The sequence below is a fragment of the Podarcis erhardii genome, assembly GCF_964252035.2.
Source record: "Podarcis erhardii genome assembly, chromosome: 3".
Taxonomy (NCBI): Eukaryota; Metazoa; Chordata; class Lepidosauria; order Squamata; family Lacertidae; genus Podarcis; species Podarcis erhardii.
This window is the reverse complement of record NC_138507.1, coordinates 100,015,984-100,160,162: the sequence shown is the minus strand read 5'-3', so window position 1 is coordinate 100,160,162 and position 144,179 is coordinate 100,015,984. Positions and strand designations below refer to the sequence as shown.

Here is a 144,179-nt window from a genome sequence, read left to right as displayed (position 1 = left end):
TTCTTTCCTCCTCCACCCCAGACTCTGGTTTTTCCCTTGTATCACCATCTCCTCCCCGCCGCCCATCTTCTGCTTGCTTGGAAGATATTATTGTTTTGCATGGCATGTTCCCAAGACACTCAAGCAGGACAGTAAAATTATTCACTGGCTTTACTGTACTCTTGGCACCAGTCAGTCATTTTTTTATTTTTTATTTTTTGTAGGTTTAAGAATCCGGCCACCGCTGCTGCTGCTGCCACCACCTCCGCTTCCCAGCAAAATTCTTACTGGGGTTTCACCAATCCCTCGGCCGCCTCCCTCATTCCTGGGCAAGATCAGGAAGAGGGGAAGAAGAAGAAACGAAGGCCAAGCTCAACATGACTCCTGCTGAGTAATAACGGTCCTTTTCCACCCGCAGATGGTCAGGCAAAAGAAAAAGAAAAAGAATGAGAGCTTTATAAGTCGGACAGTGACATGCTGGTTCTCGGAACCCCTGTCTGCCCTGCCCTCTGCAGGAGTTATTCATCGCCACAGCAAAGAAGGTTTCTGCTGTGTGAGGCAGGCCGTGCAGATCAGAACATGCGACGCACCAGATAAATACAAATACTCAGGGCTGTGTGCGCCAGAAATTGAAGAAGGTCAATACAGCAGATTTCTAAGAAAGGAAGAATAGGCCAGGCTTTGCCACTGTTACTTATGCTGTTTTCTGCTAAGAGCAGTTCAGGCAGCAGTGCCCATTGCTGGATCCAATCATAAAAATTGCGACATCTGGTCTGTGCATAAAATAATGGGATGAAATGTCCTAAGATATATGTTAACTGAAGATTTTCTCTCCTTTTTTTGCCTACAGCAGTCTCTGATTTTCCAGCGGATTCCAAATCTGAGTACACTTGCAAAAAATGTAATAGTTTTACCATATTGGTATTCTCCTCTCCCTAAATAAGAGAGCTCCTCAAAAATGCAACTTTTCTATCCCACAGGAAATTCCAAATGAAGTCATTTCATGGAACGAAATGTTTCTACTCAGACATGTTGTTCCAATGTCTTCAATCAGGGCTAAACTCTTCAGCCCGCTCTGTCATTTTTGTTTTATTTAGCTGTTCGTAGTACAGTGGCAAAATGAGAAGCTTTTACAGGGCACCGCAATATGTCTCATGAGCTCACTCCTAATTCTTCTGGGACTGTTCTTCTCAATGGGCCTTCACCTTTACTGGACTACATATCCCACAATGCACTGCCCAGTTCTTCTTCTAGTCATTTCTTAGGACAGCCACTTACACCTTGCCAAACGAGGAAATTGCATCACCAGAAAAGAAAACAATATTTTCATATGCATATTTAGAAACCATTACTATAATTTAAGGTGGGATGTGGGTGGCGCTGTGGTCTAAACCACTGAGCCTAGGGCTTGCCAATCGGAAGGTCGGCGGTTCGAATCCCCGCGACGGGTGAGCTCCAGTTGCTCAGTCCCAGCTCCTGCCAACCTAGCAGTTCAAAAGCATTTCAAAGTGCAAGTAGATAAATAGGTACCACTCCGGCGAGAAGCTAAACGGCATTTCCGTGCGCTGCTCTGGCTCACCAGAAGCAGCTTAGTCATGCTGGCCACATGACCCGGAAGCTGTACGCCAGCTCCCTCAGCCAGTAAAGCGAGATGAGCACCGCAACACCAGAGTCGTCCATGACTATACCTAACAGTCAGGGGTCCCTTTACCTTTTACTATAATTTAAACAGAAATCTGTCTCACCCTAGTGGGGAAGACTGTGGCCAGGTGATCTGTATGCCTCCTCAATCTGCTGTCTAGGTTCTAACAGTTGATGGGCAACTTCAGGGTCCCTCCTGCTAATGGTTCTTTATCTTTAAGCCTCACTTGGACATCAAATAGAAGATACCTTCAAACAGGGGAACAATTGTCACGCCACAGCCTCGGTCCAGTATATCTGAAGGAGTGTCTCCAGCCCCATCATTCTACCCGGACACTGAGATCCAGTGCCAAGGGCCTTCTGGCAGTTCCCTCACTGCGAGAAGCCAAGTTATAGGGAACCAGACAGAGGGCCTTCTCGGTAGTGGCGCCCGCCCTGTGGAACGCCCTCCCACCAGATGTCAAAGAGAAAAATAACTACCAGACTTTTAGAAGACATCTGAAGGCAGCCCTGTTTAGGGAAGCTTCTAATTTTTGATGTACTACAGTATTTCAATATTTTGTTGGAAGCCGCCCAGAGTGGCTGGGGAAGCCCAGCCAGATGGGCAGGGTATAAATAATAAATTATTATTATATATTATTATATTAGGGTCTCAGCGCTGGTGTGAGGAGGTTTTTGATCCAGATGCGATACCAGTTGTCCCACTTGAGGGGGAACCCCCAGGACTCCATTCTGCAGTATCCTAGTGGCTCTTCTGTTACCCTCAGAGTCTGGGGGCACTTGTCCAGCAACTCTAGAATCACACAGGAGCATGCAACTGCTGGGGCCTTTAAATATTGCAAACCGCTCTCCCACAAGAATGGAGTCCCTGGAAGGTCAAGCCATGATAGTCCTCCTTCAGAGGACTCAGCCTTTGCTGAGACAACTTCATCTTCAACTGACATATCAGGGGAACCATTTGGTTTTTGACCTATTGTACCTCTTCGGCCCAGAAAATTGGATATTGCTTTTCCACTTAGTAATACTCAACACGGAGCAGAAGATCCCATTTGTATTGCCAACTATTTTACATCACCAATGCAAGTGTAAGCAGAATGCTTTTCCTATCTGCTTCAACTTATAAACGTGCCAAACCGAGTGAGAATTATGAGTGTGTGAACAACTTTAAAAATTGAAAAGTCAAACTATCGTCCAGGATCATCTGCCACCTGATCATCACTGAGCTGTTGGATTCTGAGGACATGAAATTGGCCCTGAAAGAGCCTCATGCAAGTGCTGTTGGAGTTACAAAAGTGCCCTTAGACATTCCAGTTCTGCGCCACTAATATTGCTCTTTGAAGAGAGGCAGATATTAGCACAGGAGGCCCAAACAAAGCATCTATTATATCCACGTGTACCTAACTAGATCCACATGTGCTCCTTTGGGTACTTGGAAGGAAACTCATTTTCGTGTCGTCATGCAGCATGTAAACTGGTCATGGCTGCATATATGTTTGAACAAGATGAAACCTTCACAAACTGCTAATAACTTTGTTGGGAGCTGGAGGAACATCTCCTATAATAGGACACGGTTGCCAGAAACTCCCCATGAGGCCTACCATAGAACATTAAGTGGCAAATATAGGCCATCCTCACTCAGGACAGTGTTTATGCAGTTTAAGGAGTTAGCCAGAGCAGCTACGGCTGAGTAAGTCACTGTAAGGTTAGGCTTCTGTGCTCATAGCAGAGAATGGCGATGCCAGGTTTTGACACAACACTGATTTCCTCGCGGATCAACAGTGTGAATTTCATTTAAGCCCCAAGCCAAGTCTGTGGAACCCCACAGTAGATGCCTTAACATCATGTCCACACACAGTTCGGAAATAGGATATAGAAGATAAGAGAAAACACATTTGGTTTTGGTTTAACGTTAAGTCCTTGTTCTAGTCATGTTTGTTATCCTGGAGCCCATTATACGACACTGTTTTGCGTTATACAAAGCTGTGGCGAAGCATGTCAGAAATGCACTTTGAAGGGTAATGTAACTTCATATCCAAAACAAATACTGGTGTATGGTAAAGAGCTGTACACAAGAAGCAGGTACTTTGAATTAGAAGTTCTGCAGGGAGTTGACTCTTTTCAAAGATCCAATTAGCTGTCAAATTATCTCCCACACAATGTATACAAATATTCCTAACCAAACTTCACTGGAAAATGGATTCTCAGTACTTCTATTTACCTAATACTTGACACAAGGATAACAACACACATACAAATTTAAAATAAAAACACATGGAGAATTCCTCCCTAAAATGAATAAGAAACAGATGCATTCTTTAATAAGATTTCTGCACCTACTATTTTTTACCCCTTAATATGTTGTTCTCCATCTGTCTGTCTGTCTCTTGTCTGCTCTAAAATACAGCAGTACAATACTATTAAATTATATTCCTATGTGTCTGGCAAAGTTAATTTTCAGCCATGTAATTGTAGCCTTAAATTGCATGAATAAAGCCCCATTTGAGCATTAGGAGCTCATACAAATACCATCCGCTGTGTCCTGTCAACTCAATCCACTGTGTAGCCACAATTGGTATGCTCTACCTCTGTATGCCTCTTAAAATGCTGGGATTGTTAGTGGGAAGAACTCTGTTGCACTCAGGTCCTGCTGACGGGCATCAGGCTAGCTATTATGAGAACATGATGCTGGACTAGATGGGCCTTTGGCCTGATCCAGCAAGCCTCTTATGTTCCATGTGTTGGTTGGGAAGATCTGAAGTGCTAAGTCAGCTGTCTGGGGCAGCCAGAAGTCGTGTAGGTTCCTCATTCAAAAAGAGCTCTGTTCAAGCATTATACCTGAGAAAGAACTATCAGTGTGTAGTAGGGCACAAAGCCACACATCACACACACACACACACACACACACACACACACACACACCATCCATGTCCACGTTCACCCAGTCCCATGTTTGAGTAGGGAAGGTGTGAAGGAAGTTCTCTGAAACACCGGGCTCCCTAAAAGCTTTTGCTAACATCCAAATGAATGTGGGTAGACAATTACCTCCAGACCTTCCTTGATCATCATCAAGGATCATCAGACCTTCCTTGATCATCACCCCATAGAGCAGGTGGGGCTGATGTTCCCAGGAATGCTTGGGGTGGGCGCCATGCATGACCCTGTGCCCCCTACATCAGTGGCTTCTTTGAACATAATGTTTGACCACCTTGCAAAACACGGATTCTAAATCATGCAGGAAGCAGATTTAGGCTCAGAAGGCTCCCTGCTTCAGACCTTCAGCCTCAACAACTGGACAGCACAGTCTCTTGGGGCCATGGAAACAGGGGACGGGATTGAACTAATGAATCCCACCAGCAGAAACCCTGCCCAAGGTCTTCTGGTTGTGCCACGGGGGTCCCCACTCTCCTCACCCCATGCCCTGTCCCCCATACACACACCAAAATTGACTCAGGGGGTCAGGAGAACCCCTGGATCAGCACACAGGGGAGGAGAGGGGGGATTGTTTCCTATGGCAAGCTAAAATCCTTGCACTGGCAGAAGGATCAGGAGAACACAATGCTTAATTCCTCTGAGATGTTGATTTGACAAGTGAGGAGAGAGCAAGTGAAAGGGCCTTCAATCTCATTTGTATCGAATTTAGTTCTCTTCTACTGTAGGCCATGTGGCAATGTTCAACGACTATAAAGCATAGCAAAAAAAGAAGTGAATATTTGTTCTCAGGATCCTCTGTGGGAAGCCACAACTTTTCAAGTGCTATATTAGTGCTCTAAACATGTGGCATGAATGCAGCCTTAGTCCATGTCACACGGTCACTCTTGGGCCTAGCTGTGAGTTCAGGCTTTAGGATCCCTGATGCAAAGTGAAGCTGAAGCTACTTGAATGTGTAAGAAAGAAAGTTGCCAACAAATCGTTATAAAACATCCCATCATAGGCTCAGACTGAGGAAAACCACAGCTGGCCTCTAAGTAACAGCACAAAAGCCAAGATGTAATTGAATGACAACTACTGGAAAATAACTGGATGGCAGTTGCCATATCCTGAGGACTTCTAAAATGCAGCGCTCAGGCCAAGTACAAGTCAAAAGGAATTATACTGAGTAATGAAAACAAACTACTTTTAAGAATGCATGTAGGTCACCACAACGAACCAACACTGCTGAAAAAACTTACACTTTTCTTTTTGAGGAGGGGAGGGGGAGCACTCACACTTTCATTGCTCTTCACAAATATTTCTAATTTGTTTCAAGGCAGGCCGGCAGTTCCTTCCATTTGGCCATGGTAGCCTGGTGCAAACTTTCCACTCAGAAGCGTACATGGATATCTTAGGATTGTAAAGTGATCCTAAATGTGAGGTTCTGGAAGAAGAAGAAAATGCTTCCCCAGTCTTCTAAAACTGTGAAGAATCAAGAGCCTTGATTTCATATCCCTGTTCTCATGTTCTGAGCTGCTCTGGGCCTCAGAGTTTTCTGCATACTAGAGTTATCATCCAGTTCTGTTCTTCCCCCTCTTGCAATATTTGAGAGAGAGGGAAGTGGCATATTTTAGGCTTGCTGCACAGCTCAGTCCAAATAATGAATTTGCCCTAATATTCCTAGTTCCTATAGGGCCCAGATTTGAAGGGGGAGATTGCCTAAAAAATTGAAAATGATTTACTACAGATCTTGTTCATTTATTTTTATTTATTCATTAAATTCCTATACCACCTGTCAGGGAACTGCCATCGGAGCGTCAGGTGGTGGAGGGGCTCCAGGAGACTAGGAGAGACTCCTCAGCGGAGGAAGGGACCAGCAGGGGGAGAGAGGGAGTTCAGGGAGAAAGTCAGGCGGAGGGATGGCTCCAGGAGACTTCCAGCGAAAACAGCGGAGAGGTTTCAGGACCTCCTCTAGGTACACCCACTCCTCGCCGGAAACTGTCACGCCGAGATTCCCAAAGACGCGTTTCCGTTAAGGAACTTTTATGCTGGCGTAAATTCCGTAGACGCCCACTGACAGATTCTGCCAGCGATTGAGGGAGTCATGCTTTGAGAGGCTCCCGTAAAGGACAGAGTTTGAGAACCATGCCAAAGCTCTGAGGGATTAAGCTTTTACGCACAAGCAGCTCATCATCCCATCACAGCAATCTGTCAGTCCCTGAAAGCTGCTTGTGCAAGGAGAGGCATCATGAGCAACCCAACCGGAGCCGGAGGGGCAGGTGGAGCTGGAGCGGGTCCAAGTCTGGAGGAAAGATACAGAGCGTTGGAACACCAGCTAGCACTGCAAACGGCGAGGCTTGAGGAGAGGCGGGCTCAGGATGAAAAGGGGAAACCCACCCCCATCGCAAGGAAGGTACCAGGGTTGGTGCAAAAATTTGGGGGTGACCCCAGAAATTATCAAGCATTTAAGACTGAGATGCAATACGCCCTCAATCTGCAGTTTGATGACTTTGCCGATGAGGAATCGAGAGTGGCGTTTGTGATTGGGCATCTCGAAGGGGGGGCTAGAGACTGGGTGAGGCCCCTGATGGCAGCCAATAATGACGCCTTAAAGGACTTGAGGAAGTTCTTTCTCGCAATGGACTTGATGTTTTCAAGCGACATTGAACAGGGGGTGGTGCGCAGACATTTGATGGCGTGTAAACAGGGGAATCAGTCCGTCCGAGAATATTGGACACAGTTTACCATGCTGATCCATAAATTGGGGTGGGAACTGTCTGCGGAACCGATTCAAATGCTGTTTGAAGAAGGGCTATCCCCGGCGGTAAAAGACGAGCTTTCCCGCGCACCCCGCCCCGAGTCCATGGATCATCTGACCAAATCCGCACTCGCTATAGGAGCGCACCAAGAAGCAAGGGCTTTGGAGAAGCGGGAAGGGAAAGGGGAACGTTGGAGCGATTTCCGCATTCCTGAGATGCCAGAGCAGCATTCCCCGCCTGTAGAACCGATGGAGATTGGGGCAGCACGCGCGCGCGGAATTTCAAATGCCAACAAAGGGCAGAAGAAGGAGTTGAAAAGGCGCCAAGAAATGTTTCCTCTGCCAACAGCCAGGACACTTTGCCAGAGTCTGCCCTCAAAGGAAGGGATGGCAAGGGATGGCAGGAGCTGTTGGGAGTGAGGAGGAGGGGGGTAAGGAGCAGGTAAAAGCCAACGCCTGGCTGCCAGCATCAGGGCACAGCAGCCAGGCCAAGGATCAGTGAATGTGCCCAAGCCTGAACCCCCAAGAGCAGCTCTAGTCATAGAGGTGTTGCTAGAGCTGCCAAATGGACATCCGCTAAAGATAAAGGCTCTATTAGACTCAGGCAGCTCCTGTAATTTCATGAGTAAGGAGTTTGCAGCCGAACACCAGATACAGACGCTCCCTTTAAGTAACCCTTTGCTGGTGACTACGATTGATGGGAGGGAACTGCTGGGAGGAGAAGTGAACCAACAGACTGTTCCCATGGTAATGAAGGTGGCAAGGCACACAGAAGTGATTGCGTTTCATGTAGCCACCCTGGGAGGAGCGCCCATCATACTGGGAATGAGCTGGCTGGAGCTACATGACCCGCTAGTGGGATGGCACCAGCGGATAGTGTCCTTTGGGTCAGCGCATTGCCTAGAACACTGCAAGGGGAGGGAGGCTCAGGGAGGAGCCCAGGGCACTCTAGCAGGGATGGAAGTAAAAGGAAAGGGAGAAATACCGCCACAGTACGCCGACCTGGGTAACGTCTTCAGCGAAAGAGAAGCAGATAGACTACCCCCGCACAGACCCTTTGACTGTCAAATTAACCTACTCCCTGGAGCCCAGCTGCCAGTGGGCAAACTGTACGCCATGTCCGACAGGGAGATGCAGGAGTTAAGGGAGTTCATTGACAAGAACCTAAAGAGAGGTTTCATCAGAGAGTCACGAGCGGTGGGGGGTAGCCCAGTCTTCTTTGTGGACAAAAAAGACACGGATAAACCCAGGCTGGTAGTGGATTTCAGGGCCGTAAATGCAGTGTCAGAACCTGTGGCTTTTCCCATGCCCAGAATTGATGACATTTTGACACGGGTGCGGAAGGGAAAGATTTTTACCAAGCTGGACCGTATAACCTGATACGGATGAGAAAGTGAGATGAGTGGAAAACTACCATGTTCACCCCCTTGGGGGCCTTTGAGTACCTCGTTATGCCTTTCGGCTTACAGGGGGGCTCGGCCTGCTTTCAATCCTTCATGAATCATGTCCTAGGACCTTTGCTTTACAAGAACTGTGTGGCATTCTTAGATGACGTACTGGTGTACTCAGAGAGTGAGGAGCAGCATGTGCGAGATGTCAGGGAGGTACTAAGCAGACTGCAAGCAAACCAGCTGTGGGTGAAACTGGAGAAATGTCACTTTCATACCAGAGAGGTGGAGTTCCTGGAGTACCGTTTGTCAGACAAGGGATTGGCCATGGATCCCAGCAAGGTCCAAGCGGTACTGGAATGGAAGACACCCAGAAACAGGAAGGATGTGCAAAGGTTCCTGGGGTTTGGAAACTTCTATCGGAAGTTCATCAAGAACTTTGCCCACTTAACGGCTCCCATCACGGATTGTCTCAGTAGTAAGAAGAGATTCGTCTGGACGGAAGAGGCGCAGCGAGCGTTTGAAAGGCTAAAGAAAGCGTTCGCGTCGGAAGAACAGCTGTTGCACGTGGACCTGCAGAAGCCGATGAGAGTAGAAACGGATGCATCGGATCGAGTGGTAGGGGCGGTGCTTCTCCAGCCGGGAAAGGAGGCGTCAGAATGGAGACCGTGTGCTTTCTTCTCGCGGAAATTGAACAAATCCGAGAGGAACTACACCGTATACGACCGGGAACTGCTCGCCATTCATGAAGCCTTTCGGAGGTGGCGACACCTGTTGATTGGAGCACAACACAAGGTCCAAGTGTGCACGGACCACAAAAATCTAGAATATTGGAGAACGGCTCGAGTACTGAACCAGAGACAAGTGAGATGGGCACAGGAGTTCTCCAAATTCCATTTTGAAATTTGTTACGTACCGGGTCCTGAGAATGTCAGGGCTGACGCTCTCTCTCGAAAACCAGAGTATTTAGAGGGGGAGGGAACGCCCGAAGAAAGACATATCATCCCCGAGGACCACTGGGTGTGTGGGGCAGCATTGGTGGGGCAAAGAGAACTGGTAGAGGGAACCGAGAATGATGAATACGCTCAAGACAAGCTCAGAGGACTCAGGGGAACGGGAGAGAACACAGGGGGGTTTGAGGAAAAGAACGGAGCGTTGTATTATAAGGGAGCACTGTACATACCAGAATGGGAACTAAGGGGTAGAGTGCTCAAACAATTGCACGACAGCCCCACCGCGGGGCACTTTGGGCAACACAAAACCATGTGGTTGGTTACCAGGGAGTTCTGGTGGCCCAAGGTGAGGGAAGATGTACAGGAATATGTACGGGGGTGCGACCGCTGCCAGCGGGCAAAAGGGGAGAGGCTGGCACCAGCGGGGTTACTGGAACCATTACCCACACCAGAACGACCATGGGAGGCAGTATCCATAGATTTTATGACGGATCTGCCAAAATCCAAAGGGAAAACAGCAGTCATGGTAGTAGTAGACCTATTGACCAAGATGTGCCACTTTATAGCCTGCTCACATGCGGTCACGGCAGAAGAAACCGCCAAGTTGTTTGTAAAACACATTTTTAGGTTGCATGGCGCCCCCTTGAGGGTGGTCTCAGACCGAGGGAAACAATTTACTTCCAGGTTTTGGAGGAAACTCATGAGCTTACTGCACGTAGAGGTCAATTTCTCAACCGCCAGACACCCAGAAACAAAGGGGCAGGCGGAAAGGGCAAACAGTATTCTACAACAGTACCTGAGGTGTTACGTTAATGAAAGAGAGAATGATTGGGTAGAGAAATTGGCTCTGGCCGAATTTGCCTACAATAACGCGGAAAATGTGTCCACGGGGATGAGTCCCATTTTGGCTAATTATGGGTGTCATCCCAGGGCATTTCCAGGGGAAGGAGGGGAAAGATGGAGCGTTCCGGCAGCGGAACACTTTGTAGAAGAAATGGAAGCAATACATCGTCAGCTCCAACTGAATTTAGATAGGGCCAAAGAAGAATACAAGAAACATGCAGACAGAAGCCGAAGGGAAGGAGAGGTCATAAGGGTAGGGGACCGAGTGTGGTTGTCGACCCAAGGGTTGCCCTTCAAGGGCGGGTGTAAGAAGTTGAGGCCCAAACGACTGGGACCCTTTGAGGTCATACAACAGGTTAATCCGGTGGCCTTCAAACTCAGGTTGCCAGACCACATGAAACTGCACCCAGTGTTCCATAGATCATTACTGTCACCGTAACGAGAGGGGAGGGTGTTTGGGGGACGTGAGGGGGAGGTTCCCCAGGCACCGACTATAGAAGAAAGGGAACGCAACAGTCACGTGGCAGAAATATTCGATTCCAGGTGGAAGGGTAAACAGGTGGAGTATTTAGTAGCATGGGAAGGGGAACCGGAGTCAGAGAACACATGGGTACCGGCAGAAACGGTCAATGATGAGGTGTTAGTAGAAACGTTTCATCAAAGGTTCCCAAGGAAACCTCAGCCTGTGGCACGGTTCTGGAAAGAACACTTCGGTACCACCGACGAGGAAGAGGAGTTCGAAGGGTTCCCAGAATCAGGGCTGGGAGAGGGAGTAGACTCCGACGAGGAAGAGTACTCGGGGATAAGGGACGGTAGTCGGTGGAGGGAGGTGTTGGAGTCTTCTGAAGATGAGGAGGATTCTTTCCGGGGTTTTCCATCCTCGCCACCCGTAGAGGAGGGGGAGAGGAGGGGTGAGGGGGGCCCTGGAGGGGAGGTGGATGTCAGGGAACTGCCATCGGAGCGTCAGGTGGTGGAGGGGCTCCAGGAGACTAGGAGAGACTCCTCAGCGGAGGAAGGGACCAGCAGGGGGAGAGAGGGAGTTCAGGGAGAAAGTCAGGCGGAGGGATGGCTCCAGGAGACTTCCAGCGAAAACAGCGGAGAGGTTTCAGGACCTCCTCTAGGTACACCCACTCCTCGCCAGAAACTGTCACGCCGAGATTCCCGAAGACGCGTTTCCGTTAAGGAACTTTTATGTTGGCGTAAATTCCGTAGGTGTCCACTGACAGATTCTGCCAGCAATTGAGGGAGTCATGCTTTGAGAGGCTCCCGTAAAGGACAGAGTTTGAGAACCATGCCAAAGCTCTGAGGGATTAAGCTTTTACGCACAAGCAGCTCATCATCCCATCACACCACCCTTCATAATAATAATAATAATAATAATTTATTATTTATACCCCGCCCATCTGGCTGAGTTTCCCCAGCCACTCTGGGCGGCTCCCAATCAGTATTAAAAACAATACAGCATTACATATTAAAAACATCCCTGAACAGGGCTGCCTTAAGATGTCTTCTGAACGTCAGGTAATTCTTTATCTCTTTGACATCTGATGGGAGGGCGTTCCACAGGGCGGGCGCCACTACCGAGAAGGCCCTCTGTCTGGTTCCCTGTAGCCTCACTTCTCGCAATGAGGGAACCGCCAGAAGGCCCTCGGCGCTGGATCTCAGTGTCCGGGCTGAACGATGGGGGTGGAGACGCTCCTTCAGGTATACAGGACCGAGGCCGTTTAGGGCTTTAAAGGTCAGCACCAACACTTTGAATCGTGCTCGGAAACGTACTGGGAGCCAATGCAGATCTCTCAGAACCGGTGTTATGTGGTCCCGGCGGCCACTCCCAGTCCCCAGTCTAGCTGCCGCATTCTGGATTAATTGCAGTTTCCGGGTCACCTTCAAAGGTAGCCCCACGTAGAGCGCATTGCAATAGTCCAAGCGTGAGATAACTAGAGCATGCATCACTCTGGCGAGACAGTCCGCGGGGAGGTAGGGTCTTAGCCTGCGTACCAGGTGGAGCTGGTAGACAGCTGCCCTGGACACAGAGTTAATCTGCGCCTCCATGGACAGCTGTGAGTCCAAAATGACTCCCAGGCTGCGCACCTGGTCCTTCAGGGGCACAGTTACCCCATTCAGGACCAGGGAATCCTCCACACCTGCCCGCCTCCTGTCCCCCAAAAACAGTACTTCTGTCTTGTCAGGATTCAACCTCAATCTGTTAGCCGCCATCCAACCTCCAACCGCCTCCAGGCACTCACACAGGACCTTCACCGCCTTCACTGGTTCTGATTTAAAGGAGAGGTAGAGCTGGGTGTCATCTGCATACTGATGAACACCCAGTCCAAACCCCCTGATGATCTCTCCCAGCGGCTTCATATAGATATTAAAAAGCATGGGGGAGAGGACAGAACCCTGAGGCACCCCACAAGTGAGAGCCCAGGGGTCTGAACACTCACCCCCCCACACCACCTTCTGGACACGGCCCAGGAGGAAGGAGCGGAACCACTGTATAACAGTGCCCCCAGCTCCCAGCCCCTCTAGACGGTCCAGAAGGATGTTATGGTCGATGGTGTCAAAGGCCGCTGAGAGATCCAGCAGAACTAGGAAACAGCTCTCACCTTTGTCCCTAGCCCGCCGGAGATCATCAACCAGTGCGACCAAGGCAGTTTCAGTCCCATGGTGAGGCCTGAATCCCGATTGGAAGGGATCCAAATGGTCCGTTTCCTCCAGGCATGCTTGGAGTTGTTCAGCAACCACCCGCTCAATCACCTTGCCCAAGAATGGCAGATTTGAGACTGGGCGATAGTTGGCCAAATTGGCCGGGTCTAAAGATGTTTTTTTAAGAAGCGGTTTAATGACCGCCTCTTTCAGCGGGTCTGGGAAGGCTCCCTCACAGAGGGAAGCATTCACCACCCCGCAGATCCCATCGCCCAGCCCTTCCCGGCTCGCTTTTATCAGCCAGGATGGGCAAGGATCAAAGAGACAGGTGGTCGGTTTCACTCGTCCAAGCAGCCTGTCCACATCCTCGGAGGTAACAGATTGGAATTGATCCCATGTAACAGGACCAGACAGAACTCTAGCACTCTCCCGCCCTGGCCCTGCTCCCACGGTGGAGTCTACCTCCTTCTGAATCTGAGCGATTTTATCTGCAAAAAACTTTGCAAAAGCATTGCAACTGTGCTGGTCCCGGGGGAAGGTACCGTGGGTGTAAGCAGAGTCCACACGAAGAGGGGCGAGGTCCAAGACGGGGAGCCGGGCGGGGAACAGGTACGCTGGAACAGGAGGCCGAGCTGGGAACTGGAACACCGGATAGTCAGGAACAGGAGGCCAAGCAGGGATCAGGAACACAGGAAGGTCCAAAGCCAACAACGACGTTGCTCCCGCAACCTGGGGCCAGGCTGACTGGGCTTTTATCCTCTTCTAAGGCCGGGGGCGGTCCCGACCCCCAGGAGCCCCGCCTCCTCTGGCCTTAAGGCGAGCACTCCTCCTGGGGGCAACCAGTTCCCTTCGCCTCTCTGCCCTAAGCCTCTGCAGATCAGGAGAGGCCGAAGGGTTACTGGGCCCTGGAGGAGGCTCACCTGTGGCCACTGAGTCGTCAAGCCCCTCTGGGGCCAGAAGGGCTTCACCTGGGGCCAGCTCCTGATGCTCTGTCACAGGTGCAGGCTCTTCAGCATCTAGGCCTTGCCCCAGTTCAGCCGGCCCTGGAGGCGGGGACTCCTGTGCAGGCTGGGATTCCTCTGGTTCATCCTCTGAATCGGAATCCCAGGCCATCACACCATCCCCCCTCCCAGGCCCCCCCCTCAACCGAGGGTCCGGACCCGGCTTGCCGGGGTACGTCGCATGGAACTCTCGGAGGCAGGCAGGTGCGTGGACGTTGGCCGCTGGTTCCCAGGAACGGTCCTCCGGTCCATACCCCTTCCAGTCAATGAGATACTGCAGCTTTCCCCTGCGGTATCGGGAGTCCAGGATGCGTTCCACCTCATACTCAGGCTCTCCCTGAACCAACACTGGCTGCGGACGGGGACGGTTCGGGTGGAACTCGTCGGGTGGGGCCACCGGACTCAGCAGGGACCTGTGGAAGACCGGGTGAACCTTCAGGGTTGCGGGTAACCGGAGACGGAATGCTACAGGAGAGACTTGGTCCACGATAGGGAACGGGCCGGTGAAGCGGGCGTCCAACTTCCGCGAAGGTCGAGAGGGGTGGAGGTGGCGAGTGGAGAGCCAAACCAGGTCACCGACGCGAAGTTCCGGCCCCACCTGGCGGTGGCGGTCGGCCTGGGCTTTGTAGGCTTCCTTGGCCTGGTGCAGTTGCTCCACCAAAAGCTGTTGCTGGGACTGGAGCTCTTGAAGCCACTCCGTCACCGCCGGGACCGCGGATGCCGGCAGCACATCTGGAAACAGCCGTGGATGATAACCGTAACTGGCCTGGAACGGGGTCTGCTGGGTGGATGCATTCACCGCGTTGTTGTAGGCGAACTCCGCCAATGCCAGGTGGTCGACCCAGTCATCCTGCTGGTAGCTGCAGTAACACCGGAGGTACTGCTCCAGCACCGCGTTCGCCCGTTCCGTCTGGCCATCGGTCTGTGGGTGGTAGGCTGACGAGAGGCAGACCTCTGTCCCGAGGGTCTGGTGTAATGCTCGCCAGAACCGGGATGTGAACTGAACGCCCCGGTCGGACACCACGCGCTCTGGTAGGCCATGCAGGCGGAAGACATGCTGAAGGTACAGCTGAGCGGTTTCCTTGGCTGTGGGTACAGATGGGCAGGGGGTGCAGTGCACCATCTTGGTGAAATGGTCGGAGAACACTAGAAGGCAGGTACAGCCACGAGACGGGGGTAAGTCCACTACAAAGTCCAACGAAACCGTGTGCCAAGGGCGCGGTGGAACTGGCAATGGCTGAAGTAGGCCGGGGGGTCGCCCGGTAGGACCCTTGGCGCGCCGGCAGACATCACAACCAGCAACGTAGCGAGCCACGTCGGCCTTCAGGCGGGGCCACCAAAACTCACGACTGACCAGATGGGTGGTCCGATACCGTCCAAAGTGCCCCGCTGCTGGGGCATCATGGGCCATCCGGAGAACCTCCAGCCGCAGTGGCCCTGGCGGGATGTACAGACGGCCGTGGTGCAGCAGAAGGCCCTGATGCAGGACCAGCCCCGGATACTGTGGGCTGGACCCTTCAGCCAGCTCCCGGAGTCGTTCCTGGGCCCAAGCGTCGACCCGCTGCTGTTCCCGCACCCGAGCCTGCAGTGGTTCCGCCTCCTGGGTGGCCAGGAACGCAGCTGGAGGTAGGATCGTGGTGGGTTCTGCTTGCTGTACCGTGTCTGCGTTGTCTTCAGGTTTCCGGGACAGGGCATCTGCCTTCTGGTTCTGAGAGCTAGGGATATAGCGGATCCGGAACTGGAACCGGGAAAAGAACAACGGCCACCGGATCTGTCTTTGGTTCAGCTTGCGGGTGGTCTGGAGGTACTCCAGATTCCGGTGGTCGGTTCTCACCTCCACCGGATGTCGTGCCCCCTCAAGATGGTGGCGCCAGACCTCAAAGGCCACCTTGATGGCCAGTAGTTCCCGCTCCCACACAGTATAGTTACGCTCCGCTGGTAGGAGCTGGCGGGAATAGAAGGCACAGGGCAAGAGTGGCGCTTCAGGTCCATTCTGTTGAGACAAGACGGCACCGAGAGCCGTACTGGAGGCGTCGGTCTCCACCACAAAGGGTCGAGAGGGGTCAGGATGTTGTAAGATCGGCGCCCTCTGGAAACAGGCCTTCAACCCCTGGAACGCCTCCTCTGCCTCCTCGTCCCAGGAAAACGGCATCTTTGGGCGCAGTAGCCGGGTCAACGGGGTGGTGCGATGAGCATAATCTGCGATGAAGGTCCGGTAGTAGTTGGCGAACCCCAGGAAACGCTGTAGGTCCTTGCGGTTCCGGGGTGCCGCCCATTCTCGAACCGCTGCCACCTTCCTAGGGTCCATCTGCACCCCATCTGGAGAGAGCCGGTGACCAAGGAAGTCCACAGTCCGCTGATGGAACTCGCACTTGCTGAGCTTTGCGTACAAACGGTGCTCACGCAAGCGCTGCAGCACGGTCCGGACATGTCCCTCATGGCGAGCCGGGTCACGGGAGTAAACCAGTATGTCATCCAAGTACACCACCACGTACTTATCTAACAAATCCTGGAACACGTGGTTGATGTAGCGTTGGAACACAGCAGGCGCGTTGCATAAACCAAAAGGCATAACCAAGTATTCGAACTGCCCGTACCGGGTCCCAAACGCTGTCTTCCACTCATCCCCGGCTCGGATCCGAATCAAGTTGTAGGCCCCCCGGAGGTCCAGCTTGGTGAACACCTGTGCCCCTTGCACCCGCTCCAGCAACTCCGAAATAAGGGGCAAGGGGTACCGGTCTGGGATGGTGATTTTGTTCAGGGCTCGGTAATCATGGCAAGGACGGAGTTCCCCACATTTCTTCTTAACAAAGAGCACTGGTGCCGCAGTAGGCGAGGTGGAAGGCCTAATGAACCCACGCTCCAGGTTCTTGCGCAAGAAGTCCTGCAAAGCCTCGCGCTCTGGCTCTGTTAGAGAGTATAAGCGACTCACCGGTAGGGGCGCTCCGGGCTGGAGGTCTATGCCGCAGTCAAAAGACCGATGCGGCGGCAGCTGGTCTGCCCCCCGTTCCTCGAACACGTCTTGGTAGTCCCGGTACACGGCTGGGAGCGTGGGTGCTGCCTCCTCCGTGGGTGCGGCCGCTAGCATCTGCGACTGAGCATGGGAACATGGATCTGGGAAGTGTACGGTCCGTTTGACCCAGTCAATCTGAACGTTGTGAGCCTCTAGCCAGTCCATTCCGAGCACCAGGGGGAACCGGGGCATGGAGGCAATGTCCAAGGTTCGCACCTCCCGGTGCTGCTGGAGACACAGGACCAAGGGCTGGGTCTCCCGAGTGACGGCACCCGAACGCAGGAGCCGTCCGTCAATTGCCTCCACCTGTACCGGTTCTGGTTTGTTCTGAAGTGGCACCTGATGATGCGCGGCAAAGGCAGCGTCCATATAGGAGCGGGTTGCCCCCGAATCTACCAAAGCGTGGGTAAGAATCCAGGGCCCACCTGGAGGGTAGAGACGCACCGGTACCATGAGATGTCGCAATTCTACTGGTGAGGGCCCTTCTTGCATGGTTTGGGACCCCACGTTGCTAGGGCCTTCGGCTACCGAGGTTGGCGGTTTCCCTGCGACTGGTAGCTTCTCGGGACAGGAACGGGCGTAATGTCCACCCCCACCGCAGTAAAGGCACAGGTTCCCCTCCCGACGCCGCGACTTCTCCGAGGGGGAGAGCCGAGGTCGCGCAGCCCCGAGCGGCGTTGGCTCGACTGGCAACTCGGCTGTGGGCGTGGACCTGCTGGGAAGGACTGGCGCCAGGAGTCGGGAGTGCTGGCGGTCCCGGGTCTGGCGACGGTCCTCCAACCGATCGTCTATCTGCAGGCTCCGCTGAATGAGGGTATCCAGTGTGGTGGGACGATCCATCATGGCCAACTGGTCCAGTATCTCGTCCGACAGTCCCTCAAGATACTGGTCCCGTAGTGCAGAGTCATTCCAAGACAAGTCTTGTGCCAACAGCCGAAATTCTGTGGCGTAGGCGGCGGCTGTGGACTTGTCCTGTCTCAACCGACGAATCGCCCGATTGGCTTGGCTCTCCTTCAGTGGGTTACCAAACGCAGTCTCTAAGTGGTTACAAAACCCCACATAGTCCGTTAGCAAAGGAGAGTCTTGCCGGAGCAGTGGCAAAGCCCACTTGGCCGCCTGGTCCTTTAACAAACTGATTAAAAAATGCACCTTGGTGCGGTCGTCAGGGAAGTTCCGGGCTCGCCCCTGAATGTACAACTTGGCCTGGGCGAGGAACATGGGAAAACTGGCCTGGGTCCCATCAAATTTCTCTGGCAAGGCCACTGGGTACTTGCCTGGAGCTAGGGCGTCGGCCCCAGGATCTGGAAAGGCTTCCAACCGCTGCTGAAGCGCCGCAACCACATCGCTTAGCTGCTGAACGGTGTGGGTCAAGGCCTGGTTTTCCTGGGCCAATGCCACCAGCGCAGCCGCCTGGTCAGCCATGGCCTCTGGCTCTTCCCGAACGCACCCCAACGAAGGGGGAGTGCGGGTGTGGCGGGAGCAAACTGTGCTGGTCCCGGGGGAAGGTACCGTGGGTGTAAGCAGAGTCCACACGAAGAGGGGCGAGGTCCAAGACGGGGAGCCGGGCGGGGAACAGGTACGCTGGAACAGGAGGCCGAGCTGGGAACTGGAACACCGGATAGTCAGGAACAGGAGGCCAAGCAGGGATCAGGAACACAGGAAGGTCCAAAGCCAACAACGACGTTGCTCCCGCAACCTGGGGCCAGGCTGACTGGGCTTTTATCCTCTTCTAAGGCCGGGGGCGGTCCCGACCCCCAGGAGCCCCGCCTCCTCTGGCCTTAAGGCGAGCACTCCTCCTGGGGGCAACCAGTTCCCTTCGCCTCTCTGCCCTAAGCCTCTGCAGATCAGGAGAGGCCGAAGGGTTACTGGGCCCTGGAGGAGGCTCACCTGTGGCCACTGAGTCGTCAAGCCCCTCTGGGGCCAGAAGGGCTTCACCTGGGGCCAGCTCCTGATGCTCTGTCACAGGTGCAGGCTCTTCAGCATCTAGGCCTTGCCCCAGTTCAGCCGGCCCTGGAGGCGGGGACTCCTGTGCAGGCTGGGATTCCTCTGGTTCATCCTCTGAATCGGAATCCCAGGCCATCACAGCAGGAGATCTTGGGGTCCCTACCAGGCCCCGGTGGTACAGGTGGTTCTGATAGATTGCGAACCACCTGAAAAAGTCTCCTGCTGCTGTTTTCTGCAGATGCAATGGAGGCGGTGAAGAAGGCCCTCTTCGCCGTCGCCATTGCCACTTGGTAGGCTCGACGTTGAGCTCTAACCCGTGTCTGGTCTGATTCAGAATGAGTTTTCCGCCACCGGCGCTCTAGCCGTCTCAACGATTGTTTCATCACCCTCAGCTCCGGGGAAAACCACGGGGCTGTCCGGGCTCCATGCAATCGGAGAGGGCGCTTCGGAGCCAGACAGTCAATAGCCCTGGTTAACTCCGCATTCCAGCGGGCCACCAGGGAATCAGCTGAAAGGCCATCAACTTGGGATAAAGCATCCCCTACCACTCTCTGGAAGCCAATTGGATCCATTAAGTGGCGGGGGCGGACCATCCGAATCGGTCCCACCTCCCTGCGGAGGGGAAGGGTTGCGGAGAAGTCCAGTTGCACCAGGAAGTGATCTGACCATGGCACTTCTTTTGTTTCGCTTTTAGTTAATGTCAGATCACCAGCATCCGTAGAGGTAAACACCAAGTCTAAGGCATGTCCGTGGCTATGAGTTGGGCCAGACTTATTCAGGGACAGCCCCATGGAGGCCATGCTTTCCACGAAGTCCCGAGCGGCCCCTTGTAAGGTCGTGTCGGCATGGATGTTAAAATCCCCCAGGACAACCAAGCTAGGTGTCTCCAGGAGCATATCCGCCACGACCTGAAGCAGCTCGGGCAGGGAATCCTTGGTGCAGCGGGGAGGTCAGTACACCAATAGGAATCCTGTACTGCCCCTATTGCCCAACTTCCAGAACATGCACTCAGAAAACTGGGTCTTCCCAATAGGACGCCTGGTGCAGACTAATGACTTCCTAAAAATCACTGCAACCCCCCCTCCCCACCCACATGACCTGGGTTGCTGTGCGTAAGAGAAACCTGGTGGGCAAGCAGCGGCAAGGACAGGCCCATCTGCTTCATCCAACCAAGTCTCTGTTACACATGCCAGATCAAATCCTCCATCCATGATCAAGTCATGGATGGCAGTGGTCTTATGAATCATTGACCTGGCATTGCACAGCAACACTTTCAGGTCATGTGGGTATCCCTTGCTGATTCTAGTATCCATCCGGTCAGAACCAGACCCGGAGGCAGGAATAGTCCTCAGACAACGATTAAACCTGCCTCCTCTGTAATGACATGGTCTGGTCTTAGCGTAACTCCTCCTCCTACCCGTGATCACTGAGATCGGTTGTCCCAGTGCATTCCCCCCTGTGGAACATGCCCCAGCCATTTTGTGGGCTGGGGCCCACTCCCCGGCAGCCCTGACCCCTCCCCCTAAGAACAAAATAACAACTTATACAAACAAACAAAACCAATAAAACAATACAAACAAAAAAATGTAAAAATTACAAGAACATCAAAATAAAAAAATAATTCCCCAAACCCAACCAAACTTCCATCCCACCCCCACCCTCCCACATACAAAAAATCCAAAAGAAATTTTTAAAAAACATTTTAAAAACACTCTGTGCCCCTCCTGCAGTAACACTGTCCTAGTGAGGCCTGTCAGGCCCCGCCCTGGGCCAGGTGGTAAGTGGCAGGAAGGAGCAGGGCCCTCAGGCACTCACTCAGGGGAGTCCTCCTGGGCAGCAAGCAGCAAGCAGCACGCAGTCCTTGTGAGGCCTGTCAGGCCCCGCCCCAGGCCAGATGGTAAGTGGCAAGAGCAGGGCCCTCAAGCACTCACTCAGGGGAGTCCTCCTGGGCAGCAGGCAGCAAGCAGCACGCAGTCCTTATGAGGCCTGTCAGGCCCCGCCCCAGGCCAGATGGTAAGTGGCAAGAGCAGGGCCCTCAAGCACTCACTCAGGGGAGTCCTCCTGGGCAGCAGGCAGCAAGCAGCACGCAGTCCTAGTGAGGCCTGTCAGGTCCCGCCCCAGGCCAGATGGTAAGTGGCAAGAGCAGGGCCCTCAAGCACTCACTCAGGGGAGTCCTCCTGGGCAGCAGGCAGCAAGCAGCACGCAGTCCTTGTGAGGCTTCAGGCCCCGCCCCAGGCCAGATGGTAAGTGGCAAGAGCAGGGCCCTCAAGCACTCACTCAGGGGAGTCCTCCTGGGCAGCAGGCAGCAAGCAGCACGCAGTCCTTGTGAGGCTTCAGGCCCCGCCCCAGGCCAGATGGTAAGTGGCAAGAGCAGGACCCTCAAGCACTCACTCAGGGGAGTCCTCCTGGGCAGCAGGCAGCAAGCAGCACGCAGTCCTAGTGAGGCTTCAGGCCCCGCCCCAGGCCAGATGGTAAGTGGCAAGAGCAGGACCCTCAAGCACTCACTCAGGGGAGTCCTCCTGGGCAGCCTTCATCCAAGGATCACAGTGAGGTTTAGAATATAAAAATCTTTACATCTGTCTTTTTAAAATGGTAGACACCAGCAAGGTTAAGCCATCCTTCCACAGCCATGCCTACTCTGCATTTTTCTATTTTTGGTATTTCATTTAAAAAATAACAAGAAAAAAATAACAAGGTTGCGTTTCCCATCCTTCTTCAGAGTTTTTAGGGGTTTTTGAATGTCTTTTTTTTTTTTAATAAATTTAATAATATTTTTTAATAAATATTAAAGTTTTTAAATATAAATATAAATGCACAAATAATAAACAATCTTACTTCTATCACAGACATACCGGTAATTTCATCACTTCTTTGGACTCCCTCACGTCTCCCGCTCCCATTTACATCGTTAAAAGTTTTTTCCAAACAAATTATCAACTTGTTTACAATCTCATGTCCACTCATTCAAATATAATCTAGCACTTCTTCCAAAAAATTTTATATTTTCTTTAGTCTCACTTATCATCAAATTTCAAATCTAATTTAGTGGTGGCCAATTTTTTATAATCTAGCATCCTTCTTAACATTCAACCAAATTACAATGTTTTTGTAGATACTTCTTGAATTTCTCCCAGTCTTCCTCCATCTTCTCTTCTCCCAGGTCACGGATTCTGCCAGTCATCTCGGCCAGTTGCATATAGTCCATCAGTTGCATCTGCCACTCTTCCAGTGTGGGTAGATCTTGAGTTTTCCAGTTTTTTGCGATGAGTATCCTTGCTGCCGTTGTTGCATACATAAAGAATGTTCGGTCCTTCTTTAACACCTTCTGGCCGACAATACCCAGAAGGAAGGCCTCTGGTTTCTTAGTGAAGGTATACTTAAATACCTTTTTCAGCTCATTATATATCATTTCCCAGAAGACCTTCACCTTAGGGCATGTCCACCAGAGGTGAAAGAATGTTCCTTCATTTTCTCTACATTTCCAACATTTATTATCAGACGAATGGTATATTTTGGCAAGTTTAACTGGGGTCATGTACCATCTATATATCATTTTCATTACATTTTCCTTCAGAGCATTACATGCGGTGAAGTTCAGCCCAGTGGTCCACAACCTTTCCCAGTCCTCAAACATAATGTTATGCCCAATGTCCTGTGCCCATTTTATCATAGCCGATTTAACCATTTCGTCTTGTGTATTCCATTTTAACAGCAAGTTATACATTCTAGATAATACCTTAGTCTTTGGTTCTAACAATTCAGTTTCTAACTTCGATTTCTCCACCTGGAACCCTAACTTTTTATCATTTTTAAAAACTTCTTTGATCTGAGCATAATGTAACCAGTCTCGCACCTTATCCTTCATTTTCTCTAAACTCTGCAATTTCCAATTGTCTCCATCTTTTTCTAATATTTCCCAATATTTTGGCCATTTGGCCTCCATATTGGGTCTTTTTAGGGCCTTAGCCTCCAGAGGTGAGAGCCACCTTGGAGTTTTATTTTCCAGTAAGTCTTTGTATTTTGTCCAGACATTAAACACTGCTTTCCTGACAATATGGTTCTTAAAGGCCTTATTGATCTTGACTTTATCATACCATAAGTATGCATGCCAACCAAAAGCATTGTTAAAACCTTCCAAGTCCAACACGTCAGTGTCTTCGAGAAGTAGCCAGTCTTTTAGCCAGCAAAAAGCTGCGGCTTCATAGTACAACTTTAAGTCTGGCAGGGCAAAGCCCCCTCTTTCTTTCGCATCTGTTAATATCTTAAACTTAATTCTGGGCTTTTTGCCCTGCCAGACAAATCTGGATATATCTTTCTGCCACTTCCGGAAGCACTCCGTTTTGTCCACAATCTGTAATGTTTGAAACAAAAACAACATTTTTGGCAATACATTCATCTTGATAGCAGCAATTCGGCCTAACAAAGAAAGCTTCAATTTTGTCCAACTATCCAAGTCTCTCTTAATTTCAGACCAACATTTTTCATAATTATCCTTAAATAGACTCAGGTTTTTTGCTGTTATGTTTACCCCTAGGTATTTTACTTTTTTAACCATAGTTAGTTCTGTTTCTCTCTGAAACCTTTCCGACTCTATATCTGTCAAATTTTTTCCCAACACTTTAGTTTTCTGTTTATTTAATTTAAATCCTGCCACCCGACCAAAATCCTGTATCAGTTGTAATACTCTTTTCGTACTAGATTCTGGCTCCTGCAGAGTCAAAACTAGGTCATCTGCAAAAGCTTTCAATTTGTATTGTTTCGCTCCGACCGGGGTTTTTGAATGTCTTATGTAGATTTTTCAATTTCATTGTTCTGTATGGGACAATGACAATAAAGATATTGTATCGTATCATATCATATCCATCAGGGTGACCAAGGTCAATTCCATCCCATTACCAGGCTTGAACTCGGTTTGAATGGGTCAAGATAGTCTGTTTCATCCAAGAGTACAATTCAAGGCCCCTGTCTGCTCTCTCTTCTTAACATTATTTTCTCTTTGAGCAGGATTTGGCTAATCAGCCTCCAAACAGCGGGTGCCTTTGAAAAGAAGGCTGACAGTCTTTCAAACAGAGGACTGCCCTCTGTAAAGCAGGACACTTGGCCATGGAATGGGTATTTCTTATATCCTATCGTTGGCACGGGATTAGTGCTAGGAGAAGCTCTCTATGTGAAGGCCGCACGGTTAAGTGCACAGGCTTTAACAGTCTGAAAAAGCCCTAAACCCAAACTGTAAAAGCAGTTTTTGACACAGCTTTAGTGTAAATTGATCTTTGGCTGAGTTGGAGAAGAAATAGTTTTTTAAAAAAAGTCAAGAATTTAAGTCCTTTGGCTGAACCAAGCCAAATACTTGACACTCTAAGATCCTGACATTACGTCAGCTGTATCCCTTTAAACCAAGTATTGTGCCTTTATTAGATTCCATTGAGGCCACATATGTGTGACCATTTTCTGACAGTTGTTGTAACACCATGAATATGCCTGCAGAAGCACAATGAGGAATATTTATGCGGCCAAGCTCCAGGGCATTTAAAAACAACAACAAAAAACCAGTGGTAATTCCTGTCGTGACATATTGGAAAGCATTTTTAGAACCAAGAGCTGGAACACACAACTGCAGAGTGCATGCTTGCCTGAAGGAAACTTTCAAAGACTCCATCTGACTCATGGCCAAGCAATGGCAAGTCACTCCCTGGGATTCCACTGACATAGCGTGTTTATTAGATGAAGTAGAAACGCAGGTGGCCTTCCTGCGGGATTGGTGCCGTAAGCAGCAGCGAGGAGTTGTGTGGCACTGTTAGACATCAACAGGAAGATTTAGGGACCTCGCTGTGGCACAGGGTTGTGGCCTCTGCCCTCCTCCCTTGCTTGGTCGCTCAATAGATTAGAGGCAAAACGACACCAAGGGTATGTTGAGCATCAAGGGGAATGGGTAACAAATGTGTGAGAAAGGATGGATTTGTCAGTGCTGGTGACTTGGGGTCAAGCAGAAGAAGATTCAGTCAGATCAGTGGATGCTTGCCTTATCTTCCTTAAACTACCTCCCACTGTTGAGTGATAACACCGAGGCCTGGTACCTCCCCCCAACGCAGCGTCGCCCGGGATTCATTCCTCCGGTCTCCCATCACACTGATGTGGTCCATATCCAAGGACATGAGCACACGACAAGCAGAGTTCAAAACAGAAGCTCAGCCTTGAGGAGTAACTTCTAAGCCTAATTTATTGCAAATTAAATCAAATGTAACAGAGCAAAGAAAACATGGCTCCCCTCTCTGTCTTTCTTCCTCGGAGAGAGAGCTGCAAAAGCAATAGCTATACAGAGCAGAAACAGCGTATCTCAATTTCCTCTCAAAAGACTCCAACAATCAGTGCTAGAATGTAAACAGACACGTGACATGTAACAATTCCACACACATCTGCAGCACGGGAGGAATGGAATTCTCAACAGCCACCCCATGGGCCAATTTTGACCTGACGTGCCATTGTGATCTGTCAGTCACCTGATGTCATGATGAGGTCAGGTGGCCTGTTTTCTTTTGCCCACGCATCTTGAAATCTAATCGGACAGGCTAATCTAATCTAGATTAATCTAATCTAAATCTAATCACACAGTACTTTGCAAGCGCTACCAATCTGACGATTGAAAGCGCACACAAAATGTTGTGCTTTCGCAAGCGATGACAATCAGGATGGCACATGCAAATCTTTTTTAAAAAAAACTTTTTATTTATACTTTTCAAGTTTACACATTTCATTCGTTTTACAATAAATTTAACATTTCAAAGTTTGACTTCCTTCCCCCTTTCTGCAGTTCTTTAAATTTATTTTTTAATATCTTCTGCATATCCAAATTCATTTAATTTGCTCATTTAATTATCTAGTTTAAATATATACTCTTTTGAAATTGCAGGCTATTACAATAATCCTGCTAATGTCTTTATCTGTTTGCAATTTATCTGTAAATATTCAGGAAACCATTTCCATTCTTTTATAAAAAGTTTACAATCAAGGTGGCACTTGCAATGGGGTAGCACCAGCAAATGCTGGTGATCAGCTCATTGATGGTGCATGCAAAGTGGGAGCCACAAAGTGGGAGCCTCCCTGTGGGAGCCACATCTTCACCTGCCCTACACTTGACATCAGATATGAAATCAGGGGTAGGGCAGGTGACCAAAGTAGCCCCATGGGCCAAACTGCTGTTTTAGATGTCAATGTGTGCTGCAGAGGTGTGGTATCTGCAGACCTCTAAATGTAGTTTAGACATTTAGTCGTGCCCGACTCTTCGTGACCCCATGGACCAGAGCACACCAGGCACTCCTTTCTTCCACTGCCTCCCGCAGTTTGGTCAAACTCATGTTAATAGCTTCGAGAACACTGTCCAACCATCTCATCCTCTGTCATTCCCTTCTCCTTGTGCCCTCAATCTTTCCCAACATCAGGGTCTTTTCCAGGGAGTCTCTTCTCATGAGGTGGCCAAAGTACTCTAGATGTTGCTGAACTGCAATTCCCATCCTTCCCTTACCATTGACCATGATAGCTAAAGTTGAAGGGGGTTGAAGTCCAACAAGATCTGGAGAGCCCAGATTCCTTATCCCTGGTGCATTGCTTCCCTTACATAAAAATGAGGGAAGCCAGCCTTGCTGTGTTTGAGGCGGGAGGGTAGGGGCTGCTCATTTTGCTAAGTGGGATCCCGAGCTTCTCACCCAAAGTTCTGCCCTGAAGGCTCCACTGAGGGGATTGAAATTCCCTACCATTTGTTGCAATGTAATCCTGGCCGAGCGTGTAAAAGAGAAAGAAAGGAAATTCTCATCAGCTGGGATGAGAACATTGATGGGTCACATGAGCAGACACCTGCATGGGAAATGTCTACTAAAACAAGTGAGAGGATATTCTCCTCCCACGCAATGCTTGTGGGGGAGCCATCTTCTGGTAAACTTGATATGACCAGTTTCCTTGGAAACTTTGACATGGGTTCCAGGCCAAGCGGCAGGGGAGATGAGAAGGTTTCAGGTTTTCAATAAATCAAATGGCTTAGGGGGAAAATTGTTGGCTCATCCATCACAATGGTTTTGTTTTGTTTTTGGATGCAGCTTCTGACCTCTGTGTCCCAACTCCTTCACATGGCACAAAATATAAGGAACCCAGCTGAGTGATAACCGAAAAGGCTTATTCGTGCAAACAAAAAACGTAGTTTCAAATAATAAGCTTTGCTGCCTTATGGCCGTCCATCAAGCTGCAGCAGCTAAACTGCTTCTAAAATGTTTGGATGAACATAAGAAGAGTTCTGCTGAATCAGGCCAAAGGCCCATCGAGTCCAGCATCCTGTTCTCACCACGACCTACTAGATGCCTGCAAGCAGGATCTGACAGCAATAATAGCACTCTTGCCACCTGCAATTCTTCAGGCAGATAAGATGATATGCAAAAGATTGCCTGAAGAAAGTTTGAAAAGGCTGGAATCAAGGCTAAGAAAATACATTCATGGTGATACCAGCATAGATAAGTTGTTCCTTTCAAAGCATTCTTCAGATATAAAGCTTCTGTGTTAACCAGTTTCATCATGTTCAGAATGTTTCCAATTGTCCATATTTTATTACGGTAGCCAACTCATAGAAGTCAGTATGTACCTACGTGCTCAGATTTTACAAGACGCCCTGTGTTTGTTGCAAGAATGCCTTTGCTGGTTCAAAAGCCATTCCATGAGCAAAAAGGAGCACTGGAGTTTTACCAATTGTCTTTATTTGCAAAAGTTTGAAATGGAGTGAAGATCCTGAAAAATCTTAGTTTTAGAAGAAATCCACCAGAAGCGACTTTTTTTCATTACACACATTATTCTGATCACCATGCTGGTAAATCTAAATATTTTATAGACTGGCAGCCCTCTACTTAATGAATTGTGGTCACCACAAATTTTGTCCTTTTGTTTCTAGGAGTGGGAAAGGACTCAGAGATGGGGTGCGGGAACTGGGGGGGGGGACCAACCAAGGGCAACCCAGTCATTCAATGAAAGCAAATATGTGGTTTACTTTTACTTTACTTTTTCCCAAATAAATTAATGAAGCTGATGAACTTTGGCCCCTTCATTAAGCTCGAAAGGCTGCAGAACCCGCCGACCTAATATTCCCCATAGCCCCCAGTGATGCTGACGGAACATTTTAAATGTGAGAACATAACATGCAAGTCAGACCTCAAATCCCCACGAGAGAATAAAGCAGACATTGCATGGATTAAATTTAACAAAACTCGGACTTTAAGAAGCTCATTCCCCTTGTCCTGATGGTAAAGGTCAAGAGAGGTCACCCTAAGCTCCTTTTCCTCTCTAAGTTTATTATGCTTTTCTTCCCCCGGCTCCCACCCTTCCTTTTTTGTTAATATTGGCTTCTTACATACAGGGCAGTGCTTCTCCCCCTTTTTAAATTAATTTCAGTAACATTTGATAGCCAGTTCCACCAACAAAAATAATCAGATTCCCAAGAAAAAAATCTCTAGAGGCCTTTCTGCAAACTTCAATCCAGGATAAAAAAGCCCTGTGCAAACTGTCGGCCGTTCAGCTCCAAAGATGAAAACTGGAATCAGAAGGGAGATACAAAAGACATTTTAGCACTGAATTCAGGACAGTGGCAGCCCAGTCTTAGGCCCAGCTACTTAGAAGTAAGTCACAGTGAGTTCAGTGAAACCTACGCCTGTTCAATGTGTATAGTCTTAAACTCTTTCTGCACAAAATGGTTTAGTTCATTGACAGTGCGTTCATTATTCACTTAAGACCTGAAGCTGGTTATTCTGACCTGATTTAGCCAGTCGAGTCGGCGATTGGTTGGCCTTCCTGACCTCTGCAGCACCTGGCAGAGGCCTAGCCATCTGGCCTCCATTTCTTTCCCCTTTCAAGGGCCTGAGGTCACATCTACACCATACATTTGAAGCACATTCAATGTGCATTTAAAGCACCAGGTTTCTTCCAGGGTGCTGGAAACTGTAGCTCTGTGGGGGATAAACTACAGTTCCCAGTGTTCTTTATGGTGGGGGGAGTGCCATATGATTTTAATGTATGGGGTAGATTCTTGGCCACTACAACCTTCCTTTCCTGAGGTGCTCGTTTTGCTCGGCCCATTCCGCCCTAGCATTTTTTTGCCCAGTCTATTCTAGAGCCAAGGTAGTTCAGCCAATAGCAGGCACAGACCCTTTGGATTAATGGAATTCAGCCAATGGCAATCAGCAGTAGCCCAGGCAAGTAGCTGAACCAAGGAATGCTAGAGGCTCTCACCACAAGGGGTGGTGCTGTGGAAATCCTGCTATGTAGATTTGTAATGAACACAACTAACATTTTCCCTCAAACAGAAATGTCTTGTCCCAAGTTCTCAAACCCAGGCAGGAAGCCCCAGGACAAATCCTTCACTTCGCTAGGTTCCCCGAGGCTAATATCTCAGCCTCGGTTCTCCCTCTGCTATGTGGGTATCATAATCCTAGATTTATCTCACAAAGACATTGTAAGTTTTTCCAGAAAAATGTACATGCGCTACTTAAAGTGCACTGCTCCATGCGTAGGTGCCAACAGTGACTTCTAGCTTTAACTGGTTCTGTGCTATGGCTATGGCTATGGATCAAGGGAAAACTGGAAGCAACCTTCACACCCTTTTCCACTAAGTAAAGATGACTGTATCTGTCTGGCTTCTCGTTTATCTCATTTTTCAACTCTGTGGAATTCTCAGACCCACATTTTGAGCAGCTCACTTTCGTAACTGGTCTAGTTTCAAAACACTTTAGTGGTTACAGATTGGTATAATCCAGTTCTGTCCTGTTGGAGTGGAGAGAATTGCAACAATCAAACGAACATATCTCAAGTTTGCCAATCCACACAATCTGGATCAAATTTTCAACAGTATACCAGTGTCAATGCCACTTCCAACTTGCGGGTGAGTGTTGAACAAAATTCCTTAACTTAGCCCCTTCCCTTAATGTGTGCCACTCTGGGCAGCTTACAAAATATCTAAAAAACATAACAAAAACATCAGTCCTTAAAAACTTCCCTAAACAGGGCTGCCTTCAGATGTCTTCTAAAAGTCAGATAGTTGTTTATTTCCTTGACATCTGAAGGGGGGTGTTCCACAGGGAGGGCGCCACTACCTAGAAGGCCCTCTGCCTGGCTCCCTGTAACTTCACTTCTCGCAGTGAGGGAACCAGCAGAAGACCCTTGGAGGAGGACCTCAGAGGGCTGAGCAAAGGGGGTGGAGATGCTCCTTCAGGTATACTGGGCTGAGGCCATTTAGGGCTTTAAAGGTCAGCACCACCACTTTGAATTGTGAATTACTACTACTAGATTTATATTTTATCTACCCTAAAAGGAGCTCAAGGTGGTGTAGATGGCTCTTCTCCCCATTTTTATCCTCTCAACAGCCCTATGAGGTAAGTTAGGCTAGGAGACAGTGATAGGCCTAGGGTAGCCTAGTGAGCTTCATGACTGAGTGAAGATTAGAACCCAGTCTAGTCCAACCTCCACACTGACTCTTAGTCACTTTCGTCACTTTTCCCCTTCACTTACCCTCATAGTTTGAAAACCACAGTGAGGGCCGGACTACGCAAGACTTTGAAGAGCCTGTGATGGGGTATCCCATTTTTTTAAATGACTTTCCAAAGGAGCTAGGGAGAAAAACACAAATTGTGATTGTGATGCTGAGAGAGGGAAAGGTCTATCCATTTTTTCCCATGCCATTTTCCTCATCTAAACTGGCTTTTTCCCAGTTGTTGTGTGCCCCCTTAAGGAAAACATATGGGCAATGCCCTGACTTTGGAGCATTCTCCCTCAGGGGAGCTTGCCTGATAATGATGTCTTTCTGGTGACAAGCAAATATCTTTCCATTCTCCTGGTGCTTCGATTTACCAGAGCCTGGCATGAGACCATCAGTCGATCAAGTGTTGTCTAAACGAACTGGCAACTGCCCCCCAGAATTTCAGAGAGGAGCCCTTCCTTTTTTTCTTTTTTTATATATAAATATTTATTAAGGTTTTTTTATAAAAGAAATGCACAGATAATAGACAACATTAGTTATGTCATAACAAAATCTCATAACTTCTTTGGACTTCCTCACGTCTCCTGCTCCCACTTACATCGTTGAATGATTTTTTCAAGCAAATTATCATCTTATTTACCATCTTATTTCCACTCATTTAAAAATAGTCTAACAATTCTCCAGAGGGTTTATATTTTCCTTAATCTCAATTATCGTCAAATTCCGGTCTAATTTAGTGGTGGCCAATTATTTTATGATCAAGCATCCTTCTTAACATTCAACCAAATTACAATATTTTTGTAGATAAATCTTAAATTTCTTCCAATCCTCTTCAATCCTTTCGTCTCCCAGGTCTCGGATTCTGCCAGTCATCTCCGCCAGTTGCATATAGTCCATCAGCTGCATCTGCCACTCTTCCAGTGTGGGTTCCTAGGCCTACCTGGAGAAACCAAGGACTGAACCAGGACTCCTGCATGAGATGAATCTTAAAGGTGAGAGCAATCCTAAAAGTGGTACAGCACCTGCCATTTTTCATGTGGCGAATGGTATACCTACTTCCCTCCCCCTTAAGCATAGCATGAAAGAGCCTCAAAACTACTTTAGTTAGTTAGACACAGCTAACACTCAGTGCTTGTTAGTTGTGTAACATTCAGAGTTACACAACTAACATTCGGTGCTTGCGGCAATGGCTGGGGAGAGGATGTTGAGAGGTACACAGGGGGGCAAAGTGCATTTCAGGCAGAGTGAGCTTTGCTTCACAAATTAGATTTCTGAAATAAAGAAAAAATATTGCAGAGAGAGTAGGAAGGCAAAATACTCATTCGGAGGGGGTGCGTGTCCCAACCTCACTGCTCCCTCTGGTGCTACTTATGGATGTCAGATATTTGGCTTATCCGCTCATATTCTTGAAATTCTATGGTTCAATAAATCTCAGCAGAGTGAAACTAATTTTTCACTCCTCCAATTGACATTTGCTTGGAGAAAACCATGGAAAATCTTGATCAAGACCCTGTTAGCTGACTTCATTGCCGGTGCCTAATCTAAACAATGCCAAAAACATGTGCAATTTGTAAACAACTGGCCCACAGCACTGCAGCTTAATAAATTCATCTCATGTGACAGCACATTAGAGCATAATCTAATAGTCAAAATAGCAGGGCCAGACACCAATAATATATAGATTTACAGCTATAGCTATAGGACATGTGTGAGAGGGAGGGAGGGAGGCAGAGAGAGAGTGAGAGAGAGATTTGGGGGTTGAAAAACAATATATATTGCACCTCCTTTCTTTTGAGAAATGCCTGAGGTAACTTGTGTTAAAACCTGCAACGTAAAACAAAAATGAAAAGAGGTAGGGGAAAACATGAAACAGCCAGGAACTAGTGAGCAGCAACAACTACAATAAGCAAAAATGTTTTAGCTATTCATCTAAAGGCAAACTGTGAGGTGCGCAGGATAGGGGCCTTTGCTGAAAAAGCCCTGCCCTACATCCCCGGCCACCTCGCTTCAGATGGCTTGAGTTGTTGAGTGGAGCTGTCAGGCTCCTGTCCCAAAACACCAAGACATTGACTCATTTCTAAATAAGGAAGATATCTTTATTCAGGCTAATAATGCTCCAGGCTCAGCAGCAAGCACAGGGTCCATAAGTCAAGATTCCACGGTACAAGAGTAAGGCAAGAGGTTTATAACCAAATAGAAGCTACAAAGATGTATCAACAGTTGACACGTCCCTCCCGCCAAGCTTTTAAAGATGGAACAAGACGAGGTAACTCACAGGAGTCTCTCGCCTTACAAATCTGCTACACACACATACACATTGTTGGGACTGATGTGTCTGATCCCACCAACAAAGGAAGCTCCTGGTTCGCAGTAGCAAGGCTGTGCCTTGTCTCTCTGATTCCAGTTCTGCTGCCGCCATCTCCTGCTCAGTCCCTCCCTACAGCTGGTGGCAGTCTGCCCCCTGCCCTTCATGAGGTTCCACCAAAGGGGTGGAGGAGAGAAACAGCAGATCTCCTTCCGTTGGCAGACCCTGGGGTCTCAAATTCAACAGCACCCTGCGCAACACCAAAATCTGGCGTGCCCCCACCTCTCACCTTCCATTCTACATCACATTTGCAGCGCCCCTGAGCCAGTCACACTCCCCTAAATCTGCCTCTGCTGCTTCTCCCTCTTTGACATCATAGGCACAAGGGGAGGACCTCTGTCCTCCAGCACTGGGTTCCAGCCTTCCAACCCCTTGTCCCCACATCTGCTGCTTCTTCGCTTTCCTCCTGGTCCCTCTGGGACTGCCAACTTTGATTCTGTCAGAGCTGTGGGTGCCCAAGGCAGAAGCACCCAGGCAGGCTCAAAGATGAAGTAGCAACCCTTGAGATATCTTAAACCATCCTTCTTCAATCTGGTACCCTTCAGACATTGTTGGGACTCCAACTCCCATCATCTAGAGTGGTCTAGAGCAGCGGTTCTCAACCTGCGGGTACCCAGATGTTGTTGGACTACAACTCCCATCATCCCTGAGCTCTAGCCTTGCTGGCTAGGGGTGATGGGAGTTGTAGTTCAACAACATCTGGGGACCCACAGGTTGAGAAAGGCTGGTCTAGAGGGACAGAACTTGCAGTCCAACAAGATCTGGAGGGCATCAGGCTGTCCTAGGTTGCTGGTCCAACAGGAAGCTCATTATAACATCAGAATTTGATTAAGAAGTAAATTCATTTATTTATTTTTAGAAGCAATTCTAAGCTACTTACATTTTAAAGAAAAAATGGAGAAACACAACGTCAAAACAATAAAAACAGTAATAATAAAAAACCAGTATCATATAATCCAAAGGGTAGAAATATAAAAAGGAACAGCTTAGGAAGAACTGCTCTCTTGGCGCTGTGAGAACATCTGAAATCGTGGCTTCAAACGCCTCATGTCGGACAAGGGATGAATGAGACAGAAAGTCAATGGACCAAACCTTTGGAGGCGAGCAGAGTGCTTCGTGTCATTCAACTGCATCCCTGTAGAGCGAATGCAGGAGAGGTGCTGACAGGCTCGGAAGGGAGTCCTGTCCAGTTTTTTATACCCAGAAATATGCTGACTCTGACGTGAGGCCTCAAGGGTGGGCTGCCTTAAATTGGGGGAAACCTTGCTGTGTGGAGAGATCTAAAGGATCCATCATGGATTTGGCAGACCTCCTCCTTACTTCCCCTTGGGAGGGGGGAGAATGCATTAACATTCCCTTGCAGCTGCCAACTACACCCTCCCTTGTGAACTTTTCACCAGGCAGATTTGCACGTTTCTCATTCCCAGATCTTTTAAAAAATAAAAAATGAGAGGGGATATTAATTAAATTTGCAGGTGTTCTTCCAAAAGTGAAAACTGAAAATCTCTTGTCTTGCCTGTCAGTGGCTTTGTTCATCTTGCCACCCTTTCATTGCATTCATTTCACAGCCCACTTGTGTGTGTTTTTCAAACCGCATGGAAGTTTTGAAATGCAAGCGTTTTAAGAACTGGAAACACATGAAGTGTTAGAAGGGTATGCGCTCTTTTCTTCAATTGCCAGAGCTCTGAAAACAAGAAGGCCAGTCTAGGAGCCCATCCAGAAGACTAAATTGGCACAGCTCACCTTGGGCTGTACCACTGTGGAATGTAGGTGACAGATTGCATGATTGAATACCCCCACTGGCAGAAATATTTCCTACCTGTGGAAAGCTAGAATGCCCAAGCAAAGGATGTAGACTAGTCTCCTCTCTTCTAGCATGTTGGTTTTGTCTGTGACCAGCGAATTGTTTGTGGTCATTTCTACATGGTGAAAATTTTAAGTGTGCAAAGCCCTGTCGGCAGTAGAGGCTGGTCTGCTAGGGCAAATGGGGCACTGCCCCACCAACCTCAGACTGCCCTCAGCCAGCCCTCACCTGCCTGCCTTCTCACTCGGTCAGCAGTCTCCGTGTTGCCTCTTTGGTCTCCATGTTTCCCTTGTAGAACTTAGTGTGGGACATTACTGCAGTCAACCCAACCATTCATGTTTTGTCAGATAGGCACATGAAGGGTCTAAGGCTCACAGAGCTTTCCTGTTAATTTGCTAGAGAGAGCTCTGTGAGATCACTTCCTTTGCCTGCCTTGGCTGGAAGCTGTAATACTTCAGACTTCTTCCCTGCTTGGGCAGCCTTTCTGTTCTTCCTCATGCTACCAAGCTGACCACACATGCATGTCTGACCAGTTTTGAACTTAACGTTTTGTACTTTTGTAACTTAAATAATAGTTTTAAATTTGCCTCCCTTTTGCTACTGTAACTAATGCTTCAACACCTGGATTACATAAGTAAATGCTATGTTTATTTCTTCATTTAAAAATGTATGTCATTATTGTTTTTAAGGGGTAGAAAATGGGTAACACCAGGAAAACCCAGTTTGCCTTAAAGCTTCCTGGATTGTTGTTTGCAGAAGATTAAATCAATCTTGTCTTAGCACCCAAGCTTAAGCTGCAAAGGATGGTACTCTGCTGGCCTCACAAATGTGAACAAAGGAGGATAATAACTAAACAATATATCCTCTCCTGGTGTCTAAATCCATTCCTACACTTAGACTCTTGAGAGTCCCATGGACTTAAGGAAATCAGATCGTGAAGCTGAGGCTCCAATACTTTGGCCACCTCATGAGAAGAGGAGACTCCCTGGAAAAGACCCTGATGTTGGGAAAGATGGAGGGCACAAGGAGAAGGGGATGACAGAGGACGAGATGGTTGGACAGTGTTCTCGAAGCTACCAGCATGACTTTGACCAAACTGCAGGAGGCAGTAGAAGACAAGAGTGCCTGGCGTGCTCTGGTCCATGGGGTCACGAAGAGTCAGACATGACTAAACGACTAAACAACAACAACACACTTAGCAAGGAGAAGGACGCAGGGGATGGGGACCAGAGTTAAGTGGCTCTGCCTGTCATTGGCTCTGGTTCCACTCTCTGTTTGGGTTCCCTGCATTCGGTCCTGCCAATCCCAATGGGCACCAGCCCCCACTGCCTGGCTGATTTCTGAAGTAGCCCAGTTCAAGAAGGGCTTCGTTCACCTGCTTTTCTTTGTGCTGTGGTTCCTACCCCCACCCCAAAATGGAGGGTGCAAAAAGCAAAAACTCTGACATGATTGACAGGCAATGCATTTAGCATATTAGGACCTCAGTGGGAAGCTTTTATAGCATGTGACTCAGGCACAGGGACACATTGTCTTCAAGGAGAGGAGCTTGTCAACAGCTCTAGCCAAATCCTTAAATGACAAGTCTACTGTTTCATTTCACTTTTCTCCCCCAGCATAGCAACATCGTCGACAGGGAGGGGGGAAGCTACAAGCTACACAAACAGAGTTGGCTCTTGTGCATTTCACTCAGTTTATTTGTCAAAGTTTGTCAGCAAACAGGTTCCCACTGAGAAAGATTCCCAAGCCATTGGAAATATTAGGAACTGTGCTTCTACGAATAAATCCTAGCTTCCTGTGATTGATGAGAGACTTTATTCCTGGGATTCATTCATTACATTGGCTGAACCCAACCTTAATCTCTGCTGAATCTCTCCCCTGCATCTCCAGTGATCAATTTTTCACTCTGGAATGATCAATTTTTCACTCTGGTATGATATTCGAACCTATCAAAGCACCATGAGAGGCTTTGATGCGCTAGCTTTCTTCCTTGAAGCAATATACACGGCCGAGGATTGTTTTCATGAGCAATTCCTTACTGAATCATCAGCTGAAATTTATCATATTTCCTAGCCAAAGCTTCAGTTCAGCTGTAATCCCAACTGTGTTTACAGACAGTCTAGCAGGGCCGGCCAAAATATGTATATTAAAATATTCCAGAAAACTTACTCTGGGGACTAAACACACTGTTCTGCTGCAGAGCAAACTGAAAAGAGTTCAGCTGCTATAACTGAATTTGGCAATAATGAAATGAATGCTGCAATTATCTGGGAGCCCCGTAAAGCTGTGTAATCAAGCAAGTCCTTCAAGAAGACCCAACACTGCCGCTTTTGGTTCTATCCATTCTGGAGTAACAAAAAAATTATCACTCTTAATGGTTAACTTCTTTAGCACTCAGCCGACTATTCACATACCCTTCCTTCCAGGGCTTTTTTTCAGCCGGAACTTGCTCCGGACCTCAATTCCGGCACCTCTCAGGTGGGTTCCATTGCCATGCTTGTGTGTTTATTGAATATACAGGTGAAACTGTAGGTCAGCAGCCTTCCTCATGATTGTGCTTCCTACTGAACCAGAATGAGAGACCATTTAAAGGCTCAGGAACCCATTGCAGGTGTTATGGATTAAATAGCTACTGCACCTTTTCACAATATTCTAATTTTCTGAGATTAATTTGGGGTTTTCATCAGCTGTACACCATGATCATCATAATTATAACAAATAAAGGCTTGGCATATCTCACTTTGCACGTCATGAGTCTATCTCATTGTCAGGGAACTGCCATCAGGGCCAGAGGGAGAGAGGGGGCTCCAGAGGGATTCCGGAGAGCGTCCCGGGATGGGGAGAAGCAGCCCATCTTCTGGGGAAGGAAATCAGTGCAGCACCAGTGGAGAAGGGGGGCAGATGGGGGAATTGGCGAGGCGGTCCCATGACTCCTCGCCGGGGACCAGCGGGGAGAGCACGGGTCCTCCGCTGCCCACACCCTCCTTGCGCAGAAGGCTTCCGCGCAGGGAGAGTAGGCGGAGACTAGGCGGAGACTAGGCGTCAAAGAGCTTCTTTGCTGGAAGAAGTTCAAGAAATGCCCACTGACGGATTCTGCCAGCGATTGAGACGGCTGTCCGGACAGAAAAGGTTCACTCAGGCAACCCAGCCAGGTGTGGCACCGGTTTACGCACGAGCAACCCCTAGAACCATTACACTCATATATTAGTTTCACCTTTTAAGTTGATTTACTGAAATAAATGAACTTTTCCACGATATTCTAATTTTTCAAGTTTCACCTGTATTATAAGAGAACACCCTGCTGACATTGGGCTACCCCAGGCCAGCAGAATTTCTGCCTTCTCCTCTTTGAAATGTCTTTGCATGAGCTTGGAGAATCTTGTCCAGTCAGGTTGGTCGGAAGCTGTACAGTAGCATAGCTGGATTTGACCAAGGGCTCATCTGATTTAGCCCTTTGACTACAAAGAGAACAAGGGAGATGTTCCTGGTGAGATCCAGCAACCCTTTTTCTAGAAAATCAGCACTGCCTCCTTCTATTTCCCATGTTCAGGCTATGAGTGTTGTTGCTTAAACAGGTAAGGACTGTTGTGTTCATTTCCTGTCAGTGTGGGCTTCCCACTGACATCTGGTTCACCAGTGTGGATCATAAAGTTGCTGTCCTCCACAGGCCTTTGTCATGACCCATGGTCACTCATCATGGCGCACCCCTGTCCCCAGTCAACACATGTTCATACTCAGCAAGTGCCAAATTTAAGAAGAGTAGCTATTGATATTTCTCCCTTTATAGAGAGAGAAGGGTGCATGCACACTGTACAAAGGAGTGATTCAGCATAATCTCCGCAATTATTTTTAATGGCTCGGACTCCCGGTTCACTTCCTACGTTGTTTTCGGACGGCTCGATCTGCAAGTAATTTAGCTGTGTTTTCTCAGAGTGCCAAAAAGTAAAAGGGGAAAGAAAGAAAGGGAAAAAAAGAAGGAAAAAAAGAAACATTCCATTTGTTTATACTGGAGACAAATTTCAGCCAATTGACACAATTTTGATTGATTAAATAATGGCTTTCTTCCTCATTTATGGGCAATTTTGGGCTTCTATCATGACATAAAAGAGCTAAGTGGCTGTCATCTGTCTGCATATTATGTGATGGGCAGACTGTCATGCAGCTCATGACAGGAGCCTTTCAGTGAAAAGTCCCAATCTTCCATTTCGACAGGCTGTCCTGGAGACAAGGCAAATGATTAAACAAGTGGTGGGGGAGGTCAACCATAGGCCAATTGCAGGTGTTTAAAACTGTCAGCATTAGATTTTGATCATATGTTAACGTGCTGGGGTGAGGCAGCCCCTGAGTCTACCTTATAAAGAAACAACTGTCCCTTTCTTTAACCTGCTATGCTTTTTCCCAGGAATCAATGTGTTCTCTCTTTCCCACCCACCTACCCTCAACATAAAATTTACTTTCCAACAGAAAACATGGCTTAAATATTCCTCATTGCCTTTGAAAAGCATGACTGTTGTGTCAGGAAGGACAAATTTGTCAGTTTTGGTTTTACTCAGTTTCTCCTTTTTCCAGTATTAAGTTCAGTTTGTGACATTTCCAAATCGTTTTGTAAATTTCTCCTAATATATGCATCCTTGTATAATGTACACCTTTTTAAACAGGTAATGTTGCCCTACTATAATGCACTTTGATATATTATTTTCACTATCATAAGCATTTCTATGCACGCTTGACCAGGTTATATGCATTTTTGGACACATTACTTGACCGGAGAATCGCATTGCAAAATTCAGAGAATGGTGGCTTTCGAAGGTTCACATATCGTTTCAGAAATTGCAGGTTAGGTAGATTTGCCTTTCGGTGAGAACCAAATTTCCACCCTGTTTCTAGTGCTGCAGCACCAAGCAATGAGCCAAATGTGTCAACAACAAAACAACAGCCCAGTGAATATGATCCTCAATGGGTTTGACAGGCTACAAAAAGAAAGAAACCAAATGTTTCTTCATTAATTGAACCAAAAAAGGTCATTCCACTATTAAGCTTCTGCTCCATCTGAAATGCTGGCTTTGAAAAGGAACAAATTAAATTAAATTAAATTAAATTAAATTAAATTAAATTTTTAAAAATCCTTCCAGTAGCACCTTAGAGACCAACTAAGTTAGTTATTGGTATGAGCTTTCGTGTGCATGCACACTTCTTCAGTTACCTAGGATAAGTGGATTGTGTTGTTGTTGTTTAGTCATTTAGTTGTGTCCGACTCTTTGTGACCCCATGGACCAGAGCACGCCAAGCACTCCTGTCTTCCACTGCCTCCCACAGTTTGGTCAAACTCATGCTGGTAGCTTCGAGAACACTGTCCAGCCATCTCGTCCTCTGTCGTTCCCTTCTCCTTGTGCCCAACATCAGGGTCTTTTCCAAGGAGTCTTCTCTTTTCATGAGGTGGCCAAAGTATTGGAGCCTCAGCTTCACGATCTGTCCTTCCAGTGAGCACTCAGGACTGATTTCCTTCAGAATGGATAGGTTTGATCTTCTTGCAGTCCATGAGACTCTCAAGAGTCTCCTCCAGCACGATAATTCAAAAGCATAAATTCTTCAGCGATCAGCCTTCTTTATGGTCCAGCTCTCACTTCCATACATCACTACTGGGAAAACCATAGCTTTAACTATATGGACCTTTGTTGGCAAGTGATGTCTCTGCTTTTTAAGATGCTGTCTAGGTTTGTCATTGCTTTCATCCCAAGAAGCAGGCATCTTTTAATTTCGTGCCTGCTGTCACCATCTGCAGTGATCATGGAGCCCAGGAAAGTAAAATCTTTCACTGCCTCCATTTCTTCCCCTTCTATTTGCCAGGAAGTGATGGGACCAGTGGCCATGATCTTCGTTTTTTTGATGTTGAGCTTCAGACCATATTTTGCACTCTCCTCTTTCACCCTCATTTAAAGGTTTTTTAATTCTAAGACCCTTAGGTATAATGTCCAGGTTCTTGCATTTAGTCAGAAAGAAGATGTCAGTCTGTACCTGTGCAAGTTTCTTGGTGAGGTTGATGGACTTCAATTTCACGCGGTTCAATGTGGTGCCTTCCATAGTTCTAGTTACAGGTAGGTAGCCGTGTTGGTATGCCATAGTCGAAACAAAATAAAATAAATAAATTCCTTCCAGTAGCACCTTAGAGACTAACTAAGTTAGTTATTGGTATGAGCTAACTTAGAAGAAGTGTGCATGCACACGAAAGCTCATACCAATAACTAACTTAGTTGGTCTCTAAAGTACTACTGGAAGGAATTTGTTTATTGTTTTGTTTTGTTTGTTTCGACTACAGCAGACCAACACGGCTACCTACCTGCAACTAGGCTTTGAAAAGGGTTTGGGCTTTTTTTTGCACACCAGTTTCAACTTCTATACAGCTGTTTGTTGTGGATTGGGTACTACTCACACATGCAAGTCTTTCTCAGCATCCACGTGATGTCATCCTCGACAAAATGCGTTCACATATCCCCACCCCAGTACCAATTTAATCCAGTTTTACCATTTCTACAGGACAAGAGAAGCCTTGGGCCTGATCCAGCAGGGCTCTTCTTATGGGATGGCATTTCGATAAGGATGGTGCTGTATGGATACTGTGCAAAAATTGCACGTGTGATCAGTACCGCATCCAAAGTAAACAGCTGTCTGGAAGAGCCCATGGTCTGGGGGTTACACATTGCAAAAACTTTGCTGTAACTTGCTAGAAAAGCATTCAGATATAAAGTATCTGATGTTTAGACCTGTTTGGTGGTAGAATAGACATCTCAGGGAAGTGATGGGTTCTCTGCCTCTCCCAATTAGATAATTTTATGTCTTGAGGCCCATCTTGTACCCACCCAAGTACTGATATTTCAGCACACAGTGAAAACCTTCCCTTTTAAAAAACGGTTTTGGGTCTTGTGCGTTTTAGGCTCTGCTGGCTTTTATTTTAAAGGGATTTCTTTTTGTGTCATCTTTATGTCTTCTGCTCTAGTTTTGTTGCTTTGCTCTTTTATTCTAATACTAGGGAGGTTTTTGTTATCAGTTTGCCAGCTGCCTTGAACTCTGTTTGAGGAAAGGCAGGATAGAAACCTTCCAAATAAATAAATATAGCTAAGCATGTGTAGAAATTTGAGGAAAGAGGCTGTGTCTGGTCAGTGCTTAGATGTACGGCTGCTGAGGAATCCTGTGCCTTCTGCACAAAGCTCCCGGATGGGAGGAAAGTGTGATATATAAACGTTATGGAAATCAGTCAATGTGGTCCGTAAGGAGATCAAGGTTAAACAGGGTTGCTCCATGCAATCTGAAGCATCCTATGGAAAAGCCATTTCTGTGTTGTATCCTAAAAAGTGGAAGCACTCAGATTTCAGAGGGGCACTTTTCTTTACAACCACTTTTCTTTATTATTTTGCAAGGGGCATCTCTAAGGATGGGCAAATCTGTCTGTTTCAATTATTTCTTCAAATTTCCACATCAGTTTGATTTTTTTTTTTAATGTCTTCAATAAAACCCACCAGCATTTTACTGCATTTCTTTCCTAATGTACACCTCTTCTGCAAAGCAATTTCCTCTAAGAAAATACATTTTTGCATGTTCTTTCACAACTATATGCATCTATATATTTGTGCATGGCTAAATTTGGGGAAGTGGAAGTTTATGTTTCAGCCCATGCACTGTTTTGGAAAGAATCAGGTAAATTTGCCTTTAAATGCAAACTGTATTATTATTAATAATATTTTATTTGTACCCCGCCCATCTGACTGGGTTGCCCCACCCACTCTGGGCAACTTACAACACATATAAAAACATAATAAAGATCAAACATTGAAAACTTTCCAATACAGAGCTGCCTTCGGATGTCTTCTAAAAGCTGTATAGTTATTTATCTCCTCAACTTCCAAGGGCGTTCCACAAGGAGAATAATAATTTTATTATTATCCCATTTCTCCGTTATCCCTAGTGGTGGCCTGCAATTAAAAAAGAAAACCCTGCGAATGACATCCTCCCTTTTAGCAAGCATTCCTTCTTTAGCAACTTATTCCTAGAGAACAAGTGCCGTATTTTTCCATGTATAAGACAATATTTTTTCCTTAGAAATAATTGGCATAAATTACGGGTCGTCTTATACACCCTGTGAGGTGAGTGGGGCTGAGAGACTTCAGAGAAGTGTGACTAACCCAAGGTCACCCAGCAGCTGCATGTGGAGGAGCGGGGAAGCGAACCCGGTTCACCGGATTACGAGACTACCGCTCTTAACCACTACACCACACTGGCTCTCTTCCCCGATGGCACTTCCCCCATTCCATGTGCAAAAACCAGCCAAACTGGCAGCTGACTCTTGCTTCAACACTAGCAATGGACAGAGCCCTCCAGGTAGGCTGCATGGCTCACACAACACTTTCCGCTGTCTGCCTCTCAGCATCTGTTGCCTGAGGCAGCACCCTCACTCTGCCTAACGGTGGAGCCAACTCCAGTTGTTGATCTTTACCTTAATCCAGGAATTCCCTCTTTTGCCTCATATGGTTGGGGCATATTTTCCCTGGCCTTCTGACTAAACCTCACCATCCTGGCCCAGATGGAAGCCTTCCTCTCAACATCAGTGAGGCGTGATTTTCATCGGGATTGTCAGAGGACCGGCAGTTATACTCCCCTTTCCACGCCTGACGTTGTCTAGATCCTGCTCCACTATCCCTCAATGGCTATTTCTATCTGCACATTAAATCATGGGGGCACTGAACATCACATTATCTAGTTGGGCCCATAGAAGAGAAAAATGAATCACCTTAAATGAAATTGCTCATTTAATCCTGCTTTGACCCTCCAGGCCTGGAGAATTGTATTTCCATGTACTGACAGTGCCATCTAGTGACCATTTTGTCATAAAATATGGTTATAGCAGGCAAATAATTGTTTAGGAGTTTTGAAGCAACATTTTTAAAACTCTGGTAATATCTTTATTCTATAAACACTGGGGGTGGGAGTTTTTAGATGAACTTCTGTTGTTCTGTCCAGCTGATAGTTCTGTTTTGTAAGCAGCTTGCAGACTTGTCCAGAAACCATATGTAAATCACTCTTGAATTCTGCCGAGGAAGAAGGGAAAATTTTTCTAGAAAAAGAGGTGCCAGAACTCACCATGAACATCTCCCTTCGTCTCTTAGAATAAGGTTACCAGATTTTTTATTAAATGAATCCAGGGACACTTTTAACTTTAATGGATTTTGTATGAGGACTGATTTGTAAATCCGGGGACTGTCCCCAGGAAACGAGGACTTCTGGTAACCTTATGTTAGAATGGCAATGGCCCCCAACTGAGAGGTGCCAGAACTAAGTTCCAGTGCGATCCAGCTGGGGGAGAAACCCTGGGGAACATGATAGTCAGTGCAGGAGACTTTTTGATTTTAACTACAGCATCAGAAACTCGGCTGAAGGGATAGCTCAGTCGTACAGCAGGTGCTTTCTGCGTGGAAGGACTTGGGTTCAGCCTCTGAAATCTCCAGTTTAGAGGATCATGTGGCAGAAAATGAGAAAGATATGCCTGATACAGTATAAAACTGTGTGCACACTGTAACTTCAAAATTCTATGGAAGATTTTTCTGTGTTACAAAAACAAACAAATAAACAAGGAAAGGTACATATAGTGTCTCCACTTTCAATTCATAGACTTTTTCACAGTCTGTTTACATTCGGTATGAAACACAGTTGTCACAGACACTGCAAGGAAAGAGTGAGGAGAAGGGGTATTGATCTTTCATTCTGTTGCATAATGTCTGGGCCATCTTTTGCAGGACATTTCAAGCAAAATGTCTACCATGCAAAAGAGATGTCATAAAATTGCCTTATGGCGACTTTATCATATCAGACAGAGAAATAAGAGGCCAGTGGAAGTCGCAATAACAATGACGAGATAATCAAAAGGATTGACAACGCGTACAATCCAATAATTGTTTTGTTGAAAACAGCAATATTGCAAATCATTTGCAAAACTAATATAATGTGTTTTTGTATAAACACAGCATAAGCCACCATCAATGCCTATCCTGTTTCTATCCTGTCACACATTGTGTTTTGATGACTTTCTTTCTCAAAACAGCTTTGGCTTTAACTGAGAAGATGGATGGCCTAGCTGAGTTTTAAGCTAGTAATGTGTTGCATGGCCTCAAATTCCCATCACCTCCAGGCAATATGCTGGTTTAGGCTGATGGGAGTTGTAGGCAAAGGGCTGGATAAGGTGGTCCTTTGGTCAAATCCAGTCATGTGTTTCTTATTTCTTTATGGATTCGAAGCAAAACCCTTTCTAAGTTTGCTCGGTGTTGTGGCTTTTCCCCCCACACATAGTGATGTTGTGCAATTGTGGGAAACAAGAGTTTGTTTTCCTCCAAAACAGGACCAAAGGGATTATCACACTGATATTAAGCAAGCTTAGCAAGCATTTGTCAAATCCCCTTTCACCAGTGTTTGAGGATCTCTCTTGACTTGAACCACAAGAACTATCATAAAGCCTCTTGAGGCCCCTGAGAAACTGGAAATAGAATTTTTATACATGTATTCTTGGAATGAAATTCTGGCTCCTTTGGGGTCAGTGGCAAAATTCCCAATGGTTTCCAACAGAGAGCTGCATTTCTTTGGATTTCTGCTTCTGCCAAATCCTCTTAAGGTTTGAGCAAGAATGTTACCTTCAAATTTTACTAGCTATTTGTTGCATCCCCCCACCCCAAAAGAAGCCAGAATAGTTCTATTTGTCTGCCGTGCAAACACATTGGCAGTTAAGTTATACAATTTATTAGATCATATTTTATAATATTTAAAAGCGATTAATGTGGTCAAGACAAGTAGCTTAAAAATGTGGCACTGAGAGCGATGCAAAATGGGTGGCCTTGTACAAAAACACCAGATTTCTCTTTCATTTTGTTTTCCTTTTGTAAAAAGAAAAAAATCAAACAAAAGGAAGGACTTGATTAACTAGTATGCAATGGAATAGGTGCTGGCATCAACAGGACCAGAAGCTTGGTCATTTGCCAAGACCTTTAGCCAGTTAACTGGAAGACTTGACAAGATGTGAAATTCCCTATTCTGTAGGCCTTTGTTTGGCTAGGAGTCCTATATAAACATTTCCTGGGTCAGGGCATCAGTATTCCTAACCATGGGGCAATATTCAACTAAGCTGCACTCAAGTCAACCCATTGAAATTAATGAACATGGCTAAGCTGAACTATTTAAAATTTTAAAAGATGATGCTGTTAAAGTGCTACACTCAATATGCCATCAAATTTGGAAAACTCAGCAGTGGCCAGAGGATTGGAGAAGATCAGTCTACATCCCAATCCCAAAGAAGGGCAGTGCCAAAGAATGCTCCAACTACCGCACAATTGCACTCATTTCACACGCTAGCAAGGTTATGCTTAAAATTCTACAAGGCAGGCTTAAGCAGTATGTAGACCGAGAACTCCCAGAAGTGCAAGCTGGATTTCGAAGGGGCAGAGGAACCAGAGACCAAATTGCAAACATGCACTGGATTATGGAGAAAGCTAGAGAGTTCCAGAAAGACATCTACTTCTGCTTCATTGACTATGCAAAAGCCTTTGACTGTGTCGACCACAACAAACTATGGCAAGTTCTTAAAGAAATGGGAGTGCCTGATCACCTCATCTGTCTCCTGAGAAATCTCTATGTGGGACAAGAAGCTACAGTTAGAACTGGATATGGAAGAACTGATTGGTTCAAAATTGGGAAAGGAGTACGGCAAGGCTGTATATTGTCTCCCTGCTTATTTAACTTATATGAAGAATTCATCATGCAAAAGGCTGGGCTGGATGAATCCCAAGCCGGAATTAAGATTGCCGGAAGAAATATCAACAACCTCAGATATGCAGATGACACAAGCTTGATGGCAGAAAGTGAGGAAGAATTAAAGAACCTTTTAATGAGGGTGAAAGAGGTGAGCGCAAAATATGGTCTGAAGCTCAACATCAAAAAAACCAAGATCATGGCCACTGGGCCCATCACCTCCTGGCAAATAGAAGGGGAAGAAATGGAGGCAGTGAGAGATTTTACTTTCCTGGGCTCCATGATCACTGCAGATGGTGACAGCAGTCATGAAATTAAAAGACGCCTGCTCCTTGGGAGAAAGGCAATGGCAAACCTAGACAACATCTTGAAAAGCAGAGACATTACCTTGCCAACAAAGGTCCGTATAGTTAAAGCTATGGTTTTCCCAGTAGTGATGTATGGAAGTGAGAGCAGGACCATAAAGAAGGCTGATCGCCGAAGAATTGATGCTTTTGAACTGTGGTGCTGGAGGAGACTCTTGAGAGTCCCATGGACTGCAAGAAGATCAAACCTATCCATTCTGAAGGAAATCAGCCCTGAGTACTCACTGGAAGGACAGATCGTGAAGCTGAGGCTCCAATACTTTGGCCACCTCATGAGAAGAGAAGATTCCCTGGAAAAGACCCTGATGTTGGGAAAGATGGAGGGCACAAGAAGAAGGGGACGACAGAGGACAAGATGGTTAGACAGCGTTCTCAAAGCTACAAACATGAGTCTGACCAAACTGCGGGAGGCAGTGGAAGATAGGAGTGCCTGGCGTGCTCTGGTCCATGGGGTCACGAAGAGTCGGACATGACTAAACGACTAAACAACAACAACAACAACAACAAGCTAGATGCATTAATTTCAATGGGTCTACTCTGAGGGAACCTTAGTTAAATATCACCCATTGCTGAGGAGAACTATGTATGTCACCTTGCGCTCCTCAGAGGAAAAGTGGGATATAGGTGTTATAAATAAAATAAGCTGATCTACCCACAGGGACGTGGGTGGCACTGTGGGTTAAACCACAGAGCCTAGGACTTGCCGATCAGAAGGTCAGTGGTTCGAATCCCCGCGACGAGGTGAGGTCCCATTGCTCGGTCCCTGCTCCTGCCCACCTACCAGTTCAAAAGCACGTCAAAGTACAAGTAGATAAATAGGCACCGCTCCGGCGGGAAGGTAAACAGCATTTCTGTGCACTGCTCTGGTTCGCCCGGAAGCTGTACACTGGCTCCCTCGGCCAATAAAGCGAGATGAGCGCCGCAACCCCAGAGTCAGTCACGACTGGACCTAATGGTCAGGGGTCCCTTTACCTTTACCCTTTAATCTACCCACAGGGATGTCGGATGAGAGTGCCAAACACCCACCAAAACAGCCAGTCATTTTATCCGCTCTTCCCTTTCTGCTGGCAAACCCAGCCAACCCACAGCAGGAAGATGAGACTTATTTGCAGACTTCTCCCTTCACTCTCTCTATTACTGGCAGGCTGTGCCGGCCATGTTTCTGCGACCATTAGCAAAGGAAAAAACCCCTGACTTTTCCTGCTGACAAGCACTTGGGGTGAGACGGGGATTGGCACTGGGGTATGTTTTTCCTTCAGCATTTCTGCCCAGGAAAACAGTCAGGTGATCAGGACATTCTTTAAAGAAAGCTGATGGTGCGGAGAGAACAACTCCTGGTTTAGAGGCTGCTGGCTCTGGAGCCTCTTTTCTCCACAAGGGCCAGAGCGACGATCTCCACCAATATACGCCGCTTGCTTTGAACTGTTATGAAGACCATCCGGTTTGTGGGCAGCCGCCACCCACCTTCTTTTTCTGATACACATTTATTCTTTGCCCAAGTAATATTTTTCTAGTGTTTATTTTAAAATAAAGCCTACGTTTTGCGGTGACATTCTCCCCGTTTTGCAAATTAACTGCTAGCAGATGTCGTTCCGAGGCACGGAGCACACACAGAAACAGAAAACCGCCAAGGTCTGGATCCCACTTTTGGAAGAAAAAAAAAGGTTGGTGCTTTTCGATGCCAAAAATAAAAAATAAAAAATTATCCAGCTCCTATAAAACGGTTAAGCAAGAGCTAAGAGTGGAAATAGATTAACATTGTTTATACAGCTTTTTCGATCTACTTAGGATTCTAAAACTACCGTTGAAACAAATGTCTATGAAGGTTTGTTGCGCGCAGGGGTTTGGTGATTCTGCAATATATTATGCTGACTTTATAAGCTTCCTTCTGTTGCTCTGTGAAATGCTTTGAAATGCATTCAGGCTGGAGAGGACTCCCAGCACTGGACCTATGTTGAATCTCTCCTCCTTCTATATATCTGGCAAGGGGGAAAACCGGGAATAAAATGTAAAATACTGATAGACATAAAAGAGATAGGTTGTTTCCCCCTGCCGGATATGAGATTATATTATGAAGCATCTTGTCTGTGCTGGTTGAAGGAATGGTTGCTATTGAAGAATCTGTATATTTTAGATTTGGAAGGTCATGATAATATTTTTGGTGGGCATGCTTATTTGTGGTATGTAATGGTGAAAGTACATAAGGATTTCACAAAGCATATAAATAGGGAAAAGATGTATAGATTATGGGGCAAATATAAAAAATTTATTGGAAATTAAAACACCTCTTTGGCTTTCACCTTTAGAAGCCATAGAGGTGAAAAAGAAAAATTTGACAGAAAGTTGGGTGACTTACAGAAATTTGCTGAGAGGGGCAGGTGGAGAATTTAAATTAAAAGAGTTTGAGGATTTACCAGGAATGTTAACAACATGGTTACAATATCATCATTTGACTTAAATATTTAAAAAAGAAAGGAAGCAGGGGTTTGGGGTACAACTATCACAATTAGAGCAAAACCTGTTCAATTGTAATGTTAAAGTAATGTCTAAGGCAGGGGTAGGCAACCTAATGCCCGGGGGCTGGATGTGGCCCAATCGCTTTCTCAATCTGGCCCGTGGACAGTCCGGGAATCAGCATGTTTTTACATGAGTAGAATGTGTGCTTTTATTTAAAATGCATCTCTGGGTTATTTGTGGGGCATAGGAATCCATTCATTATTATTTTTTTCCAAAATATAGTCTGGCCCACCACATGATCTGAGGGACAGTGGACCAGCCCATAGCTGAAAAAGGTTGCTGACCCATGGTCTAAGATGTACAAGATGTTATTGGAATGGGAGTCAAAAGATGAACAAGTGAAATCTTTAAGGATACAATGGGCAATTGATACTGGTCATAATATAGAAATGGAAGCATGGGAACAATTATGGAATACGGATATAAAATTTACAGCATGCTATGGTTTAAGAGAAAATTATATGAAAATGCTATATAGATGGTACCTAAACACCTAGTAGATTGGCAAAAATGTATAAATCGAAGTCAAATGAGTGTTAGAAATTTAAAGAGAAAGAAGGCACCTTTTTCACATGGGGTGGTCTTGTAATAAGGTTAAAGCTTACTGGGAAATGATATATAATGAATTGAAAAAGATGTTTAAAATAACATTCATTAAAAAAACCAGAAGCTTTTCTCTTGGGAATTATGGGATTATAACTACCTAAACAGTATAGAAATTTATTTATGTATGCAACTACAGCTGCAATAATGTTATTTGCCCCAAAGTGGAAGGATGAAGAGGTCCTGACAAAAGACTAATGGATACAGAAACTAATGGAGTATGCAGAAATGGCGAAACTTACTGGAAGAATAAGAAATCAAGACAACAAACTTTTTAGAAAGGAATGGAAATGGTTTATTGAGTATTTACAAACAAACTGTAAACAGATCGAGACATTGGCAGGATTATTGTAAAAACCTGCAGTTTTAAGACAGACAAAGAGACCAAGCAGGAAGGCATAACTAGCTGCTATAATTTCCCTTGATTATACATAAACACCTTCTCATGTTTCAAACTCACAAGCTGAATCAGGAGACTGGGCAATAGCAGCCTTTTTGAAATATATTTGAATGTACTGAGAAATCTTAAGATTTTATGCACATTAAACTTATAACTTTAACGAGGGCAGACTGAGGTTGGTGGCCATTGTTCCATTCACCCAAATGAACCAGCTCCAGTGTACCCCTCCATGTTAGGCAAGGAGAATGGGCTTTCATTTGTTGGCCAGCGGTGGGTAATTGCAATTTCCTTTATACTCACCCAGTTCACACATAACGCTAAGCCAAAAGATGGCCAAGCATGAATGTGGATGAGTGCAACAGCTACTTCACTGCTCCCCAAGTCCAGATGCTTCCACTCAACCCAGGCGTAAGCCATGGTTAGGCTCATTATGTCCATACCCAAGCTCATGGTTTGCATCCCTCCAAACAAACCATGAATTGCAGCCAAGTTTTGTTCTTGATTTACCATTTGTGGCGGTTTGTCTGGGGGAGGAAAATGGACAACCCAATTTCAGATGTGACACTACGACAAACCATGGCTTTGCTCTGGTTCCTACAGCAGCAAGATTGTCGGGGGAGAGTAAAACAACCACGGTTTTGATTGTGAGTACACAGCCGGTTATGTTTTGTGTGTTTGTTGAATGTATTTTACATAACACTAGGTTTGATGTTGTTTTGCTGGTTCCTACAGCAGCAAGATTGGGGAGAGTAAAACAACCACAGTTTTGATTGTGAGTACACTTGCATGTAACTGCTTTTGTTCCTTCCCTCCCAGTTTGATTCATTAGCACCTCTCAGTGGCATATAACCTGCAGAAAACTTTAAAAGCACAGCAATATACGGTTTATTCATTTATTATTGCTGCTAATGAATTTGTAAGAAGACTTTCCATTGCCAAAAGCAGTGTGAGTAGAGTCAAGACAGCTGCTTACAGTCACAGGAAGAAGAAAAGCATAACTTATCAATATGTGAGAGTCCTGCTTTCTTTTGTTGTTTTCTGTTTTAAAGTTTTATCTGTAAAGTGGAGGAAAGTAATAAAAAGAAATCATGTTTTGTTCTAAATTCAATGCTGGGAATATCTATGCATACAAGGGGAAAGAACTGGCTGATGACAGCTTGCCATTTGACCCTTTTAATCCAATTTTCCTCTACACATTTCAGAGATCTCAAATGGCAATGATTATTACTACAAAATAAAATTAATGATTTAATTGGTCAACCGATCCATTCTTCTAATTGGCTGAAAACCAAATCCGTCTTTCAGCTGGCAGCAAAGCCAGATGTAATCTTCTAAAACGTTTAGAAAGCAATGGAGTTTGGCCTGTTATGATTCCTCAATGATTCTGAGAACAGGATCGTTATGCTAACTAGCACGTTGGGTGGATTGAGCATGCCTAGTTTTAAAGCTGCTAAATAATCTGAGAGCGATTTTTGAATTTTGTCACACAAAACCCACACATCCCTGGATCAACCCAAACATTCCTCTTCTTACTTTGCCCTAAACCCTGTTCAGGTATTCGCTGAGGTTAATGAATAATGCAGGACAACATTGCAGAAGTTAGTCTCTACCCGCAACCTAGCTGTATTTACTATTAGTGTGTAAAGAGATCCCCTGGTTCTGCTTCCACAGTCAGAAGCTGTATGTCTCTAAATATCAGCTACTGAGAATCTCAAGACAGTGTTGTTGTGCTCGGTTCCTGCTTATTGGCTTCCCATAGGCATCCAGTTGGCCAATGGGAGAATAGGATGATGGGTGATTGCCCTGATCCATTGGGGCTCTTCTTATATGTATGTACAACTGTGTGCAAGGAAGGCTTTCTTCACACATCTTTGTGTGCCTCCTCCGCAAGATGTCCGGAGGGTGACAACATGAGAATGAGGCTTTACTGCAGTGGCCCCTTGCTTGTGGAATGCTCTCTCCAGGGAAGTTCGGCTGGCACCTTCATTATACACCTTTAGGCCCCAGGTGAAAATGTCCCTCTTCAATCAGGCCTTTGACTGAATAACACCCTATACTCTTTTAAATGTGTTTATTTAAATGTGTTTGTGGAAGTGAGTGGGTTTGTGGGTTTTTTGTTTGCTTGTTGCTTTCATGGCATACTTCATGTTTTTATCTTGTATTTTTATGTTGTGAATTGCCCTGAGAGCCACAGATGAAGGGTGGTATGCAAATTTAATAAGTAAGAATAATAATAACAACCAACATTCTGGGCCAGGAGCAATATTTTGCATCTTAAAGCATCCTTCAGGGTTCACATACCTTGGGAGACCCACTTGATTTGTTCCCTCGCTGTGGCAGCTAACCTGCTGCCATTTTGAATTTCCCACAACGTGACCAATGTAATATAGCACCAGGGCATTATGAGCACTTTAAATGGTGGGTGGTTTCTCAGACCCAGCCTCTGTCAGCTGTCTGCTATTTTAAGTGAGCACAATGTCCCAGTGCAGATGTGTAAGCAAATGAATGGAAGGGGGCCCTAGTGTGAATGGGGGAACCCATTGACATAGGAGGAATCTCCCACAGAGCACTTTAGGGGGACACAGTAACTTGGAACCAGCCCTATTATCTATACCCGTAAGCTGCTCTCTTGACATGTATTCATGAGAATGTCTGAAAACAGCTACTGTTTTTGATTGAATATGAGGACACAAAGGCATGAGAGCTTCATAGACTGAGCTCGGTGTTTTCTTGTTTATTACCCACCTTGGGTAGCATGGGAGAGCCCTATAATACCATCCCTCTGGGATAGCATAGTGCATGCCACTCATTTTTCACCAGTTTATTGTACGCAATATTCTCAAATCATGTACTAGCCTCGGGAAACTAGGCTCCTAACATTTCATGCACCTAATATTCTCGAATCATCTGCTGACCTAGGGAACCTTTACTTTACATAATCATCTCAAGCTGAGAGCTGTTTTCTAGACTTTTCCTGGCTATCTGAGTTTTCTTAGATCTTGCTGATCAGGAGTTGTCTGTGATCTTATCTTAGCCCTGACATAAAATGGCTTGCTTGTTTTTGTCTCAAACAGTTGCTTTAGGACTGCATTATTAAGGCTACCACTGAGAAGCTGGGAATGATCTCCAAAACTCCTAGCTGCGTCGTACACCAGCCAACAGAACCAGCTTCTCCTTTTTATGAGTGCTTCATGCGGCATGCGAGACAGCAGAGATTTATAACACCCCAAAATATTAGGATTTCATGGTCAGGTTTGAAGCCTTATTGAAATCCAGCCTGAACTGCAGCTGGATATTGCTAATATTTGACACACACCCCTCCCCACCAGACATGTGATGGTACATTAAGTATGACCAGCAAAGTTATCTGGCCAGCACATTCGCAAAGGGAAAGTTAATGAACAAGCTCGGCTCTGTACACCCCTGTGTGTACACGTAGGATCTGCCTGCCATGTGTGACCAGAAGTTTTTTCTCCCAACATGTTGAAAAGGTCTGTCACCACAACTCTGCCTCACCCTTGATTTTGTTTTTTTTTTTTCATAAGGCTCCAGAGGAAATTAATGTGGGTTCTTTAAACGCAACTTTGGGTGTAGTTTGAAATAAAATAGGCATGGATCACGCTAAAAGAGGCAGACAACAACCAAGACAGATAACATTCTGGAAGAAGGAGGAGGAGGAGGAGGAGGAGGAGGAGGAGGAGGAGGAGGAGGAGGAGGGAAATTCAGTTTGGATCACATTTAACATGAAAGCTGTGTCAACTGCACTTCTGGAAAAAGCGCAAGGACTGAAATGCAGCTTTTCTCCAAAATTCATGCTTGTTTGATTTTTGTAATGCTGTTCTCGAACCCAAAATGTGTACGTTATGGCAAAGTGGTGTGTTTAAAATGCATGTGTTTGTGAAAATACAACACTAAGTACCCTCCTAGCTGCCTTGCTGCGATATAACATTGAATGACCTTGAATGACTATCGGCTTCCCTGGAAGGAACACAGAAAGAGGCAGGAGTGCCAGCTTGGCCCTGCGACTGTGGGTGCCCAAGGCAGCCGGTGCTACGCAGCGTGCATAGCCCTAGAACTGAGATTTGTGGATGCCCGGCCCCTTCATGGAGAGTTTTGTGGGTGCTCAGGCACCCAGGGCCCCAGGGACTTGGCATCTATGGAAAGAGGTATGGGATGCCTATTGTACAAGGTAAAATTTGCATGCATTGCCCTGCCTACTTTTGCCTCTGGCCCCGACCACCCTGGCAAATGGTCCCTAGAAGGATGCCCGGGTGGGAATGTGGCCTTTGGGCTGAAAAATGTTTCCCACCCTTGCAATAGCAGGATATTAGCATGAGCTGAAGAACAACTACAACTGCTATGGCCTGGAATGGCTTTGAGAATGAGCTCCAAGGCCTCAAAGGGAAGGCAGGCTGCTCCAGACATCTGCAATTAAGGTCTTTCCTTTGCTAGTGGAGAAATGTAGCTTCAGCTAACCATGCCTTTGGCACCTTGTGGTTGGATTAACGCAATGGCCTGTGCAAGATGCTAGGAACCGAAACCTGGAAGAAATCGGATCTGGCGCAAAAAAGAGAGGCAGTCTCCCGCTCATTAAATGACCCTGTGTGCAAAGAATATTTTGCAAAAGTACCCGGGGATCTGCTGCGACTGCCAGTAGGTTTCTGGGTGGAATGCTCTGTGTTGTTACTTGGCTGTAACTTATAAGGCCCTGAAGGACTTGAAATCTGCTTATTTGAGAAATTGCCTCTTGCTGTTTAAAGTGCTGCAGCGGCAGAAATGAGGTGTGTCATTCATTCCTCGTTGCCGATACCAGCATTTAAGACCCTCTCGCTCCAGTCCTGAAACCACTCAAGTCGGTCACTCACTGCAAAGCCTTTGTTGAGTCCAAGCTCCAAGATCAGAGTCAATATCTGGAAACATTTCCAAACCATGCAGGTTTCTGTACAGTTTTATCTATTTGATCCCAGTTGAGCTGTCATGGCTTCCCTCAGGAAAACTTGGGAACCTCTGCCTCATTCCCTGTAACTTCTCACAGTGAGGGAACCACCAGAAGGCCCTCGGAGTTGGACCTCAGTGTCTGGGCTGAACCAAAGGGGTAGAGACGCTCCTTCAGGTATACAGGGCTGGAGCTGTTTAGGGCTTTAACACCAACACTTTGGATTGTGCTTGGAAATGTACTGGGAGCCTATGTAGTTCATTTGGAACCAATGTATTATGGTCCCAGTAGCCACTCCCAGGTGCATTCTGGATTTAATTCCTATGTAGTTCCTCCCTTTAAAAGAGGAAGGTGTAGAAGAGGTCTGGCTCCAACTTACCATTGACCCCTGGGGAAGTCTCATGACCGGGGCCCCCTGAGTCATGGGCTTTCCCAGCACCAGACAAAAAGGAGCTTTGCAGCACTGTGAACTCATAGATTTCTTGTGGCGTAAGCTTTGTGGCACGGCATTTCCATGTGCTGCTCTTGTTTCGGTGTTCCATTGCACCAGAAGCAGCTTAGTCATGCTGGCCACATGACCCAGAAAGCTGTCTGTGGACAAATGCCAGCTCCCTCGGCCTGTAAAGTGAGATGAGTGCCACAACCCCAGACTCGTCTGTGACTGGACTTAACTGTCAGGGGTCCTTTACCTTTCTTTTTTTTAAAGCTTTGGAGCCCATTCATCAGATGGGCAGATATGCACAAATACACATAAGTGGGAGAGATAGAGGGAATGTAAACACCAAAGCAGCGGTTGTCTAAGTTGCCAGGTTTGCTTCAGCTCCACATATAAACCTGGAGACATTGCATTTCATGCCCCATTAAAAGCAGACAGATCAAATTGCCATTCAGATCGACAGGAGTTATGGATGAAATCCTGAGTGCTTGAGCTTACTTTGGCACTCCACGACAATAATTTATAAAACAGAGATTTCCCACCACCACCATCCACAATCTCCTCGCAATCCCCAAGTAACGTGATTTCCCCGCTTGCTGTAAACTAGAAAGCACCTGCTCTTAGTCAGGCCATAAACAACTAACACACACGCTGTTGCCTTCAGAAAATAAGAGAGATCATTCTTCTTCTTCGGAGATGGAAAATCTTATCTGCACTTTCGGCACAGCTTGCAAAGTAACGCTGAATCAGAACATAAAAATAAAGGATTGAGAGTTAGCTTTGCAAGCCTGACGGGTGTACAGTGGTATAATGTTCAACTGACACAGAGGACCCCGTGGATGTGGAACATTACACCTACTCTGGACAACACAGACACAGAGCTTATGATTCAGTTGGGTACTCTTGTTCGTTATTCTTGGAGGTCAGTCAAAGTGTAATTGCAACATAGGGAAAGACAGTCCCAAGGCTGCCACAAAGTGTTTCCAGCAGCTGCTGTTCATTATTCATTCAACTCTACCTTCTGGCTTTGAAATCAATAAGCCCTGGCCTTTTAACAAGGCCTCACCTTTGCGGGGAGGAAATCAGAGATTTGGGGGCAAAAATCCACTAACAACTTTTCTTGTATAATAAATCTCTGAAAATATAGGGAGCTGTCCAGGAACACGGGTATGTTTTTGCTTCTTGCATCTCATCCTCCACCCCCCACCAACCGATGCCCTCTGCTTCACGACTTCCACGGGCAGCACCTGGACACCGAGACAAGTCAACTGGCTGTGAGCTCATCCAGGCCGCTGGGGCCCTGCTGAGGTTCCCTCAGCATCTTTATCATGGCTTCTCCTTCCCCACTCACTCCCATCAGCCTTCTCTGCCACCATGTCAGCCAAGGTGCAGCTGCAAAACAGCTGCTGGTGGACAGGCCATGGCTTAGCAAGAGCGTCCTGAGACACTGCCAGACCTTCTGGTCAGCCTCTGCACTGAGTGTAGCCGTGACTCACCACTCTGGGGGGAAAGGCTCATCTCAGACTTCTTCAGATTGTGTCGCTGCTCACCCTAGTAATAGGGTTGTCAAATTTGCAGATGACACAACCGTGATTGGGCTCATCTCTGAAAGGGAGGGTGAAACGGACTATAGAGATGAGGTGGAGCGGCTGACAGAGTGGTGCAGAGGTAACAACTTGCTCATAAATACAAGGAAGACAAAGGAGCTTGTGGTGGACGTCAGGAGACAGAAGAGCAATGTCCAGCCACTTTTGATTGATGGGGTCTGTGTGGAGAGGGTAACAACGTTCAGATTTTTGGGTATTGAATTACAAGAGGATCTGTCCTGGGGTGTCAACACAAGGGGGCTTGTGAAGAAGGCGCAGCAGAGACTGTACTTTTTGAGAATCCTAAGGAAAAACCATCTTCCGCAGAAACTGCTGCTTGCCTTCTATCACTGTGCCATTGAGAGCGTGCTCACTTATGGTTTATGTGTGTGGTACGGAAGCTGTACTACCCAGGACAGGATGGGGTCGTGCAAGAGTTGTGAAGGCAGCAGAGAGCATTGTTGGCTGCCCACTCTCCACCTTAGAGCAGATTTATGCCACAAGGTGCCATAGGAAGGCACTGGACATAGTAAAAGATCCATCGCATCCTGGTCACTGTCTCTTCGAGCTCCTGCCGTCGGGACGGAGATACAGGACGATGAAGACAAGAACGAGCCGTCTCAAGAACAGCTTCTTCTCCAGAGCGATCTCGGCCCTGAATGGGAAACCTGGACTTTGAAAGTCATCTAATCTTCCTTGCTGTATTATACTGTATTGTTTTAATTAGTGTTTTTATAGTTGTTCTGATTTTGTGTGGAGTGCCCTACCTGGATGGATGGAGCAGCCAAGTAATTTTCGTTGTCCCCGAGAGGGGGGAATGACAATTAAGATGATGATGATGATGATGATGATGATGATTATTATTATTATTATTCAAGTAGGAATGGACCTTGACAATCAGGAGAGGGATGTGGACAAGTTCCTCATCAACAATGCCTGAATAGGCTACCAGAGTCAACCTTCACCTTACCACTGGTGGAAGGCCCAAGAACCCCACCGTCTCAACAATGGCCCACTACTCAAGGACTCCAGCTGGCTTAACAACGGGCGATATAGTATTTTATGTGTATTTGTATAAACTAATGGAGTGAAAGATTATGAGTCATGGGGGTGTGGAGAGTGTGTGTATGAACTAAACAGTGTGTAGCTTTTTTGTTAGTTGCTATTTTGTTAATGTTGTTAAACATTTTGCTGCAATTATGATGTTTATCTTAATTTTTAGTTGCTGTTTTGTGAACAGTGTCAGATTAATAGATTATGATTGTTTTGTTGGTGATTTGTCAATTATTTTATACAATCTATGCTGTACTTGTGATGTCATGTTTTATAAGGGACGCGGGTGGCGCTGTGGTCTAAACCACTGAGCCTCTTGGGCTTGCTGATCGGAAGGTCGGCAGTTCAAATCCCCACAATGAAGTGAGCTCCGGTTGCTCTGTCCCAGCTCCTGCCAACCTAGCAGTTCAAAAACACACCAGTGCAAGTAGGTAAATAGGTACTGCTGTGGCAGGAAGGTAAACGGCGTTTCTGTGTGCTCTGGTTTCTGTCACGGTGTTCTGTTGCGCCAGAAGCTGTTTAGTCATGCTGCCCACATGACCTGGAAAGCTCTTTGTGGACAAACACTGCCTCCCTCAGCCTGCAAGCAAGATGAGTGCCGCAACCCCATAGTCGCCTTTGACTGGACTTAACTGTCCAGGGGTCCTTTACCTTTACCATGTTTTGTTATATTTATTTATTATTTGCAAGCTGCTTTGAGATTTGTTCAAATGAAAAGCGGCACAGAAATATATTCAATCAAATCAATCAAATCACATCTTCACTCAGGGATGTAGTCCTCCCATTGTTGTTGGACTACAATGCCCATTATGCCATGCTGGCTGGGGTTGATGGGAATTAGAATTTTCATCAGCCCTAATAAGCCTCTGAATACCAGTTGCTGGGAATCACAAGTGAAGCAAGTTCTCTTACCTTCAACTCTTTGGCCAGTGGCAGAGGAAGGGGGGCAGAGCACCCCAGGTGCCATCTTTGAGGGGGTGACAAGAAGGCACCCCATGGAGGGGCTCGGCCCGCCACCATCAGGCTGCCCCAGCCGCATGCAGAGGATCCTCGGCTTGCAGCTGCACCCTCTGCCGCCACTCATACGATGCTCGTATGGACGGCGCATGCCCGGTGCCGCTCAAGCTCTGTACAGAGGCTGCAGGATCCTTCCGCCACTGTCTTTGGCTTCTGTGCATTTTATCATGTCTCCCTTTACTTCCGCGTTCCTTAGTTCTCCTTCTCTCCCATTTACATAACCATGGACATCTTTGCCTTCATCCCTGAGCAATAATTTATCCCAGCTTGGACACTCATCAATGTTTGTCACCTTTTCTCCAGCAATCAGCTTTCAGGCTTCCTGGTTTGCAATACACCATAGGCCAGAAGTGGTAAACTATGGTTTGTCCAAACTCTGTAATGCAGGATTGGAATCCAAGATTGGATTGAGACTGCACAGGGACAGGACTTGTTGGTGTAGTGCCAAATCATGCTTTGGTGTTACATCTGAATCAATCTTCTATCTCAGGGGTAGGGAACCTTTTCAAGCCTGAGGCCCACATTCCCTTCTAGGTAACTTCCCAAGGCCAAAGTGAGCAAACCAATAAATGTGAATTTTACCTTTGTATATTTGGGCAATTTCTTCACCCTCACACATCCCTCTCTATCCTCTGTCCAGGAAAGCAAGAAGCATTATCATTGTTCTTTCTGTCCCCTTCTTCTGTGTTTAACCCTGGATATTTTAAAAACCACTACAAAATATTCCAGTGTTTCCTAAACTTGGGTCTCCAACTCCCATCATCCACAATGCACCATGATCAGGGATGATGGGAACTGTAGTCCAAGACCCAAATTTGGGAAACACTGTGTTATACCAATGATGCTCCTCTAAATAAATACCAAGAGAGCCCGAGAACACGGACATGTTTCTCCAGCTCCCTCAGCTTTGTCAGGCAGCTTATGTCCCGCTTTAACTAAGCCCGACCTTTCATGTTCACAGACTCTGAAGGCCCTAAATAAAACCAGCTATCTAATGTTCTCATCGCTCAGAGGTAAGGTTAAAATATCAAGTGGCCACCGTATGTTTGACATTACAGTGCCTCCACTGATAAGCAAATGTTTTCATTCTAAATGCATCGTGTGTTCCAAGATGTACGTAGCAGCTTTTCCCGCCACCATCCCTGCTCTTTGTCTAGGAGAAGACTGGCATGTCGCCCTTGGTGCTTATGTTGTTAAATCTGTCCACATTGATTGGTTCTGCCTGCAGGTCACTGCAATTGCCCTTCATTTCAGTCCCTTGCTTGGGGCCTCACTGTTTATAATTAAGAACCTATTTTACTTGAATGGGAGAGAGAAAGGTACGGTAAATCTCATGGTTCTTTTTCCCTTCCTCCTTGTGTCTCTTAGGGTAGCCATATGACCTACAGTACCAGACCCTCCAAGTGTCCCTATTTCCCAGCGACAGTCCTGGATTTACAGAAGCCGTCCCGGTTTCTGATGTGAATGTGGAATGTCCCACTTTTCCTTAAAGGTAAAAGGTAAAGGGACCCCTGACCATTAGGTCCTTTCGTGACCGACTCTGGGGTTGCGGCGCTCATCTCGCTTTATTGGCCAAGGGAGCCGGTGTACAGCTTCCGGGTCATGTGGCCAGCATGACTAAGCCGCTTCTGGCGAACCAGAGCAGCGCACGGAAACGCCGTTTACCTTCCCGCCGGAAGTGGTACCTATTTATCTACTTGCACTTGACGTGCTTTCGAACTGCTAGGTTGGCAGGAGCAGGGACCGAACAACAGGAGCTCACCCCGTTGCAGGGATTCGAACCGCCGACCTTCTGATCGGCAAGTCCTAGGCTCTGTGGTTTAACCCACAGCGCCACCTGCGTCCCCACTTTTCCTTAGGATGTCCCTATTTTCATCGGAGAAATGTTGGAGGGTATGCAGCTATCCAACTCGCCCGGAGCCAAGGAGATAAGTAAATTACAACCCTGAAGACAATTGAAGGCAGCCCTGTATAGGGAAGGTTTTTTTAAATGTTTAATGTTTTATTATGTTTAGATAGATAGATAGATGATAGATGATAGATAGATAGATAGATAGATAGATAGATAGATAGATGATAGATAGATAGATAGATAGATAGATAGATAGATAGATAGATAGATATAGATGATAGATAGATAGATGATAGATAGATAGATAGATAGATAGATAGATAGATAGATAGATAGATAGATGATAGATAGATAGATGATAGATAGATAGATAGATAGATAGATAGATAGATAGATAGATGATAGATAGATAGATAGATAGATAGATAGATAGATAGATAGATAGATAATGTTGGAAGCCACCCAGAGTGGCTGGGGCAACCCAGTCAGATGGGTGGGGTATAAATTACACACATTACATTATGCAAACTAAAGCATGGCCATCCTTGGAAATTCACCTTTCTCTGAAATTTGTGGTGCACTTCTTCAGCCAAGTAATGTGCAGAGAAATGTAGACACTAGGATAAAGAAAGAATATAAATGCATATATTAATGTGACTAATACAGTGGTACCTCAAAAGGGATCCGTTCCGGAGGCCCGTTCGCAACATGAAAAGCCTGCAACCTGAAGTGCCGTATCTGCGCAGGTGCGCGGCATGATTTGGCACTTCTGCGCATGCGTGAAGCGTGACTTAGTGCTTCTGCACATGCACAAGCGGCGAAACCCAGAACTTTCTGGTACTTCTGGGTTGCCGTGGGATGCAACCTGAAAAAACATAACATGAAGCAAATGTAACATGAGGTATGACTGTATACCAAAAAAATGCATTTAACTGTTATGAGTTAGGGGGTAGGCTGTATGCCTGAGTCCCCTTCTAATTCCTGAATCCAAAATGGATTCAATTCCTGGAATAACCAGGCTAGCTTCCTGGTGAGATAATGGCTCTCTAAGTATGTGCCATTAAGGTAACAAAGAAAGTGGCTCTGTGCCATACAGAAAATGGGTGGGCCTCCCTCCCTCAACACTGGTAGACAGAAAGACAAAGGCCAGGGTTGAGAGTTGAGTTATGTGAGCTAGAAGCTGGAAGCTGCAGGCTGGGCAGCTGGGAGAGGCAGAGTCATGCCTGATTTCTGCTGGAATCCAAGGTTGTGACTAAGTAAGACTTTGTTGGAGTGTTAATACTGGAGGCCCCTCCATTGTAGGCTCCAGTTGGATATATGTGTAAATAAACCATATATCATAAAGACACCACAGTCTCCGTTGTTCCTCATTCTGAGGAAACCAAACTCTGGGTAAGTGCCTGGAATCCCTGGAATCTCACACCGCTCAGGGATTGGGTTGGCATGCAACAATATTAAGGGAAATTGCTTTGTAGAAACATGAGTATTAGGCAAAATCGCATACAGATTTATGTATATTAGGAGAAATTCACACTAAAATGCGGGTGAATCCTCATGAGGCATTTTTTACTTAATTAAAAAAAAATGCAGACTGATGTGGGAATGTGGCGAACTGTGCTTAACACAGGAAAAATGAGAAACTGAGAAAACCGACATATTTGTCTGCTATCCTTATTTCTGTCCCCTTGCGACTCATTCCACTGACAACAGACTAGAATTCAAGTGGTGGAATGAGCTACATTGCTGGTTAGTGTTTGTGTACAATAATAGTTATGACTTTAGAAACAGTCCAGTTGGCTATCTGGCAGTGACCCAAAAATGAGAGGAATATTCCTAAGGAATGGTATTCACGGCCACAAATTATAGCGTATGTCAGCTATTGGATAATTTTCTGATGTTAAAAGACCGAGGTTGCAATGAACCTTCTGCATTTTGCAAATGATTTGCTTGAGGTTCGTCAACATTTTAGCGGTTTGACATCTCCTGCTTCCCAGAGAACTGGGGAAGAATGCATTTTCTACAAGCAGTTTGTGGCCTGCAGTTCTCTACTCCAAGGTCAGAGTAGATACAACTCAGAGACTGTTGCTTTTTTAAGAGCATCATAAATATCTTCCCTCCATACTCCAAATACAGTGGTACCTCGGTTTTTGAACGTAATCCGTTCCAGAAGACCATTCAAGTTCTGAAACGTTCGAAAACCGAAAACTCAATAGCCGACAGCTAGGCCTCAGGATCTTACACTCACCAGAAGCCGCGAAACACGTTCAACTTCTGAGGCGTGTTTGAAAACCGAAGCATTTACTTCTGGGTTTACAGTGTTTGAAAACCGAAATGTTCATCAACGGAGATGTTCGAAAACTGAGGTACCACTGTATTAGCTAAGTTCTACCCTTTACTAAATTTAGGATTATGGGGAGTCTGCCTACCTCTAAACTTCATAACAAAGTGTAGTTCATGTACTGTTTCTGGAAGGGGTCCAAATCTGTGCAGAAAGCCCTCTGATCATTCCAGAAATCACTGTGGACATCCCAACTGGAACCAGCCACACACACCCATCTCTAGCCCTTGTCCTCTTCTGAGTCCTATTGTGGGGAAGCCCAATGCTGATCTGTTTTTCTTGCTTTTCTTTCCACTGCCTCTCCTGGTGCCCGTCCAAAAAAAAAAAAAGCTTCCACTCTGCAAAGTTGCTTAAACCATTTTAACAACTGACCCAAGCAAGCAATGTCAATTTGAGAAACGACGTAAATTTGCCTCCCCAGTGACTTCATGAACCACAGATACATGTTCAAAAGATACGATTATGGATAAACACATTCCTTTCATTGCCGGCTGGCAGTTGACCCAGGTTTGGTTTGAATTACAGACCCATCAGACTGAAGCAAATAACTAAATGGAACGATATGGGCTCTTTGAAGTGTGTGCAAATCAGATTTGAGTGATAATTAGCAACAGATAATTGAAGTCTACTGTTTATTTGCACATTTGCTGTTACTGACGAGCCGCTTGGATACAGACGTAGGGCGAAAACGAGCACACTGAAAGCAGATGAAACTGAGTCATGGCACCTACTTCCATACTCACAGCAAACTACATCTTATGATGGAAAAGCTAGGGGTGATTTTACAGGGGGTTTTTTGTTTACTAAATACAGTCACAGGGACACCATTTTCCTGATTTAACTTCCCTGCCCTCTCTCTCTCTCACACACACAAACCATATTCTCTGTAGGGTGAAAATACAGGCATAGTATAGATGCTTGTATATATTTTTCCCCCTCTGGAGCAAATTGCTTCAGCAGGGCATTTTAGACTGGGGAAGCATGCAGGGGGAAAGGGTTAAATGCTCCCATTCCCCCCACCCCCCAACTCCCCCAGTCACATTAGCGGCCTCTCTCTGTAGCATGAGCTGCATTTAACTTTCAAACAAAGTTGAGAGGAAAATCACAGATCTCCCAGCACAGTGGGCCGGACCAGCCATTAGACAGTGAGCCATCTGCTGGTGAGCAGTGGAGAGGTATTGGGGGTGCTATGGGACATGATTCTGTGTGCCACGTGACTTGGCCTGTGCCCACCCACCCAAACTGGTCTGCTGCCCTCGGTTGCAGTCAGAGCTGTCTTAATCATCATAATAATATTTTACTTCATCCCGCCCTCCCCAGCCGAAGCCAGGCTCAGAGCAGCTAGCAACAGTAAAAGTAACACAGTTTACATAAAATCACAATCAATTAATTGAAATACATTCTAAAATCAATTCATTCTAAAATCAATTCAGAATCAAAATAATGGCAACCATTGGGCTAGAGTTCTATGAGGATTACCAAAGGGGTCAGACTGTGCCTTGGCCAAAGGCCTGGTTGATCAACATAGTATTTGTGAAATAATTAGATAGATGAGAACAAGAAAATAGTAACTTTACATGATTTACATGATTATCCATTTAGTTTACGATTTTCCTAAGCAATCTTTTGAGCAAGGTATGTATTACATTTGTGACCATAAAAATGCAATATGACCCTATGTATTTTCATTCCAAAATAACTTTAGAATAAATCCAGAATAACTCTAGTAGTGAAGGAAGGTGAGGACAGGTGACCTCACCTAGGCCCAAAGTCACCCCCCACCAAAGCAGGCTCAAAGCTTCTCAGAGCTTTTCAAAATCATTTTTCTCAGCAGCTAAAAGGCATTAGCTAAGCATCAGAAACATTCCGCTTGCTGTAACTAAAAAGATTGCAACAAAGGTAGGGAACACAGTCCATTGTTTCTCAGGCCTTTCTGATGCCTTCTGGCCTTGCTAAAGAACCACATTGCAACTTACTTTCTGTCCGGGAACCATGCCAGAACAAGAGATTGAAATATATCTGAACACTCTGAAACCCCTTTCCTGGGAAGCTTTCTGTTCATGCTCAGAGGACTCCTGAGGGAGGAGAAAGGAGGAGGGAACTGGAAAGGGGTATATATGCTTGTGCCCATGACTGTGAATTTCGTGCATGCTTTTGTGAACTATCACACTTGCTCCTTCTACCAGTTCATGGATGGTAGAAATAAAAGCCTTTTCTCCGAAACTATTCCTTGAGTGTTGACTCCCACTTCCCTTTCCCAGGCACAATATTTTTCCCACCCGAGGGCAAAGCCTCATAAGTCTACAGTAGCTTGTATCAGTAATTGCCTTCTGTTAATTAGCTGAATTAAGCCTTTGAAACATTTAAGCATATGCAGTGCTAGGGTGCATAGATTCGCCTGGCGCCCCCCCCCCCCGGGTTGCCCAGTCCCAGGCGCGCAGGAGGACGGAGCTAGCTGGCCACCTCAGCGTCTTTCTGGGGTTGCCCCCGAACTTGCGGCACAGAGCAGCCCGCAGCAGAAGAGCCCGCCACACTGCTCTGACGGATGGGTGGGCTCTTCCCTGGACTCAACTCTTGGGCCCCGGACTCTTGACCTGCCGCCCCTGAGAGCCTGGCACCCGGGTGCCCCCACACCCCTAGAGCCTATGGGTAAGACGGCCCTGGTTGCAGTGGTGGGCACCACAAGTGCTCAGGTAAGATTCAACTGTAAGATAGGCTATGGTACTTGGCTTTGGCTGATAAACTTGCACAACACTGTCGAGCGTTGCATGGAAAATTAAAATAAGATACTTTCACTGCTGATTGGTTTATGTTTATTTCTTTTATTAACTGTCCCCCAGAGGAACCTCAACCCCGAGTAACTCATACGTCTTTTCGGCTTGGTTATTTAATGTAACATGCTGCTATTATTTTCTGCCTTATAGACATTATGACTGCACCTTTTATTGTTGTTTGCATTCTTTCATGTTATTCTTAATAAAAACATAAATTATGTAAAAAAAAATGTGGAAAATTTCACTTGCACTGAAAAAATACTTCAGTGTGTGAAATGTAGCGAGATGCTAGCAAATTTAAGTTTGGAACCATCATAGGTGCTGAGGTATTTAGAAACAATGTGTGCCAGTTTTTTTAAAAAAACAGCCACTTGATCATTATTTTTCAAAAAATGGATGGACAAACAGTTTTTGAAGAGCAAGAAAACTTTGCTGTATCTATGACAGAAAGTAAGAATGGGCTGGCACAGCTTGTTCACAAAGCCGCTCCAAATGCATCTTGGATTCACCGCTTTCTGCACTAGCTTCCAAATATATGACCGAAGTCCCACATTCTGTTCTAGGAAATCATGTGAAAATTGTTGATTTCATTCAAAACTGGTACTCATGATAGAAGTTCAGTGCCAAGAATTGGGTTCGAAACACAACATGTTTTTTACACATAGAAGTGAAATGATAGTCACAGGGGAAAGTGCTCACAAGGCTATTTGAACTGAACCATGTGCTTCTTCCTTAACCTTTATAAGGAAACAAACTGTTCAGTGTATCCCTCAGTTCGCTTTGTTAACAGTTATCAAGGCTGAGCAGAAGAACCTTCTACAAAAAGAATGGATTGCATTTCTGCTGGTTGCAGCTTGTTAAACGATTGCTGAAAATTGGAAAGGCTTGGATAATTTGCATTTATCTGTTTGGAGACAAAATGTCCGGACAATAATAATAATAATAATAAATTTTATTTATACCCTGCCCTCCCCTGCCAAGACCGGGCTCAGGGCAGCTAACACCAGGTAAAACAATTGATTAAAATACAACTTAAAAACAAGATTAAGTACAACATTAAAATGCAGCCTCATTTCAGTAGAAACTCAAATCAAAAACTTTTGGGGGATGAAAACATCAAATCAGGCGAAGGAGGGCTAAAAGCTCAGCCTCGCCCCAAAGTCTATGCATTTATGCGCTGCATGAAACCAACACCTGAATAGGGCTCAAGAGTGTCTAGATTAGTAACATGACTCAGTTCAAAGTGCTGGTTTTGACCTATAAAACCTTCCAGCCTTATATCAGGACTCCAATACCTGGACCCTGCATTCATCATCAGAGGCCCCTCTTTGTGTGCCCCCTTGGAGAGAGATGCGAAAGCGAGCAACACAAGATTGGGCCTTTTCAGTGGTGGCTCCCCAACTGTGAAATGCTCTTCTCAGAGAGATGCACCTGTACCATCACTTTAGTGCTCGGTGAGAACATTTTTATTTTTGCTCTTAATTGGTGTTCATCTTTTAGTTGAGTGAAGTTGGGTGTGCCCTTTTTATGCTATTGCAGACTGAGCATGTTCAGTTAATATATATTCTTTAATCTTTTGATTAAATCTTTTTAATTAGGTATTGAATGCAACACTTTTTGTAGCGAACAACAAATACATATAATGCATATTAACTGGCTCTGATTCTAAAAAATCAAAACAGGCAAAGATTGGTATAAACATTTTTATATCTACAGTATACAGCTTGTCAAAAGGTAATATAGTTTCTCCCTCTAGTGGTAAGAGTGAAAACTCAAATAAACCTGCATCAATTGTGGATAGATAGATAATCTTCTCTTTGCGTGGACAGGCAGAGTCCCCAGATCCCGAGCGGTCCCCCCCCGTCATGTGGAATAACGACTCAAGACAACGTGCTATGGGATTAAATTGGCCACAACTTTATTAAACTTCAAATGTGGGTAGACCTTGGCTCAGGCATTGGGCGTTCTCCCCCCCCCCCCCAGTCCCCAGCCAGGGACCTAGGGAGCTTCAGGGTTATCCCGGGGGGGGGGGGATGGGCCGGCTCTGGAGAACATATGTTCAAGCAGAGATAGCCGCCCCCGTTACGCCGCCGCCGCAGGGGAGAGCAATGACGACCTTTCGGCGTACGGTCAAAGCCTCCCTTCAGAAACCCCTTTAACGGGGAACCCTGGTATTGCCGCCGCAAAGAGGAAGATGGACTAAAGGATTCCGCCCAAGGCCTGATACCACCAAAGTTGTGACGTTTTTGCTACGGGAAAGGTGAATCCTGCCAATGCAGGGAAATTCCTTTCCGGCCCTTTAACAGCGAACTTAACGTAGCAGCGCCCGCATACCTGTGAAGAAAAGTTAACCTGCAAAACCTATGAAGAAAAGTTAACCTGCAAAATAAGACATTAACTGAGGGTGGGTAGGGTGGGAGAAGCTCTGGAGCCAAGTGAGGATTTCCAGGTAAGATCCTCCCTCTATTGTGTGGGCAGGTGGTCCCTCCCCTACCTGGCCTGGTCTCCTTGGCAACGCTTCCCCCAGGTGGGATTGGACAACTGACTGAGGTAGGCGGAGACCTCCAGGTATCCCACCTGAGGGAAGGCAAAGCCAAGCCTATGCTGATGGGGCCGCTCCAGATCTAGGGCTGCGCGCGTCCACGCAAAGGGCGCCCCCCGTTTTAAGCGGGGAGCGGTCATTCTTCAACAGACAAAAAACCTATGTATCATTATTTCTAATAGCGAGGCCAGCCTAGTTTTTATAGAGTTCACAGCAAATTGTTTCCTGATTTTTAGTTCAGAAAGGCAGCGGAGAGTGCAAATAAACAACCAGCATTTACCAGTAATCCAACTGGTCATCTGTAGCATTTATCTTCTCGCTTTCTCTCCGTTTCTCATTTTTCCAAATTTAAGTTCAGTTCTCCACATTTCTACATCAATTTGCAATGTTTTTTTAAAAATTGTCCTGCTAAAAATTAATCAGAATTTTAGTCAGATTTCTCCTAATATACATTAGTTTGTACGCAATTTTGCTGATATGTGCTTTTTTTTGCAAAGCAATTTCCCCTAATTCAATCCATTTTTGTATGGTATTTTCACTAGTATAGGCACATTTTACCTTAGCATATACATTCTTGCACACATTATTTGGCTGGAGAACTGCATTGCAAAAATCGGGAAAGTGTAATTTCCAAGGATTTTCTGCTTATTCATTCATTAGTCCTTCGTTCATCCCACACTTCCTCATTTCCCCATCACATTTCAAACCCACAAAAGTCAGGTTTTTTGTTTTTTAATGTGGCTTGGTTGCTGCAGGCAACACGGCACTTTGATCCGCTTGAATTGTGCAAACATAAAAGTGTGCTAAAATCCTTCAGCAAAATATTGACAGTCTGGAAAAGTGACTTAACGTTCTTAAAGAGAATGAACGATGTTCAATCTGCCACTTGCCAGCAGATGGCGATAGAGTGATGCTGAATTCATTGCAAATGCTTCATCAACTGCAGGTCCACTACAGAATTTCCTTCCCTCACCTCTCCCTATAAAACAGTTTATTTATCTGAGGCTTCCTCATATGAATGGCTGTTTCCTTGATTATCGTACTTAATTTGCTGCAAGTAGGATACTGATCAGTCAGTAGATGCAATTCAGTAGATCTTCCCAAAGATGCGGTAGCACGCGATCTGGATACCAGTTCAAATCTTGGCAGAGTGTCCCGTAATAAGATTCCTTTACACCCATGTAACTGCAGCTCCACAATAACACAGCGAAATATTTGTGTAAAGTGGGTTTATACTGGATTGCAACAGAGGAGAAGAAGGAGGAGTTTGGATTTGATATCCCGCTTTATCACTACCCAAAGGAGTCTCAAAGCGGCTAACATTCTCCTTTCCCTTCCTCCCCCACAACAAACACTCTGTGAGGTGAGTGGGGCTGAGAGACTTCAAAGAAGTGTGACTGGCCCAAGGTCACCCAGCAGCTGCATGTGGAGGAGCAGGGAATCGAACCCAGTTCACCAGATTACGAGTCTATCGCTCTGAACCACTACACCACACTGGCACAGGAGACAGCCCCTGGAGCTTTAACAGCTGCATGCCCCACAAGAGGTTCATTCTGCCTTGCAATAAATCTTTTCGTGTGGCAGGACTTATTCTCTGGAACTCCCTGCCTATTGATATTAGGCAGGCATCTTCAAAAAGACGTTTTCCAGCTATTTTTAAGGGAAATTGCCCAAAACAACACTGCCGACACGGGTTGCCATATGTCCAGATTTTACTGGACATTTTAGCGATTTCTGCTCAGACACTGCTTCTGACTGCAATATTCCGGATATGTACAGGAAAAATTCTGGACGTATGGCAACTCTAGCTTTCCTGCTTCGTGGATTGAGAAGGGCTAACTTCTGGACTATGCAGAATTAGATAAATTAACAGGAAGGATTCGAAACCTGCGGGATCAGAGATTATTAGAGGAGTGGAGTAAATATTTGAACTATTTGAAAAGCAATTATGATAACCAGATTACGCTAGTAGGACTGCAAGAGGTTCTGTAAGGACTTTGGGAAATATTGCAAGGAAGACTTTGAAAAGAATTATTAGTTAAGGACAATTAAAAGTAACAGAGAAATTAAGAAATGCAGAACAAGTGATAAAGAACGGAACATCTTCGGAGGTTGTTGACGGAAGTCCTAAATATTGTATAAGAAGTTATGTCAAATGATTGTTGGAATTTACATGTTAAAAAATTACCGTATTTTTTGCACCATAACACTCACTTTTTTCCTCCTAGAAAGTAAGGGGAAATGTCTGTGTGTGTTATGGAGGGAATGCCCACGGGTGGCGGGGGGGATCTGTTGCAGTCGTGAGCAGAGGATCCATGGTTCCCCTTCCTTCCCTCCTCCGTGGCTCACTTTGAAACAGCAAAACGGGAGAAGAGCCGCTGAGTGGGGAGAAGAGAGGGACAGAGAGCCTGCTTGCTTTAAAGGAGCAAAACGGGAGAGACTTAACATTGGGGTTAAATCATGTCTGCTGGTAATTCTCTCTTCTGTGTAGGTAGATGTGGTTTTGGCTACATAAACATGAGCACAGGAAGATTTGAACTAGTGTTAAAAGAAGGAATTATGACATTCAGAAGGCAGCAAAGTGACTCAAACGGTCCAAACCAGATTTGAGTAGTTTAACCAAGTCCTGTTGGCTCCTTTAAAGCAAGCAGGCTCTCTGTCCCTCTCTCCTCCCCACTCAGCTCGCTACATAGCAGCAAAGTTTTTCAGCTCGCTAAGCCGGGCATGAGCGGGGAGGAGGGAGAAAAGCAGAGCCTGCTTGCTTTAAAGGAGCAAAGTGGGAGAGGAAAGAAGCCTTCTCCCCTTATACCCCTCTTCTTCATTATTAGCAGCATCCTTCTCCACCCACCCCACGCGTGTTCCTTGTCCCTTGAGTGCTTTTCCTTCCCTCCCCACTTAAAACGTGGTTACAAAGCACGGATCCACATGGATCCTCAGGATTTTTGCACTGGGTCACCCCAAATTCACCATCAGATCACATAGCATGTCCATGGCTACATCTTGCACCAAAAAAATCATGCACCCACTGTTGCCTGGGGCCGCAGTGGTGCAAAAACGTGGTTACAAAGCATGGATCCACATGGATCCTCAGGATTTTTGCATTGGGCTACTCCAAACTCACTGTCAGATCACATGTCTGTGGCCACAGCATGAACCATAAAAATCATACATCCACTGTTTCGTTTAGAATTTTTTTTTCTTGTTTTCCTCTTCTAAAAACTACGTGCGTGTTATGGCCGGGTGCATGTTATAGAGCGAAAAATACGGTAATAAAAATATATATTAAAAAGAGAGAGAGAGAGAGAGAGAGAAGGAGTAACTTCTTCAAGCCTGGCCTGTAGCTCACTAGGCCCCCAAGTTCCTCTGTCCTCCTCCCAGTCGGCTTCCCAGTAGTGAAGCATAGACTGCAGGAGGACACCTCTCTCCACATCCAGCTGGGTGCTCCAGCCTCCCCCAGGCATTTTCTCCCTGCTTTCTTGTTGCTCCAACCAGTATGCCAGCCAACCCCTCTCCACCTTCCCTCCCGAATTATAAGGAGCTGTGAAATTTCAAGTCTAATAGCTCCTTCCCAGCTGTTTCTTATCTGCCTTCTCCAGCTGCTCCACAGGGAGAAGCTGCCTGTCTTATCTGTCAACAACTCCTGTTGACATAATATAAGAGGAGCTGGCTGGATCAGGCCAATGGCATCCTGTTCCCACAGTGACCGGTCACACACCCAGAGCCGTCTTACCCGTAGAGGCTAGTGGTGTGGTGCGCCAGGGCGCCAAGTTCTGGAGGGCGCCAGGGTAGAGGTGGAGGCTGGATGCAGCGCCTCCCAGCATCAGCTCGCCGCCTCTGCCATGCCACACCGAAGCAGCGCCACACCCAGAGCCTCCGTCTGTCATGGCCACAGCAGCACGAAGCAGCCAGCTGAGCTGGGAGGCGCCACGTCCAGACTCTGCCTCTTCCCCGCCAGAGGAGCCACCCTCCAGCTGCTGCCCGCCTCCTCCAGCCCCGCTGGCAGTGCCGTCCTCCCTAAATAACTCTGGGAAACCGGGGGGGTGGGGCACAGGAGGGAACTTTGTACCACGGCGCCAGATATGCTTAAGTTATAGATAGGTAGCCGTGTTGGTCTGCCATAGTCAAAACAAAATAAAAAAATTCCTTCCAGTAGCACCTTAAAGACCAACTAAGTTAGTTCTAGGTATGAGCTTTCGTGTGCATGCACACTTCTTCAGATACTGAAGAATGCATGGTATCTGAAGAATCTGATACCTTCGGTATCTGAAGGTATCTGAAGAAGTGTGCATGCACACGAAAGCTCATACCTAGAACTAACTTAGTTGGTCTTTAAGGTGCTACTGGAAGGAATTTTTTTATTTTGTTTAGATATGCTTAAGACGGCCATGCACACACCTGCAAGGAGGATCTGATCGCAACAGCACTCTGCCCCCATTCTGCCCCTCCTGGTCCTTCGCATTGACTGCTGCTTGCTTCAATTTTTAACTGTTGTGTTTTTGTACACAATATTTTGCAGCCCTGCAGCTTCTTGGCGAAGGACGGCTAAGAAATAAGTTAATAATATTAAAATTAAGAAGACCGGGGCAATGGTGGGTGAATGACGAGGCCTTGAGCACTGCACAAGCTGCCGTTCCATATACCCCAGCTGGTGAGGTTAATTTTTAAACAGTTGGTGAAATGTTGTCAAACAAGTAGTTCTTTGGCCTAAAGAACTGTATTGCCTCACCTTTTAAGACCAGTGATGGGATGACTGCTGTAGAATAAATGAATACAGTATATAGCAGATCAGGATGGTCTATTCAGCTACATGTAATGGTGGAACAGGGACAGAAATCTTCTGTATGAGAATAGGAATGGGTCATCATCATCATATTTATATCCCATCCATCTGACTGGGTTTCCCCAGCCACTCTTGTGTATTTCCCCAGCGCTTATGAGAAGTGCTAAGACTAAAGAGCCCTATTGGATCTGGCGGCCAAAGGCCTTTCTAGTCCACCATCCTGTCATCACATTGGCTAACCACTTGCCAATGAGAAGCCCACAAACAGGCACCAAATGAAACAGCCCTCTCCCCTCCTTGGGTTGGCATCATGAAAGCAGGACATTGGACTAAATGGGTCTTTAGCCGGACACAGAACTTTGGTTGCGTTCTTAGGTTCTTACTTACAAGTCCCACTGCTATACTGCAGTATACTGCCTCCAACATTAGAAGCAAAAACATATCCTTATTCCATGAATTTGTCTAATCCTCTTTTAATGCTATCTAAAGTGGTTGTCATTACTGCATCTTCCACAAATTCAACAAAATATGCAGCGTGAAAAGGTACTTTTTCTGTCTTGAATTTTTCAACATTCGGCTTCATCAGATGGCTTGAATTAACAGACAGAAAGAAAACCTTTCTTTCTCTGTACCGTGTATATAATCTTATAGACCTGTCTTGTCTCCACCTAATCTCTTCTTTTTCCTGAAGTACAAAATGTTGTAACCTTTCCTCACAGGAGAGCTGCTCCAGTCCTGGGATCAATTTTGCTGTCCCTTTCGGAACCTGTTCCAGCTCTGTTGGAGAATAGCTAAAGCCTATGAATTAAGTTACGCAGGTCTTGGTCTGATCAGTGTCTAGCTGAGAATCCACTTAGAAACCCGTATATATTTGTTTTTAATACCATTTTGGGAGAAAACCAGGATATAAACTTAATAAAAAATATACTGCCCCTGTGATACTTGAAACTAAAAAAGAAATCCTTTTCAAAACCTAGTTATTAATCTTGGGTAAATCAAGACAATCACAGATAACACATTTTTCCCAAATCTTTGGCTGTATTGCAATGGTTGTTTCAATTCGTAGTCTCCAGCTAAACATTTCCTATCCATGGGTTAACAATATATTTTACCAACGTGTTGTCTTTTAACAGTATTTATCCAACATAACAAAATAAACTGCAATTTGTTATACTTTTTTTTACAAAACATTTTATAAATATTTTTACAAAATGTATACAAAGCAATTTCAAGTGAGACATACTATACAAATGAAAGTATTTAAGCAAATAAAATCCATACCACACTGACAACAAGTGACACATCCTCTTTCAGTAAAGTCAGTCTGTAAGGCCTCCCAAATCTAACAGCTCAATTATGCTGACATTGTTGAATCAGGTGTTTTTTTTTATAGTTGTCAACTAAAATTTTCTTTTAACCTTATTGACAACATGGAAAGACATCCAGGAAGTAAAGAGACCAATCCTACAAAGCAGTTATGCACAAATAAATGGTCTTCACTGGACTCAGGACCATGTGCTGCGTAACAAATTCACACTTTTTTTTTTTTTACAACAAAAATATTTTTACTGCATTACCAATTAAAATATTCAGAGCTCTAAAACCAAGTTCAATAAATAAAATACATTAGCTACCGTAGGTTAATTTAGCTGAACTTTGTTCAGTGGGTACCCAGCATAAATGTTGGAATCAATATAGGTGGAATTTAATCCACATATGATGGAAGTGCATTTCAGATGTCTCAGCTAAACCTTTATCTAAAAGTAAACTCTCACATAATATTCAAAATGTGTAAGCTTTGTTTTGGTATTTAGGTTCAGAATATTCTGTACAGCTGATAAGAAACTTTATTCTGTGAGATAAAACCAAAAGAAGACAAATTTACAAGTATGTGTCAAATTTATCATTCTTCCAATCAGATTCTAGATCAATTGATTTCTGTGACTGGTGCAACATACACCCTGCTTTCTTAGACATCTCATTATGGTTACAGTTCAATGAATTTATTCTTTGCAGCATCTTGATGGAAAGGTAGCTGCTGCACTATAATTGATAAGAAAGCAAGTACAGGACCCATGCCTACAAAAATGAACCAAAGTGGCAATGCTGTCTTCGTGGAATGTGGGGTTTCACAAATATTTAAAACTGGCACTTTAAAAAAAGTGGTAATAAAAACAAAATTTTAAAGCCCCCTGTCTTTCTAATCCTATTAAGAGTGAACAGAACATTAAGTTGCATTACTATTTTGCTGAATTTGTTTATGTTTTATTGTTCTATAGTTATTCTGTTTCAACACAAGGTCGGCGGTAGTGTTTTGTGTTTACTTAAAGAGCAGAATATGGCTCTAATGCTACAATAAAATCGGAGCGAAGAAAGCAAAATTCCGCCCTTTATCTGGGCCCTCTGGCAATCCAACTGACAACCACAGTTTGCTACTCTTGCTGTGTGCCACAGCTCCATGGAGCTCCACACAAGCATGGAAGAGGAAGCTCCCCAAAAGCAGTACTGGGAATGCTTGAGTTCCAAACCTCTGTATGCACACAGTTATCACTGGGCCGAGGCTGCTGCACCTCAGGGCTCTAAGGCTATGACGATATCCATAAGGAAGCTTTTGAATATGGTTATAAGGGGAAGCTGCAGAGAGATTGCTTTACAAAAAACACACCTCTTGGGTTTTGTTTTTAGCAGGCATACATGCCACATCCCTCTTACTAATGGCACGAAAGCAATGTACCTAGAAGCACTGGTGATGGTGGTAGAATAATTTCTAAAACACACAGGAAGAATGGGAAAATGCCATGGGTTAAAATAATAAATAATTATATTGTCATGATGACAACTAGCCAAATGCAAACATGCTAGGGGTTCTAGATCTTGTATTTGGCTCTAGATCTTGTATTAAATGCCTTTAGAGATAGGCTTGGATTCAGGGACTCTCCCATTGGTTGATGCGGAAAAAGTGACATTTCCTGATTATCCCTTCCCCTGCAGCCCTATGAAAATCCACTCCAGATGCGGGTTGGGAAACCCTTTGGAACAATTTGGGAAATGGTACTGAGCATTGTAGGAGGAAGGAAGAATCTGCAAAAGTTGCAGCCTCCTCCGCCATCAGGATTCTCTACTGGATTAAAAGCCTTCCATGAACAGAAGACAAAGTCCAAATTTGCGGACGGCAAATTCTAAATTCAACCTATAATTTTTTAATGAGATAGAAAATTAACTTTAGTTTGTACATATTTTGGTAACTATAACTGCTGCTACAGATGACAGACATTCTTGAACAGCAAGAAGCAGAAATAAGCAAACAGCAAACACTGGCCTTTAAATTGTTCGGATTAAGGCTATTATCTCCTTAAAGTATAAACTACTACAATGATTTCCAAATAAAAGTGCTTTTGACACTTGGTCTAGAAAAAATTATACCACATCAGAAAGATTAAGTTTGACTATATCCAATTAGAAAATGAAAAAGCTCTTCTTGATGAAACTAGTGTGTGTGTGTGTGTTTATATATATACATTTATGTGTGTCTATACAGAATTTTATGGCTATATTATAGCCTCTTTGTATACAATTTTCCATCTACTAGCTTCTTAGACTAGCATGTATCATTTTACGCAGTGCTGAAAGTGACAAAAACTATACAGTGTAATTCAATACAGCAAATTCCTATGTAAGATACTTGTTTCTGCTCATTGAGCATAGAAAAGCACTTTAAAAGTATAAAGCCCTGTAAACACTGACACCATTTTCTCTCCTTCCAATTCCTCTCTCTCTGTTCCAAACCTCAAGAGATAGGCATTTCTAAACAGAGGTACTGGGGAATTTCTTTAGCCCCAAATATTAAATCTCAAAATCAAGTGATAGTGGGCGGAGGCAATGGATATTTTCCTATTAAATGCAACATTCCTAACATTTTATTTAAGAAACCTGTTACTAGACTGTGATTGTCAGCATATTACCTTGTTAACTTAGGGCCTAGTGAACTGCAGTTTCATTAAACTGCAATGTTAAAACGATCAGCAAAGCTGTATCATAATGTGTAGGCCCTACCAGACAGCTTTCTCTCAAGGGTTTACATTACTGGATACCTCACTGTAACCACAATGAGTATTGCTTTCAAACACAAAACAGAATCTACTTTAGAAAGGGTAACCTTTGACATTTGTCAGGCTGTTCTTGTGGTGTCATTCACATTTACTTCTAAGAGAAATATGTCCATGGTACTGTAACTATTAACACTCTAAGATACTATTTACAGCAGCTTCTAAAAGAGAGTCTGTTTCTACAACACCTTCACTGTGGTCTGGAATAAATTTCTCCAGGCAGTTTTCTTGTGAAGAAATAAGCGAAAAGTTTGGATATTCTAATTCTAGGGAGCCACTGCCGGTTGCTTCGCTCTGTGGCTGCCTCCCAGTCTTTTTCAGTTCCAATATGTTTTTGAATGTAGTCTCTAAACTCTTATTGAGCAGCAAATCCTTTTGGGGTTCCCCAGAACCTTTCAAATTGTCTGGATGCAAATCCTCATTCTTTGGAGAACTCTGAGGAGTTTTGTCTTGGAGGGAATGATTATATGTTGTCTCTGAGTGAGAATCAACTGTGTTCCGACATGTTTTATTATGCGTACCATGATCTACACTTGATAAGGTTTTTGACGAATGATCTTCAGAACCTAAAGAGTTTTCATTTGACTTTCCTGGATTTTTGCCAGCAATTTTTTGTTCTGAATCAGCCATATGTTGGCTTTCAGGAGAGGAGCTTGTTTTCTCAAATTTTAAAGCTTTTGCAAGGCTTTCTGATTTTTTAACAGAACTGTTTCCTTGTTGTGAACTCATAATATTGTTAGGCACTACTTGAAGTTTGCTGTGATTTAAAGACTCTGCTGTGCTTGAACTTGATCTGTCTTTGATTTGGGTATTAGCAGTCTGGTTTTGAGACGTTGAACATTTGTTAGATTGATGATCACTTTCAGATGGCTGCATTTCATCAGCGATCTTGTCAATTTGCGTGGATGGACAACAAAAGTCTGCTAGAAAACCATCTGAAATTTGAAAGCAAGCACTTTAGTAAAGAATTGTGACATATCATGGACAGAAAACAAGGAATGGAGTAGCTTTCAATCTTTTCAGAATTAGGACCCACACACTTTCAGACCCTTCTGAATTTTGTTACCATATAGCTGTATGGTATTGCTGTTGGGACCCACTTATCAAGGTCTGGCTGCGACCCTGCTGTGGTGCCAGCCCACTAGCTGAAGACCATTGAATAGAATAACTAAAGCATATGGTTTTAGTGGGTTTCAGGTCCTGAGCTAAGGGGAATTCAGGTTAGTGTTAACCATGGTTAAGGTCTAGGCCACTGTTTCCCTTAACTACAATTAAAACCAGAAAAAGGGAATTTGCTCCAGAGAGAGGAAGCATGCACTGACACATGGGGTTACAGGTAACCAGGATTATATGTGCACCAACCCACTGTTGATTAGTTCTGTTTTCAACTTTATTTATTTTTGTTTGCAAACTGGCAAAAAAGTATGTGTAGTCAACTTAAAGTATAACAGATTGGAGTTCCATCTCTCTGGACAGAACTGTTCATTTGAATGCAAATGAATTCATATATACATTTTCACTTTATAAATGTAACACTGTTTTGTATATTAACTGCTAACAGTGCGGTCCTACCCATATCTACTTAGAAGCAAGTCCTATTGAGTTTAATTGGGCTCCCTCTCAGATAGGTTGGTATAACATTGCAGCTTTAATCATGCTGAATGTATTTAAAGTTAATAAATAAATAAATAAATAAATAAATGCAATTTAGGTTAGACAGGATGTCAAAATGATTGGGTTTCCTCTCCCCCCATCCAAAAAAAAGGTGTATTTTTCCTGCAGCACCCAAGTTTACACAGTTGTTGCATCTCTATGTCTGACTCACAAATATAAATCCTTCCTGCGTTCTAATTTTACTTATGGCAAAAAAAGCCACTGTTATAAATATTAAAATCATTTCTCTGTATGGTACGGTGCTAGTCTATACATGTCTACTCAGAAGTAAGACCTAATGAGTTCAATAGAACTTACACGCAGGTTTATTTGTATAGGACTGCAGCCGAAGCTGCTTTCATTTCAAATGGTTATGTTACTTACCAGGATCTACTATTGCAAGGCGTTTATCCCGGGAAAGAGTTTGCCTTTCTTCCTGGTTAAACATCCTGTCAATCATGACCATTTCTGCAGAAGGATTTATCCTCTGGAAAAGAAACAAACAAAGTAATTTCTACAATTAACAACTTTAGCTTTTACTTGCAAGGAGCAGCATGAAGTTTCCTAACAATACTATAAAACAGAATGCTAAGTTCAGCAGGCAAACTGAGGTTGCAAGTTCATTATGGGGGTTATTTTTAAAGAAAAACTGGCGTTTTTGTATATTATGAATACACACATTTGTTTTAGAAAACTGGTTTGTTAGGAAAAGTTACTTAACATAGGAAAAAAAACTATTTTTATAATATTATTGTTCCATATCAAAGTGTTTGTGCAGCACAGCTCTATGTATTTTGAATTGGAAGTGATTTCATTCTGAATTCAGTGGGGCTTTACTTCAAAGTGCACACAGGATTGCAGCCCTAACTTTGAAGGTAATAACTTTGCTTAAATATGCCAGATCTGAAAGTGTGTGCATGTTTTGTAAAACAGGTGGATGCAAAAGCCATGAGGTGGTGTTGTCTTTTTAAAGAGGCCTCTATAAAAAATGAAGACTGTGGGCTGATACACAAGTAACACTAAATCAGGGATTACCAACCCAGCACCCATGGGCACCATGGTGCCCCATGAAGGCTTTCACTGCTGCCTCTGGAAAGTCCCCCAGACTCATAACTTTCAATTTAAAAAAAGAAGCACTTCTCTATCCCACCTAAAATTGAAGTTATGGGGCAAATATGCAGGTACTTTCCAAGCAATTTCTGTGAAATGCAAGTGAGTGTGATGTGGCCAAATTGTGTATTTTTCCTGGTACTGATTAATGTTCCCTGTTGTGATGAGATAGCAACATCATCAGCGTCCGTGTATGTAATTGCTACAAACAACTCTCTGCATGGACGCTGCGTTCCGGGTCACTGTATGTGTCAGTAACAGTGACTCCCCCAAAGACATCAGTGATCAAGCAGCGATAAAAGGCATCAAGTGGTCCTTTAGGTACCCAAAATTCAAGTTGTTACAGGCCTTGTAAATTAATACCGGAATCTTGAACTTGGCTCAGTAGTGTATGAGCTCCCAATAGAAGCTTTTAAGCATCATTTAGGTTATGGCAATAGTTTGTCCCTACCAACTGTCTAGCTGCAGCATTTTGCAGAAGCTGATGCTTCTGGACCAGACCCACTGGCCACCTCACATAGAACGTATTACAATAATAGAATATTGAGTTTACCAATGCATGAATCATTGTGGCCAGGCTATTATCAACAAATACTTGAAAGGACTAAATTATCGTGCAAATATGCCTGCTCAGACCTTTCTGTTCCTGTACATTTATCCCTGATGGGCTAGGAGAGTTCTTCTGAGCAAGCTTACCTTGTGAAGGGAGACCAACCCCAACCCCCGATCACATTTTTTGAAATTCATTAAGACTTCTGGGGAGGGGGGAACATGGTAGAAGTCAAAAAGCTCTCAACCAGTGAACTTGTCAACACAAGATGATAACATTATCTGTTTAGTGAAGTCTATTGTTAGTGCTAAACATTCCTAAGTACCACATGTTGAGAGATACGGGCCATGGAATTAGATGAAAGCTGCACATTGCTGTGTTACAATAAAGTAAGCCATGTGGGATAAGATGCACAAATCCATAATATACACACATGCACACGTATTTTTTTTTATTAGTCTTACCATAGCATCTTCCAAGAGCAGACATCTGTATTTATTTAACATTGCCTGTGTTCTTTTCAGGAGCTGTGCGGCTACAGATTCAAATTCATTATCCACTGGAAAGGTGAAGAAAATACATTTAGAATAGTAGTTCTTAACAACTAAAATAGTCATTTAAAGCATTTGATTCTTACTGGCTAGTACAATATATAACATTTAACTGGTATAAAACCCCAGAAGCTTAGCATTTTCATAACCATTTGGAGAGCAAAAAAGTACCTTTTCTTAAATCCTCTTCTGTTGGCAGTGATCCCTGGCACACATGATATGAGAGGAGTCTCTGGACTGCATCATTTAAAGATCTGAACTGAGTTTTATCAGGAGTCACAGCATGTGCCTGGTCCTTCTGTAGCTGCTGTAGAATACTAATGGGAAGATTGCTATTGTCAGTTGTTTACAATAGCACCACATGTGTGTAACAACTTGACAAAATTTGAGGGAGGGAAAGAGAGAAAGAAATGTCTAAAGTAAAAGGATGCATAAAAGGAAACAACTTACAAGGCTCCTTTTGTTAGTTGTTTAGCAGCAGGCCTCTTTTGTCCAATTGTATGGCCATCGACCTAGATTCAAAACGTGCATCAAATACACTGGGCTAAATTTCTTTTATAAAAATCAATTATACAGTTGTGCATATCATCCAACAGAAATAAAAATGGCCTCAAAATCTCTTTAAGATAATAAAATTATGGGGTTTTTTTTAAAAAAAAAATAATTCTTAAATGCATTTTGTATAGACTGCATTACCAATATGACCAGATTTTTGGATTTTCAAAAAAGGCACTTTTTAATCTTTTGAGATACTAAGAAAATAAAACAACAGCATGGCTGTATACGCCTGAATATATGCATCTGACAGATACAAAGGCAATAATCCAATGCACACTTTCATGAATAAGCCCCATTAAACTCAGAAGCATTTATCTCCAAGGAAAAAAAAACAGGATTGGACTGCATATTTTGCAGCCTGATCCAAAGAAAAGCACATGACTAGAGCTTACAGTGCCAACAGATATGCTAACACAGCCTTCTCCAACCTTGTGCCCTCCATCTTATTTGGACTCCAGCTACCGTCAAGCTTAGCCAGCACATATTCATTTAATATTTAAAAGTGATGGGATATTTAGTATATACTATCATGGATTTCCTCTCACAAATGACGAATGGAAAGGTTATTATATTCTATGTAGAAAATAGTACAAACAAGAAATGACTGGTGCACTATTAGCCTTTTCAGGTACATTCAAGGGCGGAGGGTGGGAAAAGGGAAATTGCCTCCTACCTGTACATTTGTTTGGGCAGAAGATGATCCTACTGCTTTTTCCTGGTGTGTCAGTGCTGTGCCTATAGGCTGCTGTATGATTTTGCCCCCGGTATCTTGTCCTATAAGAAGATATACTATGAAGATTCTTTAACAATCCCCTATACAATATTTGGAATCTTCTGTCTAGTTATGTCACAGAATGATTTAAAATTAATTTGCACGTAGGGAAACGTATTTAAATAGCAATGCTTTAACAAAACTACTGCAGGCCCATACAAAATACAAATACAGTGGTACCTCGGGTTAAGAACTTAATTCGTTCTGGAGGTCTGTTCTTAACCTGAAACTGTTCTTAACCTGATGCACCACTTTAGCTAATGGGGCCTCCTGATGCCGCCGGGCCGCCGGAGCACGATTTCTGTTCTCATCCTGAAGAAAAGTTCTTAACCTGAAGCACTATTTCTGGGTTAGCGGAGTCTGTAACCTGAAGCGTATGTAACCTGAAGCGTATGTAACCCGAGGTACCACTGTATTTATAAAAACTATCTTATGAGCCTGTGAGGTTTAAGCCAGCATTTAACCACTTGCCATTTCATGGAACTTCAGAATGCCAAAGCTGTATACAGGTATCAATGAAAAAGGCACGGGGAGCCCAGCTAATCCCTGTCTTCATAATGTAAATAGCACACATACTAAAGTCCTGACCAGTCTCCCCCCACCCCCACACTTCGGTCTCTTGTTTCAATCAGGCAACTTTATCAAATGATCATGCTCTTTTTTTACTATATTAACATACATATTCTGTTTGAAATACCTTCTGTTGCTATTTGTAAAGACTTCTTTAAGCTGTGCTCCCAAATACACATTTTCAAGAGCAAGTTCCAATGACTACATGAGTTTTCTCTTTTTGGTTCCCGAAGAACTAATGTGCTCAATTACTCAGGCAAGCTTAATGCAGCTTGTTTCAAATCTTAGGGTCACTTCAAGGTTAAACAAAAGATAGCTTCCTGCACTTCCACTACAGGTCAGCTACACATTTGTTGTAACATCTGAAGGGCACGTGCGTGTTCCACAATAAATGTGTGCTCCAATCACAGCTCCCAAGTTTATGTTTACTACTGACATACTACTAAATGCCTTAGGCCACAGGCACAGTCCCAGAAGTTCACCCATGTTCTAAGATGAACAATGACAATACTGGAAGGCCATACATGCATTGAGAAATTAGTGCAGAGCTAACTTCAGGAAACAGCTCCGTTGCTCATGCATCTTCTCTTTGCAACCGATGAAAACATCCTTCTAACATTACATTTTCATGTATTTTGGTAAATTGTTGGTTCTCTGTAAAGCATTTATGACATGTAAAAGCCATGTGGGGAATCAACTAAATTTGCAGAAGACTTTTAGCAATTTATAAAGTGCATTTCCTAAATTTCCACCCTACTGAACTTAAACTAAATTTCTATCTATACATATTTTAACAGGATTTTCTCTCTGTTTTAAAGTGTAATATAGCTTTTTACCAGTCTGACTGGAAATTGTTGTATGCTGCCCTTTTAAGCTAAATGTTTTCTAGAGATTGATTTTAAAAGCTCTTATTGCATTAATTGAAAGCCGCCTTGAGAAAACTGTTTTAAAAGTGGCATATAAATAAACGAACAGAATCTGACACATGTGTTAACTCTCAGTAGCACAGCTTAACATCAGCCTGAAAGTTCAAATTTTCAAGTAATATTCAAGACAAACCTTTGCTGTAGTTAAGAACCCACTTCATAGCTAAGGAGTTGAATAAAGGTATTTAAAAAACAAAAACTTTATCTGATTTAGCAATTTATTACCTAAAAGACTCGTTAGCTGAGGTGGTCTTAGATTATCCTGTGACTTTGACGTTGAAACTGAAGACACCAAATTCGTAACTTTTTTTTGAGTCTGAAAAAAGACACCACATATAAATACCATGCAGATTATTAAAGGTAAAAGCTAAGGAAAAGCCAATATCCTATATACAAAAGAAAACATATAAACTCTATCGGCAGTTCCAGTTTTATTACCTTGTACTACAAATACAATGAGCTCCGATAGCTAGAGAAATTGAATTTGTTTATCTGAAAGGTTGGCACACAAAATCATTGCCCTTTTTTCAAAGGTTGGCCATTGTGCAAAACAAGATGCTGGGCTAGATATGGCTTTTGGCCTGATCCAGATGGGCTTGTATGATCTCAGCAATCAGTACAAACATCTGTGGCATCTTGTCCAGTTCAGCTATAACGTCTCTGGTTTATTAGACCAAGAAGCACTAGGCCAGTAGGCTCTACCTTCCCTCCACATTTTACTTGCACACCAGAATTAAAGACTTTCCGAATTTGTTGACTGTAACAGAAATTTGTTAAGCCATGGTTTTCCATTGCTGGACCTTCAATCAATACCTTCCATCAACAACTTCTAAATTGTTCCAGATCTTTAAAGATACAGAGAACAAGTAGTACAAATATATATTAAATGGAATCATTTCTCACTCACTTGAGAATGGTCTGACAACCTCAAGAGCTCACCTTCTCATCTCTCATGCAGTCTCAACATGCAAATTACAATAAATAGTATTCAGGAATCAGCTACAATGTGACTTCAATACTTTTAAATGAATATCTAAATCACTACTGAGAATTCTGAAAACCTCATTTTTAGCAACTAAACAAGACCTATTGAAAGAACAGAAATAATGGGTTGTACTAAATGTTGCACGAGTAGAAAGCAAGTTCAAACAATTGATCTTTCCCTTCCTGTTTTCCCCCTACACCAAAAGCTTCTCCAGGTGTCTTTCTGGAGAGCCACTGCCTGTCAGTGTACACAATACTGAGCTAGATGGATTCAGCATAAAGCAGTTTCCTATGTGTGGGTTCTGTCACATGGTGTTGCAGTCAGGAGGCAGGTCTTCTAATGTCAAGAATTTAACTCTAGTAAAACAGGATTCCTCTGCCCAATTTCAGCAATCCTTCAACCCCTCACTGCTGCCCCGTATGACACAGCCCAAGGCCTCCACTTCAACCTTCTAAAGAAGCTTTTCAGAGGGTACAGGAGGTTACAGGGGAAGCAAAAGAGCCATCTTCTCCATGCACAACAATAGATACAACCCAATAGTTCCAACCAAGAAGTACTGATCCATTGACACAGATTCTAAAGGTTCTTGGGGTGTTATTTGTTTGCATAGTTGGCTGTAAAACAATAAAATCATAGATAGATAGATAGATAGATAGATAGATAGATAGACACACACACATTGGCTCCCAGTACGTTTCCGAGCACAATTCAAAGTGCTGGTGTTGACCTTTAAAGCCCTAAACGGCCTCGGCCCAGTATACCTGAAGGAGCGTCTCCACCCCCATCGTTCTGCCCGGACGCTGAGGTCCAGCGCCGAGGGCCTTCTGGCGGTTCCCTCATTACGAGAAGCAAAGCTACAGGGAACCAGGCAGAGGGCCTTCTCGGTAGTGGCACCCGCCTTGTGGAATGCCCTCCCATCAGATGTCAAAGCGATAAATAACTACCTGACATTCAGAAGACATCTTAAGGCAGCCCTGTTCAGGGAAGTTTTTAATCTGTGATATTTTAGTGTATTTCTGGTTTTTATGGAAGCCGCCCAGAGTGGCTGGGGAAACCCAGCCAGATGGGCGGGGTACAAATAATAAATTATTATTATTATTATTATTATTTAGAAGCTGCATTATTCACAACCCAGCATTATAAAGAGATTTCAATTTTTTAAAAAATTAAATTGCTAAAGATTTTGAACTTGCATCAATCCATACCTGGCCAAAGGAAAACTGGGGCTGGGTTGCCGATGTGTGGCTAAAGGTGTTGACTGATTTGGAAGAAGAAACTGGAAGACGATGTGAGACAGTGACTGACAATTGTGTTCTGTTTTGCTGTGTAAGTTGATCTCCAGCAAAATTTCCTCCGGAAGCAACAGTCTGGACTGATGGACCAATGTTGGGATGCACTGAAGCAGCAGAACTTACAACTGTAAACCGGTTGCTTGATGAGATACTCGAACCTGTTGACTGTCCAGGAGACATTGTGGTAAAGCCTGTTCTACCTTGGGAAATGTTTCCTTGGCTGGGGGATAAATGCAACACAGCAGACGATCCCTGTTGTAGTGGAACCTGGCCACTAACAATTTGAGAAGTCCCATGGTTCACTATAACTTGGCTTCCAGGAGCTGCAAATGTCTGACCAGAAACTAGCTGTACAGAAGCATTCTGATTATTCAGCATCTGTCCTGAATATGACTGGTTAGTTCTAAGCATGTTCGTAGAATTCCTGTTTAGCATAACATGCTCAGAGGATACTTGGCCAGAAACAAGCTGGGAAGGCTGATTTTGAAGAAGTTGTCCATTTATGGTCTGGACATGGTGAACCGAATTAGGATTTACCGACAGACTTGTGGGTATAAGAAACTGATTCTGAGGTGCATGAGGCTGTCCCATAGGAGAATGGATCACAATACTACCACTGGCATTACTTACGGCTTGAGAGGTAACTGCTTTTCTTGCATTTTGATGACTAACAATATTAACAGACATATGTGGACCAACTACTGAATTCTGAGGGGAGTTTGACGAAGCAAAAGGAATCCCTTGTTGTACATGATGCTGCTGTATTCCCAAGCTATTCACATTATAGGTAGTTTGCTGGCCCATCTGAATAGGCTTTGGCTGGATATTGATGGGAACCTTGTTAGAATTTGGAGCAAGACCTCTCTGTATAATGATGTTATGCACAGGCAAAGATGTCTGAAAATTTGTACTATTAAATGGGACAGTTACAGGTTGTGCTACTGGACTGGAATTTGAGTTGCCAAACAATGAGTTACCATTAGGTGTTTGTCTATGAACCAAGAGACCACCACTCATGTTTCCAGGTGCTTGCTGCCCACCACCCTTCAAAATAATATGAGACCCTTCGAGATTATTGATGGTCATCATGGAAGGTTGATTACTAAATGAACCAATTAATTGTATCTGTCCTGAACCACCAATTTGACTACTGTTTGACAAATGCTGGCTAGGAACACTGATCCCCACATGTTGCATAAAGCCATGTTGCACACCAACTGTATTGCTTGCAAAAGATGCTCCAACTGGTTGCTGTACCACTTGAGTAACTCCTATAGGTTGCAGCGTCTGACCTGAGTAATTAGAAACATTAGAAGCCTGAGTAAAAGATGCTGATGAGGAAGGATGAAGCTGAGCTTGTGCAAACTGTTGGTTAGGGCCTATGTTGGCATCCAGATAAGCCTCTTCTGCCAAAGTCTGTTCGGTAATATTAGCTTCCTGCAAAGATTTCTGGAGGATATCAAAAGGCTGATCTTCACTAAGATCAGGCAAGGAAGAAGATTCAAGTTCATCATCAAGAAACTGAAGGCTACTTGGCAACTGTAGTCCATCACTAGGCCCTTCTCCAAGCTGACTACCGACACCTTTGATTGATGACTTAGGATCAGAACTCTGAAAGAAAAATTGTAATACACACCATCAGGGTTCAAATCCTAACTCAACCACGAAGTTCAATGGATGAGCCTCTCAGCCTAACCTACCTCACAAAAGAATTGAGGATAAAATGGAGAGGGGGAGAACCATATGGTTCGTTGGAGGAAAGGTGGGATGTAAATGTAATAACAATAACAATAAAACACTATTTTAAAACAAATTATTAGTAGTAGTACAGTGTTGCTCATTATAGGTTTCTCTCCGCCCCCCTTTCAGAACATCTCTCAAGAATACTAAGTCAGGTATCATTAGATTAATGACCATGAGTGGCATGCAGCATTAACCCAAATTAAGACTGAGCAAGAAGTTTGAACCAGGTGTAAAGCTTAGTGCACAAGTGCATAGGCTCAGAATTCTCCTCCTTCTTCACCCATATTCAATCCTTTGGTTTAAACAGCAATTGCCTGCATGTTATTTTTGGCTTTTACTTCACCCAGATAGGAGTATTATAAGAATGGAGAACTTAGGCACACAATAACATGCACTAAAATTACACTTTTTCCTATAAACTTACACTGATATTGGCGAATATGGAATTTGAGTTGGCTGCAGAATATCCTGCATTAGTCAAGTCTTCACTGTTCTGTAATACAGAAAAAGCATTACAATAAGAGCAGCACAATTTGTAAAATTAGATGTATATTTAACATACCAGAAAATATGATACTTACAGGTTTACTGCCTGCTCCATGGAGGAAATAATTCAGTGCCTGTGCATCTCTTTAAAAATACAAACAAGGAAAGTAAGATGGATCAGTCTGAGAATCTTGCATTTGTTTAAAATATACAAAAAAGGCACAAGCAGGAAGAATCTTTCTGAATCACACCATCTGAATACTGAGGCTGTGATTCCCAACTATTTTAGAGCATGCATCTCAAAGCAACAACCCTGGCTTGCTTGCAACAAACCCTATCAATAGTGTAAATATCTATTTATAAAGCAATATATTTAACTGTTATATTGTTTTTAAAATAGCTCTCAGCTAGGGACTGAACCAAATATGACATACTCAGAGGTGAACCACTGAAATTAATGACCAAATAGTCCACTGACTTAGCTGGCTGTAACTCTGTTTATTCCCTACATCATTGGATGTTGTTTTGTGAAGGACCAGCTCCAAATGCTGGGGCCTTTGGCAAGAGACCTATCTACAGTGGACGCACTTTCTGCTATCTACATATTTTGTCACTAGCTCCCAAACCACTGCCACCATTGTTCATGCCATTTCCTGCTGCCATTACCCACTCCTCTGCTGCTGCTCACCACTGTTACGTCCCTATCCCACCTGGGGGAAACGACCAAGGCTAAGAAGGCAGTGATCGAGCTGGTGGGAAGAAAGGAGGCAGAGTGCCACTCTCTGGTACTTCTGTTGGCCGCACCAAAATTGACCTTTTAAGTAAAAAGGTTGGTGCTGGAGGTGCCAAATGGAGCATCAAAGAACTACATTCAATCACTACTTTCAGGAACTCTCCTCCTATGAGGAAATTCAAGTTTGTCCAAGTGGCCCTTAATATATATTAAGGTAATATTTGTCATTACTTCTTTTACTGTAAATTTTAAATATCTTGTATGCCTTTGGGATAATTTTTATTGGATTATTTATTAATTTCATTTAAAAGTGCAGAATTTAAACACTGGGTAAGCACCATCTCTCTCTGCCTGGTTGGCAGAACCCAGTCCCTATTAGGATAGCACTCTAGGGCTGAAATCAGGTGCACACTTACTTAGGAGTAAATCCCATTAATCTCGGTGGAACAATTCTCAATGAAGTTTTATTGAGTTCTTTTTTTGACAAAAGGTGGGGGTATAAGTTTTTTAAACAAACAAATACGCTTTGGATGCATGTTATGATATGCTTGAGTTATACTGTAAATGAAAGAAATGCTTATCATTTATTTACAGTTATTTATTCACAAGTATATATGGCACTTTTGTAAACCACTTCGAGGTTGTTGTTTTTAACAAGCAATGTATAATTTTTAATGAAATTAATAAATAATCCAATAAAAATTATCCCAAAGGCATACAAGATATTTAAAATTTACAGTAAAAGAAGTAATCTCCCCACTGGTTTCAAGGAGGTGAATTATTTATGCCAGCTTCATGTTAGCACAAATAGGAGGCCCAAACCTGGAGCCTCTTTGAGAATGAAGGTGCTTTGTATCCATCCCACCCCATTTTGTGGCCTAACACTTGCCACTATAAGCAGCAGCAACAGCAGTGGTAGAACTAAACATGCAGCGCTTTCCGTGGGCAAAGTGGGGGACTTCGCTGCAGAGATGCGTGCCCCACCCACAGAGTAGGACGTCTTCTCCACCAGCAGGGAGGAACCTTCATGAAATTCTAACCTTCTCCAGCCAGCAGATCTGGGGATTAGGACAGTTATGCCCTTTTCTAACAGACACAAATAGACTATTTGTGCAAATTTTCTTTTTGCAAAGTGAACTTGATATTATTTCTCTGCATAATTTCTTTTTTAAAAAAATCTTACCCAATAAGATCAAAGAGACAGGATTCATCATCGTCATCATCCATGACAACTAAGGAAAAATAATATTGTATCATAAAGATTTCCTATTTCTTTCCAGAACAAGACAATGAAAAATAGAGGATGCTTTTCAACATGTTTCTTCCTAACATATATTGTTTATTTGTAAAATGTTCCCATTGTTCACTAACCTGCAAATTATGTAGACTAGCAACAGCAAATTTTTACAACAGGGCACACATTATTGCATGCTGCTTTGAATATAGGAGTAAAATGGTACTTTGAGGCATAGTATATACTTGTGTTACACATCTGTGCTCATTTTCGCATTTATTCTGCAAAGTACATATGAGGTTCCTGGAAAACAGTGGGAACATGATATGATTTAACTTTGATGATCTGTGATTTGGAAAATCCAGTGGCATAACTGAAATAAGTGGGTAAAAAATTATGCCTACCAATATTGCTTCCATGCAAATATTGTAAAAGTCTTCTATATCAGCATTTCACACTCAGCACTGTTTTCCCTCTATTTACAGTAACTTTTGATCAGCTGAGTGTTCTAACCAGTGACAGCTGAGTATTCTCTTTCTGCAGTTGGATTTTCCCTCACTTAGGATTCAGTCTGTAACATTCTGCATACCACCAAGTTATAGCCACACACATATAGACAACAGTGACTCACACATTGGTAACCTTGAGATTGGATAACAGTAACACGCTCTTTGTGGGGTTCAAAAGCTGTAACAGGTACAGTGGAAGGTTTTAACAATGCTTTTGGTTGGCATGCATATTTATGGTATGACAAGGTTAAGATCAATAAGGCCTTTAAGAACCATATTGTCAGAAAAGCAGTGTTTAATGTCTGGACAAAATATAAAGACTTATTGGAAAATAAAACTCCAAGGTGGCTCTCACCTTTGGAAGCTAAGGCCCGAAAAAGACTCAATATGGAGGCCAAATGGCCAAAATATTGGGAGATATTAGAAAAAGATGGAGACAATTGGAAATTGCAGAGTTTGGAGAAAATGAAGGACAAAGTGCGAGACTGGTTACATTACGCTCAGATTAAAGAAGTTTTTAAAAATGACAAAAAGTTAGGGTTCCAAGTGGAGAAATCGAAGTTGGAAACAGAACTGTTAGAACCTAGGACTAAGGTACTCTCAAGAATGTATAACTTGCTGTTAAAATGGAACACACAAGATGAAACGGTCAAATCGGCTATGATAAAATGGGCACAGGATATTGGGCATAATATTATGTTCGAGGACTGGGAAAGGTTGTGGACCACTGGGTTGAATTTCACTGCATGTAATGCTTTGAAAGAAAATGTTATGAAAATGATGTATAGATGGTACATGACCCCAGTCAAACTTGCAAAAATATACCATGTGTCTGATAATAAATGTTGGAAATGCAAAGAGAATGAAGGAACATTCTTTCACCTCTGGTGGACCTGTCCTAAAGTGAAGGCCTTTTGGGAAATGATATATAATGAGCTGAAAAAGGTATTTAAGTATACCTTCCTTAAGAAACCAGAGGCCTTCCTTTTGGGCATTGTCGGTCAGAGGGTGACAAAGAAGGACCGAACTTTTTTTCTGTATGCAACAACGGCAGCAAGGATACTCATCGCTAAATATTGGAAAACCCAAGATCTACCCACACTGGAAGAATGGCAGACGCAACTGATAGGCTACAGGGAACTAGCCGAGATGACTGGCAGAATCCGAGACCTGGGAGAGGAGAGGATGGAAGAAGATTGGAAGAAATTTAAGACTTATTTGCAAAAACATTGTAACTTGGTTGAATGTTAAGAAGGATGCTGGATCATAAATAATTTGGCACCACTAAACTAGAATGGAGTTATAAGGATAAGCTACTTAAGAATTTAAAATTTTTTTGAACAATTATTAGATTATATTTAATCTACTAAGATTTGGTCATAGGGTGTTGGAGATTAGAAAGTTAGATAATAAGAGTGGAATTAGGATGATAAATTGCTGGCAAAATTTTATTGGAATGAAGGTAGGAGCGGGAGATGAGAGGAAGTCCAAAGAAGTGGTGAAACTATGTTGAGATATATGTTATACTGTTTTATTTTTATGTATTGTATTAAAAAAAGCCTTAATAAATATAATAAAAAACAAACAAAAGCTGTAACAGGTACAGAATGCTGCAGCTAAGCTGCTCACTGCTGCTCTCTACTGCATGCATATAACACCTATCCTAAAGGACCCCAGTTTTAAGGTTTTACTATTTACTTACAAGACCCTAAACAATTTGAGAAATAGTTATCTGAGAAAATCTATTTTCCCATCTGAACCTGCTTGTTTGATGTCTTTAGAGGAGCCCTCTTGGTAGTGCCACAGCTGTCAAGTAGAAGCCTGTCAAGTTGAAGTCTGTTTCCTTCATTAGGGAAGTCTCCCCTAAGAGATCTGGTAGGCACCTTCCGTGATGTGCTTTCACAAGCAACTGGAAACATTATTTCTTGCCAAAGCACTTATAGACCCCTTAGTTATGTTTTGCTATTTATTCTTGGCCAGCTGTCTATTTCTTATGTAGTTTTATTGTTTTAAATTGCTACACACTGCTTTGATACATTTTGCAGAAAGCGGTATAGAAATCTGTTAAATATATAAACGATCTACAACTATATGTATACATTACCACAGAAAACTAGTGGCCCACTCTAAACTGTAGCTTAGAAGGGGGAAGGGGGTAAAGCAAGGCTGGGATCAGAATAGGCCAAGGTCCATCCCCACATTGCCATGGTCCTCAGCAATGGGTGACACATCTGTCTCTGAGTTCCTGCAATGGACAAAGGGAGGCAGCCAAAGTACAGTGTGGGTCTCTAACATGCTGCAGCCCAGCACCTGCAGATGTACCCCCAGACCAATTAACACTCAGGCATAGAGTTTTTGGCACTCCCTTTCATTTGTTCGGCTTTGGAATACTTTGTTTTTTATTGCATTTCCAGTCCAGCTCACAACCTCGTATTGCATGATTTAGCCATGTAGGGCAGCATTGCTAGCTTTTCAAGTGAAGATGAACGAATTGTGCTATTTGTTTCAACAATTAATAGCTGAGGTAGGCATCCCCAAACCTGACACCCTGGGTAGCTGCTTAAATCACCTGCCCCTAAATCTACCCCCGATTGAGAAACTGACCCAGGCCTGGCCTGGCCCAAGTACAAATGGCTAGTTAATTCATACAGTATAAATGGCTAGTTAATTAATATCAGTTTATGAAATTCCTACAGTGGTGCCCCACAAGACGAATGCCTCGCAAGACGGAAAGCTCGCTAGACGAAAGAGTTTTCCGTCTTTTGAGGTGCTTCGCAAGACGAATTTCCCTATGGGCTTGCTTTGCAAGACAAAACATCTTGCGAGTTCTTGCGAGTTTTTCCCTTTTCCCCTTTTTCTAAGCCGCTAAGCCGCTAATAGCCGCTAATAGCGCTAATCCGCTAATAGCCGTGCTTCGCAAGACGAAAAAACCGCTAGACGAAGAGACTCGCGGAACGGATTAATTTCGTCTTGCGAGGCACCACTGTATTTTTATTACTTCTTGGATTAAGATTTGTAAAGAATAGTGTCCTGAACTTGGATTAGCACAGAATCAAGAATTTCACCAGGCAATACTTTTCTCATCATAGAGTTGCAGTAACAGCGACAGCTACACCTGATGGGAGCTCACCCAAAGATCCATCTCTTAACAGTACAGTGGTACCTCAGGTTAAGTACTTAATTCGTTCTGGAGGTCCGTACTTAACCTGAAACTGTTCTTAACCTGAAGCACCACTTTAGCTAATGGGGTCTCCTGCTGCTGCCGCGCCGGCGGAGCACGATTTCTGTTCTCAACCTGAAGCAAAGTTCTTAACCTAAAGCACTATTTCTGGGTTAGCGGAGTATGTAACCTGAAGTGTATGTAATCTGAAGCGTATGTAACCTGAGGTACCACTGTACAAGAGCCTTAGGAACAAAGGAAGCTGTCTTTTACCAAGTCAAACAACTGGTCCTTCTAGCTTAGCATCGTCTACACTAACAGCAGCAGCTCTCTAGGATTTCAGGTAGGGGTCTTTTTTGGTCCAACCTGGAGATGCCAGTGATTGAACCTGTGACTGTCTACATGCTGAACAGATGCTCTACAAATGATCTACAGCCCTGATATTTGGGTATGACTTACACACCCTTGACATCCTACAACTCCCACAGAATCTCATCTGTAAATCTGGCACCTCATTTTCCTAGCAGCATTAATCTGCTTTTAATATGAAGAATACAAGCAGATGAAGCTTTTCCCACACTTGACCTGCTTGTTTTTGTATGCCATATTGAGTATAGTCAGATAAAGAAGATACTAAGAGGACTGATGTATGGAAGTGAGAGCTGGACCATAAAGAAGGCTGATCGCCGAAGAATTGATGCTTTTGAATTATGGTGCTGGAGGAGACTCTTAAGAGTCCCATGGACTGCAAACCTATCCATTCTTAAGGAAATCAGCCCTGAGTGCTCACTGGAAGGACAGATCATGAAGCTGAGGCCACCTCATGAGAAGAGAAGACTCCCTGGAAAAGACCCTGATGTTGGGAAAGATGGAGCGCACAAGGAGAAGGGGACGACAGAGGACGAGATGGTTGGACAGTGTTCTCGAAGCTATCAGCATGAGTTTGACCAAACTGCGGGAGACAGTGGAAGACAGGAGTGCCTGGTGTGCTCTGGTCCATGGGGTCACGAAGAGTCAGACACGACTAAACAACTAAACAACAACAAGAGGACTGACATCTTGTTCAGGAACCACTTCTATGCCTTTAAAAGCTGCATGACTGGTAGGAACTTAACTGTTGCAGTTTTTCCCCAAATGTAGTTTTAGGGAAATCTGCGTCTGCTGTTTCTTGTTGCTGATATTGTTTTCTCATCAAGCAACCTTTAAAAGTAAATAACCATGTCAAGAAAAAAAAAACACCATGGAAACTCTATCTCTGCATGAAGTTTGCCCCAAGGAGGAAGGTATATTCTCCCACCCTGCAGCCACCCTTTCTTGAACTCCATGCCCCACATTCTTGTTTTACTCCAATTTCCTCATTCCATATGGCTTCCAATCAGAATCCTTTGCTGGACTCCAGCACTTGTTTTTCACCCTGTGTGCAATCCTTTCAATATAAAATTGCATTGTCCATAGGCCTATGTGAGGGTTTTCTGCACATATCAAAAAGTGAACTTCTCTTTCTCTGTGTCTCTTCCGCACAGGCCACAGTACCATGTAATGTATCTGTCATATTTTCATATAATGGATACCATTTCACAAAGTTATTATTTTATATAAAGTAAAATGATCAGTTTCAAATATATTTTTACAAAATGACACTAAAAGCCATTCAAGAACATATTATACTTGGAACCTCCACGTAGCTATGGTCAAGTCAGTACCTACTATACAGTGGTATTGTAGGAAGAAAGAAGCATTACCAAACACTTTATGTCCCATCCATGACAAACTGGGTATACAGTGTCCGTGCAAATAGATACATATGCAGTCAGCACATTATGGGGAATGAAAGTCTGTGAACACTTCCAGTGTCCCCATATGGTCCCCCCTACAGAGCTCTGAATTCACATTCCTTGACCAAATGCAGGGTGTCTCCATACATTGAAACTCCGCCCATGTAGGCAAGGATACACCCTTTATATACTTAAAATGCTGTTTAAATCCTTTTGATTTATTTTTGTTATTATTGCTATTAACTATATTCCTTAGTCACTTTTCTCAGAGTGACCCAAAGCAGCATATATTAAAACCAATTAAGAATATTCAATAAAATTCTAAAAATACAGATAAAAGTTATACAGCCATACTGATAAAAGGCAGGACTGAAAAGTTCCCATCTTGGCTAGATACCACCCTTTGATTCAGGGCCAAAAATCCTAGATAAAAAGGCAAGTCTTTGCCCAAATCCTAAAAATAAGGATGGCACCAGGCAGGCCTTCCTGGGAAGAGCATTCCACAAGCATGGGCCACCAGAAGAAGTCCCATCTTGTGTTGTCACCCTGCAGACTTCCTGTGGAAGAGGCACACAAAGGGCCTCATATGATTATTTCAAGGTCAGTTCATGTTTCCTACTTATCTGCATACCAGTGTAGACTGGCAACCGCCCGCTACACAGCACTTTCCTCTAGCACTCATCTGAAAAGTCACAGTAACAGAACTAATGAAAGCCTGTCTGGAGCCACATAGTTCAAGTTTAAAAAGGAATTATGTTTTCAATAATTCCAGTTAAATACTTGAAATGGGTGTGCAGGAAATCATGACATCACAGCAGTATATACACAGCCTTGCAATTTGGCCTATTTAAAATCCTATCATATCTGATTTGCAAATTTGTTTAATTTGGGGGGCAGTTGGCACATTGCTACAAGTCAGCTGCTATGTATAAACTGGTCCTGGATGCAAATGTTCAGTTCAACAAAAATAGGTAATGTATACTCTGTTAAAGCAAAGATCTGAATAGACCTGAAATTAGAATCTGTCTCAATTACTATGAATGGCTTTTTCTTCTGCCTTGTTTCAATTCTATAAAAATGGCAGAAAAATATGGAATTGACTTTAGAGTCTACCAGTGCTTATATGAATCACAGCATGTTAAGAATATATGGTTGAAAGTGCAAGCAATACTTGTAATTAATCAAGGATGCACCTCAAAGATTGGAAAAATTTGGCCTGTATGTGTACCCTCAGAAGGAAGATCTTAAGTACAAAGGCAAACCCTATCATGTTTTCTTTTTAACTTGGAAAAGATTTACTAGATTTTATTTATTTATTTTGGCCAAGAAATCTTTGAGTGTCCTTCCCATTAATCTACCAGCTAGATTTCTATCCTCGTTTCACATATATTATATACCACAGGGCAATCTGTTTTCTGGAACATCTGCCCTGTTCCATGTATCTGAGTACAATCTAGTTAGTATTTAAGGTTATCTCTATGCGCCTTAAGAAATTTACATAGAACCCATACTGTCTGGAGGGGCGGGGGGAATGAACACATTCAGCAGTCTGACATTTTAGTTTGGGTGGGTGGAGAGGAATGGGAATGTTAAGTGAAACTAGAAATGCCTGTGTTTCAGAAAAGTCCCTTCCCCATATGAGAACACTATTTTTTGCTTCAATTTGAAACTTGACTTGTTTTGGATCCACTCAATCCTGTTCCCAGTGAACTTTCTGCTTTTTCTCTCTCCTGATAGCAAGGTGAAGACAGCAATTTTATTTAATTCACTATGCTATAAAGTAACTGTTTTAAATTAATTTTTGCTTACGTATTTATTGAAAGGAACGCTATAATCCTATTAAGTAATTAATAGTATGTTAGTTCTAACTGTGTCATTCATCAAGAGTATTATTTGTCAGAAACTGTTCTATAAGCTACATCCTTGGTCCTGGAGTACTGTACACTAGAAACATTAAGAAAATGACTTTGCTTATGTGATCAGGAACTTTTCAGTTGCCTTGGTGTTAATGGTAGGGTTGCCATATGTCCGGATTTTCCCGGACATTGCCGGGATTTCAAATGCAGAATTGACATTGGGGAGGGGGGTGTCCGAAAGGCGGCACTTTGTTCTGGATCTCAGGCAAGTCAATTGAAAAATCATGCTTTTTTGGCTCAACAACTTTGGGGGTTTGTCTAAAAACTTTTGGGTTTTGTTAACAATTTTTGGGGTGTTCTGGTTTTTATTTTTTGAAACAGGGCAACCCCAGTGGCTGCAAGAGTTCAGTTCAGCTTAAACTGCAAAGTCCATATAACAGTTCATGTGAGACCTTGATATTCCACTTTAAAGCAACATTCTTCCATCTTTTTTTCCTGTATATCTTATCTACTCATTAGAAACTAAAATAAACAACATCCAGGCCATTATGTAAAATCATGAGATAAACATTACTGCAGTAAGCAGTGAAACAAAAATTTGTATCTCATCAAGGGGAGTATATTTGGGGGAAGGGAGAGTGGGGAATCTCAAACCTAATCCCCCCCCCCACAAAAAAGGTCTTAATTCTAAAATGCTTAAAGAAAGGTATGTCTTATAAACAGTCTGTTGCTGGCAAGATATGACTGGCAAAAAATGATATTTAAATGCCCAGGATTAAAATCTCACAGGAAAGCACAATGGTATGATGTGTTGCCTTAAAGCCACATTACTGGGCTTTCTAAGCCAAACCATTTCTAAACTTTGGAAGCATTTTTAGTTAAATTAATTCAATCCAATCAACACAGACTATGGCTTTCCACATACTTTACTCCCTTATTACTTTAGCAACAGGGATGCCTGTGCCCAAGAAGGCGTATTTTGCTCACTTATTCGATTTTTAGCAAACAGGACCTCCTTGGTACACCGTGTAAAAATGCCCACCTACAGCGACGAATGAAATCTAGGCAGCCAGTTCAGAGAGTGCTGCTCCTCCATTTTTAAATTTTACAAATCGCTTTTTTTCAGCAGCCCCTTTGTTGTTTGGCAGACATAACATGGGATTAAGTGATTTCCATATCCACTATACTATAGTGTAGGAGAACCTGGCAAAAGGGAGCAGCAGCGTTTTAACAGCTACCCATTACACTGAATGGGTAAACTGTGTGCTTAGGACATGATAATTTAAAATAGAGTAGCCATTTTTTTTAAAAAAAAAAGTATGCTCTCTCTCACACACACACCTTTCGATTCGCATTCCACATAAATTTTGAGGTAGGGTGTTAGGAAAGCGATTACTCTAGGAAATAATAATAAAAAATAAAAAATATATTTCCTAAGTGCGTGGGGGAAGGAGTTATTATTTCGCTCGTGAGGGAGCATTTTGGAGTCTGTTCTGAGGTAACGAGACCAGACCGCGGGAAGCAACGGAGGGCAACGCCCCGGCCCGGGAAGAAATGTCAGGAGTCTCTCAAAATGGCGGCTTGAAGGGGACGAGAGAGAACGGAGAGAAACTGCGCCACAAATCCTGGCCGGTAGCCAGGCAGCGCCATCTTCTCTCCTCCTGGTCCCTCCGAAGCGGGGCACAAACCAGACCAAACCCCGCCATGTAAACGCAGACACGGAGAGAAAAAAACAGCCTCCTCGACTGAGCTTTGGAAAGGCACGATCAGTGCTTACGATATTCAAAAACCATGCATGTTTAAGGGTTTTAAAAACCAACAACATCCAAACCCCGGGAAAAGTAAAGGCCTCATTGTCCTTCCTTCGCCCAGCAATAGGCGATTTATTTATTTTTACGAATACTAAACTTGTGTTTCCGCTCTCAGAACAAGATACATATAACAAGCTGTTTTAACGTTACCGATGTTTACACCCCAACCCTCGGGAAACCCGTTTCGGTTTTAAAGGGAGGGAAGAAAATCGGCGACCCACCTCAAAAATGATCCAACATTTCAGAGATTTTTCAAGCCGTCTTTTAACTAAGGCTTTCTCTTCCCCCATGCCCCCCCCATTATAGTGTAACCATAACTGAAAATCAATTAACCACAAAAGAGTACTTTGTTGGAAGACTAATCCGGCGGCAGTTAACAAGCTCACGTTCATCGAAAGACAAAAACGAAGGCTTTATTACAGATGTAGAATATTTATTATTCTTGCCGTTCTAAAAAACGTATATTACAGCCTACTATTACGGTTTCTTTTTTTCTTCCGCCTCCCCACCCTCTTTAATCCTACCGACTTAGAATCACATACACAGAAACAATCACCATTTCCATTCCTTTAAACGCGATACCGGAGGAGACAAGAAAAAGAAAAACACCGAGTAACAAATGAAGGGGGGGAAACCATATAAACGAAACGAATTGGGAATCCCCGTAAAAAAAACAAAAAAGCACAGCCCATGCTAAAAAGATATAGCGGAAAATTATGACAAGATGATAAGAGGTGGTCGATGAGAGCAAATCCAACGAGGAACGCAAAAGAAAAAGAAAAATCCTTGGCAGCCTCACGCCCAGGAGAGAGAGAAGACGGAGCGTCTCCATTTTCCCGAGGAGGAGGAAAGGAAAAAAGTGCTTCACAGACCAGAGAGCTTTAGAGAAAAGCAAAGAAACGAGGGGGGAAGAAAAGAGGGAGGAGATTTGAAAAGATTATTTTTCTTTCTCCCTCACACACACACACTCTCGATCCCCCTCTTCCTCACACACACACACCACACACTGAGAGAGAGAGAGAGAGAGACAGAGAGACACACACAGAGACACACACACACCCCTCTTCCTCTCCCTCTTGATGGCCACCAAGGGGGCGGCCAGGAAAAAACACACAAAACCCACCCCAAACACAACAACAACAACTAATTTTAAACCGGCTCAATCAATGAGTCATTAAAACGAGGTTGTTTTTTTTCCTCCTTCTTCTTTCGCCTTCCCCTCTCTCCCTCCTCTCCTAAATTTGCATGGCATCAGCGAGAGAGAGAAGGGGGGGAAGAGAGAAAAACCCACCCCAGTCCTCTCTCTCTCTCTCTCTCTCTCTCTCTCTCCCAGCCCCCCCTCTCTCTCTCAGCTATCAGCCTAGACCTGAAACCTTATCTGTCCTCTCCCTCTTCCTCCCTCTCTCTCTCTCTCTCTCTCTCTCTCCCTCCTTGCCTGTCTCTCCCCCTTTAAGAAACAACATTTTTGGGAAGTGCCCTCAGTAGCCGCCGCCGCCGCGGCCTCTCGCTGCAAAAAAGAAATAAATATTTCATTTCCCTGCGAATTAGCAGCCTGCCCACCCGCGCCAAATCGCCTTCTCCTCCTTCATCTTCCTCCCCGCGTCCCCCCTTCTCTCTCCTCTCTCTCTCTAGATATATATTTATATACATAGCCCCGGAGCCAATAGCTCTCTGGGCTGAAACCTAATATCCTGGTTTTGGCAACTCCTGGTTGTTAATTTGCTCCTCTTTTTTTCTTTTCTGTCTGGTCTGGAGATAGATTTCTCTGTCTCTCTCTTTCTCTTCTTCTTCCCCCCCCCCACCCCCACCACCCCCGCTCGCTCTCTCTCTCTCTCTTTTCCCTCCCCGAAGGAAGGGAGGAAGGAGGTTGTGTGTTTTTTTTTTCTTCCTTGAAATTTTTATCACAAAATTATAATACACTCAAAGGGAAACTCACCGTCATGAAAAAGCAGTGCCTTGTCAACGGGGTTTCTTCGCCATCACATCAGGGGCTGGCAGTGTAAGAGAGAGAGAGAGAGAGAGAGAGAAAGGGAGGGGGGAGAGAGAGAGAGAGAAAGGAAGAGAGAGAGAGAGAGAGAGTACAACAAGCACACAGTGCGGGAGTACCCAGCCAGCCACAAGGAGAGGCGATCGGCGCACCAGGCTGGGGGAAGAAAATGAAACACCGCAAGCTCGAGCCGCATTCACAGAGCATTATTAAGGAACGGCGCTTCGGCGAACTTGAGCGAGCTGCCTTTTGCAAAGCGCGGCGTGAAAGGAGGGTCTCCTTTAAAAGATCTCGCTCGCTCGCTCGCTTGTTTGTTTGTTTCTTGGTCGCAAAGAAAATCAAGCCCCCCTCGGAATAACCAGCTCGCTTCCGAGCTGTCATCTGCTGACCCTTTGCAAAACTTAAGTTTGCTCTTAGTTAATGGTGCAGTGAGTGACTAAGTCGCCCGGTCTAATAGAACGTTTTGCAGTCCGCCCCAACCAGTTGTGTGTGTGACACAGTTGCGCGTTTTGGAAAGAGCAAAACGCCGCTTTTAATTTTTCATTCTTTTTTACATGCACACCCAAAATGACACACACAAAGGAAACTGAGGTTTGAAATGCTTCAAATAACTGAATAAGATTTTTATTTTTTAAAAAAAATTCTGTCCGTACACAGTACCTAACTTTCTTAGGGATTAACCTGAGTATTGTCACTTTGTGATGGTTGTTACCATACTTTGATATGCTATTGACAAGAGCCTATTATAAGTTCATAAAATATTAAATTAGTGGCCATGATATTTCATGTTTTCTGTTCTGGGAGGGGGAAAATTATTTTAAAGTTTGTTTAAAGTAGACCAGAATTCTTAACACTGTCCATATTCACTGTTCTATTTGTGCAAAAAAATGCTATTGTTCAGCAATGCCTACCTTTCATGTTCTAAAAAAACAAAAAACCATGCTAAAACCTTTTCAAATAATTAAGAAATACTTGATTTCCTGTTGAGAAACATAACCATTCCACCTTGTTTTAACATTACAAAACCTTTTGTTAACTGCCTTTGAAAACATGCACCAAACCTTTTCTGGTGAGGAAAAAAATGGTTCACAGATTATTTCTCATTGGGATAAATAGATAGAGTCCACTACAATGGGCAAACTCATATACAGTGGTACCTCGGGTTACATATGCTTCAGGTTACAGGCGCTTCAGATTACAGACTCCGCTAACCCAGAAATAGTACCTCGGGTTAAGAACTTTGCTTCAGGATGAGAACAGGAATTGTGGCGCAGCAGCAGCGGGAGGCCTCATTAGCTAAAGTGGTACCTCAGGTTAAGAACAGTTTCAGGTTAAGAACGGACCTCCGGAACGAATTAAGTTCTTAACCCAAGGTACCACTGTACAGCATCTTGTTCTTCATGTATGTTTCAATAGTCGAAGAGGCAATGTAGCCTATCTTCTTCTTTCTTCTTCTTTGGCAATCACTTGTAGCCAAGTAAGATTGTCTTCCATAAACACGGTTTTAACAATGAGTCTGTAAGTGACTGTGGAGGTCAATTCTGGATCCACACGTCCTTCCACAATGGGGACATTGGTTTCCAGGCGGGAGTTGATCACAGTGTGGATTTGCCAAGCATGCCTTCCTCTTAGCATGTTTCTCCCTTGCTTCCTGAGTTTGAGTGTCTTCAAAGCCCATGACACCTTTGGTAAAGGCTGTTCTCCAACTGGAGCGCTCACAGACCAGTGTTTCCCAGTTGTCAGTGTTTATACTGCATTTTTAAAGATTTGCCTTGAGACAGTCTTTAAACCTCTTTTGTTGACCACCAGCATTACACTTTTCATTTTTAAGTTCAGAACAGAGTAGTTGCTTTGGAATACAATCATCAGACATCCGCACAACATGACCAGTCCAACGAAGTTGATGTTGAAGAAGCATTGCTTCAACACTGGTGATCTTTGCTTCTTCCAGTACAGTGGCATTAGTTTGCCTATCTTCCCAAGTGATGTGTAAATTTTTTCTGAGACACCGTTGATGGAATCTTTCAAGGAGTTGGAGATGGCGTTTATAAGTGGTCCGTGTTTCACAAGCATATAGTAAGGTTGATAGCCTTACAAATAGCTTTGTAAACTAGCCTTAGAAGGTCCCACTCAGCCTGTAGAGAGTGAGGTTGTCTGATGGAATGACATATTGCCAAAGTTTCCCTGGCCCACCAGCCAAAAGTTCTGGCAGCATAGCTTTTCCTGTATCGAATGCAGAGGAAAATTGAGTGTGTTGGGTACAAGCATGGATCCATCAATTCTAAAACCACCTAATTCTGACATGCCCACGGAATCAGTGTTAATTGCATCCCGCTGTCATCAGTGGGGGAGAAGGAAGAGGAAGGGACCCCCTACCTTCCCATCCTGGCCATAGTGAAATGGCAGGACAATGGATACCATGGCTTCTGCACCCATGGGTTACTCTGCCTGAGAGTGGAACCTTTCTCCTACTGTTGGTGTGCATGCATGAAAGACATTCAGTGTCTGAATGCACTTAAATCAATTGATAGATATGTAGCAAGGTAGATTCCCATCTTATCCTTCCTGTATCTTTGCTCTGCTGAGAAGCCCACTCTGTCAGGTTCCTCCATCAACTGTCACCTGGCAGCCACCATTCCATCAGGCTGCAGGACAGGAAGAGATGCAAACAGTGCTGGTCCAGCCACTGGACAGAGTGAGGCAGCCACTTGAGGCAGCAGATGCTGAGGGATGACAGCAAAACCTTGGAGGGTGTAGTGGTCTGTATGTGCCGAGGTGTCTACCCTGTGCCCCTAAGATAGCCTGCTGTCAGCGAATACTTGTTCATGCCCAACTAAATTTGTATAAAGCGTATTTACTGTTCTTGGTACAAGTGGGTTCAGTATGACTTCAGTATGACTTTGTATTTTAAGCTAATAGGTTTGGTTTATACTAGCACTGGTTTTCTGTTTACATATGTGAGTTTGAGAGGTGTAATATTCAGTTCACCTTCATGGATCACTGCCTTGCCACGGCGAAGGGGCTTGAATAACTCAGAGAAGCTATGAGCTATGCCGTGCAGGGCCACCCAAGATGGACAGGTCATAGTGGAGAGTTTTGACCAAATGTGATCCACCTGGAGCAGGAACCAGCAAGCCACTCCATGGACAAAGACAACAGGCATATAAAAGTTATGACGCTGGAAGATGAGCCCCTCAGGTCGGAAGGCGTCCAACATGCTACTGAGGAAGAGCGGAGGACAAGTACAAGTAGATTCAGAGCTGATGAAGTGGCTGGGCCAAAGCCGAAAGGACACTCAGTTGCGGATATGCCTGGAAGCGAAAGGAAAGTCCAATGCTGTAAAGAAAAATATTGCATAGGAACCTGGAATGTAAGAACCATGAACATTGGTAAGTTGGATGTGGTCAAAAATGAGATGGCAAGAATAAATATTCACATCCTAGGCATCAGTGAACTAAAATGGACGGGAATGGGCGAATTCAGTTTGGATGACCATCATATCTACTACTGTGGGCAAGAATCCCGTAAAAGAAATGGAGTGGCCCTCATAGTCAACAAAAGAGTGGCAAAAGCTGTACTGGAATGCAATCTCAAAAATGATAGAATGATCTCGATACGAATCCAAGGCAGACCTTTTAACATCACAGTAATCCAAGTTTATGCACCAACCACTGGTGCTGAAGAAACTGAAATTGATCAATTCTATGAAGACTTACAACACCTTATAGAAATGACACCAAAGAAGGATGTTCTTCTCATTATAGGGGATTGGAATGCTAAAGTAGGGAGTCAAGAGATAAAAGGAACAACTGGCAAGTTTGGCCTTGGAGTTTAAAATGAAGCAGGGCAAAGACTAATAGAGTTCTGCCAAGAGAACAAGCTGGTCATCACAAACACTCTTTTCCAACAACACAAGAGACGACTCTACACATGGACATCGCCAGATGGGCAGCATCAAAATCAGATTGATTATATTCTCTGCAGCCAAAGATGGAGAAGCTCTATACAGTCAGCAAAAACAAGACCTGGAGCTGACTGTGGCTCAGATCATCGGCTTCTTATAGCAAAATTCAAGCTTAAGCTGAAGAAAGTAGGAAAAACCACTGGGCCGGTAAGATACAATCTAAGTCAAATCCCTTATGAATACACAGTGGAAGTGAGGAACAGGTTTAAGGATTTAGATTTGGTGGACAGAGTGCCTGAAGAACTATGGATGGAGGCTTGTAACATTATACAGGAGGCAGCAACTAAAAACATCCCAATGAAAAGGAAATGCAAGAAAGCAAAGTGACTGTCCAATGAGGCCTTACAAATAGCGGGGGAGAGAAGGCAAGCAAAATGCAAGGGAGATAGTGAAAGATACAGGAAATTGAATGCAGATTTCCAAAGAATAGCAAGGAGAGACAAGAAGGCCTTCTTAAACGAGCAATGCAAAGAAATAGAGGAAAACAATAGAATGGGAAAAACCAGAGATCTGTTCAAGAAAATTGGAGATATGAAAGGAACATTTCGTACAAAGATTATGATAATAAAAGACAAAAGTGGAAAGGACCTAACAGAAGCAGAAGACATCAAGAAGAGGTGGCAAGAATACACAGAGGAATTATACCAGAAAGATATGGATGTCTCTTATACCCCAGGTAGTGTGGCTGCTGACCTTGAGCCAGACATCCTGGAGAGTGAAGTCAAATGGGCCTTAGAAAGCACTGCTAATAACAAAGCCAGTGGAAGTGATGATATTCCAGCTGAACTATTTAAAATTTTAAACGATGATGCTGTTAAGGTGCTACACTCAATATGCCAGCAAATTTGGAAAACTCAGCAGTGGCCAGAGGATTGGAGAAGATCAGTCTTCATCCCAATCCCAAAGAAGGGCAGTGCCAAAGAATGCTCCAACTATCGCACAATTGCACTCATTTCACACGCTAGCAAGGTTATGCTTAAAATTCTACAAGGCAGGCTTAAGCAGTATGTGGACCGAGAACTCCCAGAAGTGCAAGCTGGATTTTGAAGGGGCAGAGGAACCAGAGACCAAATTGCAAACATGCGCTGGATTATGGAGAAAGCTAGAGAGTTCCAGAAAGACATCTACTTCTGCTTCATTGACTATGCAAAAGCCTTTGACTGTGTTGACCACAGCAAACTATGCCAAGTTCTTAAAGAAATGGGAGTGCCTGATCACCTCATCTGTTCCTGAGAAATCTCTACATGGGACAAGAAGCTACAGTTAGAACTGGATATGGAACAACTGAGTGGTTCAAAATTGGGAAAGGAGTACGGCAAGGCTGTATATTGTCTCCCTGCTTATTTAACTTATATGCAGAATTCATCATGTGAAAGGCTGGGCTGGATAAATCCCAAGCCGGAATTAAGATCGCCGGAAGAAATATCAACAACCTCAGATATGCAGATGACACAACCTTGATGGCAGAAAGTGAGGAGGAATTAAAGAACCTTTTAATGAGGGTGAAAGAGGAGAGCACAAAATATGGTTTGAAGCTCAACATCAAAAAAACGAAGATCATGGCCACTGGTCCCATCACCTCCTGGCAAATAGAAGGGGAAGAAATGGAGGCAGTGAGAGATTTTACTTTCTTGGGCTCCATGATCACTGCAGATGGTGACAGCAGTCACGAAATTAAAAGACGCCTGCTCCTTGGGAGAAAGGCGATGGCAAACCTAGACAACATCTTAAAAAGTAGAGACATCACCTTGCCAACAAAGGCCCATATAGTTAAAGTCATGGTTTTCCCGGTAGTGATGTATGGAAGTGAGAGCTGGACCATAAAGAAGGCTGATCGCTGAAAAATTTATGCTTTTGAATTATGGTGCTGGAGGAGACTCTTGAGAGTCCCATGGACTGCAAGAAGATCAAACGCATCCATTCTTAAGGAAATTAGCCCTGAGCGCTCACTGGAAGGACAGATCATGAAGCTGAGGCTCCAATACTTTGGACACCTCATGAGAAGAGAAGACTCCCTGGAAAAGACCCTGATGTTGGGAAAGATTGAGGGCACAGGAGAAGGGGACGACAGAGGACGAGATGGTTGGACAGTGTTCTCGAAGCTACCAGCATGAGTTTGACCAAACTGCGGGAGGCAGTGGAAGACAGGAGTGCCTGGTGTGCTCTGGTCCATGGGGTCACGAAGAGTCGGACACGACTAAACGACTAAACAACAACAACAATATTCAGTTGGTTATTCTGAAGTGTGTTTCTTTGTTAAGATGTGTTTAAAAGTTTTCAAGATGTTCCAGTTTTTTTTTTAAAAAAAGATACGTAATGTATTCTTTTTTATAAGTTTTAGATTTCCCTGCAGAATCAAACTTTTTCTAAAATGCTTTGGGAATGAACAACTATAATACACATTTTAGGGCACTTTGGAAAACCATCTCTTCTCTTCTCTTCTCTTCTCTTCTCTTCTCTTCTCTTCTCTTCTCTTCTTTTCTTTTCTTGCATCCAGTGCTATCTCTTCCTTGTTTTGGTTATGGTGAGAAGCAGCTAAGAGATCTGCAACTTTTGACTTTTCTTTTCCTTGACCTATTTCCATTGGTCTGTAAGAACTTTGTAACTAAGAACTAGTGTCTTGATTTTTCCCCCTCCCCCCAATCTCTTGTCCTCTCAAATTGTGTCTACAAAACTGAGGGCAGGGAGTGTCCCCTTACGGATTTTTGTAAGACACTCCAGAAACCTCTTGCGCTGAAGAGTAAATACAGTTCCCCTGTAGGCAAATGTCCAAAAATTCTGGCATGGGTCTCCAATCCGTATTTCAGAGTAACACTTAAGGTTTGGAAGAAAAGCTTGGCACCAACCCAGCCTTTGCTTTACCAACCTAATAGTTCATTCCTTCATGTAGTGCAACAGTTTAAGTGCCAGAAAAGCAAGGAACAGTACAGACCAAGAGCAAAAGAACTTTGCAGGAGGCACTGGATATGTTAGGTAACAACTGGCTCGATATTAAGCAAATAAGTTCCTTTACCACAAAGACAAAGCATAAAAACACAGGCCATGAGAACTTTAAAGGAATTATGTTAGTAGCAAATTTCCAAAATTTACCATCTGTTAATGACTCTGTACATGGAAAACTTACAAGATATGTTGAGATTGAGACCTAGTCAGAGTTGAGTGATACAGCTTTGGGGAAGAACATGGAATAGTAAATCAATTTGCTTGATGTCAGCACAAGTAAAGGAAACAGTACTTAAAATCATATTTTGCAGGCATCTCCCAGTCAAATTCTCAGAAATGCTGGATGTGGGCAAGAATAGGGCACATACCTCCAGCTGTGGTGGAATTGCCCTCAAGTGACAATCTTCTGAAGTGAGGTGTTGCCCATGAGTCATAAAGCAGTGTGCTCAACACACATGCCTGGTAGACCTTCATCTTAATCTTGGCCATTAGCATCACACTCTCCCATACCCATTTGGAGAGGTGAGCCATTGACATGGTTGCCTTGCCAATACGCTTGACCAGCTCAGTGCTGATGAAACCCAGGTAGACAAAATCATCTACCACCTCACCAATGATGCTTGGAGTGGTAGTAACATCCTGAGCAGGTAGTTCGTCTTTATCAGGCTGATGGCCAAACTCTCTTCAGGCTTGGGCAAAATGGTTGGTGAGCTTCTAGAGTTCCCTTGGAGTGTGCTGTCAAGGCTGCATAATCTGTGAACAACATCTCTTCGATAGAGCAGAGCCCCTGAAGGTAGGGATGCAAGGTATTATGAGCTTGTGGTACTCCTAACACCAATAAATACTTTACATTGGAGATGCATGACTACTTTCTTTGGAACTTGGGGTTGTATCCAACCAAGTTATACTCAGAGGAGACCCACTGAATTTAATGAACTGGAATAGGGCTGCCATACATCTGGAATTTCCCGGACATATCCAGGATTCGTCCTCCGAAAATAGCATCTGGGCAGAATTTTCAGAAATCAGTTTAAAAAGCTGGACAACTTTGAGCGCATTTCACTTTTTGAAATACTGTATGGCAGCCCTAAACTAGGAAGGAAGAATTCAACAACATGCCAAGGCTGTTGATTCAACATCACCGGTAAGAATGAGCATTTTGGCTTGCCATATAGAACAATTATCCTGATCCCTCATTCTTCTCCCCCAGCACACTGTTCTCCTGACTCCTCCCACAGTCCACTTCATGGAGCCACACAGGAGGGAGAGAGGAAAACCCCCAATATGCAAGCAAAGTCTTTGTGCAGGGCTTCCACTGATGAGCCTCATTTAGTTAAATCTGATCCAGAGTTTTTCATTATCATTCTTTTCAATGGGTCTACTCTGAATAGGAGTAACAGTGAATAAAAACCCTCTATTGCTGCCCACTAAGGAGGCTTTGAAGAGAGACGGAATAATAAGATGAAATACAGACTTGTGTTTTGTATCCCATTTAATTTTACTTACCTTTGTTATAAATTCTGGGGATTTCTACCATGTGGGTTTTTTTATTATTTGAAGCCTCATCTTTTACAAAATTAATAAAGATTAATTATTTTTTAAAAGAGTAGAGTAAATGCTACAAACAAACATGCTTAGTCTATACTGTTTCCTCTCCTTGTGGAAGGGCTTATAAAAATCCTTCCTGACACTTTCTTCATCAGCCATCCTATTGGTTTTCCTGGAAGTCTCCACTGCTTTTCATACCAGTGATGATAGTTTTCTTCTGGCTTGTACTTTTGGAATGGGAATTGGGAGCTCTGGGCCATCCTACTCAGAGTAGACCCACTGAAATTAATGGACCCGACTAATTTAGGACTATTAATCTCAATGAGTCTAATGTGATTAGTACTTAGTGGGATATGACCTTGTATGTTGCACAGATGCCCCTCTTCTTTACATGATTGTCTTCCATGCACTCTAGAATAGCCTGGGATCCCTAGGACAAAAGTGGCAACCCAACAAAGGTACGGTACTCATCTGTCACTATTGCTGCTGCAGGCTTCCTTTGTGGTTGGCTGGTTGCCTGGGGAAAGATAAGGACAACATACAGATAATAATGCGCTAAGGGTAGCAGCTGTAACCAAAGTTACCTGAGATGTCTTGCCATTCCCCATGTGCCAGCTAGGCTCCCCGACCAATAAATGTGATCTCAGATCTTAGGCCCCTGGGATCTGCATCTTGTGCGGTGTCACCAGTTGGAGGAGATTATATTGCCATTAAGACAATGTTTCCTGAATTTAACAGTGATCAGGACACAGGTTCAGAGCTCAGACCTGGCTACTGAAGGCCATTGTGCCTGAGGCCGTTGGACAGGAGCCCCCAGAGAAACCTCCCTCTGGCCCTCTAGGGCCAACTAAGCCACAGCCCAGACCCTCATGGGCAATTTCCCTTGAGCCCAGAGAACCAGATGTGCCTCTTCACACATCACCAGTCCAGGAGTGCACCAAGTAGAAGCTATGGAAGAAGAATGGCGCCTGTTTTCAGGCCAGATGGTTGGCCTTTTAAGGCTCTGAAATTGTTATGTACTGAGTTGAAAAGGATCCAAACTGTAGCAGTCTGATTGGTCCTAGAACAATAGGATCCAAATTGCAGCAGTCTGATTGGTCCTAGAACAATAGGATTCAGAATGCAGCAGTCGGATTGGTCCTAGAACAATGCAGCAGTATGATTGGTTGGCAGGAACCACCCAATCATGCTCCAGATATAAGTGAATCCACAACCTGATTGGCTTACAGTAGAATTCCAGAATTAGCCAATCATGTGCAGCCCATTGTGTAAATAATGTATATAAAGCAGATACTTTGAGGAGACTTTCATTCATTCCTCCTCACCACTATGAGCTGAATAAAGAGCATGAAATCACTTTGCGACTCTGAGTATATTTCAGAAATGATCTATGGGAGGTGGGGAGGTGGAGTCTGGAAGAGGCAATCTGTAGACAGGGGCTAAAAAGCAATAGTCTGCTCTCAACCTTTGCTGGAGTAAGCTGCTCACATGGGCATCCAAATTTGCCTTTTTCACTGTGGAATCTGGCATTAGTCCAGAACACACACATTCAGTGGAGGAATCTGCATCAGAACTCTTGCTGCTAGCTACAAATTGTTTTCCTGTCACATAGACACTTCTCCCCATGTAAGCCCACCCACCAACTGTGCTCTAGTTAGACAGTCAGTCCTGCTGACTATATGACCTACATAACAGGTTTAGATGGCATTAGCTACAGCTAAGTCTTCCTGAAGCTATTACAAAACTTTGGAACCTTCTCTGGGAAGAGGTCAGGAAAGTTTCTGCAGTGAAGAATAATTCCACAACCGTGTAACTAACAAAGGCAGCTGATTGATTGCTACATCATTAATTAGTTACTACAATCACACTCAAATTTTAACAAGCCCTGGTCCTAGAGCTTACTAAAAAAAACACACCAACATTTTGTTATTATTATTAAAAAAAAAAAAAGAGTTCAGAGACAGCAGCTTCTTGAAAGCCACTCATTGGTCAGAACACTACGGTGGCAGCAACATTCTCAATAAGCTTTCCAACTAAACTGGTCACAATGATAATTTTCTAGATACCATAATTTCCACTTAATCGTTGTCTACACCAAAGTTTCTCAAACAGTGGGCCTCAAACAGTGTTACAGTCTGCCCACTGTCTCCCTGCTTGCTGGCCCTATGCCCTAGCTGTGTTTGGTTAGATCCATGCCAGTACCAGCAACTTATTTACATACTGAGTAAGGCTTTTGACAAAGTCCCCCATGATATTCTCGCAAGGAAGCTGGTAAAATGTGGGTTGAATGAAGTACGGTAACTGTTAGGTGTATTTGTAGCTGGTTGACTGACTGAACACAAAGAGTACTCATTCATGGTTCCTCGTCATCCTGGAAAAACGTGACAAGTGGGGTGCCGCAGGGTTCTGTGTCCTGGGTTCGTCGTTGTTCGACAGCATTAAAAATGACTTGGATAACGGAATTGAGCGGATGCTCATCAAATTTGCAGGTGACACCAAACTGGCAGGGGTAGCTAATGCCACAGAAGACAGAATCACAATTCAAAATGACCTTAACAGATTGGAGAACTGAGTGCAAGCTAACAAAATGAATTTCAATAAGGACAAATGTAAGGTTCTGCATGTAGGCAGGAAGAACCAGATGCACAACTATAGGATGGGGGACACCTAGCTTACTAGCAGTTCATGTGAAAAAGATCTAGGGGTCTTGGTGGACCACAAGCTTAACATGAGTCAACAAACAGTGTGATGCAGCAGCAAAAAAAGCTAATGCTATTCTAGGCTGCATCACCAGAAGTATAGTGTCCAAATCAAGGGAAGTAATTTGTTTAGTTGTTGTTTAGTCGTTTAGTCATGTCCGACTCTTCATGACCCCATGGACCAGAGCACGCCAGGCACGCCTGTCTTCCACTGCCTCCCGCAGTTTGGTCAGACTCATGTTTGTAGCTTCAAGAACACTGTCCAACCATCTCGTCGTCTGTCGTCCCCTTCTCCTTGTGCCCTCCATCTTTCCCAACATCAGGGTCTTTTCCAGGGAGTCTTCTCTTCTCATGAGGTAGCCAAAGTATTGGAGCCTCAGCTTCACGATCTGTCCTTCCAGTCAGCACTCAGGGCTAATTTCCTTAAGAATGGATGCGTTTGATCTTCTTGCAGTCCATGGGACTCTCAAGAGTCTCCTCCAGCACCATACTAACCAATTAATTAACTAAGTGAGAATAGAGGGAAGCTGTTGTAGGAGGAAGAGGTGAATGTAAAGGGGCCGGGGAAGAAGAATGAATGAGAAAGTTGGGGGGGGTGGAGATAAGGGACAAGTTGTATGTGTAAGGAGAATGGGGAGAAGGAATTCAGGAGAAGGGTAAAATTACTTTGAAAGGAATGTGCAGATAGGAAGGGTCATGGGGAGAAAAAGAGGACGAAGCAACAACGTGTGGGAAGATTAATGGAGAGTAATAAGTGGAAACTAGGTAGGGAAAGAGAGAAGCAGAAAAACAAACCTTTTTTTAAAAAAAATAATAATTAAAGTGGATCCCATAAAATAGGTTGTGCTAAATCCCAGGTCTCCAGATGTTGAAGACTATTCACTCATAGTTAAAGGTAAGACAGTATAAACCAAAATGTTGACTTTTTGGGCCACAGGCAACATTATGCAGGATATCCTTCTGGGACTTTACAAAGGGGTACCTGAATGATACATGCCATTGCAAATATGTGTTTATCCCTGGAGGAGCCAGTGTGGTTTGATGGTTTCAGTGTTGGAGACCAACCTGGGAGATCAAGGTTCAATTTTTATTTCAACAAAATTTGTATACCTCTTAAGTCCAAATAAAACTTGCAAGTGCGTATAAAATATGCATTAAATCCCAAATCAGCCATGAAGCTCACTGGGTGACCTTGGCCCAGTCTCTGTCTCTCAGCTATCTCACAGCGATGTGTTGAGGACAAATTGGGAAGTGAAAGAACTATGATGCCACCTTGAGCTCTGCGAAGAAAAGGAGAGATATAAATGGAGTGAATAAATAAATAATCATATTCACACTTTACATGCTTTTTTAATTAGTTCTTAAAATTACAAAAGAGATGAGTTATTGCAAATAATACCATCAATATTCAAACAAAAGAAAACAATACCATCTGACAACATAACCATCAAAAGTTTCATTCCAAAAGGAAATTAAAATTGCCCAGTCAATACATTATCTCTTGCCTGGATGGAATAAGTTAATTTATTGTCATGTCCAATATTTTAAAAACATTTTGACCAGAGGTAGTAGTCTCCCCCACCCCCAATACATTGCAATCAACATTTTCACTCCTATCAAAATTTTGGTAACTATTATCACATTCACATATATCCATATATCCTTCCAAACAGTTTAAAGGTCAATTTACTGGATTTCTTGGAATTGAGTATCCAGCAATTTGCTTATTATTTTCTAAGACTTGCCACCAGAAACCTTGAATCTTATAATCTCCTCCATACATGTGTAGGCAATCTGCAAGGGAAGTTACCACACCTCCAGCAATTATTATTAGACAGGTTATATATAGGTTTCAATTTGCAAGGCATCAAATACCATTCATGCAATGTCTTGCAATAGTTTTCTTTCAAATGCATTGACAAAAAGTCAAATCTCTGTGTTTCTTTCACATTTTCAGAATTCAGCACGCTTCCCAGGCATAAGAAACTCTTCTGATAAAAATCACAATCATTTCATGTTCTTTTGAAGGCAGACACACAAACCCATTAAGTTGTGAGCACTGAGCCGGCTAAGTGCTATATAATACACTAAACACTACATTGCCCTTCTGCAACCCATCCCCCCCCCCAAAAAAGCAAAAAGCTATTACTTCTTATATGCTGGAAATCAATTACAAGATGGAAATTGAAATCATTTTAGTTATTGTGTGCCTATCACTTTTGCTCCATGATGATTGCAAATCTCTTGCAAAATAAAATGCACTTACAAGCCTTTGTCAGTTTTGTACAGCTTAACATCCATAGCAGTAACTAGTCCAACAGCTCCTCTTGCTTGCAGGCCCCAGAATACTTAAACCCTGGTGAAATATTGCAAAACAAGCCATCCAGGTACAATGCAATTCCCTTGCTAGCTTTCCCTCCTTTACAATCCTTTCCTCTTAGGATTTCCAAAGGTTGGTATTACTACATGTGGGGCTGGAAAACTCCCTAACGTCTAATACTGTAATTTTACATCTGACATAAAAGCCAAACAGAGACTATCTCTAGACAGAAGATTATAGCTTACAACAGTTCAGTCAAATTCAGATAGTCACTCCTCACTGTGAGTATAAGGCTGAGCCACGTTTCTACGCATGTGATCCATTATAGCAGAGTGGAGGAAAACTGGTATTTTTCTGCTAAGGCTTCAATCCTATTCACATTTGTCTGGGAGTATATTGAACTCAATGGGACTTACCTCTGACTAAAAATATGATGGGGGGAAATACATAAAGCCCATCACACACACACCCCCAGGGTATATCACACCCTGAAATTCATGGGTGGCATCTAAAATTTTGAAATAAAACCAAAAGCTTTAATTGATTAGTTTATACTCAGTATTAAGCTAGTGCATATTGGTATACAGTGGCACCTCAGGTTAAGTACTTAATTCGTTCTGGAGGTCTGAAGCACCACTTTAGCTAATGGGGCCTCCCGTTGCCGCAGCACCGCTGCTGCACGATTTCTGTTCTTATCCTGAAGCAAAGTTCTTAACCTGAGGTAATATTTCTGGGTTAGTGGAGTCTGTAACCTGAAGCGTATGTAACCTGAAGCATATGTAACCCGAGGTACCACTGTATATATTTATTCTAAAAATTAAGCTACTCACACTGCAATCCTGTGCACACTTATCTGAGAATTAAAGCCATTGAACATATTGGGACTGCTAAACAAACATGCATAGGACTGTGTTAATTTAGTTTTTAAATTGGATTTTTTATCAGCTATCCCTTTTGACTGGTTCCCTGGCTTATCAGTGGCAGGGATATGGCCCTCAAGATATTGCTGGACTCAAACTCCCATTAGTTGCAGCTGGTATAACAAATGGTCTGGGATGAAAGATGGGAGTCCTGTAACAACCGGAGGAACATAGGTTTCCCATCTCTAGTCTTATAATCTGCCCCCAAGGTTTGCCAATTCCTCCAAACAGAACAGCTTCAAGATAGGCAGTTGTGTTTATAGAATACCAGTTGATGACCCATCCGATTCTAAATAATGCTTCCCAATAATGATCTTTGTAAGTGTGACCACAGATTCATACAAATTGTTGCCACAAAGTGGCAATTGTAACCAATAATGCTTTGGTCAGGCATTTCTTCTTCCAGAGCATTGCTTAGGCATCATTCTGCATCAGTAACTCCCATACATAAGAAGCAACGCTGGAGCTTTATTCAAGCAGCAGACTTAGAATGTGTCTCCAAACAGCAAAGCATTCTTCACACATGCACACTTATCACACAAAGGATCCTGCATGTCTGAACCAGGCAGCATAGATTCAACAATGCAGAGGAAGCTTTCAAATCACCTCACACAGAATTGTTTTTCAGTGTAGTTAACACATTCAGCAGTGAATTCTTAAGGAAGTACTGTAATCAAGTTACAGAAAATCAAACACAGTACGTGGTGGTGCATGGTCATTCTTCTTAGCTAGTAGAGGAATGAGACTGTGATTTTATAATTGTTGGAAGACGCCCAGAGTGGCTGAGGCAATCCAGTCAGATGGGTGGCATATCAATAGTAAATTATTATTGTTGTTGTTGTTGTTGTTGTTGTTGTTATGATTATTACTACAGTATTAGCATGCTAACTAGTCATGGGATACCTGTAATTATTTTCTTCTCTAAATCCCTTTTCCTTTTCTAAGCCAAAAAACAAGGACTATCTTATAATGGTGTTTGCATTTGTAAGCTTCTTTGAGAGCCCTTTTTTTTCAGCATAAACTTGATTGAAAACCTATTTCCAACACCTTCCATGGCAGGCACAGATTGTGAGGAATGAGTAGTAATTTTCACATGAATGTGTTTAAGATATGGTTACCAAACGTCCCCATTTCCCAGGGACAGTCCCCGGATTTACAAATCTGTCCCCAGACAAAATCCATTCCTGGAATGTCCCCGGATTTCATTTAATGTCCCTGGATTTATATTTTAAGTGTTGTATTTTTATTAGTAGGCAATGAACGTTGCGTGATTGGTTCAATGGCACAAGACACATCATATGGAGACTTCTGGAGAGGCAAAATGGCAGGCACCACGGCAGCGAGCAGCTCCTGAAGCCAGCCAGAGCCAACTGCGATACCAGGCTGGCTCTGGGCTTTTGAGACTGCCGCTGCTGCCGCCGCCGCTGCTGAGGTGGAACTGGGAACGCCCAGAGCATCAACTGGGGGAACCACTGACCCCTCCCCTGCGACCCAAATCAAGCCAGGTGCGAGAGTGTCTGGCCACCCGGCCGACTGCCCAGCAGCGCTCCAGGGCCAGTAAAACCCTGGAGCCAACACAGGGAGGAGGAGGAGAGGAGAAAGAGAAGGAAGAGAGAGAAAGAGGAAGGAGAAAAAAGAGGGGAGCCCCAACCTTGTCGCGCCGCTGCCACCACTGAGGAGGAGAGGTAGGAGAGCACCAGGAGGGCAAGGACACACGGTCGAGCCCAGGCCCGACCCGAACCTACTCCAAGGCAGCTAATGCTCCAAGAGAGGAGACCAGGGCCCAGAGGAAGGTCGCGTGACAGAGGAGACCACAAAAGAGATTACTTCTTTTTTAAAAAAAATTAATAACTTTTTTTTACTTTTTTTTTTAAGTGTCCCCGGATTCTTTGGGGAAAAAATCTGGTAACCTTAAGAAAATTAGGATGTAACTTTTCTGGGACTTTCCATCACCTCCCATTGCTATGGGTTAAGAACCTAGGGAGACAACAGATCTTGGGTCCATCTAGCTGAGCCTTTGCCAAACTGGTACACTTCAGATGTGTTGCACTATACGTTCTATTGGTGTCGGGCAGCAGTTGCACAAGGCTGGCCTAGCATTTGTCAGCTGTTCTCTGGGGTTTCAGAAAAAGAATTTCCCCTACTGGACCTGGAAATACCAAAAATGGAACATGGGACCTTCTGCATCAAAGCATATGCTCTAACACAAAACCAGTGGATGAGGGCAATATCATCTTTCAATCGTTTACAGGGGTGCCTAAACTTTTTTTCAAAGAGGGCCAGATTTAATGAAGTTTGATGAGTTGTTTTTAGGATTGAAATTGCTGAGCTTTTTTAAGGATTTTACCCCAGGACATATGCTGCCATGGGGCGGACTTTGGACATCTAGTGAATTATTTGCACCAAAATCTCACGTAGTGTTTTTATTATACTGAAGGAAAACAGCTGTTTCATCTTCCTTGTTTTTAAAAAATGTATTGCATTCCTCCACAACCCTCTGCATCTTTATTCAGACGTGATAATTAAATGCGTAAGGGAACACAACCTTTTCTTTCCGGACAAACAGCAAACTACAAAATGTATGGACCTTTTGCGTGCTTTTGCGGCAACATCTATTACTCTAGAATCCATTTCTGAACACAGCAGCCTGATAAATCGCTGGAGCTTAAAGACAGGCTCAATAATTTGCAGCAGGGCAGGCACGCGATTTTCTTTGGTTGCAAATGCAACACCGAAGAGTCCCTTAAAGACTAGCAAACATTGCCCGTTTAACAAGCAGGAGCCGAAGTTTACAAGACCCCTTTCCCCGCAAATCCCTCTCTCCTCTTCCGTCCAAAGAGCGCTCGACTTCCTCCAGCCCCGGCCACACCCAGCGGTGTTTTGTTTCGCTCCTTCCACCCTCCCGGAGGAGCACCCGGATGCGCCGGGCGCGGAGCCTTCATTATTGCTACATCCTCCTCTGCCTACGTTCCTGAGCACCGCCGGCGCGGCGCCTTTAAGAAACGAGCTGGCCACGCCCCCCATTGAGGCCTCCTCAACCAATCGCGAGCGAGGCCGGGCTTAGGGGGCCAATCGGCGCCGCCTTTAGTGCGAGGCGCTCGAAGCCGCTCCCTGAGGCGAAGGAACCAAGATGGAGGCTGCTCCTGAGAGGAACGGGGTGTCTCTCGCCGGCGGCGGCGGCGGCGGCTTCGCCCCCGAGGTCCCCGAGAGGCTCCAGCAGCGGGAAGCGGAGCGGAAGGAGGAAGCGGGTCGGCGGCGGCGCGAGAAAGAGTCTCTGGCGGTGCGGGAGGAGCAGAGCGACTACTTCGCCGCCGCCTTCGCCCGGGAGCGGGCGGCCGCCGAGGCCTTGCTGGAGCCGGAGCGGGACGCCGAGGCCGTGTCGGAGGCGGCGCGGCGGCTGCAGGAGCTGCAGCGGCTGCTGACGGACTCGGTGCGCTTCCTGGCCCCCTACGAGGTGCGCCAGGCGCAGGCGGCGCTGGGGAGGCTCCAGGACGCGCTGGCCGAGCGGCGCCTCCAGCTGCAGCCCAAGAAGCGCTTCGCCTTCAAGAAGGGCCTCAGGAAGGAGGCCCAGGAGGCGCCCCCGGCACCGCAGCCAGCGCCTTCGGCCCAGAAGGGTCAGCCAAGCCGGGCGGAGGAGGAGGAGGAGGAGGAGGAACCCGGGTGCGGCTTCAGGCGGGCAGAAGGACTGGAGCTGGAAATGGGGCCGGCCGAGCTGCTGCAGCGGGACGTGGCGCTTTCGCAGCTGAGCCGCTGCCGGGTGCGGCTGCGGGGCAACCCCAACACGCTGTCGGTGCGCGGCTGCCGGGACTGCACGGTGCTCTGCGGGCCCGTGTCCACGTCGGTGATGGTGGACGGCTGCGACGGCTGCGTCGTGGCCCTGGCCTGCCAGCAGCTCCGCACGCACCTGGCCACCCGGAGCAGCTTCTACGTGCAGGTGACCTGCCGGGCCATGCTGGAGGACTGCAGCGAGGTCCGCTTCGCGCCCTACACGTGGACTTACGAGGGCATCGACACCGACTTCGAGACTTCCCGGCTCGACAGGAGCAGGGACAACTGGAACCAGGTGGACGACTTCAACTGGCTGGCTAGGAACGAGCCCTCGCCCAACTGGAGCGTGATCCCCGAAAATGAGAGGATCACGGACTGGGATTGAACCCGTGATTGTAGCCCCTTCGCCTCCGCAGAGGGGACTAGATAGTGCCTGCTGCATTTTGGAAACGGCTTACCAAAGGATGCAGTTAGAGATTGATTGATGTCCTTTTCTTGTTCCCGGTATTGGTTTAGGCAGTGTAATAATCTGGGGCCAAACACAGCCTGGTGGTTCTTTCTACCTAATGAATGGTGCTGACGCCTTCTGTTGTGCACACTCTGTGTTATGCTGTGGCTGCCTTAATATTTCTCCAAATTCTGTTATAGTGGTGCTTTCTCATCTCTGCCCCCACTTTTAAGATGATAAGATGTGCCATACCACTAAAGTACTCTTGGTTATCTGCCCATTGTGCAGGTTTAAAAAAAGATAATGCTTTGGATGGTGAAGTGCTTCAGCTCTGTAACACATTAGAACCAATGCAAATGTTGAGGAAAGTATAACCTTATCTAATGGCTAAATTGATACTTGTAGTTAAAGCTGAAAAAAACGTTAACAACAATTAGTATACCACATGTCTGCCAAATAAGCTTATTCAGGAATGTGGCACATGTATAACAAAGATGCTACAAGTCAGAATAGGGGTGTCAAACCATCCCTGCAAGTGGCTGCCTAACCTTTTAAACAATTCAAATTATGCTTTATTTCCAGAAGCAAACTTTGGATGGACTTCCACTTCAGTTTCAAATGTCCGTAATAGAATATACTTTCGTCTGCTAGAAGACATTAAGGGATTACCTGCACCACCTGCAAAATGTCACCAAAACGTGTTGCTGAATTACGGTGTTTGTAAGCTTTAGTTCACCTTTGCACCTAGAGCTGACAAATACTCTAATCCCGAACAAGTGCATATAATTGGTTTTGGTTTCAATTAACGCTGTACCTGCAAGTTTTTGAAAGGTCTGTGACCAGTCAAAAATGTATACATGCATTAAACAACTAAAGCACATGCTTAATTCTCCCACAAAAATCATTGTGAAATTAAAAGTGCTGAACTCTGGCTAGATTGTGCCCACATGTTTATTGTGCTGTATGCAAGAAAGCTACTTTGACAGTAACCATACGAAACTTCATATAGCATTTTGCATATTTCTGTACAAATATGAAATGGTCTGAACATTTAAAAGTCTTGATGTACTGTCCATGTTATTTCCGCAAATATCATCTTGGATTAAAACAAACTAGTCACTGTTAGAGGTAATGCCTTTGAGCTCAGTATTGTTGGCCTGTCTATAAACACTGTAAAATTGGTCTTCATTACTGTTTGACTGTAACAAAAATCATTTCCGTTCCTTATCTTATTTTAGTATTTATATGAAAGTAGTTAAGAACTTACTAGTTTTATAAAATATTGATGGCTTTTCCCTGTTTACTGGCTGCTCAGATTAAAAAGTCATACGTGACTGGTTTCTTGTGAGTTTTGTTTTACAAGTGGTACTCTACCTCTTAATATCTCTATGACACTGGGAGGAGGTTACATAATTCACAGGCTACTTGTCACTCTCCCACAAGAAGGGAGAGAAACCAAAGGTGGCATATCTTGAGTGCTCTACTGCTGGTAGCACTGTGAATTCCAATAATTAATTGGATGAATGGCTGCTAGTACCACACACACACCCTAGCAAGCTGTTATAGGTGAGAACGGATAGTGTTGTTGATCCCTGTCATGCAGCTTGGATCTAGGAATATATTGTGTGAGCAGAAATGTGCTTGTACAAGACAGCCCTGCCAAATGATTCTAATTTCTTTATCCTGCTGTGAAATGGCTACCATTCCAGAAGATCCCTTGACTCTTGAAGCAGCTTTTGGAAGGGGCAAAGAGGGCTATAGTGTGTGAATGGGGGAGAAACCAGGGAAAGCTCTGTTGTGCAAGTAGAAGGCCTTTCATAGGTTAGAAAGACACTGCAGCTAGACAACTGACACGGGCAAGCTGATCAGTAGTCCAGTCCTTTCCTCCTACATCAGAACTATTGTTATTAAATTTATATACCACCCTTCATTTGAAGATCACAGGGCAGTTTACAACACAAGAATAATAAATGAAAACACAACATGCATAACATGATAACAAAAAACAACAACACAATAACCGCCTCCTCATTAACAAATTTAAAAGACCTGCTGAAGACCTTCCTTTTCCATTTAGCCTTTTAAGTAGAGATTAAAAAAAAAATAGGTCCCATCTGCACTCTATATTTAAAGCACTATTATACAACATGAACAGTCATTACACTCCCTCCCCCAACATCCTGGGAACTGCAGCCCGGTAAGGCTGCATAGGGCAGTCAGGAGCCCCCAATTCCCCCTCACAGAACTAACATTACCAGAATAGTTTCACAGTCAATTCCTCTCCCCAGGGAATTTTGGAAAATGTAGTTCTGCAAGAAGAGCAGGGGCTTCTAGCAGCCCCCAGCAAGCCATAGTACTTAGGATTCTGGGGGAAACCATGGCAGCTCAAAGAGGTATGACAATGCCTTGAACTTAGGAAGACTAAACTTCAGGAAGTTCTTCCTGATGAAGCAAGCTGATCAGTAACTGAGCAGATGGCTTTGGAAGGGGAAAGGACTCTCCATTAAGAGATTTGTAAGTGGGGGTGGAATGACCACTTACAGAATGGTGGGCTACAATACCATTATCAGGGCAATGTAAAAAGCATGTTTTGTTTCATTTTTTTAAAGCAAGTTGATTTTTCACTGAAGATAGTAATGTTTCTCTCCGGTGCTAAGGTGGTTGTCTGCAATTAAACCTCCCTCACTTAAGAAGAAGCTCCCATCTAAAGCCATATCACATACAAAATGTTACTTATTTTAATAATTTCTATACCTATAAGCAGGGACGTGGGTGTCGCTGTGGGTAAAACCTCAGCGCCTAGGACTTGCCGATCGCATGGCCGGCGGTTCGAATCCCCGCGGCGGGGTGTGCTTCCGTCGTTCGGTCCCAGCGCCTGCCAACCTAGCAGTTCGAAAGCACTTCCGGGTGCAAGTAGATAAATAGGGACCGCTTACCAGCGGGAAGGTAAACGGCGTTCCGTGTGCTGCGCTGGCTTGCCAGATGCAGCTTGTCACGCTGGCCACGTGACTCGGAAGTGTCTGCGGACAGCGCTAGCTCCCGGCCTCTAGAGTGAGATGAGCGCACAACCCTAGAGTCTGTCAAGACTGGCCCGTACAGGCAGGGGTACCTTTACCTTTACCTTTTATACCTATAAGCAGTGCATGAGAGGGATACATTGTACATAGTTAAATCAGTTAAAAGTAACCATAAATGTTAGCTATAATTGTTCATATACTCGGAGAGTGGCATCTACAGTGACGGGTTTTGTCATCCTTTATCCAGGCTCCTTCCTGTATGGTTTTATACCAAGATTGCTCAGTGCACTTCTGTGTCGCTTGCTTACTGTCTTAATGAAGGCAACAGTTTCAAAAGTACACATCACTGGAAATCTACCAATGTAGCTTAGGACACAATGTATTTTTTAAAAGTGTTTTTATTGAAAGTTTTCAACATAAAACTAATTTAAATTCCAAAAATGGTAAGAAACCAAGAAATGAGAAGAGAGAAATGAAAAGGGAGAAAAAGAGAGAGGAAAGGAGGGGGAAAATAACTATAAGGGGCCTTTATCACATTTATATCATATATATCATATCATTTATCCACACAAAGAAAGGTAGACCCTCCCAGCTCCCACCTGGGAGCCTACTTCTTCCAGTCTCCCACCCTGGGAGAACCTTTCTACCCTGTCTTTCCTGCTGGGACCACCTTCCTCCAGCTATTCCCTTTCTGTGTGTGTGCTTAGAACACAATGTACAAACGGGTGTTCCAACTCACTAATTCCATTTTGGAATTAAAAATCTGAAGATGTGACAGTAACTGGGAAAATACTGTAATTTAGAAACATCTTTTTTATTGGATATCTGCACTAAGAGAACTTAAAAGTTTGTAGCCAACATTTTTTAGCATGGGTTCATCACATAAATCTTACTGATGTCATGTTTCTTGGTAATATTATTAGCCACTAGATTGTACAGAGGCATGTTCCACAGCTTCTGTTTTCTCCCTCTTTCCATGAAGATCTGCGATCAGTCAGAAGGATAGTTCTTGCAATAGTTTGCTGTACAGAATTTGATGCTTTCTCCTGCTGTTTAAAAAGTTACATTTTCATTTTCCTATCATTTCCATTTTGTGTATGTTAGGTGGATTGCAAAGATTTCCAAAAGCATGGGTTAGGGTCTACTGGTAGCCCACATATGTCTTTCTGATAAGTATTTCTTATCTACTAGGATGAATGCAAGAACAAAGATGAGAGAGTCAACATGACTTACAAATTATTGCACTGAGCGTTTAGGAAGAAAATAAGGGCTTCCCTTGTATTGGCATGTACACTAGTAAGAAATTACCTATAGTTGGTGCACAGTTCATAATCATATCCACAAATGAGAGTCTTTACAGCTACTGCCATACTGTATTCTGAGTTCTATTTCCACCACCGGAACACCCTGTTGAGATTCTCAAGGTCCATAAAAGACAGTCTTCTTCCTTAAGCAGTGACGTTGGAGCAGAGATTCCCTACTTAATCTGTGGGGCAACTACATCCCTGGTGTCACACTGCACAAAAGGTTTTCTTTCTTAAAGCCTCAAGTTCTACTCCACTGTTGGCCCAGCCCGATTAGCCTATAAGCTGCTCACAATATCTTTGGGAATTGTTTTTGGTGAGGATCGAGACAGTTTCTCCCATGCTTTTGAACACTTCCAGCTGTGAAAGGTTAGAGGATGGGTATAACGTCATCCACACTTCCTAAAACAAAAATGTTAGTTCTCTTAAAAGATGACCTTAATTCCACCAAAAAAAAAAAACCCACGTAAACCAGAGGGATGTCATTAAAGGTGAGTGGCAGGACAGGATAAGCAGCAACATGGTCTTACTGGCTTGGCATAATCTAAAAAAATAGCAATGTCTCTGATCCAGTTTTGAATTTGGAGAGTGTCGGCTTTTCTCCCAAAAAGAGCCTAGGAATGGGACATCCTTGAAATAACTTGTTTTTCAACTGCAGTGTGCTGTAACATATCATGTGAAAGCACAAATCCACTAACTAGTAAAATGAGGGATTATTTCCATTGCTCATCTGCTGGCAGAGATTTCTCTAAATTGGATCACGCTGATTAGTATTAGAATGACGCATTGTAGATCCAGCTTTAATCATTTGAAACCTTGAAGCTGTTTCTCCTTTGCATGGAAGGGACCACTAGAAATAGTTGCATGTGCTATTTGCCAATAATCCTTTTTTTATTTATTGTGAAATTTGTTGATTCTTGCCCCTTGGAAAACCCACCCACATTTCTCCTCCTTCAGGCTCGGCAAGATGGAGGGGCCAAACCATGGCTCAGTTAGAGCGACGCCATTTGGAATCTTCAAGGCCTGAATGGTGGCAGATCTTCCTGAAGTTGTCCTCTTTTCCAAAACAGGATTAATTTTTGTGAAGTCTTGGTGAGCCTAACACCGCAAAGATGGCTGTGATGAAAGTCAAGTTCAACCAGAAGAAAAGAGTAAAACTAGCACAAGGACTATGGCTCATGAACTGGTTCTCCTTGTTTGCTGGGATCGTTGTTTTCTCTATGGGATTGTTCCTGAAAATTGAGCTCAGGAAACGAAGTGAAGTGATGGACAACTCTGAAAGCCACTTTGTGCCGAATTCCTTGATCTTGGTGGGTCTCCTAGCCTCTGTGTTCAATGGTCTTGCAGGCAAGATCTGTTACGATTCTCTGGATCCTGCTAAATTTGCAAAGTGGAAGCCTATCTTGAAAGTGTACCTAGTGTTGTGTGTGCTCTTTAACCTCTTCATTCTCTTCGTGGTTCTCATTTGCTTTCTGCTGAGGGGTTCTCTGGATAGTACATTAGAACATGGTCTAAAAAATGGCATGAAGTTCTATCGAGATACAGATACTCCAGGAAGGTGCTTCATGAAGAAGACCATCGACATGCTCCAGATTGAGTTCAAATGTTGTGGAAACAATGGTTTTAGAGACTGGTTTGAGATTCAGTGGATCAGCAACCGATACTTGGATTTTGGCTCAAAGGAAGTGAAAGAGTAAGTAGTTAAGTATAACTTATGCTTTAACCCGTGTTTGCATTCCAAGTTCTACTATTGGAACCTCAAGTCATTGTCATCTGAATCCGTTTGGCGCCTATTGTCTTTTGTGTTTCTTCCTTTGCAAGGGCTGTAGCTCTGCATGCAGAAGGTCCCAGGTTCCATACCTGGCACCCCAAGGTACAGCTAGGAGAGGCCGCTGCCTAAAACCCTAGAAAGCTGCCAGTCAGTGTAGACTATATGGAGCTAGATGACTCAATATAAGGCAGTTTCCTATGTTCCAATACAAAAAGCATTCTTCAACATTCCAGTGTAATGTGTGTTTTCCCAATGTTTTCTAGGTCATTTAGTTTTTAGTTTGTTTTGTTTTAAAAGTTTTATTGTGAATGGCTAGAGGCTCAACTAAAAAAACACACATGGAATTAGGGTGTTTTATCCCTCAAAGGAAGGACACTGACATTTCAAGATGCCAAATATATTGCTTTGCTGGCTGATTAAATCTCCTAGGGTCATTCATATCTTTCAGACCTGGTGCTGTAATAAAGTAATTGTGCCAGTTTTGCCCTTAAACGGGAGAGGGAGAAAGGAGGGTCTCCAGCACAAGCCCCACTGAAATGAAGCGATTAACGTGGCTCTTGTTCGTTTCAGCAGGGGCTGTGCAGGAGAGCTTCCTGCTTGCACTGAGCCCTAACGTTTGTCTTGACCTCTGTTAAGTCGCTCTGTGGCTATTATTGGCTTTCTTGGCTTATTGAACAGATGGAATCGTAGGGCTGTGCAAAACGGGCATGCCTTCAGAGAGACGCAGCCCCTGTCCCAGTTGAATTTATCAAACCAGCTGGGCAGATTGTCTTTGATGGTTTTGCAGATCTCGCAGTCCTTGTTGTTGCTCCCTTACAGCATGCCTGGACATTGAGATGCTTCATGGGTCTTGCTTCGGATAGTATGTTTTGCTAGCGATGTTTTTCAAGTACCACATAATCACTGCACATGCTATGAAGAGGTCTGGGTAATTTACTGGTGGGAAAACACACACCGGGTAAAATTATAGCCAAGGTAATTTTGCAAAAGAAACTCAACAACATAGCGGCAAGTACTTTCAGCGCTTCTGAATGTCACAAAATAAGTGTTGCACATTTACGGCACACAGCCCATTTGGAGGTAAATAGACTGGTGGGATTTCCTGACATTAAATTCCTCCTCCCACTCACTGCACTTCTTAATGTGGATCAGGGCACCACATGTTTGCTCCCCCCCCCCCGCTCCTTTTAAAGAAAAGCTTACTCAAGTTATAGTTTGGCACTAAAGGAAAACATGAGAGTTGTAGTCACCGTCCCACACCACTTTCATGCAGGGATAGAATGTGAATATATCAATCAATCTTTATTACAGTCCAGAGACCCAACAAATTGTTACAAAGCAATGCACAATTCAGACAGTCCACCTCCAGGTTAAACAAGCATTTTGTTCAGACTTAAAGATAGGGATCATTGGTTCTTGCAACCACCGATAAAAACTTCGCCACTGCTAATGTTCTAGCATTTGTCCGGTCTTCCAATAGGAACCTGACATAGTGAGCCTCTGATTTTCCCGGGAAAGGTACCAGCAAGGGTAATATCAGTTCAGCCCTGGCTTGCTCATACTTCACACAGTGCAGCAAAATATGTTTTATGGAATCGATGTCTTGAGCACACGAGCAAAGACTGTCCTGGTAGGGAACTCCTCTCAACCTGCCAGAATATATGGATATAGCAGCACTTCCCCCCACTGTTATACACTGCAATCAGCAGAAAAAAGACACCCACCCACCCCAGGTTATCAATTAGCATGGCCTCTGGCAACTGGGGAGATTAAAAGAGTTGTCAAAGGCTAATCAGTGAATTGCTGAAAATTTCAGGATTTCATAAAGCTCTTCCAGCTCCTAAGCTTCCCAGCCTGTGGCAGAGGAGTGCAGCTCATCACATGAGAAGCCTCTTTTGTTGCAAACCGTGAAAAGGCATCATTCGCTGTGGTGCTTCCTAGAAATGCCCCATTAAAAATAATGGGCTGGGTTCTTTTTCACCCGCAGTGACCAGAGTTAACAGCCCTTTTCTTCTGTGGACTTTTATGTGCCTATATCAAACTTTAGTTTCCATTTAATAACCAAATATTAATCTGTTTCTTTTCTAACATTGTTGGGCATAGCTCACTAGGCACACAAGCTCCATTCATTTCAATGGAAGTCCTACAGAAGAAACGCCTTGTGCATTGCGCCTGACAAGACTTTGTAAACCATGGCTGCCACAATACTTTCTCTTTTTTCCAAATCATTTTTATTGATTTTCCAAATTTTAACGAATCAACCACAAATTAAATTAGCATTTATACAAATTTTATGGCTACCGCAATTCTTGTTAGCTTTTCATTAAACAAGCATTTTTCTGGGATGCTTGCTCAGGAACACCATTAAATACTATAAGATGACAGTAAGGAAGGAATTCATTTCCAACTCAGTTAGGTATTTCCCAAAGCAATCAGTGAACACACATGAATTCCTTCGATGAAAAGAGCCCTGGAATATGATAGGTATTAAGGTACCAATCCAGGCAAAGTTAATGTGTTACAATACAGTTCAATCTATGTCTACTTGGAAGTCCCATTGGCTTCAGAGGGGCCTGATCCTTGGTAAGTGTGGCCTAAATCACGCTGAAATCAATGGGACAAGCCCATTGCAATTAAATTAATCCCATTACTTTTGGTGGAATTTAAGCATGGCTAATTTTCTTTGAACTGGTCCCTAAATACAAGTGGTAGATGGATGGTGAAGTTACATATACAGTACAGTGGTAAATCGGGTTACATACGCTTCAGGTTACAAACTCCGCTAACCCAGAAATAGTACCTCGGGTTAAGAACTTTGCTTCAGGATGAGAACAGAAATTGTGCTCCGGCGGCGTGGCGGCAGTAGGAGGCCCCATTAGCTAAAGTGGTGCTTCAGGTTAGGAACAGTTTCAGGTTAAGAACGGACCTCCGGAACGAATTAAGTTTTTACCGGAGGTACCACTGTATTGGATATGTTTGTATTAGTTATATTCTAATGGCTAAGCAATTACATTTAAGTAATTGTATATTTAAATAATTGTAACTGTTTATCTTAAATGATGACAAATACGTATAAATGTAAAATATTATACTCAGATAGCATACTGAGGTTGTTTTGCTTGGTTTTTGGCAAGTTGCCCTGGAGTTTCTTAAATTAGTTTCTTTGGCTGTGATGGTTATGGCCAGAATTTTATTATCTTTAAGCCGCTAGCTATATAATACTGTTATTAGCATTTTCTGAACTTTGATGCATGCTATGTCAAAAGTTATACTTGTTGAAAAAGTGTGGGGATAGTTTAAGTTGAAATACCCTTTGATATAAATAACTACTTGAGAGAACCTAATGAGATGTTCACCCTTGCCAGCATTAGCTGAAGATTTGTGAGCTTGCTCTTAATCCATCCATAGCAGAAAGGCAGGGCAGGAGGGGAAAAACAAGATTATTCTGTGCTTAAAAACATGGGTGTGCTGAGAAATATTGAATGCTGGACCTCCTTAGACACAGGTTTGGCCCTCAATCCCAATGGTGAATTTACGTGACATAGAAGCTCCTCACCACCCTCATGGAAGTTAATGGAAGCCTCCATTTAGACCCTTAAGAAATAGTCTGGCAATTGTAGAATAAATGAATAAAATGAAGTTCCACATTTAAGTTTGGAAGCGAGCCCTTTAAAACCGTATCAGCTCCCTAGAAAACCATGGGTGTTTTGTTTGTGATGATGAGAGTGGAGGTCACAACTAGGCTGTTAAGTGTGCAATATGTCAGGGACTGTAAATGGATTCAGGGCTATTTCAGATGAAATGAGGCCATGTCTCAATATCTCGCAAAATTCACAGATGAAAACTAGGGTGGCCATGTGTTCTACTTAAGGGGGAGCAGTCCTTTAGTTGTCTATTTGAAGTGTCCAAATTGGGATTATAAAGAACCAAGGGAGTAGGGGTCTTGATGTTGCCCATACTCACAGCAAGTTGCACTAACAATTTTAAACAGGTCGGATAAAAGTGCAAAAATGGGACAAAATAGGACAGTGATTAACCAGAGACATTGCCCTGGTAAATAGGGACATAAGTAGGATAATGTAATTCTAAGTCCTTTTTGGCTTGAAACAGATTCCACTATGTTCAGTAGGGTTTCCTCTTTAGTTAGGGGCTTTAAGACTGTACAAAGTGTGCTCCCCAAATTCGAATCGGCACCTGGATTTCACTATACCTTTGTGTTTGTACCAATCACAATGGGAATCCATCAGTTCAACATCTCACAGTACCATTCAGGAAAGATGAGAGCATGAGTACAATATATAAAGTCCAAGAACTCCTCCATTTCCTCCCTATTCCCCAATGCACATTCTTACGCTTGAATGTTTGGGACCCTTGGCAATAGATTAAGGGCTGGCCCAAGGCTGCCTTGGTTGAAATGTCAATGGTGCCCACCCATCACTACCTGGTCAAGTTGCAAAGTACCAAGCCTGGCCCAGGTATTTTGGTGGCATCTGATGGAGAAAATCCTAATGGGACCTTTTTCCTGGGAGTAAAAATACAATAATAATAAATTTAATAACTAGCTATTTGCTGCCCTTTCACAATACCCCCAAAACTGCTGCCAGAGGCAGTTGCCTCAATCTGCCTAATGGTAGGGCCAGCCGTGAATAGCTTACGATTATACTGCTTCTTGAGCCATTAAAACTTGAGCCATAATCACAAATAAAGAGACACTTAATGCTGACCGACAAGTATTCCCCCCCTCCATCTTCATGAAATAGGAAAAAATAGAAATGCAAGGAGAATACACAGATAATAAAGTAAAACTCACCAGAACAGTAGTTGAACTAGTGGTGTAGACTAGTAATGGTTGAGGCTTAATGTCATCTGCAAGCTTCTCAAAATTAAGGGTGTATGAAGAGAAGGTGATAATAGTGGGTGGTAGTCAACTAAGTCTTACTCAGAATAGACCCATTGAAGTTAATGGACCTAGCTTGGTTCTGTTAATTGATTTCAGTGCATCTGAATGCCACCCAGTGTTTTTGCCTTTGCTTTCCTCTCAAAACAACAACTTGGGAGCAACCAGGGGAAAGGTGGTCTTCATTGTGATGTATCTGTACTGGGATCTCCCCCCCCCCAAAAAAAATGAAAATGAAACAATCCCTACTGTGGAGTATGCAGCACAAACAAGAAAAGGGTTGCCATACCCTAACCATCACAATGTTCAGCTGAGCCTCCTCTCAATTAGCAGCCTGTTCCATGTGCCAGCTAGCAGCAAAACAAACAAAGCAGCAATTGGAGGATTCCTGCGTTTCTTCCATCACACCCAGATTTTAGTAACATTTCTCAAGCAGCTGCCTGCTTTCTGTTCTATGTGGCCGGCAGGCCAAAGAAAGCAAGTGGCAGGCGTTTCTCACGCTCCTACTCTTACGCCAACACACACGTTTCTAAAAAGCCTCTTTTTGTACCTGGCTGCCAGCTGCTTCATGTGACTGGCAGGCAGCAAAACAAACAGAGCAGCACGTGGGTCTAGAAAAACAAGACAAAATCAGGAAAAGAGGAGGGGGAAACAGCAGCTCTTTAAGACCGCATGGAGTCCTATAGCTTGGTGTCCAAACAAGATTATCAATTACTGTTCTGACTTCACTCATAGGCTAAAAACACTGACAGACAGGAGCAGCCAGGCCATCTCATTGCACATCAATTGCTTAGAAAGGCGCCTGCACATTTTGCGCCATAGTTTTATTTCCAGGAGGGCTAGATAATTACTTTAAAATAAATAAGGAAGGAAGGAGGTCCTGCCAGGTTGGCCAATCCCCGGTGCATGCTGAGGAGCACAAGGATCACCAAAAATAAGGTGAAGGTACATTTTCTTCTTGAGAAGAAAATAATTAGTTTTATCAGAGTTTGTCAGGATTTACTGGTAAGGATCTGAGAAGGATCTACTAAAGTTTGGGCACTGTTCAGAATATAAAGATATTTGATTAGTCATGTCCCGGGTTTGTTGCATGAGGCTTTGTTGCATGTTTTATCCACATTCACTGGACACATTCACTGACAATATTTTTGTCATTTCATTCAGCTCCACCCCTCTGAAATACGATGCATACCCTGAACTCCTCATAGAGTCACTGAGCTTATCAAGGACTTATCACCTTTAGCAGACAAAGGCATGCACACACACAATCTCTCTCTCTCTCTTTTAATCACTTACAGCAGAAATCTAATAATATCTATTCAGAATATTCAACTATTGAATTCAGTCAGGTGTGCTCCCAGGTAATTGAGGTTAGTATTGCAGGCTCAATTTCTCTCCCCTCTCGTGGATGGTGCCTCTGCCGGATCTTCAGCAATTCCCTCTCTCCACTGTTGCACTATAATTCTGGGAAGTTCCTCGACCATCGGGAAATTTCCAGGGAGCTCAGGAGGCTGCTGTGGCAAAAATAATAATAATAAAATGGTGGGGCCGTCATCTTCTGTAGACCCCCTTCTGCCAGCACTTCTCAGGATGCAGCCATTAGGTTTTAGTCAAACCATTAGTTAAATTTGTACAGGAGTAAAAACGATAGTTCTGGATGTACTTTGGTTTTAGATCAGGTGTGAGGGAACTGTGGCCCAGACAGCATGCTCGGGGTTCATGCATGATGGGTGTTGTAGTCCAACAACATCTGGAGGACCATGAGTTTCCCATCCCTGCTTCCCATGATGCATGCGTGTGATGTAGGAAGTGGCTTTCCCTCCCATGTCTGAGAAAAGGGAGACTGCCTCTTCTGAGATGGCGCTTCCCAGATATTACACAAACACATAATATGAGTGCTTACACAGATTATAGTAAACTGGAGTATTCTTCTGGCCCATTATTAAATTATCAAACTAGCTGATTAAGCTTTGTGGAATTTGAGTGGCATTTTCCCCTAATTGGTGAGTGGGTGGAAACAATGGGCTGTTCTCAACTGATCATCTGAAGGAACAGAGTAAGGTTCTGAGCAGGACATACGGTGGGACCACTTACCCCCTCACCCAGCATCATTGCTGCTTACCTGAGCGAGGTTGGGGCAGGACGGCAAAGAGATCAGGGGTGTGTGGTTGCGCCAGCCACGTTCCACTAGTGGTGCAGCTACACAGCCCACTCCACCCCAGTCCCATCCAATTAAGCAGCAGTGACACCAGTGTTGGAGGCCAACATTGCAGTTTCATCCTACTCCAGGTATCACTACTGATTTCAGGTAACGAAGAGCTATCGGATGTGGGTATTATTTTGGAAGGGAAAGCAGGATGATCATGCAGGGTTGGGTCCAGGTTTGAACACACGGAAATCAACGAGCACTATTAGTTAAGAATGCCCAACTTTACCCAATGATTGCAATGGTCTACACCTGTCTAAGGATGCTTCCAGCAGGTGCACAGGTTGCTCAAAGAGCACATCTGAGCCTTTGGAAACAGGAGTTTAACTTAGCAGATTTTGCCCAGAAAGAGTAGATCTAGATTTCAACGAGGGAGGGCAAATATGGGCTGGCATTTCAATACCAACAACATGATGTGGACTCTGGGGGAAAAGTTGCATGCAAAGGGCACACCCTGAGTTTGGATGCGGCGCTCTGTGGCCGAGAAACGGTGCACTGAATAACAGTAGGAATGCATTTGGATCCAAATGCTTTTATATTTGTAACTTGCTGTGCTTTGCCTGTTTACAGCCGCATTAAAAGCAACGTGGACGGCAGATACTTGGTGGATGGCGTCCCCTTCAGCTGCTGCAACCCGAGTTCGCCACGACCTTGCATCCAGTACCAGGTCTCTAACAACTCAGCTCACTACAGCTATGACTTTCAAACCGAAGAGCTCAATCTATGGAACCGCGGCTGCAGGGAGGCTCTGCTTAAATACTACAGCAACATGATGAGCTCCATGGGAATCATTGTCCTCTTTGTCTGGCTCTTTGAGGTAATACATTGGCATAGTAGTTTCGGTGTCTTGCATAGAACGACAGTGAAAGGCCAGCCTTCCACACAGGAGAGCTAGAACGGGTGATGGTACCAAGTGAGGGGACCCACAACCCCTCCAACATTTCTCTGATGAAAATAGGGACGTCCCATTCCATAATGACCCCACACAAAACATTCCCAATAGTACTAAAGAGCTCAGGTTTGGGACTTGCTGCTAGCCCCATCCTGAGTGCTTTACTGTTATATTCTGCAAGTAGGGAGGAACTCTTCCTGAGAGTGGGAGAGAGAGGCCTTTAATGCTATGATCCCATCCTATTTTTTCTTTTCCTTTCTGCCCCCCATAATCAAGTAAGTAAATAAAAATACTTAACTGACCAATCACGTCCCAGATAGCTCAATTTCCGCCGCCCCCCCCCCACATAAATCTTGGCTCTGCCCACACTCTTTGCCTTCATTTTTAACTTTCTTCTACTTCTGACTTAATAGTTTATGATGTAAATCTCTATACAGTGGTACCTCGGGTTACATACGCTTCGGGTTACATACGCTTCAGGTTACAGACTCTGCTAACCCAGAAATATTACCTCGGGTTAAGAACTTTGCTTCAGGATGAGAACAGAAATCATGCTCTGGCGGCGCAGCAGCAGCAGGAGCCCCCATTAGCTAAAGTGGTGCTTCATGTTAAGAACAGTTTCAGGTTAAGAACAGCCCTCCAGAACGAATTAAGTTCTTAACCCAAGGTACCACTGTATTTAGCTGTGTCAGCCAGGCAGGGGTCTTCTAGGAAGCTCCTCCTTGTTGGTAGAGAAGGCAGGACGACAGATCTTGTAGACTTGTTTAAGGGAAGGAGAGGTTCCTGTCCAGGCTAGATCAGGAAAAGAAAAGGGAACCCTTTAAGGCAGCCTTTGCTAACCTGATGACCTCTAGATATTTTGGACTACAACTCCCATCAGCCCTACCCTGGATGTGTTGTCCTGGGCTTATGGAGGTTGTAGTCCAAAATATCTTGAGTGCACCAGGTTGGCAAAGGCTGCTTTAAACCCATTTCAAGGGCAGTCAATGGAAAAACACAGAAAGTAAATGAGCTGCAACAACCCATAAGAAAACATCCAAATTCATAGGGCAGTATGAAAATAGTGCAAAAGATTTCAAGTTAATCCAGAGATATTCATCAGACTTGTTCTTGTTTAGTCGTTTAGTTGTGTCCGACTCTTCGTGATGCCATGGACCAGAGCACACCAGGCACTCCTGTCTTCCACTGCCTCCCGCAGTTTGGTCAAACTCATGCTGGTAGCTTTGAGAACACTGTCCAACCATCTCGTCCTCTGTCGTCCCCTTCTCCTTGTGCCCTCCATCTTTCCCAACATCAGGGTCTTTTCCAGGGAGTCTTCTCATGAGGTGGCCAAAGTATTGGAGCCTCAGCTTCACGATCTGTCCTGTTCATCAGGCTAGATGGTGCTAAAGGGTGGTCTGATGGTGGTCACTGCAGGGTTGTTGTTGCTTTTAAAACCCTCAGTAGTGTTTTTCCTGACCGGAGTGTGCCTTTGACCTCAGATAATGACGCTTGCTTTAATTCAGGATAGCTAGTTTGCTGTACAAAGGGAAAAAACCACATTCATTGCTTGCCCATTTTTGCCTCTGGCTCCACCCACTCTGGCATGCCCAGAAGGGAATGTGGTCCTCAGTCGCAAAAAGGGTTCCCCATCCCTGCCATAGGGATGATCAGGCATGATCAAGTCTTTTACATGTGAGTGGGCAGGGTGGAAGAGGCACTCCACTGTGGACTGGTGGCCTCAAGTCACAGCCCACCATGGCAGGAGGGCATCCCAGTAGGTACATTTGTGATAAGACTGTGGTATGGTAGGAGGAGTTAACATACACAAACAGGCTAGATTCAGATGCTAGGAACATTGCAGATCTAGTCTCAGGATGAGGGGCAGTGGTAAGTAGAAGCCTTGAGACCATATTCTCAGATTGGGGTCAAGGGCCGTATCCTGCCTAACATAAAACAGAACCAAACTCAACATAATTTCCTCTGTTAATTTATTTCAGGTTAGTTTACTTCTTTAGCATCAGTTTCACATTAACGCAGGGTTTCCCAAACTTGGGTCTCCAGCTGTTTTTGGACTACAAGTCCCATCATCCCTAGCTAGCCGGACCAGTAGTCATGGATGATGGGAACTGTAGTCCAAAAAAATGGCTGGATAACCAAGTTTGGGGAATCCTGGTCTAACAGAAGAAGCCTTTTCAGAACTCTCTTAACTGCCCAGACACTATTGTTCTGAAGCAGCCATCCTCCTCTCTGATGGTCAGCTTGGGTGACTGACTGACTGCCTATCAGTCTCAAACAGAAATGGGGGCATCCAAAAATAAGGTAGAGGTTTCTATATACCTAGGTCTCTAGGTATGCACATTAAGTGACATTTTTAAAAAACAAAAACCTCAAAGTGCCCTGACCAGAACTGTGAGCTTCTAGGATTTACAGAGGATTGATGCCGACAGTGACAGAGGGGAACAGTTCAGGACTCAGAAAGAACCGTCAGTGGTCTGCCACTCCCCCTCCCCCTCCAGCTCTGCCTGACACCAGGGTTGGCCCTAGGAGAAAGGACATTGGCCTACTTAAGTCCTTGGCAGGATATAGTAAATATCTTGCAGCAGGGGATTAGGTTTGGGTGAGTGCTATGAGGTTAACCTCCCCCCACCCCTGACAGCGCCGCGCCGTGCTATTAGCATAAAAGGGGAAATGAACACTCTCCAGAACTTTATTTCTCATTCATCCATTCACCTCACCGCTGTAAAATGCTCGTATTCATGGCTGACAGCTGTATAACACAGCAGGAGAAGGCACTGGAATTGGGTGAAGAAGAAGAAGAAAGTGCTCTTCATTCTTTTCCCACTCTACACACACATAAAAACTACACGAGAAGTTGAAATAGAACTACAAGAAACACTCCTCTTACCCAGTGGCACCATTCTCTCGGGTTCCACTTCTTGTTTTTGAAATTCAAAGTTGAGGGCTTTGTAGCCAGGTGACATAATTGCAGGAGACACAAGCAGGCCAGCTAGGACGTGCAAGAGGGACCTGGTTTCTCTCAGGCTTGCAAGCAAATCCGGCTGTGTTCTTAAAATGGCCACTCTGGACTGCGAGTGGCCATTTTAAATGTTTCATGTTCGCATTTTGATTTGTATTGGTCAAATTCAACCATAGATCTGCCCCACCCCACCTGGTAACTCTAACACGCATCCATTACATTTTAATCTTCAATAATAATAGTAATCTGCCACATAGCTTAATGTAAATGCTTATATTTTACAATCTAGTTGGTCTGGGAGAGGAGTGGGGGTATTCTAGAATTGAAACTCCAATAATAATAATAATAATAATAATAATAATAATAATAATAATAATTTATTATTTGTACCCCACCCATCTGGCTGGGTTTCCCCAGCCACTCTGGGCGGCTTCCAACAAAGATTAAAAATACATTAAAATGTCACACATTAAAAACTTCCCTGAACAGGGCTGCCTTCAGATGTCTTCTGAATGTCAGGTAGCTGTTTATCTCTTTGACATCTGATAGGAGGGTGTTCCACAGGGCAGGCGCCACTTCCAACTCCCACAATCCCTTGAGGGGAGTTATAATGCTACAACATCTGAAAGCCTACAGGTCCCCAACTCTTGTCCGTGACCAGATAACCAGACACTTGATTGTAAAATGTCAAGAGTTCTGGTTGATGCAAGTGGCAGAAGTATAACATTTTCAATGAACTTCTACCACTTGCATTCTGAGATTTTACAATGCAAGGGCTGTAGGAGACTCCTCAGGTGACTTCTAGCAGGACTGGCCCACCTATGTTCCCCTCTTCTGCATACTGTAGATCTCCCCTCAACCCTTCTTTTCTGGTGGGGCATGGGGTGCCATTTCCGGGTCCACCTCAGGTGCCAATATGTCTTGGGCCGGGCTTGCTATCTAGACTAACCACCACCCTGCCCACAAAAAGCTTTCAACACACCTGAAAATCGCTGTTGAGTTTTCTTCTGCCAGTTTGGAGAAAGTTTATAACTGTAAACATCTACTAGAGTAAAATTATTGCTGCAGGACTTGGAAGTTATTAAAGGCAAAAACATGTTTCTTCCCTGAAGATGGTTGAACAATTCAAGCACCAGATATGCCACGCTTTTTCCAGGATCTAAACAGGGATGGGGAATGTGCCAATTGAACTTTCAAGCATAAGTTCTGCCAGCTTCCTCTACTTAGGATTGCTCTATCCATCCTGTGGTTCTTTGGATCCAGGGTTTAGATCAGGGATGGGGAACCTGTGGATCTCCAGATGTTGTTGGGTCTCACTGGGGCTGATGGGAATTGGAGTCCACCAACATCTGGGATGGTCACGGGTCCAGAGAAATCCTAAATATAGGAAACTTGCAGAATTTACACCAGCTTAAGTTAAACTTGCACAAGCTTACCCCTGTTTCAAAATCCATTCAGGAGAAGGCCTACTGCAGAGTGGAAACAATCCTTTTTAATAGTGTTTGACTTACCCTGCTGCTGGGCTGCCAGGTTATGTGACTAAGTTGAAAGATATTTGGAATATGTAATAATAATAATTTATTATTTATACTGGGTTTCCCCAGCCACTCTGGGTGGCTCCCAACAGAATATTAATAATATTTTTTAAAAAGCAACAAAACACCAAACATTAAAAGCTTCCCTAAACAGGGCTGCCTTCAGATGTCTTCTAAAAGTCAGATAGTTGTTTATTTCCTTGACATCTCATCAGGGCGGGCACCACTACCAAGAAGGCCCTCTGCCTGGTTCCCTGTAACCTCACTTCTCGCAGTGAGGGAACCGCCAGAAGGCCCTTCTCCCATTGCCTCACCCTGCCCCCACTGTGGTCCTGGAATGACCCCCCCCCATTTTACTTACACCAGCTTAAACCCCAATTTGAAAACCTTTTTGTTTAGACAAGACTTCCCAGATTTCAGCTGTTCTTCTGATTTCCAGGTTTTGAAAGGCACATTTTATACTGTTCCGTTGTCTGAATGGCCTTTTGCGTATCACTTTGACATACTTGGATATGAAGGGATTTACGCATTCTGTAAATAAAGGCATTTAAATTCTGTTTCCCAACCAGATGTCGGTGATGATAGGGTTGCGGCTGTTGCATACCTCCCTGGAGAGCATTGCCAATCCAGAAGATCCAGAATGTGAGAGCGAAGGATGGGTGCTGGAGAAGAGCCTGAAAGACACTTTCAAATCCACCCTGGAAAATTTGAAAAATATTGGTAAGATGAACCAAGTGGATGCAGGTGCAGAAGGGGCAGAAGGCGATGGCGCAAAAACCCAAGCTGTCTCAACCGTCAGTTGAGTTTATTGGCTGAAAAGACTGTTACCAAAGACTGAGATTTGTGAATATTCGGTTTTTAAAAAGGTACAAGCTGTCGCAGCTATATATATATATATGCATGCACAAAACATACACTTTTTACATACGGAGAGAACAGTATAAAGCACTTTGTGGATAATAAAAGCATCCTTACAGTAGACAGCCAAAACCACTTCTATGGGAAATGCTATAACGTGAAGTTTAAAGCAGATACTTTCTAGGGTAATTCTATTTTTGAGGCAAGTGATATTTCATAAGAAATTTGGTGTGAATAAGTGGTCGACACTATCTTGTGTTTCACATCCCATCACCGGAAACCGAATGAGGAAGTTTAAAGCTAATTATTTTTGTACTTAAGTTTACAAATATATTTGTGAAACAACAACAACAATATGCTTTTCTGGGGGGTAGTCAAAGCACTGCTCTGGATGTTCTTGCTAGACCAAAAGAATATTCAATTGTCCAAGTAATGGAAAGACATAGAGAATGGTATGAGTTCATAATAGCCTCTAATTTTTTGGATAAACGCAAGTGTTGTTTGAAGTTGTTCTGCCATGTTCACATGATGCACAAAAACAGAGAGTAAAATTGTACTGGATTTCTGTGCACTGAACACAAACTTGTCATTTGATAAAAATAAGATCACACTGGTTTGAACAGCAGATAAGCTATAGCCCAAGCTGCCAGTGATTGCTCAGGTGCTGTGATGCCAATACGTCATTCATTCATTTGGTAGGTAGGTATTCCTGTATTTCAACTACTTCAGAGTTTTAGGCTCACTTTGTTTTAACATACACACCAACTACAATAAATCGGACATGAGAATTCTGCTGTTTCCTGGGAAGTAATCATGGCAACCAACTTGTAGCGGTTTGGTTGTCAAAGGAAAAATATTGCCACAAATCAGCACTTGGGTGTGAGCCTTTCCCCCTCCTATTAATAGGCACAAGCTAATAATCGAAGCAAGTTCAACATTTTTATTCAACAAATTGGATGCAATGCAGAAAAAGTTGGATTTTCTGCAGCTTAGAGAAGACATCATTGGTTCAATGACCTAGTTGGCTCAGTGCACTTTGAATCCAAACACGTTATTCTGCATGACTGTATATTACTTTTACTGTTATTCTAAAAGTGGTGATCAGATAGCAAATACTTTTTAAATTTTAGAAGCTGGAATGAAGCATGGGAAAGAGCTTGCTGCGTAAAGAGATTTTTATCTTTGTTCTATACGAAGTTTCCATTTTTCTTTAATTATTTGTACATACATGCATGTATTTGCCAGGCAAGCCTTTCCTGAGTGAAAGCAAAGAGCAGTTAGCTAGCTTCAGCAGATTCCTAGGTGCTGTGAACAAATGCGGTTGGACCTGGTACTTTGTCCCAAAGACTTGACCATCTTCAGTAAGTGACAGAAGAAAGGGATGGGTGATTGAGAAGAGATTTTGAGTAGTGTACATGTGTGTGTGAACTTGTGGTAATAAAAAATTGGGGTACGGTAGTTCAAGGAAGGTCGTTCTGCAAAAAGAGAAGGCCAGGAGGGACTTGCAGAAGAATGCATAGATAGCATATGAAGCTGCCTTAGCCCAAGTCAGACCAAACGGTCCATCTAGGCTGGTGCTGGCGACAGCTCTCTAAGGCCTTTCCCAGCTTTTGTTATCTGTGCTCCTTTTAACTGGACACGTTGAGGACCAATGGGGATATTCTATGTGCATGGACACTTGACAAGAGAGAGTGCAAGGGGCCATAAGAGAAGATGACCTATGGCCACAAGCCGCAGAAGGGGGAGACCTCTGAAATAAGGACCATGAGACTGAAGCTCTTATGAAGTGAAAAGGGAGGCCAGCGTAGAAACTGAAGCACAGGAGTGATGTGATCACAGAGAAAGGAGCACCAATGTAAAGGACTCATACGGGAGAGATACAACAAGTGGGGAATGTCAACAAAGAGTAGGTTACAGTAGTATCCTTAAGTCATGATGGGAGTACAGCCATGGTTTTTAGCAGCAGGTATCAAAAAGAAGAAGAATGAAAAATAACATAGCAAAATTGACTTGTGAGGTGGTGTGTTGTTTGATAAGAGATTGAGTGTTGTGGGGAGGGGGGCCCATTTAATTTCATTGTACACAGGTTGTACAATGACAATAAAGGTATTATTATTATTATTATTAAGAAGAAGAAGAAGAAGAACTTGGCAATGATTAAGGGTTTGCTGACTGCTTAGGTTCCAGAAGAGGACAAAAGGAAGGGTTCAATGGTAACCTTCATGAAATTCTAGGCAAATTGGCACGTGTGTGTGTGTGTGCGTGCGTGCGTGTGGTTTTAGTAGTATGCGCACATGAGGTCACATGTACAGTTTTTACTCTTTTTCCAAATGAAGAAGTTAGTTAAATTCAGCATATTCCCAGTTTCCAAATTCATTCTTGATATTTGCAGACAAATGTTTAGAACACTATCATGAACCTTAGTACGAACCTCTTAAAAGAATTGTGCACTTCAGCTTTTGAAACACAGTTTTTGAAACAGTGAAATATGGATGGCAAAACCAGGAAGCAACAAAACGATTGAAGATTAGGGAATACAGTAACTAAAGCTAAATATACAAAATCTGTTGTATATAGATCTATAACGGTGCTAGTTAGGTCAACATGAGACATTTTTCAAAGAACAGGCAGCTGGAAAGGAGTTTAATTATGAAAATTTCAAAATGCTCTCCGGGGAGATTTTAGTGTGCTATGCTCTATATCTGACATATGAGTAGTAGTCATGAAAAGTTCCAAAGAGTTTATTGTATTGCACCTAAGCTTACTGCAACCCTAGAAGTATTTGACTGAACCATCACTTCGTACAGAGTTGGGTTATATCCCTCTAATTTGTGTGGGGGTTTTTATTTAACACACTATTTACTGTGATATCAGAATATATGGGTTCACTTACAAAATCACCACATTTCACAGCTAATCTCAAGAGTTACCTCATTATATTGTATTATATTAGGTTATAGAATCAGTTTTTGTTTAAGGACTAGCGATGGGGAACGATTTCATTTGAAGTCACATTTAAAAGTGAACCTACCTAATTCATACTTTCTGAAACAATACACAAACAGAAACACAACCATTTTATAAAATTTGTACTTATATGAATTTTGCAGTGAAGTTCTCCAGCCAAGAAGTGTGTTCAAAAATGCATGTTTTAGGGGGAATTGTGCATGACAATAGACATACAGTATTCGTGAAAATAACTTACAAAAATGCATGTTACAAAAAATGCACTGCAAGAATGTATATATTCATCAAAATTGCACACAAAATTTGCACTTAAATTGTGTGTGAATATTCATGAGGATTTTTTTTTAAGAAAGGATTTTCAAACAGATGTGGAAATGTGGAAAACGAAACTTAAGATTGGAATAATAAGAGACTGTGATAATAAGATACTGGGAGAAACCAACACTGAAAGATTCACCCATTCCTAGTAAGGACACCGGAGACATAGACTTTTTTGTTGTTTTTACAGAAATGGGAGGGATCTGTTCTTCTGAATGCTTTTTCTTCTTTTGTTGAAGGTGGATAATGTCCACCACTAGGTTGAGCAGATTCCTTTAGAACAAGCAAAACAATTGGAACTGACACCCAACTGACTTGGCTGTCACACCCCTTTGGCAGCAATACAACCTAGTGGTGAAGGTTACTCATTAAGAAGGAAGGAAGGAATTGGTGGTTGAGAAATGAAACAAAAAAATGCACTATCATGCAAGATAAGATATTCCAGTTCATGTGGGTCTTTTGACATGGCTGTTTTGTATTAATTTGTAATATATATATATCCTATCAAGAAAGAGGTTCTGTGTAAATGCCATTTAACATATGTTTGTAGGTGCTATTTTTGCAAATGTGAATGTAGATATTAAAATTATCTATATTTTAAGAGTGTGTACCTTATATATATTTTAAAGTATTATGTGGATTTTGTTTCTTTGTAAATAGTTTTTTGCTGTAAGGATTTGTAATTCACTGTCCAGCGCTCCAGAAAGGTAACATTTGCTCTGCTTTTTTTCAGCTTAAGACTCAAAGGGACAT

General features: G+C 44.0%; 3 protein-coding genes across 6 annotated transcripts; 2 read left to right on the top strand and 1 right to left on the bottom strand.

Annotated features, from left to right (window-relative positions):
• Positions 1-74,741: 74,741 nt before the first annotated feature.
• BICRAL (BICRA like chromatin remodeling complex associated protein) lies at positions 74,742-102,684 on the bottom strand. Of its 4 annotated transcripts, none has more exons than XM_081854556.1 (12): positions 102,042-102,684; positions 90,944-90,992; positions 89,123-89,171; positions 88,966-89,034; positions 86,712-88,409; positions 84,747-84,837; positions 82,927-83,027; positions 82,146-82,207; positions 81,867-82,012; positions 81,609-81,703; positions 79,869-79,971; positions 74,742-78,766 (listed from the first exon to the last, which is right to left on the bottom strand). In XM_081854556.1, exons 2-12 carry the CDS (start codon positions 90,985-90,987, stop codon positions 77,961-77,963), a joined length of 3,264 nt encoding a protein of 1,087 aa, XP_081710682.1. In that variant the 5' UTR covers positions 90,988-90,992; positions 102,042-102,684; the 3' UTR covers positions 74,742-77,960. The 4 variants fall into 4 exon arrangements, with proteins under 4 accessions (XP_081710682.1, XP_081710684.1, XP_081710683.1 ...); XM_081854558.1 differs by lacking the exon at positions 102,042-102,684 and adding an exon at positions 100,327-101,659; XM_081854557.1 differs by lacking the exon at positions 102,042-102,684 and adding an exon at positions 91,399-91,549.
• A 15,954-nt stretch (positions 102,685-118,638) lies between these two features.
• TBCC (tubulin folding cofactor C) lies at positions 118,639-122,036 on the top strand. The gene has a single exon (XM_081857619.1). The coding sequence runs from the start codon at positions 119,617-119,619 to the stop codon at positions 120,637-120,639; it is 1,023 nt and encodes a 340-aa protein (XP_081713745.1). The 5' UTR covers positions 118,639-119,616; the 3' UTR covers positions 120,640-122,036.
• Positions 122,037-125,577: 3,541 nt separating this feature from the next.
• PRPH2 (peripherin 2) lies at positions 125,578-142,379 on the top strand. Its single transcript, XM_081854955.1, has 3 exons — positions 125,578-126,716; positions 134,468-134,714; positions 139,853-142,379. The coding sequence occupies exons 1-3, from the start codon at positions 126,136-126,138 to the stop codon at positions 140,084-140,086; spliced, it is 1,062 nt and encodes a 353-aa protein (XP_081711081.1). The 5' UTR covers positions 125,578-126,135; the 3' UTR covers positions 140,087-142,379.
• The last annotated feature ends 1,800 nt before the right edge of the window (positions 142,380-144,179 follow it).

Coding starts and splice junctions, on each gene's coding strand:
- BICRAL (XM_081854555.1), bottom strand. CDS start 91,017: ATGATACAATATTATTTTTCCTTAGTTGTCATGGATGATGACGATGAT. Junction 82,208..82,926: donor CTGCCCAAACAAATGTACAG/GTAGGAGGCAAT, acceptor TTTTGAATCTAG/GTCGATGGCCATACAATTGG. Junction 82,013..82,145: donor CAACTAACAAAAGGAGCCTT/GTAAGTTGTTTC, acceptor TCTTCCCATTAG/TATTCTACAGCAGCTACAGA.
- TBCC (XM_081857619.1), top strand. CDS start 119,617: ATGGAGGCTGCTCCTGAGAGGAACGGGGTGTCTCTCGCCGGCGGCGGC.
- PRPH2 (XM_081854955.1), top strand. CDS start 126,136: ATGGCTGTGATGAAAGTCAAGTTCAACCAGAAGAAAAGAGTAAAACTA. Junction 126,717..134,467: donor GGCTCAAAGGAAGTGAAAGA/GTAAGTAGTTAA, acceptor GCCTGTTTACAG/CCGCATTAAAAGCAACGTGG. Junction 134,715..139,852: donor TCTTTGTCTGGCTCTTTGAG/GTAATACATTGG, acceptor TTTCCCAACCAG/ATGTCGGTGATGATAGGGTT.